The 144,179-nt window shown below is 45.1% G+C and overlaps 1 protein-coding gene across 1 annotated transcript; it reads left to right on the top strand.

The window, feature by feature from the left end:
* The first annotated feature begins 35,656 nt into the window (after positions 1–35,656).
* LOC146772861 (uncharacterized) lies at positions 35,657–93,598 on the top strand. Its single transcript, XM_085638061.1, has 6 exons — positions 35,657–35,762; positions 47,736–48,068; positions 51,178–51,492; positions 76,518–76,619; positions 92,531–92,568; positions 92,678–93,598. The coding sequence occupies exons 1-6, from the start codon at positions 35,720–35,722 to the stop codon at positions 92,699–92,701; spliced, it is 855 nt and encodes a 284-aa protein (XP_085494187.1). The 5' UTR covers positions 35,657–35,719; the 3' UTR covers positions 92,702–93,598.
* Positions 93,599–144,179: the final 50,581 nt, after the last annotated feature.

Raw genomic sequence — 144,179 nt, forward strand, 5'->3', positions numbered from 1 at the left:
GAATATTTAGGTGGCAACCCAGCTGCCGAGAGAGTACCACCCCCAGGAAAATAGGGGGCCAGAAGGGCTGATAACTATCAGTCCTGTTCCTGGAACATACGTATAAGGATTTAGGATGTTCCCACTTACTGAGGCTCATTTGGGGGTCCTGAAACATCCAACAGAACATTACGAGTACCCGCACTCCATCTCCCACAATACCTTGCACAGTCACATAGGTGCAGCCCATGAGGGGGCGTGTGATCGCGTATATTAGGGGAGGTTGTGACCGGACTCTACTCGATCTTTGCCACTGCAGCCTCTGAGGAAGACATTTAAAATGTGTCAGGCACCGCGGCATTGCTGTGAAAAGGTTCGGCTGGCTGGGAACATCTATACCTAATAAAAAGACTTTCAGTCGAATGCGGATGTTTGAGTGCTTACTCAACCGAAGGGTTCAATGAGGAGTGTGAATATATATATATATATATATATATATATATATATATATATATATATATATATATATATATATATATATTATCTACTGGCGGTCGCCAGTAGATAGTTATAGTTAGGACCTATTTTCCATAGGAAATCTGCAACATTCTATTCCCAATAAGTCTGGCACCGATTGACAAATCTTTGCAAAATTTTCCAAACTTTTGGCCAGCTCCGCTCCGCTTCTACCCTAAAAGTTTCGCGGTGATTCGTCAAGCGGGGGCCGAGAAAAAAGGGGGGTCCCAAAACGCATTTTCCCCATGCAATTTCCCATAGGACCTGTTGTCACAGCTACAGCCCGAACTGCTGAACGCAATTACACCAAATTTGGCAAAGAGGTAGTCCTCAGTTTAGACTCATGCCTTTTGCTTAAATGGTGTTAATCCGTTCAGTAGTTCCTGAGAAAGTTAGAGTTAAAAGTTAGTGATATCTATGGCCGAGGAGGAGCGGCGGACCCTCCCCGCACCCAGCGCGCACCCTGCCGTGCACGAGCTGAATGCTAATTGGCTGTCAACACTCCAGATCAGGAAGTGTTGGCAGCCATCTTGTGCCTCGGTAGAAATAGAGGGCAGGCCTTGGGGGATGGGGTCCCCAGGGTCAAAAAATAAGAAAAAGAAGGGGAGCTACACAGCCCCCCTTCTTAAAAAGAAAAAAAAAACGGGATCGGGAGGAGGCCACCCCCCCTCCTTTCATCACTCTGCAAACGCGCCCCCTGGCGCGTTTGCAGAGGGGGAATGAATTCCCCTTCAATACTGGGGGTCCCTAGGGGCCATCTAGCCCACCAGGAACCTCCAGTATGCGCCAGGGGGCTGCGTTGCAGAGAGGTGTAATGAGGCCATGCCCCTTTTTACACCTCTCTGCAACGCAGCTCCGTGGCACTTACTGGAGGTACCTGGTGGGCTAGTTGGCCGCCAGGGGACCCCAGGATTCAAGGGGACTTAATCTCCCAACTTAAAACGCGCCACGGGGCTAAAAATAACGACTGCAACCAAAACGCTTTTACTCAACTGTTTACAGGAGATGTCCAAGGACTGAATCTAGGATCCAGTCCTGTGGTTAGAAAAGTAATCCATAAAGTAACTAATTGCATTTAACTAGAAATTCACATTGAGCTCAATGTTGCTTTGTGTTTGAAATTGGGTTGGCCATTGCAACAACTGTAACTACTGTACTTAAAAGTCTGTTGCCTATTTGCCAAGTATTTAAACTAAAGTAATTCATTCTGAGAAAGTATATTTTGTATTGTAATGTATAATGTAATTAAAAAAAATATATCTAAAAATAAATAGTTTAAAAAATGTAGTAAATCAGTATCAAACAAATCAGTATAACAATTAATACATAAAAAATTGTCATTTACAAAACCTTTGAAATTCACTGACAAAAACATAGGTTTCAGGCCTGATATAGTTAGGAATTAGCATTTAAAAAACCTTTGAAATTCACTGAAAAAACCAAAGGTTTCAGGGGCGTTATAGTTAGGAATTGGCATTTAAAAAACCTTAGAAATTCACTGAAAAAACCATAGGTTTCAGGGCGTTATAGTTAGATGGACATTTCCCTCATACAAAACCCTAGAAATTCCCCCGTTATAGTTAGTTCAGCTAACTATAACTCGCGCCCCCACAATGCACTGCCGATGACGTCACATATTACATCACTCATGACATGGTCAGTGACATCACTGATGACATCACTGATGACATCTGAAATGACATCACTGATGACATCACTGATGATGTCATCCAGTGAGTGTGTGTTTCTGTAAATTTTAAATATGTTTAATATATATATATAGGGAAAAATCTATGGAAGAATGAGTGGGTGTATAAGTGTGTGAATGGATGATTTAGTAGGTGCATGACTGACTCTATAAGTGAGTCATTAAATATATCTTACTGCAGACTAGTGACTAAACTGTGTGAATGTCTGTATCTGTCTGTCTTTTTGTGTATAAGCGGCTGCATGATTTTGTAAATAGCTATATGAGTGTCTCTATGGGTTATTGATTGGTTGTCTGAGTGTCTGTGTGGGTGCCTGAGTGTTTGTGTGGGTGGGGTGTGTGTGACTCTGTGCATACATGTGTAAGTGGGTGATTCTATGGGTGCATGGTTTTAAGAGTGCATCTGTGATGGACTGTAGTATGGTTGGGTGAGTGTATGTATGGGTGGTTAGTGAGTGAATGTATATCTCAGTGGTACATGTGTGAGTAACTACATATGTGAAAGGCAGTATATATGTGTGTAAGAGTATATAAGTGGGTATATGTGAGAGTGTGTGATTGTGAGAGTGGCTGTATGGATGAGTGTGTACTTGTATCAGTGATTGTATAATAGCGTAAGAATGTGGTACTATTTTATGAGTAAGTGAACTTGTGTGTGTATAACTGCATAGGTTAGTAAATGGGAGTGTGATTAATTATTTGCATGACTGACTAGATGTGACAGTACCTCTATGGATGATTGGTGGTGTGTGAGTGTCTATGTAGGTGCAAAAATGCATATGATAGTCCTGTACTGAGTGACTGTAAGTATGGGTGACTGTACAGGTGAGTGAGTGAATGTGTGTGTAGATCTAAGAGTCAATGAGTGGGTATGTAGTTATTGGTATTGGAGTATCTATGGTTTTGAGAATGGACGTCTGAAATTTTGATTGAGTATATCAAAGGGTGTGAGAAGATGCACTAATTTATCACATGGATGATGTCATCAGTGATGTCATGAGTGATGTTATTTCAGATGTCATCAGTGATGTCACTGACCATGTCATGAGTGATGTTAGCTGAACTAACTATAACGGGGGAATTTCTAGGGTTTTGTACGAGCGAAATGTCCAGCTAACTATAATGCCCCTGAAACCTGTGTTTTTTTCAGTGAATTTCTAAGGTTTTTTAAATGCCAATTCCTAACTATAACGCCCCTGAAACCTTTGGTTTTTTAAGTGAATATATATATCTATATATATATATATATATATATATATATATATCTATATATCTATATATATATATATATATATATATACATATATACATTATCTACTGGCGGTCGCCAGTAGATAGTTATAGTTAGGACCACGTTTCCATAGGAAATCCGCAACATTCTATTTTGAATAACTTTGGCGCCGGTTGACGAATCCTCCCGAATTTTTCAAAATAGGTGGGGCGCTACGCTCCGCTCCTACCCTGAAAGTCTCGGGGGGTTTCGTCAAGCGGGGGCTGAGATAAAAGGGGGGTCCCAAAACGCGTTTTTCCCATGCATTTTTCCATAGGACCTTTAGACACAGCTACAGCCCGAACGGCTGAACAGAATTACTTGAAATTTGGCAGAGAGGTAGTCCTCAGGTCAAGGAAGTGCCTTTTGTAGGTTTGGTGTAAATCTGTTCAGTAGATCCTGAGAAAATAGCCTTTAAATCAATATATATATCTGTGGCAGCTTACGGTGCGCTTACCGTGCGCTTACGGTGCGCTTACCGTACGCGTACGGTGACGTGCGCGAGCGCAATTCTGATTGGCCCTTAGATCTTAGTAAACATTCGAATCGGTCGAAACCAGGAAGCGGCGTCCGCCATTTTCTCTCTCGCACTCTGACAGGGGGTTGAAAAACAAAGTCCAAAAACATGTAAAGGGGCTGTTTAGACAGCTCCCAAGCACCTAGCCATGTTGAGGGAGTCCCCAACGATCCCCCAAGTGAAAAAAGGCAAATTTAATTTTTTCGAAAATTTCGCCGATTACGCTTACCGTACGCGTACGGTAAGAAATATTAAAAAAATAAATAAATATCCACATTCTCCCCACCCCGTGTGCAAAAGGTGCCCGCAGGGCACCTTTTGTGCATAGCTTGTATGAGCTAAATCAAACATATATTTTACCTGTCACAACGATGCTCATCATATGTCCTCCATGTGCGCACGGTGCGCGAAGCGCATCGTGCGTTCATGGCCCATGTAGCGTAACGTGGGCACGCGGTGCGCGAAGCGCACCGCGTGCTCACTGTGCGCGCACGGTGCGCGAAGCGCACCGTGCGCGCACGGAACGAACTGCGTTAAGTGGGCGCGCACGCCACAAATGGCGTAAAGTAACTTAGCATTTAAAAAACCGTACAAATTCACTGAAAAAACCATAGGTTTCACACACGTTATAGTTAGGAATTAGCATTTAAAAAACCTTGCAAATTCACTGAAAAAACCATAGGTTTCACACATGTTATAGTTAGCTGGACATTTTACTGATAAAAAACCAATGAAATTCCCCCGTTATAGTTACTGTAGGCAACTATAACTCACGCGACCGTAATCCTCTGCTGATGACATATGTGTCTTTATGAAAAAAAAATATTTGTAATATATGTATAGCTAAAATTTAATGGAAGAAGACATGGGCAAATAAGTGTCTAAATACAGTATTAGAATCAGCAGAGGATTGCGGTCGCGTGAGTTATAGTTGCCTACAGTAACTATAACGGGGGAATTTCATTGGTTTTTTATCAGTAAAATGTCCAGCTAACTATAACATGTGTGAAACCTATGGTTTTTTCAGTGAATATATATATATATATATATATATATATATATATATATATATATATATATATATATATATATATATATATAAACACGCACAAGGTTGCCCTTAAGAAGCCGCCACACAAGGAAGGGTGTAAGCACAAATCTCCACAGGCAGCAGGGTTGGTCAGCATACCACAAGCCTTTCTTTCATGCCATACGCGTTTCGAGCATATTCATGCTCTTGATCACTGGCTGCATTGAAGAGGGAAACGGGCTGATGGGAAGAGTAACTTTATTGAATGTCAAGCCCCGCCCTGGTGGGCGTCACGAACCCAGGCATTATGGTTGTAGTAGTTCGTGTGTGCTCGCTCCATCACTCCAAGTGGGCGCCGCTCTCTCCTTCAAAGTTAAAATATCAAACCCGGTTGGGTGAAAAGCATCGTGCGTTCTGTTGCCATCTTGCCAATATATACCTGTGGCTGAGGCCCCCTCCTTTCCCAAACGTGTCCGTGTAACAAACACAAGGGATCCGCCCGAGCAGCGGCGGGGCAGCTCCGCGACCGGACCAGCCGCAATGAATAAACACGCACAAGGTTGCCCTTAAGAAGCCGCCACACAAGGAAGGGTGTAAGCACAAATCTCCACAGGCAGCAGGGTTGGTCAGCATACCACAAGCCTTTCTTTCATGCCATACGCGTTTCGAGCATATTCATGCTCTTGATCTCTGGCTGCATTGAAGAGGGAAACGGGCTGATGGGAAGAGTAACTTTATTGAATGTCAAGCCCCGCCCTGGTGGGCGTCACGAACCCAGGCATTATGGTTGTAGTAGTTCGTGTGTGCTCGCTCCATCACTCCAAGTGGGCGCCGCTCTCTCCTTCAAAGTTAAAATATCAAACCCGGTTGGGTGAAAAGCATCGTGCGTTCTGTTGCCATCTTGCCAATATATACCTGTGGCTGAGGCCCCCTCCTTTCCCAAACGTGTCCGTGTAACAAACACAAGGGATCCGCCCGAGCAGCGGCGGGGCAGCTTCGCGACCGGACCAGCCGCAATTTGTGCTTACACCCTTCCTTGTGTGGCGGCTTCTTAAGGGCAACCTTGTGCGTGTTTATTCATTGCGGCTGGTCCGGTCGCGAAGCTGCCCCGCCGCTGCTCGGGCGGATCCCTTGTGTTTGTTACACGGACACGTTTGGGAAAGGAGGGGGCCTCAGCCACAGGTATATATTGGCAAGATGGCAACAGAACGCACGATGCTTTTCACCCAACCGGGTTTGATATTTTAACTTTGAAGGAGAGAGCGGCGCCCACTTGGAGTGATGGAGCGAGCACACACAAACTACTACAACCATAATGCCTGGGTTCGTGACGCCCACCAGGGCGGGGCTTGACATTCAATAAAGTTACTCTTCCCATCAGCCCGTTTCCCTCTTCAATGCAGCCAGAGATCAAGAGCATGAATATGCTCGAAACGCGTATGGCATGAAAGAAAGGCTTGTGGTATGCTGACCAACCCTGCTGCCTGTGGAGATTTGTGCTTACACCCTTCCTTGTGTGGCGGCTTCTTAAGGGCAACCTTGTGCGTGTTTATTCATTGCGGCTGGTCCGGTCGCGAAGCTGCCCCGCCGCTGCTCGGGCGGATCCCTTGTGTTTGTTACACGGACACGTTTGGGAAAGGAGGGGGCCTCAGCCACAGGTATATATTGGCAAGATGGCAACAGAACGCACAATGCTTTTCACCCAACCGGGTTTGATATTTTAACTTTGAAGGAGAGAGCGGCGCCCACTTGGAGTGATGGAGCGAGCACACACGAACTACTACAACCATAATGCCTGGGTTTGTGACGCCCACCAGGGCGGGGCTTGGCATTCAATAAAGTTACTCTTCCCATCAGCCCGTTTCCCTCTTCAATGCAGCCAGTGATCAAGAGCATGAATATGCTCGAAACGCGTATGGCATGAAAGAAAGGCTTGTGGTATGCTGACCAACCCTGCTGCCTGTGGAGATTTGTGCTTACACCCTTCCTTGTGTGGCGGCTTCTTAAGGGCAACCTTGTGCGTGTTTATTCATTGCGGCTGGTCCGGTCGCGAATCTGCCCCGCCGCTGCTCGGGCGGATCCCTTGTGTTTGTTACACGGACACGTTTGGGAAAGGAGGGGGCCTCAGCCACAGGTATATATTGGCAAGATGGCAACAGAACGCACGATGCTTTTCACCCAACCGGGTTTGATATTTTAACTTTGAAGGAGAGAGCGGCGCCCACTTGGAGTGATGGAGCGAGCACACACGAACTACTACAACCATAATGCCTGGGTTTGTGACGCCCACCAGGGCGGGGCTTGACATTCAATAAAGTTACTCTTCCCATCAGCCCGTTTCCCTCTTCAATGCAGCCAGTGATCAAGAGCATGAATATGCTCGAAACGCGTATGGCATGAAAGAAAGGCTTGTGGTATGCTGACCAACCCTGCTGCCTGTGGAGATTTGTGCTTACACCCTTCCTTGTGTGGTGGCTTCTTAAGGGCAACCTTGTGCGTGTTTATTCATTGCGGCTGGTCCGGTCGCGAAGCTGCCCCGCCGCTGCTCGGGCGGATCCCTTGTGTTTGTTACACGGACACGTTTGGGAAAGGAGGGGGCCTCAGCCACAGGTATATATTGGCAAGATGGCAACAGAACGCACGATGCTTTTCACCCAACCGGGTTTGATATTTTAACTTTGAAGGAGAGAGCGGCGCCCACTTGGAGTGATGGAGCGAGCACACACGAACTACTACAACCATAATGCCTGGGTTCGTGACGCCCACCAGGGCGGGGCTTGACATTCAATAAAGTTACTCTTCCCATCAGCCCGTTTCCCTCTTCAATGCAGCCAGTGATCAAGAGCATGAATATGCTCGAAACGCGTATGGCATGAAAGAAAGGCTTGTGGTATGCTGACCAACCCTGCTGCCTGTGGAGATTTGTGCTTACACCCTTCCTTGTGTGGCGGCTTCTTAAGGGCAACCTTGTGCGTGTTTATTCATTGCGGCTGGTCCGGTCGCGAAGCTGCCCCGCCGCTGCTTGGGCGGATCCCTTGTGTTTGTTACACGGACACGTTTGGGAAAGGAGGGGGCCTCAGCCACAGGTATATATTGGCAAGATGGCAACAGAACGCACGATGCTTTTCACCCAACCGGGTTTGATATTTTAACTTTGAAGGAGAGAGCGGCGCCCACTTGGAGTGATGGAGCGAGCACACACGAACTACTACAACCATAATGCCTGGGTTCGTGACGCCCACCAGGGCGGGGCTTGACATTCAATAAAGTTACTCTTCCCATCAGCCCGTTTCCCTCTTCAATGCAGCCAGTGATCAAGAGCATGAATATGCTCGAAACGCGTATGGCATGAAAGAAAGGCTTGTGGTATGCTGACCAACCCTGCTGCCTGTGGAGATTTGTGCTTACACCCTTCCTTGTGTGGCGGCTTCTTAAGGGCAACCTTGTGCGTGTTTATTCATTGCGGCTGGTCCGGTCGCGAAGCTGCCCCGCCGCTGCTCGGGCGGATCCCTTGTGTTTGTTACACGGACACGTTTGGGAAAGGAGGGGGCCTCAGCCACAGGTATATATTGGCAAGATGGCAACAGAACGCACGATGCTTTTCACCCAACCGGGTTTGATATTTTAACTTTGAAGGAGAGAGCGGAGCCTACTTGGAGTGATGGAGCGAGCACACACGAACTACTACAACCATAATGCCTGGGTTTGTGACGCCCACCAGGGCGGGGCTTGACATTCAATAAAGTTACTCTTCCCATCAGCCCGTTTCCCTCTTCAATGCAGCCAGTGATCAAGAGCATGAATATGCTCGAAACGCGTATGGCATGAAAGAAAGGCTTGTGGTATGCTGACCGACCAACCCTGCTGCCTGTGGAGATTTGTGCTTACACCCTTCCTTGTGTGGCGGCTTCTTAAGGGCAACCTTGTGCGTGTTTATATATATATATATATTATCTACTGGCGGTCGCCAGTAGATAGTTATAGTTAGGACCCTGTTTCCATAGGAAATCCGCAACATTCTATTTGGAATAACTTTGGCGCCGGTCGATGAATCCTCGTGAAATTTTCAAAATAGGTGGGGCGCTACGCTCCGCTCCTACCCTGAAAGTCTCGGGGGGATTCGTCAAGCGGGGGCTGAGAAAAAAGGGGGGTCCCAAAACGCGTTTTTCCCATGCATTTTTCCATAGGACCTTTAGACACAGCTACAGCCCGAACGGCTGAACAGAGTTACTTGAAATTTGGCAGAGAGGTAGTCCTCAGGTCAAGGAAGTGCCTTTTGTAGGTCTGGTGTAAATCTGTTCAGTAGTTGTTGAGAAAATAGCATTTAAATCAATATATATATGTGGGCGGAGCCTAACCACACATCTCATCCTGAGATCTGATTGGCTGTCAGCACTTCATCCAAGAAGTGTTGGCAGCCATCTTGGGACCAATATACATGATAGCACCTCATTAAAAAGCATTGCAGTTAATAGAAGATTTTAAGACTTTAGTTACATTATAAATCATTTGTTGATGGTACCATACTCATTTTAGGAATTGTGGTATGTTCTAAGGTGATTTCACCATGTGAAAAAGCCTTCTGCTGGGATATCATGATTGAGAGAAAAATATTTTCTCATGCTTTTACCACAGAGGTTTGGAAGGTGATCTATAAGCTAAACTGAGAGCTTATTTTCTGTAAATTCACATTATCTTTCTCAGTCATGTGAGAATGAAGTCTGACATTCTCAGTAAAACATGTACATCCAACAAGGGCAGAGACTGTCAGTTGATTCCTTTGTGTTCTACTGCAGCTTTCCAGAGTGTTCCAAAGAACTACTAGAGCACTAACCGTCCTACTTATGATAAATGTATGGCACACCTGAAGCCATCTTGCTTGGATTAAAGTGGTAACTCTTAAAACATTTAATTTAAAAAGGAACAAAATGAGGGGGTTCATTTTTCCATAAAAAGTATGATTAGTGCTGCAGAAAGAAAAATTAGGGCACATTTTGAGTGACTTCTCAAATCCTCTTCTATTTCATTAAAAAATTCTGACATGCAGACTGAAACATGCACTTTCAATACCAGCAGCAGTTTTCCCTGGTGAGCAGTAGCTTTACTACAGTGATCTAATGAGCAAAAAGAGTGCTAACATTCTGATTTTATGGCAAATGTGTGACACATTTGAATGCCTTCTTGATGGAATCAAAGTAAAAAACTGAAAGTATTCCCTACTGAGGAGACTGCAGTAAATGAGGAAATTAGGAAACTTCATAACAAATAAGTCTCCCAAGATGGCCACCAGAGACAAAAGAGCCCAAATGTAGCCCAAATATCACCCAGATGTAGCCCAAGTATAGCCCAATGACAGAATGTCCAAGAATGTTCTTAAAAACAACTAGAGCACTTACTGTCTTCATTATGACAAAAGTATGGCACACCTGAAGCCATCTCGATTGGAATAAACTGGTAACACTTAAAACATTTAATTTAAAAAGGAACACAATGAGGGGGTTCATTTTGCCATAGAAATTATGATTAATGCTGAAGAAAGAAAATGAGGGCACATTTTGAGTGACTTCTCAAATCCTCTTCTATTTCATTAAAAAATTCTGACATGCAGACTGAAACATGCACTTTTAATACCAGGAGCAGACTTCCATGGTGAACAGTAGTTTTACTACAGTGATCTAATGAGCAACTAGAGTGCTAACATTCAGAATTTATGGCAAATGTGTGACATATCTGAATACCTTCATGATGGAATCAAAGTAAAAAACTGAAAGCATTTCCGACTGAGGAGACTGCAGTACATGAGGAAATTAGGAAACTTCATAACAAATAAATCTCCCAAGATGGCCACCGGAGACAAAAGAGCCCAAATGTAGCCCAAAATCACCCAGATATAGCCCAAATATAGCCCAATGACAGAAGTGTGCAAAACACTTATTATTTTGTGTTTTTGCAGTGTTATATAGTGCAGACTTGTCAGGTATTGGAGTGCTTTACATGAGCATTGGTTACATCACACAAGAACAAATTCATTTTGGTTGTAGACATGGGGAGACTAAGTGATTTGACCAGAATCACAGAATGTCGAGCTGAAGCAGAAACTTCAACCTGGTTCCCCAGTTGCAAAGTCTGCAGTTCTGGAAGTAACACCACATCCTCTCCCCTAAGTGCAACATTTAATCAAGTTGTCAACTAGATAAAAAAACATAAAGATAACAAATAATTTAAAAGTGCTTTGTCGCTATTTGAAAACTCAGAAAATATGTCCTTATTTTAGTCTTTTAGAGCACTAACCATAATTTTGAAGCCAATAAGACCCTCTCATATATGTAATTTCTAAAGGAATGCTCTAGGTATTACAGTTTTGATTACATTAAGATGATGTCAGGCGTTCCACACTTTTGTAATAAATATAGAATGTTAGCAATCTAGTTGTTCATTAGGATACTGTTGAGAGGCAGAGGCCAGGGGCACGGACTCTGAAAATTGAAGGCAGGTAGGAGGGTGCAAAGGCAACAATTTAACCACACTGAGCAGGCAGGAAGGGCCGTGGAAGCACAACAGACTATGGAGGGCAGTGGAAAGGGGGGCAGGGGCAACAAACCAACAATACAGGACTTGCAAGAGAGGCTGTTGGAGGGAAGATCTATTACGGGTCAAGGAAGCTAGGGGCGGTCCCCAGAGCCCCGGGAGCCACCACAGAACTGAGCAGGAGAGTGAGTCAGGGACAAAAGGGGCACCTTAATTTGAGGCGGGGTGCCTAGGAACGCTTGCTCCAAAAATGAAGAAAACAGACATATGAGACATGGAATTGGAGGCAGAATACAATGGCAGTTTAATGAGAAGATGCAACTTCAAAGAAACCGCAGAATAGAGACATAAAGTACAAAATACAGAATCCAGATAATCATACAGCTGTCATGATATTCTCTGTATCTCAATTAATGGACTGACAGAGAGAGAGAGAAAACACATCTATAAATGCATCATGAGAAACAAGTTACACCAAGGAAAATGTTACCTAGGGACACTCACATTTACTCTTAGAGCAAGCATTCCTGCAATTACAATACAACATCTTTTAAATGCAAAAGTAAAGAGAACAATGGTTAAACATAACATGACATTTCATATAGGTAAAATAGAATAAGATACTTCAAGCAAAGCAGAGCAAGACATTTTAAGCAAAGGAAGACAAGAGCTCCCAGTTCTTGGGGAAAACCTGCACAGCCTGTTAACCTACATACAGACGGCGAGGTTGTCCGTCGATATCTGTGGGTGCTCCCTTTTTATATCATTTTGTGGGCTCCTTTGCACGCTACATCTACCTACGTATGCTACCCAAAAGCTTCGTCTGCAGATTTTACCAGACATTTCGTCATTTACCCACTTAATGCTGACAATGGACTGGGTGAAAAGGTCAGTCTCTCAGGCCAATCGCTTATCGTAAGTTCCATAGAGCAAGCAGAAAATAATGGGTGTTGTACAGGAATTCAATATATTCATGTATAAAATCTCCTCAGTTCTCCTAACTTGACGCTCTGCGGTTGCCACTTCCTTAAAAGCGGGAAACCTGCCCAGGAAGCAAGTACCAGTCCAGGATGCAGCCTACTGTATGTCGACAGCTTCAGGGGGATGTTGAACTTTGATACCGAGCACGGAGCACTCGGGTAGGGTAGGGGCTACTAGTTTGGAGCAGAAGGCCTCGCAGACCTGCCTTCAGACTGCTATACACTAAAATTGCAGAGCTATGGTCAATTTAACAAAGAGGCCTACATATTGAACAGAAGGGCCTACACAGGGGTTTTATGCTGGCTGAGTGGTAAGGATGTCTCAGGATAATTATATAGCAACACAGGACCCGCTGGTCAATTTAATACGGCCTACAAATGCGGCTGGCAGGGCAAGGACAAGGGTCTCATACGTCAGGTGTGGACAGAACGGGCCAGGGGCCCCCTGTGATACAAAATCTACCCTCCTTCAAGGCTGTGGCAATGTAATAGACCATTGTGGGCAGAAGGAAGAGGCAATGGTAGTACAACCATACATGCCAACAGACCCGATACAGCCAGGAAACGTCCAATGTTTTTAAGCTCAAATGGGCTTTATTTGATCTGTCTCCTGTCTACAATATCCTCTTTTTCAATGTAACTCAAAGGGGAAAATCAATACCCCAGTTTTTTTTTCAAAATCTCCCTCTTACCAAGTTCAAAATGTTCGCAAGTATGGTACATTGGATCATGGAAGGAAATGGGATAGGGACATGGACTTGGATAACAGAGGACAGGAGAGACATGGAGAGGTGCACCAAACTGACCCTGCAGGGCAGGCATCAGGGTTTGCAGCAGCACAATACACCACACAGGGCATGCAGGACGGGAGTGCAGCACAACAATCCATAGAAAGCAAGAGGGAGGGGACAGGACCATGCACATGGACAACAGAGAACAGAGGGGCAAGAGGCAATGGTAGCTAGCTGACCATAATGGACAGACAGGAGAGAAGGCTGCAGCATAACAGACCATAAAGGGCAGGAGGGACGGATCAGGGGCATTACAATGGAACAGACAAGCCAGGAGGGAGGGAGTAGGGGTCTGCACATGTAAACAGATGGCTGGGGGCAAGGGGGCAGGGCAGGAGCAGCAAGATAGCCATGGAGGTCAGGCAGGATGGGCACTAGAAGCAAGACACAACATGAAGAGCAACAGTGAGACTGTGATGGCATACACACAGACCATGGAGGGAAGGTGGGAGGGGGTCGGGGGCAGCTAACTGACCACACAGGGAAGGTGGGAGGGGCCATGGCAGCACAGAAGACCATGCATGGCAAGTGGGAGGGTTAGTGGCAGCACAATGGCTATGATGGGCAAGAAGGAGGGTGCAGGGGCATGCACAAAGGACGATGGAGGATAGAAGGGAGGGTCAGGACCTGTGCACAGACAAGAAAGTTCAGGGGAAGGGGCCTCACAACAGACCACACGGGGCAGGCAGGAGGATCAGTTGCAGCACAACAGACCAGGGAGGGCAGAAGGGTGTGGCAGTACAATGGACCATGTAGGACAGGAGGAAGAGGATAGAGGCATGGCATGTGGACAGGCAGGGTGGAGGTGGCAGGGACAGGTTACAGTCATCTGACAATGCTAGGCAGGTGGGAGGGGAGTGGCAGCTCAACAGAACACTCAGAGTAGATAGGAGTGGCAGGTCCATGGGACATGGCGGGCAAAAAGGATGGAGCAGGGGCATGCACAAAGACATCGGAGGGCAGGGGGAAGGAGAATAGGGGCAGCAAGCTAAGCACAGAGTTTAAGCAGGAGGTCAATGATGGGGCATAGAATTGGGCAATGGAGGGCAGGAGGAGTGGACTGGTACATCATACTAAATTGAGGGCAGTGGCAGCACATCAGACCATGCATGGCAGGAGGGAGGAGGCTAGTCCATGGATTCACACAACAGAGGATAGGGAGGAGGGGGATGGGGCAGCAAGCTAACTGTTCAGAGAAGGCGGGTATTAGAAACTTTATTGTTTTTAAAACATTTTGTCTGTGCAAACTACTTAAAATATGAACAAGTATGCAGCATAATCTCACTTTTATTCAGGAAGAAGAAGACGTTAGTGACTGTGACTCCGGGCTCACTTGGCAAAAACACCCCCTGACCCTCCACCCCCTATCGCAAAATGTAATGCCCGTGAAAAGGGTAGGTGAACACAGTGTTATATAGAACATAGTCCTGAGAGCACGATTGAAAATGAAAACTAGATATAGTGTATGGTATAAACTATGCACCAAAAAGTGTGATATAAGATGAACCAGGCGTGAAATATAATATGCAATACATTGTGCGCAATGACAGATTCATTGGAGAGCGCGAGATAGCACAGGCACTAGCGCGTGCTATGCGATATGCGCCTTGGAGTGTAATATGCACAGGGCAGTGTTGTGTAACCTAACTAGTCTCTAAAGTTGTAATATAAAATATGTGCTGGGGAGTGTAACGTTGCATATGCACTGTGACAAAGATATGGATCCCAAATTGTAATATGTATGGCATAGCACTGTGCGTTATAACATAGGCATCGAGGAAGGCACGTTAGATGGGGCAATATAACCCGTGCGAAGACAAGTGTGGCATGACATTTTCACGGGGTGGTGTTACAGTGCACATGGGCTAGAGAGTGTCATAGCATATGCACTAGCTAGTGGAATACAATACAGAGGTGTGTGGCACTCGGCAGGCAATGGTGGGTGTAACACAGCATTGGGCTCTGTCAGGAGCGCGCTGTGACTCGCAAGTGATGTTCGTCCCCTTTCCAGAGAGTAAAATAAAAAGTATTACACATCCGGCAGTGGATGTGTGTTTTATTAACTGTGAGGGGGGTTTCTTGCATAGTTTTGGTCGAATTTTTGTCGAATCCCCTTTGAATGGCTTGGTGTGCATGTGTATTAAATGTGCCCGTCAATAGCTACCCATGTTTGTATAAATAAACGACAAGGGTGTCTACCGGGATTAGGCACGGTAGAGCATCAGACATGTCAGAGCTTCACTAGTGGTGTAAATACATTCCACGTGGATTAATTGCATGCATAGTCGCCTTCTAATGAATATCACGCAAATCGTCATGGTGATAGGTACGTACGGTTTGTCCAGCATGTCCTAGGTGTGTCTATAAATATATATTTTTTAAAAATAATAAAAAACAGTGGCCGGCCCTGGGGATTGGGGTCAAAAAAATATAATTAGGAGACAGGCCCTGGGGGATGGGGTCATCAGGGCCAATAAATTAGAATAAGAAGGGGAACCACACAGCCCCCCTTCTTAAAAAAATAAAATAAATAAAAGACTGGCATCGTGCCGGAGGCCATGCCCCCTCCATGCAGCACTCTGCAAACGCGCCCCCAACAGGCATCTCCAGTATGCGCCAGGGAGCTGCGCTGCAGACAGGTGTTCTGAGGCCAAGCCCCTTTTTACACCTCTCTGCAACGCAGCTCTGTGGCGCTTACTGGAGGTACCTAGTGGTCTAGTGTGACCCTAGGGACCCTTAGGATTCAAGGGGACTTAATCTCTCAACTTAGAACAGCCACAGGGCGCGTTTACACAGTGGTGAAGGGAGGGGACGGGGCCTGAGGTGACGTGTGCAAACACGCACCATGGCACGTTTTAAATTGGGGATATAATTTCCCTTCAATACTGAGGGCCCCTGGGGGCTAAATAGCCCACCAAGTGCTTCCAGTAAGCACCACTGAGCTGCATTGCAGAGAGGTGGTCCAGGCCGTGCCACTTTTTACACCTCTCTGCAACGCAGCTCTGTGGCACTTACTGGAGGTACCTAGTGGGCTAGTTGGACCCTAGGGACCCTCAGGACTCAAATGAACTTAATCTCCCAACTAAAAACGGACACAGGGCGTGTTTACACAATGGTGAAAGGAGGGGACGGGGCCTGAGTTAACGTGTGCAAAAACGCCCTGTGGCCTGTTTTAAGAGGTAGTTTTAATCCCCATGCCCTATTATATACTAGGGGCTTATAGAGGAGGTAAGGCTAATCACAGGGGGACCCCAACGCATAATGTTCCCTAGTGTATGTAGGTGTTTTCACTGTATTCTAAGTGTCTTTTAACATAGCACTGGCTCTAGGACTGGTTAGTCAGACTCAGTTACCACCAGTATCCGTCTGAAAAAGTTGAGGGTACAGGATGATTTTGCAACAAGGCTTCTTTCTGCTCTTCTTTTTGTTCTTTCTGCACGTTATCCTTCTTCCTGCACTTATCTTCGTATTTGAGGACTTCTGTTGCTTCTTTCTGCACTTCTTTTGTTTCTTTCTGTGCATTTTTTCTTCTTTCTTCACATGTCCTATCTCTGTAGGCATAGTTAGAAATTAGCATTTAAAAAACCTTTGAAATTAACAGAAAAAACCATAGGTTTCAGGCACGTTATAGTTAGGAATTAGCATTTAAAAAACCTCAGAAATTCACTGAAAAAACCATAGGTTTCAGGGGTGTTATAGTTAGCTGGACTTTTCACTTGTACAAAACCATTGAAATTCCCCCGTTATAGTTAGTTCAGCTAACTATAACTCGCGCGCCCGCAATGCACTGCTGATGACGTCACATATTACATCACTCATGACATGGTCAGTGACATCACTCATGACATCACTGATGACATCTCAAATGACATCACTGATGACATCACTGATGACATCATCCTTGTGATAGAGTGGCAGACCTCCTCTCACCCTAATATAACCTTTGATACACACATTCAAAAATAGAGACTAAAATTTTCAAAACAATGGACATACCAATACCAGTTACAACAACCTCTTCAGTAATTCTAAGATCCACATACACATCCACTCATTCACCAACAGTCCAATACAGTCACTCATACATGTACTCACTCATCATATGTACTCATACACCTATACATCCTGTTACACAATGCCACTCATCCATAGAGTTACTCACACACATAGTCACTCATGCTAATAAAGAAACAAACATACATTTACTTGCATATACAGTTATACACACACCACCACACTTACTTCTACGGAAACTTACACATACTTAGTCTTTTAAACAATCACTTATAGAAACACATACTTATTCATACAGGAACTCTTTCAATCTCTCACTCTCACATATACTCACATATATACACCAATAGTCACATATACTAGTTTAAAACATATGTAGTTACTCATAAAGACACTATTGAGACAGTCATTCACTCACTAACACACCCATACACACACTCATCCACCCATACAGTCCTGCACACATACTGTGTTCAACACATACAAACAGTGAGTCACTCATTCATGCACCTATGCACTACGTAATACCCCCACCGAACCATGCAGACACTCAGACTGATACTCAAAAAACCAACTAATAACCTATATAGACACCCATGTAGCTACTCACCAACCCATGCAGCCACTTATACACAAAGTGAGAGACTGATACAGATATTTACATATTTAAACATTACTCACTAAGCCATGTATTCACTATGATACACTTAATCAGTCAGTTACACAATCAATTTGTCAAAAACAAATCATCCATTTAGACACTTATATACCCATTTATTCTTCCATCGACCTTGAGATATACATATATAAAACATATTTAATTTTCAGAATAACACACATTCACTGGATGATGTCATCAGTGATGTCATCAGTGATGTCATTTGAGATGTCATCAGTGATGTCATGAGTGATGTCACTGACCATGTCATGAGTGATGTAATATGTGACGTCATCAGCAGTGCATTGCGGGCGCGCGAGTTATAGTTAGCTGAACTAACTATAACGGGGGAATTTCAATGGTTTTGTACAAGTGAAAAGTCCAGCTAACTATAACACCCCTGAAACCTATGGTTTTTTCAGTGAATATATATATATTCACCTTTCTAATTACCCCTATCCCTGTGCAACCTCTGGATGGGATCTGCATATATAATAAATTTTTCAAATTACCTTGGGTATGTAATATCCCTTATACCTAGAGTCCAGGCACGTTTGACAAACATGTTTATCCACATGTTTTTTTACTTCATCAATTTAATCACTTTTATAGTATTTTCTTCCTCACAATATTCACTTTTTTAATAAGAGGGGTTCATGGGACAACTTTAATTAACCACAATCAGGATATATATTTTTTTATGCCTAAAATGTTTTTTAAATATATTTATATATTTATTTACTTGTATTTTACAGTTTTATGGCATTACGGTCTGACTAGCGTGTTTGTAATTCTTCTGTTTGGTATTTTGGCAACCAAGAGCAACTGGTTATTTTTTATTTCCAGGTCTCACAACAGACAATTGCTCCTATCCTTTCCGAAACTTTTAGCATTCAAGCCGACATTTTAAATTATTACTTTCGTGTTGAGCTATGTACTATTTTACTTGTTGAGCTATTTTCACTGGTAAATTAGCGATTGGATACCTCTACTGTTTTTACCAAAGATATTTTACTCTTGTCTATGTCTATGACTGAGATCGTAAAGTGATTCCCCCCATGTGACCTACCCTTTCACTTTAAATTTGTTACCTCACAAACTATTTGCTGTCATGTGATCAAGGCTCCACGGAGCCGAAACGTTATGGCCGTCGCTCTGGGCAAATAAAGTAACCAGCACAGATTCCAGGCTCGTGTACTCTTTCCTGTAGCAGTTGAAGGATCCTCAAGGCTGTTGGAAGTGGTATTTCTGATATATATATATATATATATATATATATATATATAATCTACTGGTTGGCCGCCAGTAGATAGTTATAGTTAGGACCGAGTTCCCACAGGAAATCTGAAAATTCTATTTTGAATAACTTTGGCGCTGGTTGACTTATCTTCATGAAATTTCCAAAACTAATGGGGCGCTCTGCTCAGCTCCTACCCTGAAAGTCTCGGGGTGATTCGTCAAGCGGGGGCTGAGAAAAAAGGGGGGTCCCAAAACGCGTTTTCCCCATGCATTTTCCCATAGGACCTTTAGTCGAAGGTACAGCCCGAACGGCTGAACAGAATTACTTGAAATTTGGCAAAGAGGTAGTCCCCAGGTCAGGCATGTGCCTTTTGCTTAAATGGTGTAAATCCGTTCAGTAGTTCCTGAGAAAATCAAAAGTAAAATCACATATATATCTGGGCGGAGCCTAACCACACATCTCATCGTGAGATCTGATTGGCTGTCAGCACTTCATCCAAGAAGTGTTGGCAGCCTTCTTGGGACCAATATACATGATAGCACCTCATTAAAAGGCATTGCAGTTAATAGAAGGTTTTAACCCCTTCAGTGCCCGCCCTTTCCCCGCCCTGTGCCGGCCGTTGTATTAGCGGGCGGGGTCTATGACGAGCTGGACTCGTCATGGGCACAGCGCCACCGCGGCCCATGACGAGTCCAGCTCGTCATGGGCACTGAAGGGGTTAAGACTTTAGTTACATTATAAATCATTAGTTGATGGTACCATACTCATTTTAGGAATTGTGGTGTGTTCTAAGGTGATTTTACCATGTGAAAAAGCCTTCTGCTGTGATATCATAAATCATGTTTGACAGAAAACTATTTTCTCATGCTTTTCCCACAGAGGTTTGGAAGGTGATCTATAAGCTAAACTGAGAGCATATTTTCTGTAAATTCACATTATCTTTCTCAGTCATGTGAGAATGAAGTCTGACATTCTCAGTAAAACATGTACATCCAACAAAGGCAGAGACTGTCAGTTGATTTCTTGGTGTTCTACTGCAGCTTCCCAGAGTGTTTTAAAGAACAACTAGAGCGCTAACAGTCCTACTTATGACAAACGTATGGCACACCTGAAGCCATCTTGGTTGGAATAAAGTGGTCAATCTTAAAACATTTAATTTAAAAAGGAACAAAATGAGGGGGTTCATTTTGCCATAGAAAGTATTATTAGTGCTGCAGAAAGAAAAATTAGGGCACATTTTGAGTGACTTCTCAAATCCTCTTCTATTTCATTAAAAAATTCTGACATGCAGACTGAAACATGCACTTTCAATACCAGTAGCAGACCTCCCTGGTGAGCAGTAACTTTACTATAGTGATCTAATAAGCAACTAGAGTGCTAACATTCTGAATTTATGGCAAATGTGTGACATATCTGAATACCTTCTTGATGGAATCAAAGTAAAAAACTGAAAGCATTTCCTACTGAGGAGACTGCAGTAAATGAGGACATTAGGAAACTTCATAACAAATAAATCTCCCAAGATGGCCACCAGACACAAAAGAGCCTAAATGCAGCACAAATATCACCCAGATGTAGCCCACATGTAGCCCAATGACAGAAGTGTGCAAAACACTGATTTTTTGTGTATTTGCAGTTTTATATAGTGCAGACTTGTCAGGTATTTGGAATGCTTTACATGAGCATTGGTTACATCACACAAGATCAAATTCATTTTGGTTGTAGACATGGGGAGATTAGGTGATTTGACCACAATCACAGAGCTGAAGCAGAAACTCCAACCTGGTTCCCCAGTTGCAAAGTCTGCAGCTCTGGAAATAACACCACATCCTCTCGCCAAGGTGCAACATTTAATCAAGTGGTCAACTGGATAAAAAAACATAAAGATTACAAATAATTTAAAAGTTCTTTGTCGCTATTTGAAAACTCAGAAAATATGTCCTCATTTTAGTTTTTTAGAGCACTAACCATAATTTTGATGCAAATAAGACCCTCGCATATATGTAATTTCTAAAGGAAATACTCTAGGTATTACAGTTTTGATTACATCAAGATGACGTCAGGCGTTCCACACTTTTGTAATAAATATAGAATGTTAGCAATCTAGTTGTTCATTGGGATACTGTTGAGAGGCAGAGGCCAGGGGCACGGACTCTGAAAATTGAAGGCAGGTAGGAGAGTGCAGAGGCAACAATTTGACCACACTGGGCAGGCAGGAAGGGCAGTGGCAGCACAACAGACTATGGAGGGCAGTGGAAAGGGGGGCAGGGGCAACAAACCAACAATACAGGACTGGCAAGAGAGGCTGTGGCAATATAATAGACCATTGTGGGCAGAAGGAAGAGGCAGTGGTAGTACAACCATACATGCCAACAGACCCGTTTCAGCCAGGAAACGTCCAATGTTTTTAAGCTCAAATGGGCTTTATTTGATCTGTCTCCTGTCTACAATCTCCTCTTTTTCAATGTAACTCAAAGGGGAAAATCAATACTCCAGTTTTTTTTCAAAATCTCCCTCTTACCAAGTTCAAAATGTTCGCAAGTATGGTACATTGAATCATGGTAGGCAGGAGGAATTGGGGTAGGGACATGGACTCGGATAACAGAGGACAGGAGGGACATGGAGAGGTGCACCAAACTGACGCTACAGGGCAGGCATCAGGGTTTGCAGCAGCACAATACACCACACAGCGCATGCGGGACGGGAGTGCAGCACAACAATCCATAGAAAGCAATAGGGAGGGGACAGGACCATGCACATGGACAACAGAGAACAGAGGGGAAAGAGGCAATGGTAGCTAGCTGACCATAATGGACAGACAGGAGAGAAAGCTGCAGAATAACAGACCATAAAGGCAGGAGGGACGGATGAGGGGCATTACAATGGAACAGACAAGCCAGGAGGGAGGGAATAGGGGGTCTGCACATGGAAACAGAGGGCTGGGGGCAAGGTGGCAGGGCAGGAGCAGCAAGATGACCATGGAGGTCAGGCAGGATGGGCACTAGAAACAAGACACACCATGGAGAGCAACAATGAGACTATGGTGGCATACACACAGACCATGGAGGGAAGGTGGGAGGGGGTCAGGGGCAGCTAGCTGACCACACAGGGAAGGTGGGAGGGATGGCGGCACAGAAGACCATGCATGGCAAGCGGGAGTGTTAGTGGCAGCACAATGGCTATGATGGGCAAGAAGGAGGGTGCAGGGGCATGCACAAAGGACCATGGAGGATAGAAGGGAGGGTCAGGACCTGGGCACAGACAAAAGAGTTCAGGGGAAGGGGCCTCACAACAGATCGTGCGGGGCAGGCAGGAGGAGCAGTTGCAGCACAACAGATCAGGGAGGGCAGAAGGGTGTGGCAGTAAAATGGACCATGGAGGACAGGAGGAAGGGGATAGAGGTATGGCATGTGGACAGGCAGGGTGGAGGTGGCAGGGACAGGTTACAGTCATCTGACAATGCTAGGCAGGTGGGAGGGGAGTGGCAGCTCAACAGAACACTCAGAGTAGATAGGACTGGCAGGTCCATGGAACATAGTGGGCAAAAAGGATGGAGCAGGGGCATGCACAAAGACATCGGAGGGCAGGGGGAAGGAGAATAGGGGCAGCAAGCTAAGCACAGAGGCTAAGCAGGAGGTCAATGATGGGGCATAGAATTGGGTAATGGGGGTCAGGAGGAGTGGACTGGTACATCATGTTAAATGGAGGGCAGTGGCAGCACATCAGACCATGCATAGCAGGAGGGAGGAGGCTAGTCCATGGATTCAGACAACAGAGGATAGGGAGGAGGTGGATGGGGCAGCAAGCTAACTGTTCAGAGAAGGTGGGTATTAGGAACTTTATTGTTTTTAAAATGTGTGTCTGTGCGAACTACTTAAAATATGAACAAGTATGCAGCATAATCTCACTTTTATTCAGGAAGAAGAGGACGTTTGTGATTGTGACTCCGGGCTCACTTGGCAGAAACACCCCCTGACCCTCCACCCCCATCGCAGAATGTAATGCCCGTGAAAAGGGTAGGTGGACGCAGTGTTATATAGAACATAGTCCTGAGAGCACGATTGAAAATGAAAACTAGATGTAGTATATGGTATAAATTATGCACCAAAAAGTGTGATATAAGATGAACCGGGACGTGAAATATAATATGCAATACATTGTGCGCAATGACAGATTCATTGGAGAGCGCGAGATAGCACAGGCAATAGCGCGTGCTATGCGATATGCACCTTGGAGTGTAATATGCACAGGGCAGTGTTGTGTAACATAACTAGTCTCTAAAGTTGTAATATAAAATATGTGCTGGGGAGTGTAACGTTGCATATGCTCTGTGACAAAGATATGGATCCCAGATTGTAATATGTATGGCATAGCGCTGTGCGTTATAACATACACATCAAGGAAGGCACGTTAGATGGGGCAATATAACCCGTGCAAAGGCAAGTGTGGCATGACATATTCACGGGGTGGCGTTACAGTGCACATGGGCTAGAGAGTGTCATAGCATACGCACTAGCTGGTGGAATACAACACAGAGGTGTGAGGCAATCTGCGCGCACTGGTGGGTGTAACACAGCATTGGGCTCAGCCAGGAGCACGCTGTGACTCTCAAGTGAGGTTCGTCTCCTTTCCAGAGAGTAACATAAAAAGTATTACACATCCGGCGGTGGATGTGTTTTTTATTAACCGTCAGGGGGTTTCTTGCATAGTTTGGTCGAATTTTTGTCGAATCCCCTTTGAATGGCTTGGTGTGCGTGTATATTAAATGTGCCCGTCAATAGCTACCCATGTTTGTATAAATAAACGACAAGGGTGTCTACTTGGAGAGTACCCACCGGCGGGGGCGCCGGGATTAGGCACGGTAGGGCGCCAGACACGTCAGAGCTTCACTAGCGGTGTAAATACATTCCATGTGGATTCATTCTATGCATAGTCGCCTTTTAATGAATATCACGCAAATCGTCATGGTGATAGGTACATACGGTTTGTCTAGCATGTCCTAGGTGTTTCTATAAATATATATATTTTTAAAATAATAACAAACAAAGGCCGGCCCCGGGGGATGGGGTCCCCGGAGCCATAAGTGGCCTGAGGAGGGGGGCAACACAGCCCCCTCCTAAAGAATTTAAATTAAAAAAAGGGATACTTAATTGTGGAGAAACCTTAAATCACTTAGAGTAGTGTTTCATCTTCATAGCTATACAAGTTTGATGTAGAATTCAGATCTCCCATGGTGATAGTGTTTATTTAATTTGCTGCCTAATTCCTGGGCTGCTGTGGTGGGTTTTCACAGAGGAGGGACAAAACGGGATCCACTGCACTATCACATCTGGAAAGCTTAGGACTCAAATGCATTTTTGGGGTCATCTCTCACATGAATGACTAACAGGGGTCTGACACAGCCTGTGATGGGAGCCATATGCCTACCTTGATATGCATCTTGCCACAACAAGCGTTATCCTTATTGTACGAATTGTTTTGGTTCAGACACAGATAATTTTGTAGAAGAACACTTATATTGACTTCCAAGGCAGAAGGCTGGCTACTGTGTATTACTTACTGGTAAGGTGCAGTTTTGCCTGAAATGGCAGTAGACAAGCACAACCATACTCTACAGCAGTATTAAAATTAGAAACTTTGAATTGTGTCTGTGTGGTTTGTGTCACTTAAGGGGCAATTTGGCCCTTTTTATCATGGTCTGGGAGTTAGAGGCGCAGGTATCTGGTTCAGGTCTTGGGTTTGAGTGTTGAGAGGGAGATAAAACTATTGATGTTAGACTTTGAACGCAATTCTATCTTCATGCAGGCTTCTCTCCACGTCTTAAAGATCCTTTTCAACTCTTTTTATTTGCTCCACTATCAAAGGCCCCTTGGTCATTCCCTTTGAAGCCCCTGGATTCATTTCCCTGTCACATGGCAGGTCTCTCACCTGGAAACACAAGCCGAGCAGTGATACGCAACAGATACAGATATCAGGTGGTTAGCTATGCTTTATAAATCCTGATTGATTGATGAAGAAAGCAACCATTCACTGGTGGCAGTATCAAAGCATCCTCTCATCTCCCCTGTTCTAATGAGACAGGACAGATAGCGAATTAACTTATTATGGTAAATGGTTTGTTGTTGCTAAATACTTGCAATCTGATCTGTTTCTTTATAAAGAAAGATTGAGTGATTGTTTGCACAATTTGGTTTGTTAACAGAGCGCAGCCCATCATCGATGTAAGGAAGCCATTTGGTATACATCCCACAGAGCTCAAATATGTCCTATAGTGGCCCACCACCTGCCGTCCAAATATGCAACAGATTCTGTTCTGCCCAGATATACTTACAATGCACTCTACCTTACAGAACATGTCAGGCCTATCTCAAGTCAGCCTAAAGCGATCAACAAGGAAGGACCAAAATCAACGTTTTGCATATCAATAACACCTGGATGTTGAATTGTTTAAAATATCTCCTTGTCCAAGGGAAAGGTACCTTCAAAAATCTACTTTTCCTGTAAAAAAAGCCTCTTGTACCTTTTGGTGTGATGCAGTAAGGTGACAAATGATGGCAGCTTCTCATCATATCCAAGCTCTGATAATAGCCTCCTTGATTGTGTCAGGGCTCATATTTTATCAGACCTTGGGTTCTAGCAAGGCTCTGGTTTTGTCTTTTTGCAAATATACATACAGTGGCAGTAGTTCCAGGACTGGAATACCCTGCAAGTCTGTGCTCACCGACAAACTGACATATTTAAGAGTATTCACCAACTCCTCTCCAATCTCTTCCCACACTGGAAAAGCTCAGTAATTTACTCAAAAAAGGCAGGACTAAAACAAAAGGGATGCAGGGAAAGACTCCAGATCCCTTGTGTGCCAGCAATTTATAGGCTAAAAACGTCAGTTTAATTCTGGTGATTAATGTATTTGTTTAAGGGATCTGAGTTGTGTCTTGGCTGAGTTGTGACTCATCATAAAGTAGCGCTGCAGGATAGTGACCTCCAGTGAAGCACAATGTGTAACATGCAGATAAAAGAATTGTTTTTCATGTCGAGGGCTCAGTGGGTTACTGTTTTTCCCACAGGGACCCTTTTGTTAATTGCATTTCGTAAGAGGCATTCCTAATATAGCACAGTGAGCTATGAACAAAAATCAAATAGCAGCATAGAAACTGCAAGGCATGGATTTACAGCCATATTTGTTTCTCTAATCTTTCATTATTCTAAGGTTGATAAATAAGGTTCTTTGGATAGTAATCATTACTTATTAGTAACACACAACCCTAAGCACTATGTTATGTTTTAACCTCTTCAGTGCCCATGACGAGCTGGACTCGTCATGGGCCGCGGTTGCACTGTGCCCATGACGAGTCCAGCTCGTCATGAACCCCGCCCGCTAATGTAACGGCCGGCACAGGGCGGGGAAAAGGCGTGGCACTGAACGGGTTAAGTTCCGAGTTTGGACTTTTCCAGAATAAGCAGTCTTAACATATAGTTCCTGATTACTATGTCGGACACATTTGCGGAATGGAAACCGACCGCACCATTTGGATGCGACCGCACGCAGTGCTGTCTGAAACATCTATTTTTATTCTATGGGAGGTTGTGCGGCGGGTGGAAAGCACCCGCAGCATAAACTCCCATAAAAAAATGGATGTTTAGGAGGGCGCCCGTCAGGGCCAAATGCGGAAGGCCAGGGGGGAACAGGGCCCTGCTAGGGCCCCCAAAGTCAGTCTCCGATAGTCCATCCATGTCAGAAAGGCTGACATGGAATGGCTGTCGGAAACCGACATCATAATCTTAACGGCGGAAATGCAGTTTGTAAGGGATTATGAGGCTTTTCCGACTGGCGACATCTGAATTGAGTTGGATTCCTCAGCCCGTTTAAATTACAACAGCCATCATCATAATTTTGCAGTCGTGAAGCATTATGTCCACTGTGTGGTCATGTTTCTTTTTCATGGCTCCGCAAGCCACCGACTTTATTTTGCCTGCTGATTTCTGATGATCATTTGGTCCATAGCATTGCCAGTCTACTCTCATATGGTTGGTTGAGTGGTTGAGTGACCAGGGTGATGTCCGGAGGCTTGTGTCAAGGCTGCTGGGAAATGGTACACTGTGGGGCTGATTCCGATCTCGGTCGGAAGGGCACCGAATCGGATTCGGCAGTAGCGGATCCGATTCGGAGGCTTATTTTCCGACCGAGCCGTACACAGGCCCGGACGTCCAAGTACGATGCGAATGAACGCATAAGCGCCAACCGACCCGTATCCAGTTCCGAACTGCTCCATCCGACCCGTACGGACACGAATCGTACCGCGCAATGGAGACGTTGCACGACCGAGCCAGTACGATGCTCCATTCGGACAGCCGGATCGAGTCGAAGGCTCCGGCTCGCAAAACGTCAGGGAAACTGCCTTTAAGGGTCCGCGTCAGACCCCCCGTCATCCGCAGCCTTACGACTCAGACACAGGGGGAGACCCAAGGGTCTCCCCAACACAGGCATGTATGGTGCGGATGGCACCGATGCGTACCAACTGTAGGGGGCGCCCTTGTGCGAGACGTACCCATTCAGTCAATGGGAGCCCACGTACGTGTCGTACGACCGACTCCCATTGACTTCTATGGGAGTCTGACCGAACCGAGTCTGTCAGCATACGGCCGCATAGTACTCGCTCGGTCGGACTGCAGGAGTCCGGCTCGGTCGGAAAACACTCCGCATCCGGCTCGGTCGGAGAGCTTTCCGACCCAGATCGGAATCAGCCCCTGTGTGTTCAAGCTGCTGAATGATGATTCATGGTTTGATCAGGCTGGTATATGATGATTCTGTCTGTCTAGGCTACTTTATGATATTTCCTGGTGTGACTTGTCTCTGTCCGAAGGATTACTTAGTCTTAGTGAGCTGTCTGATGGTGAAATGTGACCAGGCTACTGTATGATGGTTGACAGTGTGATGTGGCTGCTATTTCATGCCAACGCTGCTGTCACTCCAACCACTTTTATGGGTAGGCTTCTGCTTTTAAACTTGGTCAGATGCTTTCATTCAATAAGTCCCCATTAACCTACCACCATGTACTTAATTCACTAAATCGCAATTTAGGACATATGCATCAATCCTGCTAATGCCTACTTTAGCCTGAACCCTTCCTACGTAAAAAAATGGGTTCTGATAATGGTAAAATGTTCCTCTTTAACAGAATTATTGAGATAATGAGCAACAGAACACCATGTATCTCCTCTACAGCACCACCTACAAGGACACCCTAAATGTATGAACTTCACACCCTTGCACAATCAGCGTAGGACCAAGTGCACAAAGTCTAGCAAACTGTCACACATACATCCCAGCCTTATCGTGAGTTTGAGTTGAGAAGGTGAATGGGCAAGAAAGATGCCTTTAAAATTGTTTTCAGTTTGTTACAAGTGCTATGTGTTCAAGAACAGAAGGCAAATGTCAGGTTGTATCGTCTGACAAATGTCTGCTTATTTCTTAAACATGTATATTGGTGTTTACAAAATTCTCTAACTTTGCAGGCACAATACATAAGACATGATAGTAAAGTGGACTAGTTGACAGTCTTGTTGTGGTGGTACAGGGTGTGTGAAATCATGGGAACAGTCCAGCCCGGACTGCCAAGCCAGGTCCTCCCTGGACTGGAAACAAGCATCCTAGGACCGGTTCCGGGGTTTCACCCCTCTTCAGCCAGGATAGCATGATTCCATTGGCATGGAGAACACGGGACCCACGTCTGGGCATACCCTTCCCACTCGGGGTGACAAATGCAAAAACAACAGTTGATGGACAAAATGGTCCTAGGATGCTTGTTTCCAGTCCAGGGAGGACCTGGCTTGGCAGTTCAGGCTGGACTGTTCCCATGAGGCACAGGGTCAAGACTGATTTGCATATGGCTGGGTTCAAACTGGAACGGCATGGTGATCAAAAAAACGATGGATTTAGGCCCAGATCTCTGTACTGGGGTGAATGTATGACATTGTTCTGCATTCCGTCCATCAACTGTTGTTTTTGCATTTGTCACCTCGAGTGGGAAGGGTATGCCCAGACGTGGGTCCCTGCTTTCCATGCCACTGAAATCAAGAAATCCTGGCTGAAGAGGGGTGAAACCCCAAAACCGGTCCTAGGATGCTTGTTTCCAGTCCAGGGAGGACCTGGCTTGGCAGTTCAGGCTGGACTGTTCCCATGAGGCCCAGGGTCAAGACTGATTTGCATATGGCTGGGTTCAAACTGGAACAGCATGGTGAGCAAAAAAACAATGGATTTAGGCCCAGATCTCTGTACTGGGGTGAATGTATGACATTGTTCTACATTCTGTCCATCAACTGTTGTTTTTGCATTTGTCACCCCGAGTGGGAGGGTATGCCCAGACGTGGGTCCCGTGCTCTCCATGCCACTGGAATCAAGCTATCCTGGCTGAAGAGGGGTGAACCCCCGAAACCGGTACCAGGATGCTTGTTTCCAGTCCAGGGAGGACCTGGCTTGGCAGTTCATGCTGGACTGTTCCCATGAGGCACAGGGTCAAGACTGATTTGCATATGGCTGGGTTCAAACTGGAACAGCATGGTGAGCAAAAAAACAATGGATTTAGGCCCTGATCTCTGTACTGGGGTGAATGTATGACATTGTTCTGCATTCTGTCCATCAACTGTTGTTTTTGCATTTGTCACCCGAGTGGGAAGGGTATGCCCAGACGTGGGTCCCGTGCTCTCCATGCCACTGGAATCAAGCTATCCTGGCTGAAGAGGGGTGAAACCTCGAAACCAGTCCTAGGATGCTTGTTTCCAGTCCAGGGAGGACCTGGCTTGGCAGTTCGGGCTGGACTGTTCCCATGAGGCACACGGTCAAGACTGATTTGCATATGGCTGGGTTCAAACTGGAATGGCATGGTGAGCAAAAAAACGATGGATTTAGGCCCAGATCTCTGTACTGGGGTGAATGTATGGCATTGTTCTGCATTCTGTCCATCAACTGTTGTGTTTGCATTTACATATCACAGTGGCACTCCGATATGAGATGCTAGTAACAAAGTCCATCCAAGCAGATCTTCCTGGCCACTTCTCTCACAAAACATGCCTGCTCAGGTCCATAAACTGTAAGCAATATATCAGACTTGACAACCCAGTGCAGTAACCATATAAAGAGCTTGGGATCATATGAAATACCACAAAAAGACCTGCACAGTTGCTCAAAGCTGCGCACATACTGAAAAACCGTTAAGTACATGATTGCCTCAACCTAATATAAATTTATTTTGACTTGTACTTATGTTTGTTTGTCTATTTACTTACTCATATACTATTGCGCGACCTCCTCTGGTGTGTCTGTAAAACATACCCTTTGTCGCAAATTTTTGTCCTGAATTTTGACCTTCTGTCCTGAATTTTTGTCTTGAATGGTGACCATTTGTCCTGAGTTTTTACACTCACTGTCCTGAACTTGCACCCATGCCCGTTGTCCACCCTAAATGTGGGGGAACGTGAAAGGTAACCGAAAGTGAAAATGCAACTGTGTGTTTGCAATTAAAACTGACCTGGTTTCGATAAAACAAAGGTCACGCTATTATCAAAAGCAAAAAGCTTTGCGTCGATTGGCCTACATATCCTATTAAATATTAACAGCATTACTGATGCAATTATGCAATTATATATATATATATACGTGAAATGTCTCTTTATCGTTCTTTTCCTCGAACAAAGACACAGCGAACCCAGGTATGGTGCAGTTAATTTATTTCGAACCCGTGCACCCAGCCATAACGTGTTTCAGCCCTCGTGGGGCCTTGATCACATGACACATTAAGGGGGCAGACATAACCTTTTTAAAGTGACAGCACAGCAAATTGTGACGAAGAAATAATAGACATAGTGAAAATATTCGCATTGTTCAACCTGATAACCATTGATGGTAAACAATTCCTACACATAATATGTGCAAACTGAGCAATGTGCAATCTAATAAATATATATAAATAAATAATTATTAAATATATAAATATAAAAAATGCAACTACTCAGTGTTAGAATCAAAACGTTCCAAACACGATGATAAAAACTTGCTTTAAGAAAAAAAGTAAAACCAATGTAAACTTTTTTTTTTTTTGTCACAATGAAAGCATGTTACTCATCTTAGTAGGCAAATATCTTTTTTCCCAGATCAAATGCTGAAACGACATTCATGATATTGCCCAAGTGGGCTGAAGTAATAATCACTGTTTGTCTACAATAAAGTGCAAGTGCATGTAAAATATCACCTAGTGAACCCGAGGATTCACACGTGCAAAATCGTGCTAAGTCATAAAACCACAGATGGTTAAAACAATTCATATTAAGGCAGCGACGAATCTTAAGACAGTTTAAACAGACCTCTAACATCATAGATATGTAAAAAAATTCTCACTGGAATTTAAACCATTGCGGGTCTTAGAGTCTAACTCCAGAATGTATTTTGTCTCTAGTTTACGAAGTATTGCTTCTCGATTACTCCGTCTTCTCAATGGAAGGACCGAGTCCAAGACAAAATATTTAAGATCCATAGAGTTTTTGGAGTGTTTCTCATCAAAATGTCTGGCAACTGGGTAAGTAATATCCCCATTATTGATTGCCCTTATGTGCTGGAGTATCCGCTTGTGGACCTGTAGCTTATATATATATATCCAAACAAAAGGTTGGCCACAAGGAAGATGCCTCTCAGATGGATTTCCAACTTCTTTAATGAGCTTGATAGCATGCCAGCATCCAACATCAAAGCTTCATAAGTGGCCTGACACGTTTCGGGCTCTTCCGCCGTTGTTCACAGGCATCGGAAATAGCGAGCGACACAATTACAGTTCCCTCCTTAACATTTGATGAGCTCCACCCACTGGGTTGAAGGAATTCTGGTCGAGGTAGTCCTGTAAAATTGAAACCACAGTGGGATGTGTCATCACTAAAGAATAGTCCATGTACATATCCAAGTGGATTGCTAAAATGTAGGTGCCAGGCGAGCTTCCCATACTACCGCTCACCAAGTGTTACCATCTGTTCCATAGCGGTTGCTCACATCACAGGCAACCGCGGAACCGCTTCCATGCGGCGGGCGTCTTCCGCGACCGGACCAGCCACATAAATCCAAACAAAAGGTTGCCCACAAGGAGGACGGGAGCTGGCATTGCTTTTCCACATGGGGAGCTGCTAACATGCAGCTCCCCGTGTGGAAAAGCAATCTGGTTTGAATTTTGGAAAAGAGAGCAGGTTTCCTGTTCTCTCTTCCAAAATCCAAACCACAGTTTGCTATGGCCGGCTCCCGCCCTGCCATAGCAAACTGCAATGTCCCGGGGGTGGGCACCCCAGGACACTGCAGGAGCCGGCCCTGGGGGCTGGCGGTCCCCAGGGTCATCACAGGCTCCAGGAGGGGGGTTGCGCAGCTCCCCTCCCAACATCTGAACAGCCCCAGGGAGGTGGTGGCCTCCGGAGCTCAGGGGTCCGTTACGGACCCCCAAATTTAAATATTAGTGCCCCTGGGAGGTCCCTGAGGCGTGTGGGGGGGCATGAGCCCCCCACACAGGTATATTTGTTTTTAAAAAAAGAAGCCCTGGGGATGGCGGTCCCTGGGGCTGTGGGGGGCAGTATGCCCCCGCTATTATAATTAATAAAAGCCCCGGGAGGTGGCGGTCCCCAGGGCTAGGGGGGGCCTTAAAGGTCTCCCAAACTTTAAAGAAAACAAGCCCCGGGGGGTGGCGGTCCCAGGGTTGCAGGGGGGCCATGTGCCCCCTGCAAATATTTATGCAAAGCCCCAGGGGTGGTGGTCCCCGGACCAGTGTGGGGGGGAATGGGGCCCCCCCACACATTTTTTTACTGCCCCCAGGACCTGGCCCACCCTGGGGCTTCAATTAAATGAAGCGCGGGAGCCCGCGTTTCATTTTTTAAAAATGTTCTCGGCCGGATTCGCGCACCCAGCGCAAATTCGGACTATTTTTTTTTTTTTTTAAATGCTTTTTTGGACCTTGGGGGTCCTTGTGGACCCCCTGAGCAGGCCTAGGGGGTCAGGGTGTTTCTACCCTGCCCGCTTTTCTTGTTTTGCACGTTTGTTTTACTGTTTTCTTGTGCCTCGGTTCTAGATGGCTGCCAACACTTCCTGGTTTGAAGTGTTGACAGCCAATTAGAATGCAGCTCGTGGTTGGCAGGGTCTGCGGATCCACCGCAGCCATAGATATCGAAACTTTTACTTTTTGATTTATTTTCTCAGCAACTACTGAACGGATTTACACCATTTAAGAAAAAGAGTGCTTACTGAACCAAGCACTACCTTTTTGCCAAATTTGGTGTAATTCCATTCAACAGTTCAAGCTGTAGCCGTGTATAAAGTTTCCTATGGGAAATAACATGGAGAAAACACATTTTGGGATCCCCCTTTTTGCTCGGATCCCGCTTGACGAATCACCGCAAAACTTTCAGGATAGGAGCTGACCGTGAAGGGCCATAAGTTTTGAAAATTTCGCGAAGATTCGCCAACCGCACCAAAGTTATTGCGAAAACAAAAAATGAGTTTCCTATGGAAACTAGGTCCTAACTGTAACTATTTACTGGCGACCGCCAATAGATAATATATATATATATATATATAGATATATATATATATATATAAATATGTAAAGCCTTCACTTTTTTTTTACCTTGACAAAAATACAAAATGTATGTCACAGAAAAACGTCTGAAATGGAAATGAAACTTAAATGTTGGTAAATGTGAAAGGTAACTGAAAAAGAAAGCGCAATCGAGTGGTGGTATCCAAAACTGACCTGACTCCAAGAAAACGAAGTTCTTTTCTGAGAAAAGGGTTTGCGCAACACTAGTTACTGTGAATACTTACATGTTCTCCATTATAAAATACATAAAATTATAATATCACGAATAACATTAATAAAAAACGCATTCTATCATGGTTCATTAGGTGAAGCCTCCCTTTCAAGCATTGAGAAACAATATATTCTTAATTTCCATATGTACTCTGTACATTTTCTTGACTTCAAATCCCACATTTTTAAAGCAATTTGTGAATCAAAGTTATCTGCACGTTTTTCTGCATGTACCTCTTTAAAAGGATTGTCTTAAGAGATAAAATCTTCAGCTATATGTTTGGGAATGTAATCAATGTATAAAAATGACGCAATCGGCACAATAGGGAAAAATACATGGTTTTGTGTTTTTATTCTTGTATTCGGCCCCAGTGGTCTTTGCTTACAAAATGGAGCATAAATACAGCTGCGGCCGCTGCAGGCAAGAGTGGTGGGGCAGTAGGCAGGGTAGTCGCAGTAAAGGATAAAAAAATAATGCGATGGATGAAGTGAGATAGGGGTGTGACAATACCCAAGGGGAAGCATGAATAAACGAGTCTGCTCTGGAAGGAGAGGAGTGTGGAAGGTGCAGTATTTGTGGGGCAAGGGTAGGCGAACACTGAAACATGCATTTAAGATCACTAAATGCAGTTCTGTCCATGTAATGTGCAGTGTGAGCTGCTTGTAACCCCACAACATTGCCACACTTGGATTAGAATGGCAATTCCCATCAGTACCATGGGTCAAGAGCTCCAGGGAAGTCGGTTTTGACTATGAAAGATGCATGGAGAGTAAAAGGAAATAGTGCAAGCTTCAGAAGAGATTCACTTTTGAGATGGGCCTCCTTTAGAAATTCATGTGTACATTCTTAGATATAGATAATGGCCCTCAATTGCGGATTCATGTCTAAGGGCCTGACTGTGATCTCGATTTCGATGACGATTGCAGATAGCCCTCCCGCCGAACTATAAATCCCATTATATCCTATGAAACTTATATTTTGGTGGACGGGATATCCGTCACCCCTGTGACTGAGTAACCCATCCGCCAAGATATAAATCAGGCTCAAAGTTTCAAACTAAATCAGGGAATCATAAAGTAGAGGCACTTCATCTTTTTTTGTGGCGCTTTCAAAAACATAAAATGTGTACACTGTCAGCAAATCAAGTTACAACAAAGAAAGAAAGTTGAAAATATGTGTGAACATTTTTGTCAAGTCTCACTGGTGACCAGGCTCTGATAAATTTGAGTTGATAATAGCTGCGGTGTTACTTCATGGGGCACAGCACTACCCTAGTTGATGATCTGGTGTCCCGAGCTGAGAATACAGGTCACTACTTCTTTATGGTACTTCTAAAAAGGACTGGGGGTAGCTTGAACACAATATCACTGACATATTAATTGGCGCAGTAGAATGGAGTGAAAGGTGTACTGCTGAAAGAGAAAGAATTGAAGAGAGCGTAGAAGCTCCTATGGAACGATTACAGATTCCGCAGGTCTGCACCCGGTATGTTCGAAAGGGGCTATTGCAGGTGTCCACCCACTCCCCTGTCGCTTTCTGACATTCTAGATAGCAGTAGCTGAGCTTTCAAATGAAGCCGAAGGTTGGCACGGGCCAGGCAGTCTTCAAAGAGTCTGCTTAGCGCGTGGTTGTTATTGTGGTTTGCAAGCGAACAAAATGGTCATCATTGGAGCATTGATTCTACTGCATCAGTTACAAAGTAAGAGCTTTTTCTCAGTTTATCATAATTATTTCACCTAATATACCGGGACGTCATCTGTAGACCACTATTTTAATGGTGTGCACCTTGTATATCGAAACCAGAATATCAAGATAGGGAAATATCGAGGTCAAATTATTGACGTCCAAATAACGAATCAAAAATTTCAAAAAGTAAATAAGTACAGATATTCACTACCTAACTCCACGTATATGTACCATGAAATATATATGACGACATAAAGTACCTACAAAGGTACCTGGATGTGGAGTTAGGAACAGTAAATCTATACTTCATCTATAAGCATTTACCTTTTGATATTTTGGTCTTCGATACTTTGTCCACAATCTTCCTGTATCTCAATAGTCAGTTGTACAATCTGTTTTGATGTAAGTCAATTCTGATTTATGAGTATCAACTGCAGTAAATTTATTGTTCCTAATATATATTCCCAAATGATATTTTTTTCAGTGCTGCAGACATATTTTGCTGATTAATTTATCATAGTGTCTAAGAAGCAATGTCTCAGGTAGATTTAAAAAAGTGTTATACTTATTACAAAATGTACACAATTTATTATATCATTTTTAAGATATTCATGTTTACAACAAAACATGACACCAAACAGGATATCAATCTGCATAGCAAAATGATATGCTGCATTTTGCTAATTATTTCACAAATTATCTTTAAGTCGATCTGTAGATCAAAAACTTAGTTCTAACAAGGAGCTTAATTTTTAAACAAAAAATGCCAGAAGATCCCTAGACTGTAACTGTGTATTTATTTATTGGTACGTTTTTCTGACAATTAAAAGGAAGTCAATTTGGTTTAAAGTTAATTTTGCTGAACTTTTGGTGAGTTTCCTGTACTTTACTAATACTACACGGATGTTTATTTTCACAAACATGGAACGTAAAAAACAGGGTTTTAGTCCTAACTTTTGTGCTTGTCCAACAATTGTTTGATCGTAGGCAAATTGCTATTTCTCCAAGTCTGTAAGTTATTTATTTGTTCCACATTCAAAGACTTCATAAACAGATGAAATACCGGTTCTAATGGCGGCATTAAAAACCACTGGAGCATGTGGTTCAACTTGGGAATAGATGAAGGCAATACCTTGTATGCTAAAGAGCCTTCTCACTTAACATAGGACAGTGGTCTTCAAAATGAAGGGGATGCGAATATTCCTATGTGCCTCCCTTCAGAGCATTTTAGGCTGGGTAGAGATTATTTGGCAAAGGAACTGCTTTCTAGCATAATAAAGTGAATATGTCCTCATGTAACACAACTGGTGCTCATGTAAAGCGCTCTGATACCTGATTTCGGGTCAAGTTCATGCTATATAAAACTCCGGAAAAAAAGAAAGTAATCCAGAGTAAAGGTACATTTTATACAATGTGGGATGGTGCTCCACACAGTTCCCTGTAAGGTGTGCGCCTGGGCATCCGCGCAGGCTGCATTTTCTCTTCGCGCAGGAGACCCATCTGGAGCGCACATAACAAAGGGTCATTCTCATGTGCTAAGTGTAGCTCGAGCACACAGATCAAACAAAGGATCAAGGCATTCAGCATCTGCAACGTCTATAAAAAGCACTTGCTTCTTGGAAAAGCTCAATTTACACTCTGCAGTCACACTGCTTTACAGCCCCTTACGCTTTTCAGTCAGCCCCCACATTAGAGGTGCTTTGATGGTTTATCTTGTTTTGGTCATTTTTTCAAATAATGAGATGTGTGGTCTGTCTCTAGCCCTGAAACAAACGTATCACTCAGAATGCTTTCTACAAGACGTAGATGCAGTGAGATCACTTTACATGTCATTGTTTTGCTAATGTATATATTCAAGTACTACACCAGTTTTCCTTATCAATCTGTTTCAATCCGGGTGATTTCAATACAAAGCATAGTTTACTTTCCTTTGGAATTAACTTTGTTCTTTGGAAAGACTTCTTATGTTAAGGTAATTAAACATGTGAGGTTCTAAACACATACTAATTTATTTTATTTCCTGCTGGGGAAATAACAAAACCCAAGTGTTTTCTTTCGTGTCAAAATTAAGAAAAAAAATGATATTCAGGTAAAAGCTGAATAGCACAATATCTGAAAGGTAAACTAGATGCCAAATGCCAGCTTCCCTACTTTACCTGTGAACTTAGACAAATCCTGTTTCTCATTTTTCATGATCATCGCCAAATCTGAGGACAACTTTAAGTAATTCAGTTCATGAGGTATGCTTTACAAAAACCTCACATGTATGGTATAATAAAAAAAGAACATTATTCCATATATAAAACCAATGTTTTGTGTATCTAGAGTGTGAAGGCCGGTCAGATGTGTCTCTTTGTTCACTGATGGTATTATCATAATTGCATGGAGGACTTTGACAATGTTTTTATGTTCAACTAATACTTTTAATGTGACTTAGTACATCACTCTGGATTTTACCAAGTCAACGTAATGTGTGAGATTGACATTCTCTAAGGAGTAGAGTTAAAAAGACTTTTCTCAAGGAAGTTTTGGATAGGAAGAGGGCAATGTGGTGAATTTTCTAAACACATGGTTTAAAAAAACAATGGATTTCACAGGCAGCTCTGAGGGGCAAGTAATGAGATAATATATTATTTCAAGAGCTGCCACAAAACAAAGCAAGCATTCCTCATCACTACTGAAAATGATGTGTCTATAAAGAAGCTATGTACTTAATAAAAAATACCACTGAATAATCAGGTATAAATGTGTGCTGAAGGAAAAGAAGTGCCTATTATGTGCTGGGTGGTCTTCTTTGGTGAAAAACACCCTCAAATGGCATATGCCAAGAGAAATGAAGCAGTGGTTCTCGAATATCCAAGGATGTGTCCACATTTATAAGGGTGATAGCTAAGTATTAGTGTTTCTGTCCAATATGTAACCAATGGATCACTGACAGAATATCGACGTTGAAAATGTCGAGGTACAAAAATATCGAAGCAAAAATATTGTTGTCCAGAATATCGAAGTCATATCTACATAATGGTAAGCCCAAAAATATTGAGAAAAAGAAATCGTTGTTAAAAATATTGTTGTTAAAAATATAGTTTTATGTTTAATAAATAATAATGTAAAATAAAGTAAAATTGTTAGAATAGTTAGAAAATGTTTACAATTATAAGTAATACAGATAATGTTAAAAAAAATAAACATACATATATATAAAATATAATATATATATTTACTTGATAATATTGCTAAATAATTATTTTAATACATTATAAATTGTTAGAAACATATTAAAAATCATAAATACATATATATATATACATACACCAATAACATAAAAATGTAAATAAAATATATATATATATAATAAATTAAAATATGTTTAATCTTTTTAAAATACATTTTACACTACATTAATTGAAACAGTAGAGAAAATATTGGATAGCGGAGGGGATAAAATTACTGTTCCCACTCCAGAGAGTGCAATAGTAGGGAAAGTGTTGGATAGCGGAGGGAATAAAATTACTATTCCCACTCCAGCGAGTGCAACAGTAGAGAAAGTGTTGGCTAGCGAAGGGGTAAAAATGACTATTCCCACTCCAATGAATGCAACAGTAGGGAAAGTGTTGGATAGCGAAGGGTAAAACATCACTATTCCCACTCCAGTGAGTGCAACAGTAGGGAGAGTGTTGGACAGAGTAGGGGTAAAAATTACTATTCCCCCTCCAGAGAGTGCAACAGTAGGGAAAGTGTTCGATAGCGGAGGGGTAAAAATTACTATTCCCACTCCAGTGAGTGAAACAGTAGGGAAAGTTTTGGATAGCAGAGGGGTAAAAATTACTATTCCCACTCCAGTGAGTGACACAGTAAGGAACGTATTGGATAGCGGAGGTGTAAACATTACTATTCCCACACCAGAGAGTGCAACAGTAGGGAAAGTGTTGGAACAGCGTAGGGGTAAAAATTACTATTCCCACTCCCACTCCGCACAGTGCAACAGTAGGGAAAGTGTTAGATAGCAGAGTGTTCAAATGAATATTTCCCAAAAATTAAAATAGGAAATAGCAACTACAATACAAAATTTGTTATAACACAAAAATAAAAACGATATAAAAATATAAATATTTTCCAAAAGATAGAAAAATAATTTGATGTTAAAAAGTACTAAAAATTAACTACAAACATTAATTTATAAAAGTTTAAAAACAGCCTTTTACAAACAAATAACTATCTTTAAAATAAATTAATTATAATCAAAAAAATATTTATTAATGATTTTTAAATAAATTAGTTCACACCATATTCCCCTATAAACACACAAACAACTCCTACAGATTTGACACAATTAACATATTTACCAATTAATATATAATTAATTATCAAACAATTAATTATTATTTATTAATACATACATTACCACAAACAACACTATAAAATGGAAATATAAAACTAATACTAATAAATAAAAAATATGAATTACTTTAATTTTAATTAAATTACTTCCCACCCAATGCCCCTATAAACCTACAACCTGATTCTCAAAAGAATGACACTGTTAACATATTTATCAAATAAATAATTATTAAAAATGATTACTCAATTAATAATTATTCAATAATAAATTAATTATAAATACAAATAAATAAAAATTACTAGTTACGTTATTATAATTAAATTACTTCTCACCCTATTCCCCTATGAACCCACAACCCGCTACAGAACTAAAATACGCACAAATTAATTAACATAAAATTAATTACTGCAAAAAATGTAACACTTACATTAAAATAAAAAGCTATACTTATACAAAAAAATTACATCACATACTTTTAACACACATACTAAAATACAGAACACTAATATAAACATCGATATTAACAACGATATTTTTACAAACGATATTACTGTCTTCGATATTAAAAAAAAGATATTTCTTACCTTACTGTCGATATTCTGTACCACGATATACTTGCAGTCGATTTTCTTGTACCTCGATATTTAAAACTCGATATTATTGTACTTAAAAAAACAAAACCTTGATATTCTGTCTGTGCACCATAACCAATCAGGCACAGTCATTAATACTTGGGCCATTGCTGCTCATTGAGCTGGGGAAGGCTTTTGTGCCAGGCCTAAGTAGCTGTTAATACAACGTCACCATGGAAGATCAAGGAGAGGAAAGGTAAGGAGGAATGAGGGGGTGGTGTCGCGGAGGAGTACATTTAAGAGGTACATTTTTAGGGTGAAAATCCTTTAACATAAAAAAATGCCATTTACATGCATAGTTTAAAAACAAAAATCATTGTAAAAGTATGCGTGTAAAAGGAATTTTCGTGGTAAAGGATATGCGTGGTGATGGCATTCGCGTTGTAACACATGCGTGGTAAAGGCATGCGTTACAACGGAATGCATTGTAAAGTCATACAACTGCCAATTTCCCCATTGCACCCATGTATAAAGCACCATAAGCAACGCAGTTTTAACTATTGCAAAGTGTTTGAAGCACCAAAATTATGCCTAAATTGCCAATGACCCAGTATGTAAAGCTTCACCATATTCTGATCAATTTCTGTAATGGTCTAGAATGCACAGCACCATAGCCAGGTCAGTGAGTCCCTGCATGTAAAGCACTGTAGCCAGGCCAGTATTAAACCAAAAGGTGAAGCACCACACCTTAGACAGTTTCCATAACCTGCTCAATCTGTACATCACCACAGCCTGGCCGATACTTTACAATATGTGAAGCACCAGAGTCAGGTCAATAATGGTCCAGTATTTGAAGCACTATAAAATATGGCAATTATCTACATTGCATTTGTATGTGACGCATCTTAGTAAGTCAGTACTTCTCAGTATCCGAAGCACCACAGTCAGACTATAGTGTAAAGCATGACTGCCAGACCAATAACATCATTGTCCCAGTATTTCAACACTATAGTCGAGTCACGCTTCCAGTACCAATGTTTGTATAGAATCACAGCCAGCCCTTTAATCCACGATGGGTCAAGAACCAAATGCTAGGATAACCACACTGCATTTACATTTGGGATACAGTAGATCGCTCTCTTGTGGTACAAGAAAGGGACGAGTCTCTATCAAATCAATACTGGCATCAACCAGATTAATCTGTAAAGTTAAAAGGGGGAGCACTTTGGGTGCTGCTCAACAGGTAGAGTTAATCTTTGTTTGGTAGAACCTTAGAATTGTCATGCAGTGGGGCCATGAGAAAAATTCCAGATGCCAGACACCCACATTTTAAAAGCATAACGTCACAGAAGAGTACAACTGTGATAGGAAGCACTGTGCTTTCATCCTTATAGGTAATTGTTAAATTAATCTTGGAAGGATGTGAAGCTGGGACAGCCCATTAGGGAATTTCAAGCCATGACCAGTGTTTTGCAAAGTGCATTCCCACAGCAGATGCATAAACCCATGGAGCTATGAAGGCATGTATTAAGGGTTGGTTTATTTCATGAGCTCTGGATCTTTCTATATTACTATCTCTACAAAATATGGCTTTCTAGCAAATGTAGTTGAATGAAAAGATTTACATTTAACATTAACCCCATTTCCTTCAAATAAATGTAACATATATGTTGTCTCTCGGTGCCGGAGAAATAGCCCACTTGCCCGCATAGTGGCTCGTGGTATGTGTCAGTTGCGCACAACACTCAGAAAAGAGTGCTCATGAACACTGCATTGACGCACACCAAGAAAAATAATTAGAGTAAATATTGGGGCTAAAGTCTAAACATTTAAAAAGTTTTTTGTATGAAGAATTCATTTTATGAAATGAAAAACTCAGATTTTAAAGTATAATAATTACATGTGCCTTTTCATGGAACGATCAGATTTTTTTAATGCAAGATATACTTACATAGTATTAATCTAAATGAGACTTATTTATATAGGGGCCGATTATGATGGAGGTCGGAATGCCTCCGACTGACCGACCTCCATTGTCGGTTTCAATACTGACCGGCTGATTATGTATCAGCCGTTCGGAATTGAAACTGGCTGGTCATTCTGACTGGATTCCAACGGGCTCAAGGAGCCAGTCAGCTAGTCGGAACCGGCTTGTAGTCCCAAAGGGGGGGGGCCTTTACACTCTTGGAATTACGATGCACGGTTTGTGACATGGTTTCCATGCAGGCCTGTCCGACATGGAAAACATGTCAGAAAGCGTGTTTGGGGGCCCCCAGCAGGGCCCCCTTGAGTGTGTGGCCTCCGGTTGGGGGTGCCCCCATTTTGAACTCTGCACCCCGTGGCAGGCAACTTGAGGTGCCTGCCATGGGGTTCAGGGATGAACAACCCCTCCCATTTCCCTTTGGGAGCATGCAGTAAGGCCACTTTGCAGCCCTAATGCATGCTTCCATAGGGAAATGTAGAAATGCGACCAGACAATGTTCGGTCGCATCCTAATTAGGCGGTCGGGCCCGCAGACCAGAAGTCGGTCCTTCCCAGGGCCAAGACGGTGTCGGGCGGACATCGTAATTAGTCCCTTAGTGTCCTCCACACCTTGTATGGATCCAGCACTCCCGGCTTAAGTAGGACACCCAGCCTTGTTCATTCAATATAAAGCCTCAAAAATAGATAATACTGCAATGCATTTCCCTTAGAGGGAAATCTTTAGAGTGGGCTTTTATTAAGCATCTCAGATTAACATTTTTCAAGTATGATATGGACTACAGGCTGAAATATGATAAGTTTTAACACCACTAAGTGAATGAGTATATATACCCCCACCATTAGTGCCTGTCTCTAAAACAACAAATATCAATCATGCCTCACAATGAAAATCTAGGAATGTCCATAACCATGTCTGATTGTAAGTAGAGAAGAGAAACAAGGGTATAAGTGGGTATTGTAGGAAGAGATTTATCCTGGAAACTGTGGGTGCTACAGGAGGGTCCAGAATCCTTTGAGAATATCCCTTCACCATCAGGCCCAAAGACTGAGCAATAGTTTTGGGTGGGTTGTAAGTTAGGACTATGATGAGTAACGGTAGGATTAATAATATTGAATATTACCCGTTAGTATTCTGAACATTATTAGCCAGGCTCCTCCTCCTCACGCCATTTATTCGTAATGACGTAGACCAAACCAGGCAAGCTTTCAAGACGTAAAAACCCAGAAATTAAAAATTGTTTAAGGTGTAACATTACTGCCACTCTTAGTGCCATTTTATGGATGGCATCCTCGCATTGATATTTTAACATACGTGTCATGAATACTAGGAGCCTTCTTTCCGTAGCCACAGTCATTGGTGGCTAACAAAAGTACACACAGATGGCCACATTGCAGCCCTACAAATATTACTGAGAGTAGTAACAGGTAGCTCTGCTCATGGTGCGGCTATTCCCCCAGCGAACATACGTAACATAGGTGGACCTTTGAACACTTTTATGTAATTGTTAATCCTATCCACTGTCTAAGGTAAACAGGAGTGGTTTTACATCCTCGGCTTGAAGCAAGTTGTGGAAAACACAGGACCTGCCAAGATACAAATTCTAACATGTGGCAAGAGCCATGCTTTCTTTCCACACAGACATTAGTTGATCAAAAAGGTAGAAAATGTGACTTTCTAGTAATAAATAGTGATGGATGAATGTACTTTAAAATAAGAGAAAGGTTCTAACAGAATAATCAAGCCATCATGAAGCACAAAAAGAATCCTCTATGGTGAAGGGCCTAAATTCACCTCCTCTTTCCCTTAAGTGACATCATCCAGAAAGGCTCCTTGTAGACAAATGTTATGCTACATCAGATCTGAGAGGCTTGCCTCGCTCTCAGCACAAGATGGAAAGAAGGCACCAAGGGCTGACCCCAGGGCTTTAAGTGGGCCGGGTCTCACTGGGTCTGAGCCCCAGCAGTTTTTTAAAGGAGGCCTCGAAATGGGTCTCTATCTGGCTCTATTTTGTGCCCTGGCTCATGCAGTCCATTTTTTTTCTGGACTGCAGTGAGAGCAGGCACATCGATGTGCGCGTGCTCACACTGCTCACTTCTCAATATTGGAGAAGTTACGGCATGACGTCATGCCAGGTAAGCGTTGTAGGGGAAGGGAAATCCTTTAAAGAGAGACATTTTCTCTCTGGATTTCCCTTCTCTTTTTGAAACTCAGGAGCATGCAACTAACAACCACTGATAAAGCCAATAGTCCTGACTTGTTGTAGGTATGATGTTACTTGCTGTACCATATATCTAGATGCACTGACAGAAACAGCAACATACAAGTCAGGCAGCACACTATGCTAAGCACAGATTTTTAGCTTATGTGTTTTCAAGCCACGCCCTTAATTACATTGGCCATGCCCCTTTGAGAGACCCTCCAGTTCTTTCATCCCACTTAAAGCCCTGGATGACCCACTGTCGGTTTGAAGTAAAGCTGTGAAGATAGCAGGGATCCTGGTTTCTCAAACACCATCTTCCCTGGGGGTGTGTGGGGGAGGGGGGCTCAAGTCTGTACTAGCAGTCCACCGAAGGCAGTGTGTAGCTGCGGAAAGGCAGATATTGAAACCATTCTGGAGAAATGGATGGATACAAGGAAATCTGAATGTTCCTTACCCACACTGCATTCGTGAAATGCCTTCCACTTTTCCCTGTAGCTTGCATTGTTTTGAGTTTCTAGAAGCTTCCATACTTTACTGCACCTTCATTATACTATTCTCAGTCAAATCATTTTATTTTGGTAATACTGCTTAGGAACAAGAGCAATGATGCTTGCTTAGAATTACATCCTAAAGATATATACAATGATCCTAACTCATAGCTACTGCATAATTAAGAATTTTTTGAAAGGTTTGAAAAAAAATAAGTCTGTCACAAAACGAAAGTCTGATGGAAGAGGGAAAACAGAATAGAAGGGAATTCGGTTCCAACTCTCCTGCACAGTTTATAATACTGTACATGGCAGCAACCCTCGCACATCATTGATGTGCTCCCTCCACCTCAGGTGTGTCCAACCCTCAGAAGTGCTTTGCGCTCAAACAATCTTTTACGGGTGGCAGCACCACAACCGAGAAGTAGGTACACAAAATAACTCACCTAGGCCTGGGCGTAGTCGCGGAGTTCTGCTACGCAAATCTCTGCAAAGTTACAAAAAAACTCTGCGAAGTTCCACGAGTGGCGGAGTGCAGTGCAAACTGCAGATTGTGCTGGTATTCTTGCTGCTCGGGTAGAAATTCTACCCGAGCGGCAGCTTGCAAACTTACTGTTCGCGATCGCAAGCGGGCAAAATCTCCGCTGCACATCGTGAAGCGGAGTTTTCTGCACTTCGCAAACTCCGCTGAGTGCGAAGTGCAGAAAACTCCGCAAACTCCGTAAACGGAGCGAAGTTCACCGCCCGGGCCTAAACTCACCTACTTCATCTCTTTGACAATCCCGAACGAACTAGCAGGAAAATCCACCCAGATAGCTCAGCTGTTGACACATTTCTGCTGCGCCTTTTGTTGTTAATCCATATGCTAGACCTGTTAACGCCTAGCTCCCGACAATATATTTGATTGTTTTCGTTGTAATTTATTTATGTATTGTATCTATTTTATATGTATTGTTATTTACATTTTGTATATGTTATTTGCTGTATTTTATTGTTTCTTGTTTCATGTGATGCACCCATGTACATCGGCCAGCTGCACTATACAAGACATTAAATAAGTCAGGCAAATAAATAATTCATGGGATGGCCACTACTGCTTCCAAGCACTGCTGCTCATTTAAATAATTCTGTTCTGTACCTTTGTGGAGGTAAATACAAGCGTTCTAAGTTTTGTTTGTGTCTGATTTTTATTGGGGAACAACCTTTACAACGCAACTTTTACAACGCACTACCATTACAACGCATTTTTTACAACGCATAATCCATTACAACGCATGATATTACAACGCATGACACTACAACGCATTTTTAAAAACTACCATTACAACGCATTCCATTACAACGCATACTACCATTACAACGCATACCATTACAACGCATAATATTACACTATACTATCCAACACTTACCCTACTGATGCACCCCCTGGAGTTAGAATAGTAATTTTTACCCCTATACTATCCAACACTTACCCTACTGATGCACCCCCTGGAGTTAGAATAGTAATTTTTACCCCTATACTATCCAACACTTACCCTACTGATGCACCCCCTGGAGTTAGAATAGTAATTTTTACCCCTATACTATCCAACACTTTCCCTACTGTTGCACCCCCTGGAGTTAGAATAGTAATTTTTACCCCTATACTATCCAACACTTACCCTACTGATGCACCCCCTGGAGTTAGAATAGTAATTTTTACCCCTATACTATCCAACACTTACCCTACTGATGCACCCCCTGGAGTTAGAATAGTAATTTTTACCCCTATACTATCCAACACTTTCCCTACTGATGCACCCCCTGGAGTTAGAATAGTAATTTTTACCCCTATACTATCCAACACTTACCCTACTGATGCACCCCCTGGAGTTAGAATAGTAATTTTTACCCCTATACTATCCAACACTTTCCCTACTGTTGCACCCCCTGGAGTTAGAATAGTAATTTTTACCCCTACACTATCCAACACTTACCCTACTGTTGCACCCCCTGGAGTTAGAATAGTAATTTTTACCCCTACACTATCCAACACTTACCCTACTGTTGCACCCCCTGGAGTTAGAATAGTAATTTTTACCCCTATACTATCCAACACTTACCCTACTGTTGCACCCCCTGGAGTTAGAATAGTAATTTTTACCCCTATACTATCTAATACTTACCTTAAATGTAATTTAATATTATGCGTTGTAATGGTATGCGTTGTAAAGGTAGTATGCGTTGTAATGGTAGTGCGTTGTAAAGGTATTTTTTAAAAATGCGTTGTAGTGTCATGCGTTGTAATGTCATGCGTTGTAATGGATTATGCGTTGTAAAAAATGCGTTGTAAGTGCATGCGTTGTAATAGTGTGCATTGTAACGTCATACATCCATTTTTATTTCTTTCTTCATTTACAGTCACTCATACTGAGGGTCCTGTTATCACTCTGACCCCCAACACTTTGCGCACTGAGGTCGGAGGGGTTGCCGAGATGAGCTGCACCTTTACAAAGGCGACATTCGGCGTTTACTGGTACAAAGAGCAGCTGGACGGAACCTTAATCTTTATTCATCAAAACGACGATGTAGGCACAGTAATGGAAACATCCTCAAGGAAACCCCCGAGTGACTACAATACCAGGTCTTTTGTCATTAACAACACTCAACGACGTCATTCGGGAGTTTACTACTGCGCCACCTTCCACGGCACAACCCCTTTTTTAAGTGGCAAAGGCAAGCTTTACGTCACAGGTGAGAGTGAAAGTAAAGTGCTACCGCCGAAATGTGCAACATACATTTCCATGTGCACAACAAAAAAAGGCTATTGTAACCAATGCTTGTTTCTAGATTATAATACAGTAACCTTTTGTATAAAGGTGTGCAAGCTCTGTCTACCTAATTTGAGCACATAGGTATCCAGTATATTTAAAATATATGTATCTATCCTGGATTAAATAGAGTTCCTTACTTGTAAACATTCTTCCCCAATAATAGCATTTAATGGGTCTACACTTGCCAATTTTTCACATATTTATGCCAACTCAGTAAGCCATATTCGAGTTACAACCTAAAGTCACAACTAAGGGGCAGATTTGCAAGCCCCTTGTGCCACCGGTGCGTAACTTTTTGTGTCGTACCGGTGGCGCATGTTACTGCTCCATGTTTACAGAAAGGAAAAGCCACCCTGCGTGACTTTTCCTGGCCTTGTAAATATGGCCCCTTTACACGCAGCACTTTGCGTGAAAGAGGTGGTCCATGGGTGTTGCTGTGGGTGTTTCCACGCAATGGAACCAGACACATTTCCAGATTTATGAGGAATCGTGAATCTGGAAATGCGTGTGAATGCTTCCCCTCCCCAGGGGAGGTGTAGGGAGGTGCAACGTGGAGAAATGTATTCATTTCTCCTCGTTTTATTCCTGTTTGTCTGAGTTCTGCATTCTGCAGCACACATAGAAAGAGGAAATCACCTCTAATGATTATTTTTGTACAGGAAGGGATTCCTTCCTGAACAAAAACACTCTCCCCACGATGCGGACATCCTTGCACCATGGTGCAAGGATGCCTGTGAATGCGCATGGCAGACGTTTGTGCGCCAGCGCAGGGGGAAGCACAGAGATGCGACATATTGTTGTAAATATGTCGTATCCCTGTGCTTTGAAAGTGACTCAGTGTGGCGCAGCCAAATACCTTGCAGCACGCACTGAGTCACTTTCATTGTAAATGTGCTCCTAAGGGCCTAATTACGATGGCGGTTAGTTGGGCGACCGACCGCCATTGCAGCTGGAATGAGACTGCCCCACAAAGAGTTGGCGGTCCCACCCGCCATATTACGATGACTGCCATGTATGCGGTCAAAAACTGCCTTTTTCTATTGCAGCTTGTGCTGCGGCCCAGAAAAAAGGCTGCACCAGAAGCCGCAGTAGAAAAAGGCAGTTTGTTCACATTCATGCACTGTGTGCCAGGCACCATGTGGTGTCTGGCACACGGTGCACAGATGTGTGGGGGGTCATTACAACTGGCCCCATGCCACTTGGCAGTGGCCCACAGGGGACAGGGGACCAGCTTGGGGCCTCAAAGTCCCTTTCCGACAGCCTTTTCATTGCGGCAGGACCACCATGAAAAGGCTGTCGGAAATGGACATCGTAATCCTGACAGCGGTGCCCGCACAGGCACCGCCTCCATACAGGATCACAATTCCAACTGCCGCCCCACTCAGGATCAGTAGATCCTTTTGGAGGCGGTGGTCTGTCACCCAACAGTCAAGGGTTCGACCGCCTGCATCGTAATATGGGGGTCTGCCTGAAGGGGTGTCTGTCGGTGGGACCACCACCGGCGACCTGTCGAAGGCTGTCCCACCGGCATTGTAATGATGCCCTAAATTTCACCATTACGGCAAGGAAGTGGGTCTGGTATAGATGTAAAATGGTGCAGGATTCAACAAATTATCGTGGCTGGTGAAAAGATTCCAAGATAAAGTCTGTTTTTGAAGATTTAAGTACAGGCTGACTGCAACGAGTGCTTTGTGATTGGTTGAGGGCAAGAGTCATTCTTCAGAAAAGGAAGTTAGCTGTTGCACTTTACTAACATGGCAAGGGACATGCTGGAAGGAGACTCTCAGTAGCCACTTTCTGGAACGTAAGAGCTGTGTGCAAATGACCAAAAGTATATTCTTGCTTTGGTCGGTGACGAATGTATAGAATGGACAAGAAACAGACCCACTAGATTAATCCACTGGCCCTCTTTGGGTTCAGTGACTGGCTTACGACCTAGCCGTGCGCTAGAAGGGAATTTATGTTGTGCTCAAGGAACACTTCATATGGGCCTAGAGTGCCATGGGCAAAGGGCCTGGCTCTTGGTTTGACAATGTCGCAAATGGGGAGGAATGCAGAGGGAAGTTCTCATGCCATCCAAAAATGATGACTCCGTTATCTGAGACTTGACTCATATGAAAAGAGATGATGGGCGCATTGCCTAACCCCACTGCATACAGCCAAATGGCATGTACAGCTGTAGGTTGGCTCCCATAGTGAGCCATGCAAGCAAAGGGGGTGAGTAAGGTGGATGAGTAGGGATGGGGTCAGTCGCCCACAGCGTGCTGGGCTCGGGGTCTGACCACAGACCTTTGGTCATGTGCAGCAGGATTAGGCCATCTATGGCAGGTGGGGCCCGACAGCCAACCAGAAAATGTACATCTGGTTACTAATTATGGTATGCATTGTTGTTGGGCAAGTTATGAAATGTGTTTAGAAAAATAATGTCCACCATTTTTTACTTTTAATTCATAACAACAACTACACTTTAACTATTTTTAAGGTGATATATATTTATATAAGTTACTATATAGAACTACGATTCGTGCCTAAGGTGACCTATAACACGTGCCCTCACCATTCACTAATTACCTCCAATATTACATCACTCATGACAGGTTCTATGACATCATTGGTAACCACAGTGCGTACATGTGAAATTACATACTTGATGACAAGACTGCATGGTAGGGGCGCAAGTAATATTTACCTTAGGGCACAAGCTATAGTGGGTGGAGATAACTATAACTGGTGAATTTCAGTGTTTTTTTTTGTTTAAAATGTTATGTTGGGGTAGAAAGGTGTGTGTGTATGCATTTTGTTATTGTTTTGTAAAGCCTACATAGGATCATGGAGCCATTTTGTACGGCTGTTAATAGATTGTCAATAGTCCTATATTTCAGATAACACAAAAAATGTAATTGCTGCACTTTCTCAAATGCTTGATACCAGAATGTTTTTGTCACTTTACGTTTTCATTCTCAATGCAGAATACATATGTAGGCTTTGCACATTGTAAAGCTTCTTCTTTCTGCAAATCTCTCTTCCAGATGCCACATCAGCTCCCCTCATTTCCATTCTGGTTCCAGGCCAGGGTGAGGAGCCTCCTCTTCCAGAACCAACAGTAATCCTCTGTGTGGCGTTGGGGGTCTCAGATGAGTGGGGTCCTGTGCTGTGGAAGGTCAATGGTCGTGACTCCCATGGGCAGACAGATGGGGGAGTTTTTGATGCTGAAGGGCTATTTAGCATGAGCGCTACCCTGGTGATTCCACAGAAGATCTGGGACCAGGCGAAGTCCTGCACCTGTTCGATTACAAACAACTCCACGGGACAGACCTTCTCTGCAGTTTATACTAAGCACACAGGTACGAGATGTAAATATTAATTCTTTTAACTAGTGCGGAATATTGAGGGACATTACTTCCAGTTTTAGCTTGTGAAGAATAAATAATACTTATTTGTAAAGTGCGAACATATCACCCCTTAAGTTTCAAGGCGCCGGGGGCATTCGGTGAAATTAAGTGAGCTATTGCCCGGAGTCACATGATGCTGAGCTGAACAGCCAGTAGTGATCGAATCGTGATCCTCGCGCTCCGAAGTCAGCCGCTCTGGCCACTCCTCCACATCTCTCTGGTGGAATTGAGTCGTTTGTTATGATGTTATGATATCTCTTTGTCAGTTTTAACACTATTTTGTCTGCACCTGTATAGGATCCTTTTCTTTTCCTGTTTCTAATTGTTTGTATTGTCTACCCGTCCCTATTGCTCCGCCTCTTGCGTTGGTCTGCGCAGAGGCGTTTAGTAGCAGCCCTATGATGAAGCATGCCACAAGTTGTTGTGGGTGAGGGCAGTTTTTACAAAGTGACTGTGCTCCCAAAATAACTTCATACATTTGTAAAACTTTGCGACTGGTATTGACCTTACTTCCTTTTGTGTGTATATATATCGTCTTGGAAGAGGAAGAGGTAAGGTTCAGGCCTTCTCCCCCTTTTCTTGTGTATAATGATGTTATGAAACCCAGGCCCACACAATGTGGTCAGACTGGAAAGTCTGAGCTTGAGGCCACCTCTTGTGGTTCTATCAGATCTAGGTGCTGGATTACATTAATTGTACTGCTGCAATTCAGCAACAACATTAAATTGGTGCAACATTACTTTTTAGCACCAGATATGTTGTGCAAATATCAATTGTCACTTCTCATGGAGTGAAAGTGTTGGTGTAAAATTGCGCTGGGACTAATACAATCGATGTAATCCGGAAATGCTGTTGCAAAATTGCACCAGTAATGTCAATGTAAACAAATCGCTTTCTGTATTCGAGGGATTATGTATGAGATATAAAGACTACAATGTGGCAGAAATCCTGGTTTGGAAATCCCAACCAGGAACTAGAAACACTACTCTACAATCAAATCATGAGGAAGTGAAAGAAACAATTTGGCCAAAAAAAGAAACAATGCCTGTGAGGAACAGTGACTTCAACTCAGGACTCCAAATGTAAGACACGTAGTGACATGCCCTTCCCCGTGGAGTTTTGTGCACACTTTTTAACATTGCATTTATCCAAAGGTAAATGGCTGATCAGGAAATGCTTCAGTTTGAACTAGGCTACCACTATGCTGTCTACCCGTTTCTTGGTACATACTTTAAAACCGATTTGTGCTGGGTCAGTTAAGAATTTATGTTTATTACCCATAGCGGTGTTTGCCACAGGTTAGAAACCTGGAGCCGCACACACGTTACAAACAATTACAGCAAAGGAATGGGAGGAGTTACAGTGCTTCGCCTGTCAGTGGCGTAACAAACATTAAGAGTGCCCCCCCTGCGAGGGAGGAGCCTAGCGTGCGACCAAGATGGCCGCGTAGGCTTACGGCTCTCGAGGGCCTCCGCAACCTCCCACGTCGATCCTGACTTAATCCTGGTTTATTTGACGGGCTTTTGCAGATGAACTTGCGCTGAGGTGCCACCTGTTTTCCAAATTCAGATCGGACGCCGGGACCCGGAATGGTTGCACTCCGAAGTTTGCGGCCTGCTCTTGCCTTGGTCCCGATCTCGAGCTGGTGAAGTGCCCGGGTACGAAGTGAACAACAGCGGCTGGCTGGGCTTGACCTGCCACGGACCCCGCACTTTCACTTTCGTTTTCAAGTTTGTTCTCTGATATCGGCTGAGAGACTTTGGTGTTTCAGAGGGGCGCGGACGGCGAAGTGTCTGGCCTGACTCTCGGACTCTCCATGGGCTGACTGTCGGCGACGGCTGTGTTCAATCAAATTAGCTACCTGGTCCCCCTTTTTCCCGGTGCGGGCGGGTGCCAGCCTTGGTGGCCACCGGAAGATGGTGGCGAGACTAGACGGAGACAAGTCGAAACCCAAGTCAACCCGGAGGGGTACCTATACCCCGGTCAATAACATGGATCGATATGCGCAGGCGAAGGTATCCCCTGGTGGCTCGCATAAATCGCCTGAGAGGTCTAAGGAGGTCTCAGGCCTGTCGCCAGAATTGACCCTGCTGGACGTCATGGGCGCCATTGAGGAGATGAAGACCGCTGTGGGTCAGCAGTTTGATACCCTGGCTCACAAACTGGACGCGGTCCTGATCGATGTGAATTTGGTCAGGGCAGACCTGTCCAAAACTAACGAGCGGGTCGACTCCTTGAGTCAAGCGGCATCGAGCCTCACGGTGGACGTGGTCGCCCTGCAGACGGAGGTCCGTAGGTTGCGGCTAGCCAGTGACCTGACGGACCGTCGACTTGAGGACTCCGAAAGCAGGGCTAGACGGAACAACGTTCGTATCATTGGAGTGCCGGAAAGATCGGAGGAATCTGCTGCGGATCTTTTTGTGGAGGATCTGGTGACCAATCGTCTCACGCCCAAGGGACTGAGCAAGTTCTTTGCGGTGGAGCGGGCCCACAGGATTCCTGGTGGTGCGCCCAAGGTGGGTGCTCCCCCACGGCCTATAATCGCCCGACTCTTTAACTTTCGGGATAGGGACATGGGCGTCCGCAGGGGAGGGCAAGGGGGGGTGCTTGCCCCCCCTGGATCGCCGGTGCAGGCCCAGTCATGGTCGGCGCTAGGCATGAGCAGTGTGGGCAGCTGGGCCTCGCGGCTGTCTAACTAGGATGGGCCCCCCCACGAGTCCATTATGCTTTTGAAATGGTGTATACAAGTTACAGGTGGGCACCCCCCCCCCCTCCCTTTGGGTTCGCCGATTTGGTGAACTGTGAAAGACACAAGGCTGGGTGGGGGGATGAGGTGGGGGGGCCTCTCCTGGGCCGGGATGCCATGGGCTGAAACGGCAACATGACACCGCATCCTTTTGAGATGCTGCAGACTGGGCAGGGCAGGGTTTGTGGCCGTGATTAGCTTTCCCTGCATCTCATTCTCTGAGCTTAATCGCTGCATCTGCATGATAACAGCGTTAGGCAGACACTTGAACTGGTGTGAGGTGTGAAGTGAGCCCTGCCCCTGCATGAATGAAACGCAGAGCATCCTGCAGGGCTCACAACAAAAAAACAGAGCAACCTCACATCACGATGGGCGCTGCTCACTTCCAAAGAAGGGAAAGGGAGAAGAGCAGAAAACGGGGAGAGATGTGGTTATTATTATTTATTTTTTACAATTCTGTTTTGTTTACTCTAGCATCTTTTGTCGTCTGGGGGTGGATTCTGGAACCCTGCCCGGGTTGGGCCCCCTTACCCAAAAGTGAAAGATGCGAATTAGTTTCTTAACCTCTCAAGGCCTCATTATAGTAAGGAGGCGTCTAATCAAACCAAAGGCAGGCAGGAGGAACTTCAAGCAGAGAGACAAGCATGCATTTCCTCCTATGTTATTTTAACAGGGGAGAGATTTTACTTGGGTTTCTTCGTTCAGTGCAGCAGGGCCTGTGTTTGATTTTCCCTCGGAGCAGCAATACTTATGGTACATGAATGTGCCAGACAACGTTGGACGCATCTGGTCATTACTCGTCCTTACGCCACAGGTCATGGCAATTCTAAAGGCATCATTCACACACCAAAGCCTGATGGCACGTCTCTGGCCACACAATGGACGATTACCGATTTAATTTTTTGGTTCTATTTGAAGCTCACAGACACAGAATGTAACCATTTTTGCTGCTGTGGGGAGCAGGCAAAAAGAAATAAATCTAGGTGTTCCCTTCCGACTCAGAAAACAGATTAACTCCTATGATTGACAACATTAAATATTTGAAGAGAGAAACAACACCATGTAGAGCTACAGTTACAATATCTGAAGGTGCTTATGAACCAACAGCCCACGCAAGTGGTGGCAGTGGCCGACTGGCCACTAACAAACGTTTGGGGACGGGGACTTTTTTTCTTTTCTTACAAATTAATCTCTGAACTGGATATAATGTTCCCCTTTCATACACCTCTACGCGGGGAGATTCGGTTCAAATTAGAACATTTCCTCACTTCGCAGTCACAGAAAGGAAACTAAAACAGAGGTCATCATGTTAAAATAATTACAGCAGTTTGCCAGAAATGGTTGCCTGATATTTAACAGTCTGTGTCGGAAAACATACTAAATGATGACAAACGAAAAACATATGAAGGGGTTCTATTGTTAATTTTCCTACTAAAACCTTTCAAGTTTTATGGGACTGGTTCATCAATTCCCGCATCCACAGTTCCAGCACCACTGACTGTTGCCACGTTTGTTTCTCAATATGTAAGAACCTACAGTCCTCTTGGACCGGTGCTTAATTTGTAAGTAGAAGCCCTGGGGCTCTCAGTTTTGCTCAGAAGGAGCTGCTGTATGTCAGCACGCTGAAAGCCATGGCTGCATAGTCTTGATTCCGCCACCTGTTTCCTTGTTCCACAAACTCCTGTCCCGTTCTTTCACTCTTGCATGTTCTTTCTTTGAACCTTCGTCACTTTTTCCGGCCTTTTTCTTCCTCCTTTGCTCCTTGTGTGTTTTCCACTCTCTTGCTTTGGATAAAAGTCTGACAAAGAAATATAAGTACTGGTCCCCAAAAATGAGTGCCAGTGCGCACCCCCTCACCCACTGGCTCAAATGAAACACGGTCTAGCCCATGTATAAATTAATTCCATTCGTCGACCTTGGTTCTGAGGTTTCTACAAGGTCTCCCTCTTCATCTCACATCTATTCTTTCACACTTGCTCTTAAGACTCATTTTAACTCTGCTTTTCGGACAAATCTTTGGATAATTTATCTGATAACTTCGTAACACAAGGGTCCCCTTACTGCCAGCAGGCCTCCAGATAATAGTGCCATCTATAAAGGTTTTAATAACATAATGTAATATAACAAAACATTTTGGCAAGGGAAACAGGTTCTGACAACTTCTCCACTGCAGAACGAAATAAGTAAAGGATGGAAGCCACCAATTAACCTCAACCTTGTCTACCAGGGGGAAGCCAGTAGTGATCCATAGCAGCAGGCCGGTGAAGACGGAGGCCACAAGGGTACGCAGTGACACAGCAATACATAGAAGAGTCCTTCAGACTAACAGGCCATGGTGACCCATGAAGAAGGAATGAAGCCTCCCAGACTATCGCAACTTATGGGTGGAAAGTTACTTTTGATTGCCCTCCATCGATTTCCCAGGTCCCCTCAGATACATTTCATGGCAGTGAACAGGTTCTTTTCAAATGACATACAGGCCACTCAATTGATCTGGGTATATAAAAATCTTGAGTAGGAGAGCATATGACTTCTGTGTCTAAATGCCTAGTGCAAGATGTTACAAACTGCTGTATGTTGTGCAAAAGTGTCCCCTCTGGAAACCCTGTAGACCCAGTTAAAGTAAGTCACTAGAATATCCATTGCAGAAAGGTGCAGTCAAGGAAGAGCTACCAACCAATCTCAAGCCTGTATACCTCTCAGGAGGCGCCCATAATAGGGAACTTTCATGCCGTGCACCAAAATCGCATTCCGTACCATACCCCTGACTGTGTGAACGGGTCGATCATGTGGGCATGACAAGTTGTCTATTTCCAAGAACAACAAGCTTTGGCATAGCCAATAGGGCTCGCCTTATGGACCTTATAAGTGTTTAGCCATGCAACAGTTGATGTTGTTGCTCCAAGGATATTATGCTGCATAACTAAATACTTTTAAGGTCCCAAAGGCGAGACCTGTTGGCTATGCCAATGCTTGTTATTAAGTGACCTCAAAACACGATTTCTTCCCTAGAATGGGCAAGGCCCCTGAATAACATAAAATAGGGCTAAGCTCATCCTCCATTTTCTTGCCCCCCCTACTCCTAGCTGAATGTAACTCTCAAGTCTCTCAGAACTCCATCTCCAAAACCCATGAACTCCATTCTGTCCATCCTTATTGTTTGCCTTTTGGTCTCTGCCTTTGTTCTAAAGAGGTGTGCATTGGAGGACATGTAGCCCTGCCACTTCCATGTTCAATGACTTGCAGAGTACACCTAAAACCAACCATTTATCAGTCCACTGCTTCCTTGTTTCAGTTTTTCTGCACCTGACCTTTACTTCTGCACTGAAATCTCCCTCTCTTGCTTTTCCACAGACTCTAAAGAGGAGGTAGGCATTCTTCTGTCCATGTTGAAACCTGGCTTTCCCAATGAATTGTGCTGTGTGAGAATATTACAAGGAACATCTACTGCCAGTGTCTAGGAAATTGCCAATATTATCAATGCATTGTTCACAGCTGGACTTGTCCCCAAAGTTTGGAAAGCCAGTGTTGTTAGCCCTCTGCCTTCAAAAGATGGTTTGGATGTTCCAAATGTTTATAACTCTGATCTCATGGTGCTGTTACCCACTTTGGAAAAAAAGGCAAAGCAAATCTTGAAGAATTCAATGCTGTGTACACTCCTCTATGAGTTTCTGTCCAAGTAGATAGATGGAATGAGTCATGGCTTTGGTACTTAATGAGGTGCTTCATTAATATTGTTTGATACGATGTGGCTTAGCGAGGCTGATCCTACTAGCTCTTGAATTTGACACAATCGCCCACTGTACCATCATTGAAAGGTTTGCTGATGTGGATCTCTCTAGAACCACATCAACCTGATTTAGAATTTTTTTGTTTTTTCCGGCCATTTTTTGTTTTTCCCTCTGTTTCATTGTAGTTGCCAGGTCGTCTGCTGTGGCACCTCACAAGATTTTTCTATTCCCCCTATCGGTTTCTTTGTTTATTTAAGCTCTTTGTCTTATTAGATTTCTTAAAAATGTATTTAATACTTGTGCTCAATCATGTCGGAGGATGGTGATGAAGTTAAAAATTTGCCCCCCCTGGAAACATTTCTGCGGATGCCCATGGATAGGGATGCTATCCTTCAGGCGTCGAGGGTGGCCGGGTCGCTGAAGTTTGAGAACTCCAATGTCAGCTTTTATCCGGACTTCACGCAAGCGGTCCAGAAACAACGGCTGGGATTTTTGGGTGTCAAACGGCGCTTGAGGGACATGGAGCTGAAATATGCGATGTTATTCCCGGCGAGGCTGCGGGTTGAGTTCCAGGGTCGTTCCCACTTTTTCGACCGGCCGGAGGCGGTTGGAGACTGGTTGGATGCCCTGCCTCGGGGACAGGATCGAGACAGTCGGATGGCGGAGAGCGGACGGGATGTGGTGGAGCAGGACTAGAACTTGGTCCCTGGCGATGGACTGGACTGGCGATGTTTTGTACCTCGGCTCAACTGCACTCTAGTTTGGCACAACATGCCCTCCAAATGCCTGGGGGTTGTGGGGAGCTTATTGAGATCTTTTCCTCCTTCTGGGGTTTTTTCCTTTTTTGTGGTATATGCTAGGGCGACAGGCACACTGCGAGTTGGGGGGGCTGTTTGGGCTCAAGCAGGGGTGCAGGGAGGGGGGAGTTGTGGTTCGGGGATTGTGGGGGAGGGGGGTTGTGGGGGATTGTTTGTTTGTTTCGCAAGGCAAGGTGAAGTTTACTGCTGACTTATCCGGGTTGTGCTTTCCGGGATGTGGGTATCATGTGCGGGAGTGGGATGGGGGGTAGGGGATTGAGAATCCTTTCGTGGAATGTGAATGGACTGGGGGACAGGATCAAGCGCGGGGTGGTGTTGCAGTTCTTGAAGCGGATTTCGCCCGACATTGTTTTCCTGCAGGAGACACATTTGATTGGGAACTCCTTCCATGCCCTGAATAGGAGGGGCTATCGCCTTGCCGCTCACTCTGGTTTCACTTCTGGCTCTAGGGGAGTGGGCATTTTGGTTAGGGCCTCTCTCCCATTGGAAGTGGACGAGGTGCTTCACGATGATAGGGGGCGCTATGTGGCACTGGTGGGGAGATGGGAGGGTAGGACTATTTTGCTCGTGGCTGTGTATGTGCCTCCGGGGTTACAGACGGCTACATTTGCTGATTTGGGGCGTTTGGTCCTGGGACTCCCTGGGGGGGTTCTGGTGTTGGGGGTGACTTTAAAGCCATTGTCTCCGGGTTGGAGGACCGTCACCCCCCCAGGGATCTCCCTAGGGCTCAGGCCTGGTTGGGGGTTTTTTTGGACACTTTGGGACTTGTAGATTGCTGGAGATTGATGCACCCGGGACAGGCGCAATATACCTTTCACTCGGGGGCCATGGGAGTCTCTCGAGACTTGATTATATGCTTATGCCGGCGATCCAAGCTGGGATGATTGGGGAGGTGCGTCATTTAGCCCGAGGTATTTCTGACCATTCCCCTATATGGTTGCAACTGAAGGTTGTCCCTGGGGCAGAGGGGAGAGTGGCACCCATTAGCCCCTGGTATCTTCGTAACCCTAAGATCCGCGCGGAACTGGTCAAGTCCACTGATCACTACTTCACTGATAATGTGTGGTCGGTGTCGTCGGCCGTCTCCCTATGGGAGGCTTATAAAGTGGTGGTCAGGGGGCAGGCCTTGTCCCTTATCTCCCATGCTAAGAGGTGCGAGAGAGCAGAGGTGGTTCGCCTGGAAGCTGAAATAGCTGAAATGGAGGAGGACTTGGAGCGGGGAGTTACTGATGAGAAATTGCATGTTCTCAGCCTCAAACAATCAGATTATAGAGCGCTAGTCACGGAAGCCGCTAAAGGGATGAGCAGAGAGCAGCAAGGACGACTATATGATGTGGGGGATAAGGCCGGAAAGTTGATTGCTTGGTTGGATAAGAAGGAGAGAGCGAGCAGGGTGGTGCCCGTTGTGGAGAGAATGGATGGAGTGCGTGTGACTGACCCGGTGGAGATCGTTGACTGCTTCGCGGCTCATTTCCGCGGGGTATACTCTCCGGTTTCTGTGCGTTCGGAGGAGGATTCTCATCTGTTGCTTAGAGACATTGCATTGCCAACCCTATCGGAGGCTGATGCAGTATTGATGGAGGCGAAATTGTCGTCAGATGAGATCGCTCTGGCCACTCGCTCGATCGCATCGGGTAAAGCTGTGGGTCCTAATGGTCTTCCCATCGAACTATATAAGTTGCGTCCCGATAAGATAGCGCCGTATCTTCGGGACATGTTTTTTGCGGCACGTGCGGCGGGCTTCCTCCCCCCTGACCACCGCCTCGCCAACATAGTTGTGATACACAAAGAGGGGAAGCCGCGAGATCGCTGCGCCTCCTATAGGCCCATTTCGCTGTTGAACGCAGAACCCAAAATTCTGGCGAAGGTATTGGCTAATCGACTGGTTCGGGTCGTGGGCGACTTGATTCATCAGGATCAGTCCGGTTTTATACCCCATCGGAATACCGCTCTAAATGTGAGGCGGTTGCACGGCGTGCTTGCTAGAGCGGAATTTATACGTGAGCCGGCCATCTTGGTATCTTTAGATGCTACTATGGCGTTCGACACTTTGGAGTGGCCATATATTTGGGCCGTGTTGGCGAAATTTGGGTTCGGCCCTGAGTTTATTGGTTGGGTAAAATTACTATATGCTGACCCACTGGCTCAGGTGGTGGTGAATGGTAGGGTGTCGGCTCCCTTCGCACTGGGGAGAGGTACGCGGCAGGGATGTCCGTTGTCGCCCCTTCTCTTTGCACTTTCTTTGGAGCCTCTCGCCGCCTGGTTGCGTTGGAAGCCGTCGTTGCGAGGCATTAGATGGACGCCGGAGTTTGAAGACCGTGTCTCCCTTTACGCGGACGACATCCTTCTGTATCTCACCTCTCCCCGACAGTCGCTAATTGTATTGGTGGACGTACTGAATTCCTTTGGTCGCAACTCCGGCCTGGTCATCAACTGGGCCAAGTCGTGCGTCTACGTCCTCTCGGGTGAGGCCCCCCTCCTGCCACGGGATTGCCCTATCCAGATTGCTACCCTGGGGTTCAAATATTTGGGAATCTTTATCTCACTGGATCCCGCGGTCCGCTATGAGCGAAACCTTCTCCCTCCCCTCCTGCGATTGAAGGCCGACGTCGCGAGGTGGCGACGACTTCCGCTCTCGCCGCTCGGACGGGCGGCATTGTTTAAAATGATGTCGCTACCTCGCTTTTTGTACGCTTTGCAAAATACTCTAGATGCCATGCCAGCCTGTTATTCCCGGGAGGTGGAGGGTCTTCAGCGCCAACTGTTTTGGGACGGGCGGCCGCGGATTGCTCTCGCCAAGTTGACGCTCCCTTGGTACGATGGGGGGGTCGCCCTCCCCGATATTAAACAATACTATTGGGCGTCTCAGTTGGCGGCAGTGAACCACGGGATATACGGTCCTGCCTTGAATCCGGCCTTCGAGATGGATAAATTTCTGCTCCCGGGTGGGGACTATAATAGGGCGCTGTACGCGGTGACCCCGGACACGCGGTTGACAGGACCCACGCAGGTGGCGGTACGTGTGTGGCACGCGGCGAATGCTGCGATGGGGTGGAGGGATCGCTTGACTCGGGCGACGCCGTTGTATGCCTCTGGGTGGTTGGGCTGTTTGTGGAGATCGAAAGACTTTGAGAAATGGGACATGATTGGTATATGTAAGGTGGGTGATCTTTGGGCGAAGGGGTCTTTCAAAACGTTTGAAATGCTTAAAACTGAATATAAATTAAATGATAGAGAGTACTTCCGGTATGCTCAAGTCTACCATGCGCTGTGTTCGGTTTTTCCGGACGTTGCTGCGATCCCCGAGTATTCCCCACTGGAGGATAGAGTGTTGGATGGCTACGTGCCCGACAGCACTATTTCTCTGATTTATAAGAAACTCATCAATGATCGCGCGGACTTGCTGCTCCATCTGCGGGAGGCATGGACGGGCGATGGCTTGGAACTGGACGATGAGGACTGGGTATCGGCGGTGGCCTCCCCGAAAGAGGTGGCGATCCCGGCCCGCTTACGATTCGTACAGCTGAAGATCCTTCATAGAGTGTATGTCACAGGGCCCAGTTTGCTGCGTATGGGTTACTCGATGGATGGACTGTGTAAGCGTGGATGTGGCCTGCCGGGTACCTTTCTTCATATCTTATGGGAATGTTCGGAGGTTGTGCGATTTTGGAACGGTATCCACACCGTAATGGAGGAGGTCACGCACGTTGCTCTGTTGCCAGAGGCTAGGAGGTGTTTGTTGAATGTCTGGGAACCGAATGATTGTAATGCGGCACAGACGCAGTGGGTGATCTTGGGGTACATGGTGGCTAAGCGTAACATTGCACAGCTATGGGGCTCCCCGAGGCCGCCCACGATCGAGGTATGGAAGGAGAATATGGACTGGTGTATGTTTAGGGAAAAGACGGTGTATGTGGCGAGAGGCAAGCCAGGGAAATGGACTAAGGTATGGGGTCCATGGAATTTATATCGTGGACGTATCTCCACCCCGCCTCTGCCATTAGAGGTCGATATTGCTTTGTCCCCCTAGCCGCGCATTCTGCGGGAGGGTGTGAGGTGTGTTCCATGCTTTGTTTTCCCGTTGCCCCCCTCTACCGCTTCCGGACAAGAACTGCTTTGGACACTGTATGTTGTTCCCCGTCCTGGGAAGAGCACGCTGCTATTTCGGACTCTCATTGCCTTGAGTGTGTTTTATATTTAATAGAAAATGAAACTGTTGTTTCCGATTGCTCCTGGCCTATGGCCACAGCCTGTTATATGTGCTCACGAACTGCTGGGCGCATTGCCTCTGGTTCATTTGAATGTGTGGCATTGCACTGCGGGCCCTCGGGCTCTATAGCGGCCGGCCCTGGTGGTTGTAGGCCCTTGTCTGTATTTTATTGTGTGCTAACGGTTTCTAATAATAAAAAAAAAAAAAGAGTGCCCCCCTGCAAAGTACACGGAGGGCCCCCCGCTTCAGACTTAATCCGGAGTTCTCAGGCCTGAGTACTGTGCTGAGGGGGCCCCCCGTATCTTGGGGCCACACCGGGGAGACTGCAGGGGCCTGTCTTACGCCCCTGTCGGCTGTTGGATGTCACCTTGAAATCTGTCACATAGAAGGACGGGATGAACAGAATAATGCGACAGTAACCAGAGCTGAAGGAAGAGGACTCAGATTTGTGTGCCCAGATCCCCACCATATCTGACCTCTCACCATGCTGCAGGCCGCCCACCATGACTTATGCCCTGAACAACCAACTCATTGATATCAACAATCTCCCCTGTTAGAACTAGCATTGACCTCATTGGCCACAAAATGGCTCCTTAATTAGTTGCAAAAATACAGGGACCTCAAAACATGCTCCTAAAACAGTGTTAATGTGTCCCTAAAATATGGTCATCCTGCATTAAAATTACTGTATATCAGGTATAGACATAGGCCAAGGTGTGTCTCGGGAACAGTTTACATGTGATGTGTCCCAATTGCTGCCAAACAGGCCATACGGATATTTTTTAACTGGGCCAAAAAAAGTTAATGTGAACCAACGCTGAACCAAAAAGTAGATGTTACTTTATAGCGTGTTGGGTATGGTTCATGATGCCTTGTAAAGGCACCGCGATACCTACTGTAAAGGTGCAGTACCAAAAGAGGGATGGGAAGCCAGGCAAACTCAGGGCAATGAACGCAAGACTAGCAAGAATGTGTGGAAGCAAGTCAAAGCCTTGGTGGAGGAAATGCATCCATAGCTTCATGCAGAATTATAGGAAGAATTTACACTGGTGAAATGTGTCTATAGTCTAGTGATGGTGCTGGTGGGAATGTTGCTCTGTTGGTGATCTGATACAAGTGAAGTAGCCGATAGGTGGGGATGTCGCGCTGTGGTGATATTGAACAGGTGGCGTTTTCCACCATGTGGAGGTGTACACGTAGAGTTGTGGCACTGTTGCAATGTGTCACTTGTGGAGCTCAGTAAGGTTTTAATGGGGGTGGGGCTTAGCTCTTGTGGAGATGTGACGTTGGTGAAGGTGTGGCCCTGGTGTATATGTTTCACTGACTGAGCTGTAGCATTGGCAACAATTGGAAAGTGGCACTGGTAAAGGCTTGCCACTGATGTAGATGTAACACTAGTTAATGTATATACCTAATGGAGGGTGGCAGTGGCAGCGATGTGGCAGCATTGTGGAAATTCTGTACTGGTGGAGAAGTGCCATTCACAGACTTGAAGCACTGCTGGAAATGTGCCATGGATAAAGACGTGACTGTGTTAAAAATGTGTCACTTGTGTACATGTGATATTAGTGGAGGGGTGGCACAGTAAGAAACATGGAGGCATTTATGGAAATTCTGCACTGGTAAAAATACTGAATAGATGGAGATGTGGTACTTTTGGAAATATACCAATAGTAGTGACGTGGCTCTGTTGGAGACATTACTCTGTTGATGTGGCACTGATCAAGATGTGGACCTTTTAGAGACAGAGCAATGGTGGCCGTCTGGCACTCATGAAGATGTAGCTCTGGTGGGGAGGTGACACTAGCAAAGCTGTGGTACTTGTAAAAATAGTGTGAAAGCGGTAGAAGTGTGGCATTGTTGGAGATAATGACAGTGGTGGGGATGTGGAAGCAGTGGAAGTGTGGCGGTGGAGTTGATGTGCATTGGTAGTGATGTGATACTTGTAGAGCGGAAGCTCTGGTAGAGGAGTGGTAGAGATGAAGACCTGGATCTCGTGGAGATACAATATTCGTACAAATGTGGCACTTGTGGAACTGAGATAAATATGGAGATCTAGCGCTGATAAAATGTGGCAAAGGTTGAGGTGTGGCAACATTTTGAGATGTAGCATATACATGGTCATGTTTTTTTTAAAACTCAAATCTAGCTTGCAAGCAACAGAGCACTATACAGGGGAAAAGCCCCATTTGGGATTCATATTGGGGAGTGGGTTGAGGAGGGAGGTAGAGCTTGTGGAAGGGGTTGAGGTTCTGGACTTTTTAAGAGTCCAGAGGTGTCAGGGAAACAACACCCAAAGACCCCTGAGTTCCTTCCTGCCTTGGTGCACAAATAAACAGAGACGCGGGCTTCTCGATGGTGGCGTCAAAGACCAAGATTTATTTACTGCAGGGACACAGAAGTCATAGGAACCACACAAAGGCAGAATCTACGAGACTGTTCAAATTGCAAGAAGTGGGTTGCTCCTTAAATACACAAAATATGTCTTTAGGCAACATTACACGAATATTTTTCATGCCCAACCCGGTATCCCAAACAAACAATAAACAGACATCAAACAATAATTAGTCGTAGGTTTTCGGTATTCGATCAAGTCTCCTTGTCAGTTTTCCATTCTTTGCCCGATCCTCCCCATCATAAAAATCGTATCCTCCCCATTGTAAAAGCCCAGAAGGAGAGGAGCAGAGCCAGGTGTAAGGGATAGAAAAGCAGGATAAGAGGTGTTTATGGATCGTAAACGGGCATGGCTACCGTATTCGGCCTCTCAATCAGGACTATGGACACGAGAACCAGTATAGCAGGGCTGGCCTCAGGCAAGGGAGGAAGCTTGATTCTGCCTAGTCACGCAGCGTCAGCTTTCTCGGGGCTCAAGCTTACGTGTCCTTAACAAGGTGATTCTGCCGGGGTCATTGCTCGTCCATTGACTATGTAAGGGCAAGAAACAAAATGGATGCCGTATCTAAAATGGATGCCATGATTTAACAACAGAATGCCCTATTTCTCAGTGAATTCATGCTTGTAGCGCAGCGAAAACACTGTCATGCATATAATGGATCATTTACGGTTCATTGGTACCAAAATCGTGTCAGTACTGCGATACCGAATACACGGGTTCGGATCGCTACAGAACCTCAGACCGTCCTTTTGCCCTTACATAGGCAATAACTTACTCTATATCAGAGTCCATCTCTATGTTCATCAGGTCACTGATATGTTGCTGGAGCATTATTCTATCTTGTGGCGTATCTCCAAAAACAGGTGGTCTTCTTACGCATGTTGAAACACAAAGGCCACATAAGGCAGGACCACACTGAACAATGAGACAGCATGAGAATAAAAATACCAATGCAACACCAGTGACTATCAGAACCTTCCATCCCCATGCAGATAACAGACTCCAGAACCATCCCATTAGTGACCAGTTACCTTCCTCTACATGAATAGAGTCAGAGATTTTGTGTAACTTAGAAATGGCCTTATATACCGTTGGCGCATTATCTGGGATAAAAACACAGCAACTCGATTGGATCATCTTACATACCCCACCTCGATCTGTAAGTAACACATCAAGGACCATACGGTTCTGTAACGTCATGAGGCGATCCGCTTGAAGCTCAGCTGTCAGGTTACTAAGGGCACCCGCAGTTTCGGTAATAGTGGATTCAACTACCCGTGTTAGTTAACGTAAGTTTCTACTGTTGGCCATAGGCCCCCAGAATGGAAGGAAACCTTTGAAGAAGTCTCCTGCTTCTTGGCCAGCAGTATCTTCCTTATTAAAAACACCTCTCAAAACTCTAGTTTTGTGATAATCCGGTGCAGCAGTGTATGTCGGAGGCAACAGTTGAGCAATATAACATGAGCCTGAAAAGTCAGCAGGCAGCCATGTATATGCTCTGTCTTTGCAAACAAAATAGGTGCCCTTAGCAGCTAAGAATGCAGGAGAAGACTGTGACGGGAAAACGTATGTTTCGGTACAGTCACTCTTCCCTAGTCGAGCTTTCGGATTCCTCCCATTTCCTTGCAAACAGACCTGACCTTGGTGGGGTACGACCCAGATCGGAGTCGAGCTCTTACGTTTGTTCTCACCCAAAGTAATGCCGTATTCCGTAACATTCCAACCCATGTAAACTCGCAATTCATCCTTGGGAATAGACGGAGTGTTATTGACGTCTCTAACCATGTCAGTAATTCCCTTTACCAAGGCTCTATTAGCGGAGTTATACCTAGTGGAACGCGGAGGTCTTGGGGGATAGGTCTCTAGAGCATAGACGAACATGGTCTGAAATGCCCAGAATGATCCATTATAACTCAAAGGCAGAACCAGATAAGGGATACCCTTGTCCATGGTATGTGGTATTAAGCCACACACCCAGCAGTTCGTTGTGTTTACCACTAGTTGGTGTTGGTGCAAGAGCTGAATGAAAGTGTTATTTATAAACTCAGAGTGTCGAGCTTGCTCATGTGCAGGAAAAGGATGAAAAGAATGAAAAGAAACAACAGTCGGAGAAACAGAAACATGGGGAGATACTGTAGATGTAACAAGTGCAAAGATCAGTTGAATACCAAAAATAATTCCGCCTACCAGAGTTACTAAAACAATCAGAAATGTCAGAGCACATTGTATTAGGAAACATTTGCTATACAATATTTCATACAGTTTCGTCTTGCGAGCATTTATGACGTTAGCCCGTCGCAGTTCAGGAAGCTCCATCTTCTACGACCGTTCGCAACGGATGGTTTGTACCTGTTAAAAATTGCTTCTGTCTACCCTGGGAGTTCCCAAAATAAACAGAAGAAACCGACCTTGTGTCTGGTTCCCTGCAAGTTAAAACAAGGCACACGTTACGACCCTACGGTAACCCAGATGGCAAGGTGAGAGAACAACAAAAACAAAAAGGATAAAAATTATAGAGCGAACTTCCTGACTGAATGGAATGCGATAAGATCCAAACAGTTTTCAAATAGAAAGGTAATTATGCAATGTTATTGGTTCATAGAATGAGAACGTAGGTTATATCTGTACTTTCCGGGTCTTGTCTGATCTTGAAACAATTGTTCTACAGGTACAGTAATGTTCGAGTCCACAGGTGACGAATGTTCGCCTTGTATGACACTCTGTTCAGGGTTCGAAGGCACAGTTCCTGGTGGGGTATCAGAGTTCTGTGTTTCAGTTTGTTTGTCCGTTATGTACTCTGCATCACTGAAGGGAATGAGCCTAGGAACAGGTTCTGTCTCGCATGCACCAAATCCCTGTCTAACCCAGTTGTCGTAGGGGAGTGGGAGAGGGACACGCTTTGTATGGCTAGCGTGCACCCAATTCTTCCTTCCAGCTAGGCGTACAGCAGTTCTTGTGGCCAGGAGCACTTGAAACGGGCCCACGAATCTTGGCTGGAGGTTCCGGGTTCGTTCAAAATTCCGCACCACAACTTGATCACCGGGTTTCAATGTGTGGCCTGGATTCTCTGGCAGTTTAGGCAAGGATTCGAATACCTGTTGATGAATAAGGCTCAATTTAGCAGTCAGGTCAAAAAGGTAATCAATCAACATTGGATATTCGATCTGTTTGAATTCCTTTGGCCTAGGGACTCCCCAAACATTAGCAGGACGACCGAACACAATCTCATATGGGCTAAGCCCTACTCGAGAGTGTACAGTCGCTCTGGTGGACAGTAAAGCTAAAGGCAGTGCGTCTGGCCAAGATAGACCAGTGGAAGCTTGAATTTTAGCAAGTTTCAGCTTCAAGGTACCATTGTACCCTTCAACCAAACCTGCTGACTGTGGGTGATTCGCACTGTGGAATTTCTGGGTGATTCTCAGACCCGCACACACACTCTTCATAACTTTCCCTACAAACTCACTTCCATTGTCCGACCAAACAATCCGTGGCATACCATATCTGGGGAAGTACTCTTTGAGGAGGATTTTGGCAGTGGACATAGCAGTGTTATCCTTTAATGGATATGCCTCAATCCATCTTGAAAAGGCACAGACTACCACTAGGACATATTTAAGATTGTTACACCTGTCCATGTGGATAAAATCCAACTGAATCACTTCAAAGGGACAAGAAGGGGGAGCAAAGTGACCAACTGGGGTTGGGGTTCCCTTGCAGGATTATGCATCAGGCATATCATGCAATTTTTCACCACTCTTTCCGCACACTTAGTAATTCCATCATTCTTCCATACTGGAGCTAACAGTTTACAGATCCCTTTCAAACTAATGTGCGCCGCTCCATGCGCCATCGTGACTACCGCAAGCACATACGCATCAGGTAACATCCAACGCTGCTGCTTAGACAAATCAACCCAACATCCACTTGAATCCATTTTACCCGTTTTCTCCTTCCATTCATTCTTCTCATTTTTAGTTGCTTCGTTCTGGATTGCCTTCACACTTTCAATCGTATTCTCACACATCCCTGATTCAGCAATCCATCTCGCAGATGTTGCAACGTACATTCGACTCATCATGTTCTTGGCCGTCTCTTTGGCGACCTCATCAGCAAACGCATTCCCACGGCCAACATCATCCGTAATCTTTCGATGTGCACTGCACTCCACAATCGCAACTTCGTTCGGTAGGGTCAGAGATTCCAATAGATCGTTGACTAACTGTCCATGTTGGATCTTAGTCCCATGGGACGTGAGAAAACCTCTTTCTTTCCACAGACGTCCAAAGCTATGTGCTACTCCGAAGGCGTATTGGCTATCAGTAAACACATTCACTCTCTTTCCCTCAGCTAAAACACACGCTCTTGTTAATGCAATTAATTCTGCAGCTTGGGCAGAATTCTGACTTACTCTTGCGGTCTCAACAATCGTACTTAAAGTCGTGACTGCATACGCGGCCGTCACATCACCATTCTGTAGTTTAAAACATGACCCATCGACGTACAAAGTGCCATCTGGATCTAGTAACGGAGTATCTTTTAAATCAATCCTACCTTTTGTCTCTTCCTCAGTTCTAAAACAACAATCATGAGGCTCTGAATCACTCGACTCTTGAGTAGTCTGCAACAGCGTTGCTGGATTCAATATGTTGCATCGCTTGATCTGAATGTGACTTGCCAAAAGTGTCAGCTCATAGCCTGATAGTCTAGCACTGGTGAGGTGCTGAGTTTTCGTTTGATTCATGAGTGTATCCACAGCATGTGGAACCATGACTACTAACATGTTGTTCATGACCAATCCAGCAGACTGTCGAATAGACACTGCGGCTGCGGCTGTAGCTCTAAAACAACTTGGCAATGCTCTGGCTACCGGATCTAATGTGGATGAGAAATATGCACAAGGTCGCTGTTTGTCACCAAATTGTTGCGTTAATACACTCAATGCACAACCTTCTCTTTCATGGACATATAAAGTAAACGGCTTACTGTAGTCAGGAGTACCCAACACAGGAGCTGAACACAGCGCATCACGTAAGTCGGAGAAGCTCTGTTGACATTCATCAGACCATGGCAAAGGGCTCGGAACACCTTTTCCAGTCAGGGCTACCAATGGTTTTGCCATGAGAGAAAAATTTGGGATCCATTGCCTGCAGTATGACGTAATACCCAAAAGCGCACGCACTTCTCTCTGTGTACTTGGTACATTCATCTGCGAAATTGCTTTGATTCTCTCTGGGGTCAACCTTCTTCCCTCCTTTGACAAAAGATGACCTAAGTAGGTCACTTCTTGGCAACAATATTGCAGTTTAGAAGGTGAAACCATGTGATGTAAGTCTGACAAATGACGTAATAAAGAAATTGTAGCTGTTTTGCAAGTTTCCTTGTCATCGGCGGCCAGTAAAAGATCATCTACGTATTGGATCAGAGCAACACCAGGAGGAAGTACAAGAGCATCTAATTGACTTTTCAATGCTTGGCTGTAAATTGAAGGGCTCTCACAATAGCCTTGTGGAGCGCGCTTGAACCTGAAACTGCGACCTCCTAAGGAGAAACCAAAAATGTCTCTACTTTCCTCGGCTATCGGAATGCTGAAAAAGGCATTCTTCAAGTCGATCACCGTAAACCATGAGGCTGAGGCAGGAATCAACGTCAAAAATGCAGTGATATCTGGTACCACAGGAAACTGTGGAATCACTATTTTGTTAACCTCTCTGAGGTCAATCACAAATCTGTAAATCGGAGGTTTGGAAGGGTCAGTGCGTTTCAAAATCGGCAGAACAGGACTATTGCAGACATTTCCTCTAGTTTCCTCTATCACATCTTTCTGTATTAAGTCCTTCACGATCAGTAAAAGTGCACGTTCACCTTCATTTGAAATCCGATACTGTGGGATTCGTGGGAATTTAACATTCGCTTTCAGACTTACCACATAAGGGGTAATTTCTAAAAGACCTATATCGTTAGGACCAGTCGCCCAAAGAGTATCAGGGAGAGAACGCAGCTCCGGTGGGAGCTTATTCATTGACATGTACATTAGAGAAATGACTCTCTTGCCCAATGTGAGCTGTACTCCCGAAGGAGAACAGTACAGTGTTGCATGCAGACGTTTCAACAGATCTAAACCAAGCAGATTCTCATTACAACCGGTTGTTAGAATAAGGGGTGCTTCTAGTTCGCATGGCCCAACAGAAATTGACAAAGGACTAGAAACAGGATTGTGAACAGGGGCGCCTGAGAAACCTACTGAAGTGTTTGTTAAGCCAGACAAAGGTGCGCCAGGGAGTTTCGCATGCATAATTGAACTTTTTGCCGCACCAGTTTCCAACAGAAACGGTTCGACCACGCCTGATGTAACTACTGCGACATAAGGTCCACTCTGATCAACTGGAACTGAAACTACTCCCTCTCTTTGCCTGTGGCTGTCCTAGTAATCACTTTTCTGAATCTCTTCATTATTTTCATAGTAATCCTCAACATGATACTGTGGAGATCTACCTAGTTTCGTAGGTTGTACATTTAGCTGATCAAAATAATTTGATGGGCGATCAGCCTGTGGAGTCATTGTACCACGTCCTCTACCTCTAGGAGCTTGCATAAACCCACCATTACCTCTCTGAGCTGGGACACCACTGGTCTGTGCGTGGAGTACTGGACACTCGTTCTTATAATGGCCCTCCTTTTTACAATAGGCACACTGATTCCATGCTAACTGTTGTCGAGGAAATCCATAATTAAATCTTTGGGACGTCCCTTGTTGGAATTGTGGCTGTTGCTGAAACTGGGGTCGCTGCTGTGAATGTGACTGAATTGAGCGAGGCGGGTATGCCTGTTGCAATAGTACTTTAGTCTTCAAATCTTTTGTCTTCTTTTCTGACTTTTCCTTCTCTTCTTTCTCTCTATTCTCGTAATACTGAGCAGTTGCAAGTATCTGTGCTGTCGTCGACACTGCCCATGCACTCTCAGAATCCTTTAACTTGTTACTAAGCTCAGGCAGTAAATTAAACACGAACTTGTCGACAAACAACCTCTGACCTCCTTCAGTACTCATATCTTGCCCACTGTGGTCTACGAAGGTCTCTTCAAATCTAGTGAAGAAGTCAGAGACGCTTTCGTCCTTCTTTTGCTTGCATGCTGATAGTTTATCCCAATTGACCCGTAACGCTGGCATCAGGGTTTTCATCAGATTAATTATTCTGCCAGGTAAAGCAGCAATCAGAGGCTCAGGTTTAGCACCACCAACTTGTTGCGTGTCTGCCGCTATAATAGCTGGCCAATCACCTCCTAGGGCGACTGGGTGGTTCTCTTGCCGAATCTTGGCCCATATAGGCTGTGGCACTACATTGCCAAATAGCATTTCAATGTCTGCAAAATTCATGACGCACGCTTGAACTGTCTGCGTTAACTCTTTATAATAACCAGCAGGATTTTTACGCGGGTTCGGCAACGCCTGTTTTACTGCTAATACTTCGGCCCGCTTCCAAGGGATGTGTATCCACACTCTATGGAAATGTGCTGGAGCAGCTACAATATTATTAGCCGCATCAGCTTGAACTGCTTCGCGCCATATGGGTGGAACTTCCCTCATCGGATATTGACCTCGTCTTTTCCTAGCAATCGGTGAACCATCAGAGTCCCTTGGAGACCGAATAGGAGGATCATCCCTATAAGCTAAAATCAGTTCTATCGCTTCCCTTACTTCTGAACCTATCACCATTCCTGCGGCAAACTTTTGCTGAACATTTATCAAATCAGAGGGGACGGAATCTGAGTCATCATCATCCCATTCCTCACGCACAAGAGAACACATCACGTCAAAGACATAACGTTGAGTTGGTTCATTCCATTGCATAAAGGTATCTGACACTCTTCGTGCATCATACTTCGCAGCCTTCGACATCCACCTAAGAGCTGTCGAATCTAACATTTCTCGTTCCTGGGGACCAGGAAACTGGCTACGTCTCTGTGTAGAGTCAGAAACGGGGGTCCCAATTAAAGACCTATAGAGAGGGGTTAAGATATTAGTTACAGAGTCGGTTATTTTCCGACGAACGGAAAGCGGAGTCAGAATGATTACAGAGTTCGGGAACAGGGCAGCTGGAGCAGATGAAATGGTAAGGGTGGGAGTAGCAGGTAAAGCAGTTTGCGAAACGACAGGCAAAGGCGGAATAGGTATCCCAGGAAGAGGGGGTGCCGAAGGAACATTAACCACAGGAAAGACAGGAGCTGGAATCAAAGGAAGTGGAGCAACTATTCTAGGCTGACCAGCAGCTGGCTGCACAACAGGTGGTAACTGTGGTGCTGTAATACCCTGTGCATACGGTGGAGGTGATCTCAACAGATAAGACAACAGAGGATCCTTTTCAGAGTCCTCTATCGGCTTAGCAGGACAAGATGGCAAGACAGGGTAGCATTTATCAATCGCCAAATTATGTTTTCTATTCGCCATCTCTATTGTTTTCTCAGTCTCGTTGACATGCAACTGTCTAGCAGACTCCATTAATGTCAACCCTTTCTCTTTCCGTTCCTTCTTCATCTTCATAATTTCTCTCTGTTTAGCTTCTTTACGCCATACGCGAAAAGAATCAAACATTGCCGGCCGGGCTTTCTTTTTAAACAACTTCATTTCTAGATTGTCTAGAATTTCAATTTCAAAGCTACCATGCGGTGGCCAACTAAGGACACCATCTTTCCTGGTGTAACGGACCCACACTTCATTATAAGCGATAGGACCTACACCATGTTTACAATAGAGCTCATATGTAGGAGTTCCAATCGGAGGAACCGAACACAGATCCTCCAACCGGGAATCCCCGTTGCAACTTAACCAGGACAGGAAACAATTACTACTGTTAGTCATTATAAACTAAGGACAAATTCCAACCAAAATGCGCAAAGAACTTAGGCCTACCAAATAAACCAATACCAAAATAAAGATTATCTAAACAAGAGCAACCAATGATAATCTACGAATTCTAAAACAAGGGCAACAAGGAACAACCAAACTGAGCGCAACCCACTGAATACTTAACTGAAATGTGGAAGACGTCACCAAGGAGAACCCGTCTACGTCTCGCCGTACTAAGGTCTGCACCTCGGGTCCAAGACAGGGCGACAGTCAGGGCAGCGGTCCTCTGTAGCCGTCTAAGAACGGGAACCCTCGTGGAAGAGATCGTCGGGCCACTTTAACGACATACAGGGATCGATGAAGCGGGGTACCTCCCTCCGGAATCTTCACACGAAGCTCCTCGAAATTTTCAGGCTTTGGACCGGTACCGGATGACGTCGTCCCACGTTGGGCGCCAATTTGAGGTTCTGGACTTTTTAAGAGTCCAGAGGTGTCAGGGAAACAACACCCAAAGACCCCTGAGTTCCTTCCTGCCTTGGTGCACAAATAAACAGAGACGCGGGCTTCTCGATGGTGGCGTCAAAGACCAAGATTTATTTACTGCAGGGACACAGAAGTCATAGGAACCACACAAAGGCAAAATCTACGAGACTGTTCAAATTGCAAGAAGTGGGTTGCTCCTTAAATACACGAAATATGTCTTTAGGCAACATTACACGAATATTTTTCATGCCCAACCCGGTATCCCAAACAAACAATAAACAGACATCAAACAATAATTAGTCGTAGGTTTTCGGTATTCGATCAAGTCTCCTTGTCAGTTTTCCATTCTTTGACCGATCCTCCCCATCATAAAAATCGTATCCTCCCCATTGTAAAAGCCCAGAAGGAGAGGAGCAGAGCCAGGTGTAAGGGATAGAAAAGCAGGATAAGAGGTGTTTATGGATCGTAAACGGGCATGGCTACCGTATTCGGCCTCTCAATCAGGACTATGGACACGAGAACCAGTATAGCAGGGCTGGCCTCAGGCAAGGGAGGAAGCTTGATTCTGCCTAGTCACGCAGCGTCAGCTTTCTCGGGGCTCAAGCTTACATGTCCTTAACAAGGTGATTCTGCCGGGGTCATTGCTCGTCCATTGACTATGTAAGGGCAAGAAACAAAATGGATGCCGTATCTAAAATGGATGCCATGATTTAACAACAGAATGCCCTATTTCTCAGTGAATTCATGCTTGTAGCGCAGCGAAAACACTGTCATGCATATAATGGATCATTTACGGTTCATTGGTACCAAAATCGTGTCAGTACTACGATACCGAATACACGGGTTCGGATCGCTACAGAACCTCAGGATGAGAAGTCACCATATCTGGGTTAGTGTTCCTTGAAAAGGTGAGTTTTCAGAGGAGATGTGGTTTCAGCCCCCGGGGGTATTTTCGGAGAAAGGCTTGTCTTCTTGTTTTCTATTTCCATGCCAAGCAAGCAATCTGACAAAGCGTCTTGCTATTCTTTGGCAATGTATGCAGCACGCTAAGCCTGTCAGGAAATTTTTGGGACTTATACTGGGTGCTCCCTTGTGTCTTGACAAATATCTATGCTTCTCTGCAAGAGCAAAAACCTGTTTACTTTTATCAGATTGGCTTGGATAGCATTTTATCAATCCAAAGCTGCACTACTGTGCCTGCAATTGTGAAATGCCTCTGTTATTTTTTACTCAGTGTGGATAACACCTGCTAATCCTCTGCTGAAAGACATTGCCAGGATTGTTTACTGATGCACAGTGGATTGGATGTGTTTTTCTCCTTCTTTACATCTTAAATTGCCAGGTAAAGTAGACTCATAACACAAGCCAGATAGAAAAAAAGATTCCATCATGTGAAAGAAACAGAAAGTTGAGACTTGGGGCCTTAGATTGATGGGCGTTATGAGCTTTGCTGGCTCAGCACCGAGTCGAGCACCTGTTTAATGCACCTTTAGTGCATAAAGTGAATTCATTTAGCCTGATATTTGTCTGAGTTACTGCTTTTTGCTGTTTCAGATCTGTGCTGTGGAAAAATAAAGCACAAACTCAGAGAAAGATGTGCTCGGCTCTGGGGGGCGCCAGCATAATGCACCAGGATTCGGCCCATGAAATAAGCCATAAGAAATGTCCCGAGCTTCACATGTTATCATGGAAGCGGTGTAGGCTCATACATGGCATCTCTCCCCTTATCCCATCCTCTTTTTCTGTCTACAGATGAGGCCTGCGGACCTGCAATGTATTATGGGATTCCCTGCTGCCTCGCCCTTCTGTTTATCCAGCTGCTGCTGTTGGTGGTCTGCAGAAAAAGACTCTTTGGTAGGTTTATGTTTGGACTGTCGGTGATATACCCGAAGAGATCTTAAAGGCGACATCCGATGAAGGATGTCACACAGTAAAGCGCCCACCTGACGTCATCAAACAAAGCAAAATTTTGGAAGGCCTAGTGAGTGTTAGAGGAGTGGTTATTTTTCTAGTCTGGATGGAATTATAACTCATGATTGGTTGCAGTAATACATGTCCATGTTTGTAGTTTGCCCTTAGTTGCAAAGGCAACAATGGCCTTTCATGTATAGATTTGATTGGATGGCTGCCAATGTAGGGTCCAAGGTCTGGAGGTTTTATACTCGCAGTCACAGACCTTAACACATGCATTTTCCCTTAAGTGTGGGCACATTGGCAGTCTCAAAACAGGTTCTTCATGACGGATTGCAATTCTCTGTTGCATGCGTAGTCCTTATTGGTTGCTTTTCAAGATTTGTATTTCCTCGCTGGCTGTAGTAGGGGACTTTTACACATGCTATCAAGAGGGTGGTTGCATTTTCAATCTTTCAAGCAATTTCAGTCCTTCAGGCTAGTTGCATCAGGAAGCTAGCACAAAAGGCTCTTTTGATTGGTAACAAAGCAAGCTTTCACATGCGTTCTCATTGATGGCTACAGTTCCAGGCCATAACAAATGAGTCGTCTTTAGTACGAGTAGGCTGTCATATGAGGTGCAAAAGGTTTTTTGCACCAGTTTTACACTTGAGCCCTTTAGAAGATGAGCACAGATGTTTCTAACTACTGTGTTTTGAGTGGAGAGTTACCACTAGGTGCAACCAGGTGTATATTGTCAACTCCAAACTGTGCTCTAAGGGTAACAACATGTCAAATTGCACATAAAAAACATTTGCACTGGTTATGTCCAATTTTTAGGTCTCAACTGTAATACTTCATGCACTAGGGTATGCACGCTTGGATGCAAGAGATATTGTTTACTACAGGGGTTATGAAGCCCTCCCACTGCTTACCTACTATTTGGCAGTGCGTGCCGGATTCACTTCCTCATCGTTCCTCTGGAGTATGGACCAAGTACTGATTGCTTCCTCTTGATTTGGGTCCTTCTGCTGCTGACGCTGTGATTCAGATACTGCTGCTCTTTTTTTCCCTTGTTTCCATCGTATTGATACTTCTTTCTTTACCTCTTCCTGTCATGTTGCTTCTTTACGTGCCACCCGCCCTTGCCCGTGTGGCTTCTTCCCTCCCATCCCAACGCCCCTTGTCCATGTTGATTCTTCCCTCCCATGACCTATCCTCCCATTGTCTGCGTTGTTTTTTCCCTACCACACCAAGTCCTCCCGTAGGTCATTTTGCTTCTTACCTCCCACCTCACATTGTCTGTCTTGCCTCTTTGCTCCCACCCCACCTTTGTCCTTGTTGCCTCTTCACCGCCGCCCTGACCCTCACATTGTCAGTGTTACCTCTTCCCTACCACCCCACCCTCCAGCTGTCCATGTTGCCTCTTCCCTCCCACCCCCATTGCATTCTCCTGAAGTCTGTTTTGCCATCTCCACCAACTATAAGAAAAAAAGAGCTATGATTTGAACAGCGCTACCCGTATCATAGTACTTTTTAAGCTTTCTCATCATAGCATTTTTTAATGACTTTTATCACACCTTTTTTAACAACTTGTAGCAATGCTGCACAGGGGCCACACTGCTCCATAACATGGCTAAAACGCATTTGCAAAGCTAATAGCTGTCACATAGGTGTGGCCCATTAGCTTTGTCAATGCTTGTTTAAAGTACAGGAAATATTCTGGTGCAACTACATACCCCATAACAGCCGCGGCCCGTGAAGGGAGTTCCGTGGGGCGGTAAGGCGGGGCGGGGGAGGGGCAGGGTGGGGGGGTCTAAAAACTGGAATATGGATAATTGCAGGTAAGTAAACAATTAAATAAATAGAACGAATTTCGTAGCGCGCGCTGCATCGCATTTTTTTGCGAAGCAGCGCGCGCTACGAAATTCGTTTTATTTATTTAATTGTTTACTTACCTGCAATTATCCATATTCCGGTTTTTAGAACCCCCCACCCTGCCCCTCCCCCGCCCCGCCTTACCGCCCCACGGAACTCCCTCCATGGGCGCGGCTGCCCCATACATGGAGTAACCATTAGTTGCACTTGGGTGCTGTTGAACTTGCTATTAGAGGTTTATGGATTCTTTTAAAAGTTGAGGTGGCAGACCTTCACAAACAACCTCTCTTACTTAGGAACTCCAGAAGAAGGTTTTCACGTGGTCCACCATTGCCGGCTTCCTTAGCACATGTTCAGCCGGAAGCCTTACACTTACAACCACTTTAGCGGGTTACTTTTACAAATATCACATTACTACGTTATGAAGGACAACTATAATTTCCTAGGACACCTAAGTACAAATACAAGCTTTTAACTTGTATTTTCCTATGCGAAATCTCTTCATCATCACTCCACCCTCCCTCAACATAGGGCAGCTGAGTTTGTTCTAAGTCACTGATGCTGGAGTGAATTAGTTATGAACAATGTATCAATGTGAGCAATTCATGATGGCTTAACCCAATAAAAGATCAGCACATTACACATGAAATTACGTACATTTATAGGGAGATCTGCGTTTTCCCCAATTCTTGACTTTAATTCAATACACAGACAGCCCTCGCGCCATTAAGATCTTACATTAGGATTTCTTGCTTGAACAGCCAAAGCTTGCTTCTGACAAATGTACCCCTTCTCCTCCTGAAAAATCACGGCAGAGAACAAGACCAACAGTTTAGTTATTCTTAATGGGTCATGATTCATGATGGCGAGTGTGCAGAACTCAGGCTGTGCACCAGCGTAGAAGGTAGCCTTCACATTGGGGTTTCTGAGAAGTGAATGCTTTGTACAACGGCGGTAACACAGATAGGAAGGTTCCATTCTTCTGTAGGACACACCCTTCAGGGACCCAATATATTTTGTGATATGACTGAGACTGTGATGGATATGCTGGGTTAGGATGGGTCTAGGATAATCACCCTCTTGACCAGACCGACTGCAGCTAGCATAAGGTTGTCCTTGCTCGCAGAAGGATAACCTACATCAGCTCTAGACCCCTTCTTGGCCTATTCTTGCATATGTGTGAGACATGAGCTGGTGGCGGAACATACTGATCAGGGGCGGCTCCTCAACTAGGGCGGAGGAGCATTGCCCAACTGCTTTCTTGCAGTGCGAGAAGTAGAAACATAAAATGGTAAAACTATAATTTTATGATCCTGCTTCTCGCACTGCTAGAAAGCAGAAGTGTTTGGTTGTGGGCGGGCGGGCAGGGCTGCTCTACGAGCAGGGCTGGGCAGGGGAGGAGTGGTGTGACCACTCCTGAGTGAGCATGGCTGCGGCCGCCCAAACCAGTCATGCGCACACTGCCCTTTCTCCATGCAGGGTGCAATGCAGCCTACATGGAAAAAATGGCCTCCCCATAGACACCTGGCTGGACGCCGTCCCGACCAATCACAATGCTACCATTGCAGTGTTGTGATTGGCTTGGGGGAGGGGAGGGAGGCTGCCTGCTGAGGCAGGAGTGCAAAAGCAGGAGGAGTGAAAAAGCGGGACCTGGCCAGCCGGCGGACAGGTACGTTTTTTAAAATCATTATTACATTTACCACCCCTCCTCCCTGCACGACCCCATCGTCCCCACCCATGATTGATGCCGGCCACGACTGATAGTGATTCATGAGTAAGAAAGTAATTTCTGAACGCTCCATCCTCTGGTGTCTGCTCTAGCTCTATGAAATACCCTGAGGCCTATGATCTTTCTAGGATCAGACTGATGGGCAATGTGAATTACAGCAAATTATGTGGCTCCCTGAATGTAAGGGAATCACAGTGCAATACTGTAAGAGCCGGCATGTTAATGTCATCTAATTCTTAGGGAGTCATTTTGAAAAAAGAGTAAGTGCTAAAGATTTGCACCAGTTTTAGAACTTGCTGGTCCCAGCAAACTGCTCAGGTTTTGCACAGGAAATTGCTACCAACTTGTAGCTAGTTACAACTGCCAGTACCAACATGTGTGCAGCACTTACTAACACAGGCAACATGGGTGCACATTTTGTTTGCTCCTTTAAGTATCCAAAGTCTTTATTCTGGGTAAATAAACTTGACATAAAGTAATTCCTTCACTTAGTCCAACAGCCTGGGTTTAAACATTGCCTTTGTGTTACTTGAAAATGGTCTGCAAGGGATCCAGGTGTCCTATATATCACTGGAGAGCAGTCAAGGCCCACATTATTTGACAAGCCAACACAATGCAAACAGATCACACATTTTAATGAAGTCTGCCATCTTCTAAGCTTAAACTGACCATGGTTCAAACAGTGATTAACCTCTTGATGTCAAAGAGGGTAAGTCTGGTTCTCTGGGCCTACATTAAGCCTTTTTGCTTGAAAGAGCAAGAGACATCTTGAGATAGCACTCATGGTGATAGAAAGGAAGACAAGAAGCTGACCTTGACTCCCGCTTTGAAGAATGACAACTGCTGCTGCTGCTTCTGTTGGTAATAAATTGGGAGCTTGGTATCAGCCTGTTTGCTAGAAGAGGTGTTGTGTATTGCACAGACCAGTCTGAATGCAAAACATTGCAAGTGGCTAGGGATGCTACTAGTTCCCATGAAATGTATGGAATACCAGTGCATGACATGTTGTACCACCGTAGAATGTGAACAGCCTGAACAGAGAGCTAGTGTACCAAGTTGTACCGCCATAGAACGTGAACTGCGTGAACAGATATTTGGCGTACCATGTTCTTTCACCATAGAATGTGAACTGCCAGAACAGAGATCAGGTGTACCAATTGGGAAAGGACCATGGAGCTTGAGTCTCCTAGGAGGATGATGTTTTGCACCTCTGACATACTTTCCATATTAAGAACGTCTGATAACCTCATGAAGGGGCACATGCATCAAGCCCGCATTTTGCGATTTATAAATAGCGAATTTTACCGATTCGCTATTTAGAAATCACAAAATGCAATGCATGTAGGATGCGCAAAAAAATGCGATTCCTTAACATTCCTTAATTGCGAGTCGCAATTAAGGAATTGATTCCTATACATTCCTATAGACCTAGGGGCCCAAAGGAATCAATGGGAATTGCATGCGCCATTTGCAAGTACTCTATAGGTACTCGCAAATTACGCATGCAATTTCAAGGGTGCAAGGGTTCCAAAAGGATACCCTGTTGCACCCCTGAAATTCCCCTTTTTCCACATGTTGAGCACACACATGCCCCAAGGGCATGTGTGTGTGTAAAATGTGACTTTGAAAAATGCACTTTAGTGCGTTTTTCAACGCAATCGCAAATGACCATCAACTTTAATTTGATGGTTAATTTGCGATTCCTAATAGCGAAATCGCTATAATTTTTTGCCTAATGCATTGCATTTAAGGAATCACAATTTGCGATTCCTTAACCTCTTCTGTGCCCATGACGAGATAGTCTCGTCATGGAGCACGGTCGCGCTGTGCCCATGACGAGACTATCTCGTCATGAAACCCGCCCACTAAGGAAACGCCCGGCACAGGAGGGGGAAAGGGTGTGGCACCGAAGGGGTTAAATGCAATCGCAAATTAAGTAATCACAATTTTAGATTCCTTAAATGCAATCTCAATTTAAGTAATCGCAATTTTAGCGATTCCTTAAATTGTGATTTTTGCATTTGGGATTATGCATCCCAAATGCAAAAATACCGTTCGCAAAGGGCCAGATTCTGCACATCTGCCCGTTTGCGACCGTTTTTTGGTTTGATGCATGGGGCCCATAATCTCTTAGCAGCCTGCGTAGGATCTTTGACGGAATATCGAATCCAACAATATCAAGGGACATAAATATAGAGTCACAAATATTGATTCCAAAAATATTGTTTCCCTATACGTATAGAGGTAAGTACAAAACAATTGGAAAAAAAACTTTGTTTTACAACAATATCGTGTACAATCATACACAAATGTAGCTTTTTAATACATATAGTTTAACATTTTAAATCTTAAATATGTTCATATATGATATTAATATAATGTAAATGAAATACATTTAAGTGACATTTAATACTATATATAAATATGTATTATATAAACATAGACACATAAATATATATATATGTATATATACATATATAATAAAACACTATGATTCAAAAATATATTTTACACAATATGTTTTTATTTGCTACTATAAAAAGCATATATATAGCTATATATATTTAAATATATGAAGACTTGTTTCCCATGCTAACCCTCCTTCAAATCATTCACCATTTACCAAGGGTATAGTAAAGCAGCACCGATCAGGTCAGAAAGGCAACAGGATCCGTTGTGATTTTGAAAACGGTTTTATTCTTTATACTCTTTCGATTATCAGCAAAGTGCAAGTGTAAGTAGGGAGGAAAAGGGAGACCAACGTGTTTCGGCCTGAGGCCTTCGTTAGGGTAAAAAATATATATATAATAATAATAATATACGCGTGTTTGCACGTGGGCTGGTGGGAGGAGCATGTCCTACAGCGCGAACATGGGGCACTGTGGAGTAAACATGTCATCCGATGGTGGCGTTATATTGACGATATTTTCGTCATTTGGAATGGTACGCATGAGGAAGCTGAGGATTTTGTTAATAGAATTAACAAGAACACTGTCAATCTGCATTTCACAGCTAATATTGATGACTCAGTTTGCAATTTTCTTGATGTCTCAGTATACATTAAGAACAATCACATAGAGACGTGTCTATATCGCAAACCCTCAGCAGGCAACAGCATCCTACATGCGAATAGTTTCCACCCAATTCACACCATCACTAGTCTCCCGTACGGCGAATATTTACGCATACGCCGAGCATGTAGTGACTCCAATGAGTTGGTTCGCCATCAAAATGAGGCCACAATTAGGTTCTTAGAGAGAGGTTATAACCCACACAAACTTCAATCTGCTAAAGACAAGGCCAACAGTAAAAACAGACTATCTTTACTAAGCCACAATACTGACCTTACAAATACCACTACATCTACTTCTACAGATGATTCACAGTTTAACCAAGTTCCTTGCAGGCTCATTACCACATACAGCAAACAGGCCAAAGAAATTAAGACCATTATCAACAAACAATGGCCTATTGTTTTGACGGATTCCACCCTTAAGCAGGTACTTCCCAGCAGGCCCACCGTCACTTTCCGCAAAGCATATTCTATGCATAATGACTTAGTTAAATCTAGCCCAGAATTAACATCTAAAGGCAGTTGGCTATCTCCCAAACTGGGATTTTACAAGTGCAGCTCTTGCCGCGCTTGTAAATTTGGGATTAATACTAACAGCTATACCACTGCCTTTTCTACGGAAAGTCTTCCAATTAAAGGACATTACACCTGCAGAACCGAATATGCGGTATATATGTTAGAATGCACCTGCGGTTTGAAATACATCGGCAGCACGAAGTTGCCGGTCTATGCCCGCATTCTCCAGCACTTGCGAGCTATCGTGAATTCGGATCCCGCTTATCCGGTGGCCCGACATTTCAAAAAGGTCCATGCAAACAATCTTAATTGTCTTAAATACTGTGTCCTTGACTCTATACCAAGCCAGAAAAGGGGAGGTAATCGCGAAAAGCGATTACGTCAATTACAATCTCGCTACATTATAGAGATCGATACCAAGAACCCTCAAGGTCTCAATATAGGTGAAGATATGCATCACTTTCTTTAATTACTATTCTAGTACAATACATGAGGTCTAACGTTCAGGTATTTGCTCCGCCCCACTACACATATTTATTCTTTGGCTAACAATACATATCTCTGATCTATCGACATCTGTGTATTTTTGCTGTATTTCTGTGGTCATCCTGTCAGTCAAACATCTATATTATCCACTATTTGATTACATCAGGATGTTGAGTCATTATTGAATTGTCTTTCTCAGCATATGTCATGGTATGCTCATCACAATATAAACAGCACAGGCATTGTCTGTTTTCATCAATAACCTTTGGGGTTTGTTTTTAAGGGGGATCCCTGTGGTTCACTATCAGCCATAGATATGTACATTATTAATTTGATTTAGTACTCTTTTGTCCACCTCCATTTTGGAGTGAGTGACTTGGTGGCTGATATGTTGAATTTGCAATTTTATTACCTGCACTTTCTACACTTTTTTTCACTCCAGCACCGAGCACCTGTTTCATGACGACATATTTTGCATGTCACTCAAGGACATATTTTCCCACACATGAATTGTAGTACCAGTTTGAAATTACGTGTATTATATCAATTTTGCCAATTATTCCATATGTACTATACTTGGGTTATATAGCAGCTTTGTGTAGAGACCGACTTATAGTTGGATAATGGGGTATTTGTACCCAGCATTTTAGTTTTTCAGTCTTTGCCAGCATGACTAGAAATTTTTTTTTTCCATTTTTTCATTTTTCCATAGTGTCTTTACACCAACCATATAAGTTTCGTGGTGCTTTATGCCTATTGACTGATTAAATCTTTGTATTTTGCACATATATCTTTCATTCAGTAGAAGATCATTGAGCCCATTATTTATGTACAATGATGTTTTTGGTAATCTAATTTCTATTTTGAGATGCCACAACATTAATCTTTATGATTCGAGTGGGATTGTGATATTTAAATGTATATATTTTGAGTGTGCACGTAATAGTATTTTTTCTATTTCTGTTGTCATGTCGGCTAATTGTTTACAGGTGCAGGGTGTTGTTCTCTATTTATATGCACTGTTAATGCACGTAACGCATCCATGTGAGCAAGGGCCAAGTGGCTCGAAACGCGTCATGGACTAGGCACGAAATTCAAATCTAAATAAATACCTTTTTCCAGCATTGGCGACTGAAGTTGTCCGTTCCTGTTGTTGTGCGTGACGGCATAATCTGGGAAGTTTCGTTGATATTTATATATGTATTCATATAAATATATAGTATCAAATTAAACAAATAATATTAGATATATTTAAACAACATTAAAAAATATTAAAACCTAGGAGTAATACATATACTATAGCTACTCCAGTCTGTGCAACAGTAAGAAAACGTTAAGACTCCAGAGGGGCAAAATATACTAACTCACACCAGTCTGTGCAACAGTAGGGAAAGCGTTGTACTCCGGAAGGGCACCATTTACTATTCCCACTCCATTCAGTGCAACAGTAGAGAAAGATTTGGACTTAGGAGGGGTAAAATGTACTATTCACACTCCAGTCTGTGCAACAGTAGAAAGAGGTTGGATTCCGAAGGGATAACATATACCATTCTCACTCCAGTCTATGCAACAGTAGGTAAAGTGTTAGACTTCGGAGAGGTTAAGCTTAATATTCCCACTCCAGTATGTACAACAGTAGAGAGAGCATTGGACTCCGAATGGGTAACATTTACTATTTCCACTCCATTCTGTGGAACAGTAGGGAAAACGTTGGACTTCGGAATGAAAAAATTTACTATTACCACTCCAGTCTTTGAAACAGCTCCTGACTTCAGAGGGGTTAACTTTACTATTTCCACTCTAATCAATGCAACAGTAGGGAAAGCGTTGGACTCCGAAGGGGTCACATTTACTATTGCCACTCCAATCTTTGGAACAGTCGGGAATGTGTAGGACTCCAAAGGAGTAACATTTAATATTCCCACTGCAGTCTGTGCAACATAAACAAGGCGTGGGACTTCAGAGAGGCAACATTTATTATTCCCACTGGAGTGTGTGCAACAGTAGGGAAAGCATTGTACTCCAGAGTGGTAACATTTGCTATTCCCACACCAGTCTGTGCAACAGTAGGGAAAGCATTGGACTCCAGAGAAGAAACATTTACTCTTCCCACTCCAGTCTGTTCAAAAATAGGGGAAGCGTTGAACTCCAGAGGGGTAAGGTTTACTATTCCCACTCCAATCTGTGCAACAGTAGGAAAAGCATTGGAGTTCAGGAGGGTAGAATTTACTATTCCCACTTCAGTCTGTGCAACAGCAAAAGAAGCGTTGGAGAGGTTGCATTTACTATTCCTTCCGGTTCCTGTCCATGCAACAGCAGGAAAAGTACTTCACTTCAAACACATAACATAGATGAAACATAACCCTTTTCATTTAATAAAAATATAAAACTCTTAATATAAAATGTATTAATTAACAATAAAAAATAAAAAACAATTAACATAATTGTTAACCACTTTAATAATGAATTATCAATTAAAACAAATTGGCCATTATTTATTACGTAATTAACTTAGCACACTGTACCCTCAAAAACCTAGACTCCCACACTTAAAATATAACTAACATAAATACATGTAACACAATTAACATAATGAATAGTGAGTTAAATATTAGTTGATGAAATAATATTTAATCAGCTATTAATTAGGCAATTAATTATTATTAAGTATTAATCAATGCATTAATTAATAATTACCTTCTCACCGTCTGCACCCACAAACCTACCAACCCGCACTTAACAAATTGCTTAGAAAATACAATTATTACAAAATGTGCATAATTAATAATCAATTACATCATTATTAATATATTGTTCATTGTTTGCTAATTAATTATTACCTAATTAACTCCCCACCCTATATCCCTACAAACCCAGCAACCCACACCTAACACATTTCTTATAAAATCGAATTATTACACAATTTACATAATTAATAATTAATTAAAAAATCAATATTCAATTCATGAAAAAAAAATGTATTATACTTAATTAACTTCCCACCCTACACCCCTACAAACCTAGCAACCTGCTACAACAAAATAAATTACTATTATAATTACATTAAAAATTATAAATCACTTAAAAAATATTATTAAAAATTATACAAACAATAACCCCAAAAATGTATATATAAACTAACACACATAAAGATACTTTAAAAAAACATTGTTTACAACTACATTATTGAAAACGATATTTGCAACTATGATATTCTTGAAAATATTATTTCCTAAAAAAAACAATATTTAAAAAATTATATTTCTGCATCATGATACTGTTGTGTCACGATATTTATTTCTGATATTTTTGCATTTGATATTTCGCACTCAATATTTTGTCCAAACGCTGCCTGCACATATACAAGAAGCCTACTAATAGCGCAAGCACCTTGAGGTCTTGAGCTTCAGGAATCTAAGAGCCCAGTGGTGGCTGGTAATTTTTTTAAGTGGGGGGCGTAACACTTGCCAGGAGTTCATCCCATATTCCTCAAAATTTGCTTTTAGAGTTTTCCATGTGAAGAACTCCAGTACCAGAATGTTGCCATTGATACTGCCCATATAATGTGGGTGGATTGTATTTGAAAAACTACCTTCAGTAGTTCAGATCCAGCTTTTTCTTACAGTTTGCTTCCAATGTCCTTGCCCCAGCATTTTGCCACGAGTGTCCCTATGCCAAGAATTTTCTCCAGTATGCAAGCACCAGCATTTTTTCCACATGGTCCTCCATTCTAGGAATTACTTCTAGTATGTCAGAGCCTGTATTTTGCCATTGGAGCCCTTATGCCAATAATTAGTTCCAATATGCCTGTAGCAACTTGTGACTTTGGATGTCGCCATAAGCCCAGAATTAAATTGACTCACAAGCATTAAATATGGTGGATAATTACTTTTTCAGGGTCTTGGCTTCATGTCCACTGACTTGAGTCATAATTGCTGGCATATGGCTAAACTTAAATTTATGTTCTGCTGCTTACTTCTGTTGGCTGAGAATTAAGCTAGACTCCTTCTGGGAATAGTATTGGAACAATTAGGTGTATCATTCAACTTCTGCTAGAGTTAGAGACTGCAACTCGATATATATTGGCATTAGCACTTGCTTGGCTGAGGCCGAGGTGACAGAATTGGTACATTTACTTGCCAAATATCTCCAAGAAGTTGGCCTTCTTGTCCACATGTGAGGACATCACATGATCCTTGATGGCTGACACTATTCCACAAATAGGGAATTCCCAGAGTTTAACACTGGATGTCTCCTAGGAGACTTAATTTCCTTAAAGGCTTGTACTTATTGGCAAATATGGCATACTGTCTGAGACCCTAAGGCTCTTTGTCCATAGCTAGCTTTGGCGGTGTAAACTGTTACTCCTACTGAGGCACAGATGTCTCATTCTCTGGTGTGGTGATATGATCTCAATCGCAAAAGCCTTGCCAATTACAACAGGTTAACAACTGGTAGTACGCAGGTCCATGTGGGAACCACTGCTGAGCTCTGGACCGGTGCACAGTTCCCTCAAATAAGCTATCTTGGAAGGAAGAGGCTTGGGAATGGATCCATGAGGGGAATGCACTGAATGCCAAGCTAGAGAGGCACGACCTGGGATCATGCCAACGAGATCAGGACTGGTGACAGTTGGTTACACGTCGGACAGAGTTACTGGTGCTTTGGGCTCGTCCTATAGCTTCAGGAGTGGTACCAGAGACTATGGTGCTTGCATTGGCGATGGCAAGGGAATCCAACATGTATCCCGCCAGAGACTTGGCAGTAATAGTCTTCAATGGACTGAGCTCCCTGATGGTTAGTACTGCCTTGAGTAACTGACGAAAAAGCCTAATTTGGATCCGCTCAATGAAATATTGAGGCTGATTCACAGAGGTAAACTTAGGACAGTCATATCTTTTTATGTGGAAAGACTCCATACTCATAAAGATACGTCTTGTAAATGCCTTTGTGAATAGAAAACAATCATAAACTTACACAAATTTGTAAGTTTACTATTGTGAATCAGACCCCCAACTGTTCACTATTCTGCTGTTGCTGTCCAGAATCCTAAAAAAAACCTGTTAGGTATCACATCTCCTGGAACTAGGCAACATTCTACATCCTTTTACGTCTGGTTTCAGTCCCAATGAGGTGACCCATATGGTCTTGCATGAGGGACAACATTTTAACCTCAACTGAAGGGCTGAAGGGTTTAGAGAAGGGTGCATGTAGGTAAGATGGATCTTAGAAAATTCCATTTTGTCTTCAACACTCATTCCAAAGTTGGTTCCTTCTTCACCCCTCCGAACATAGTTGATTGTTGGGTCCTTATAGTATCACTTCCTGGTCCACTATTATGTATTCATGGTCCTCTGGTTTGAAGGCTAATAGATGGGAGGAACTCGAAGTGTGAGTCTTATTTTGAGGACATGCAGCTATATAAATCTGTTGGCAGAAATATAGATCAGCTGAACCACGATGGAAGTCATTCTGTTTGTCTCCATAACACTAGCTTAAATAAGTGAGGTTAGTTTGACGCAAATGTTTCGTCCCTTCTCTCATTTGTTGACATATATTGTTTTGAAAATAAGCCTGCAATAATTAAATAATCATTGCTTTCCTACTTATGTTTTAATCATTGACCCATCATCTAGCATAAATGGAGAAGACACGTTAAACTCTGCATCCACTCCTGGTGTTCTGCTTGTAAATTGCTTTCCTATGTGCTGCATTCCATGAGACCTGCCAACTCACATGGTGACAATGTGTGTCACACGATAATGGCTCCCTTCACACGTTCATCCAGTGAGGGGCCGAAATGATACAGTGGCATGGACTGTGAGCTGGAAACCACTGCAAAGAGTGGATTGTGAGCTCGTCTTTGGAGGCTGTAAGTAGCTGATGTCCATTAAGGGGGTTGGCAACACCCCAAGACATTGGCAGCAGCTGCAACAACCTTTTGGGGGTTTTTGGGAGGGAGAAGGAGGTCAATGGGGCCAGGGGACTGGGGCACACAGCCTCTCTGGAAGTTGCCCCTTCTCACAATGCAAATTTTATTGATCAAGTTGGCAGGTCTGCTCCACATTGTGTCCTCAAATGTCTGGCCTTGTGCTTTTGCTCTGTCTTCTTCTCCTCTAACTGTCTTTCACTTGTCCAAGTACCCTCCTGAGTAGACAAAGGAATAATGCAGCTGCAGTGGGTGAGGTGTAACCAAAACGTTAAGGAGCGGGTAGTGATGCCTTAGATTTATGCTTTGAAGCTATTTTATGAGAGTTGAGTTGCAATATGGACCATTTACAAGCATATGAGATCAAACTGTAATTTAGTTAGTGCTTTCTTTGCAATTGATTTTAATTAATACTCTCTTACCACAATGTGCTCTACGACGTAGCATGTATTTCATCTTTCATATACCCCCAATGTCCTTCTTGATGTGCACCCACTAACTATATGTATATTTTTGTCTTTCGCTCCTCTTCTCACATTTACTGTATACTCAATGATATCCCATGTCCATCACCACTTTCCAGGCATAACTCTAACACGCCCCAGGCAAGGTTTTTGTTCTATATCTCTCTTAGGGTTTTTGTTCTGTGTCTCTCTTACATCACTGCTGCCTGACAATGTGGTTTTTGTGTCCCGTACAAGACTTCAGAGGTCATTTCCAGTATGATTTGTAAAATAACAAGTGGTTGAGCCCAAACCTTTGCTCAGAAGCACTGCAGAAGTTTGTGGTGCCGAATCCCATGATTGCGTACTCTTGATTCCCCCACATGGCCTTTCTTCTATTGCCCTTTAAATCCTTGTCCCCACATGGCTTTTCTTATATTGCCCTATAAATCCTTGTCCCCACAGGGCTTTTTTTCTATTGCCCTATAAATCCTTGTCTATTTCAGTCACTCTTGCAGGCTCGTTTTCATCCATGGCTTCTCCATTTTTCACTTTTTTCATCTTTCCCCTTTTTGTGTTTTTTTCTCTCTTTTTCTGAGTAAAGTAGGATGAGGAAAAATAAATCTGTCCCCAAAAATGAACGTCGCTTGGCCCCACCTGCAATGACCAGCTCAAATTAAGCAGTGGCAGATAGTCCTCACTCTGCTGAGGACACTGTCAGCTATACTTAAAGAACAAAAAACAGCCAACACAGCAGGAGCACTCCTGATGGATTGTAATGTTGAGCTTGCAATCTGGAGGTGATGGGCCCCTTGTCATTAGTTTTTCCTTTTGAAAAATCATGCGGGGGACATCTTAAAATTGTTCTTGTACACGGGTGGGTGGGTTACCAACAGGAGAATCAGCATCAAGAGGACTATTCTGAATGTCTGGCAAATAATTTCCCACACCAGGCTGCACCATTAAAACCTAGTGGTTCTGCTGACTCTAATTGAGATAGAGGACCCATGAGGTGGGCAGAGTGGAACACTTGCTGATTGACAGCGGATGTCCCAACACTGTCCATCTCTACTTACGTGCCATTGAAAAAAAATATTCAGAGGTCAGTAAATTGAGTACAATCAACGTGACGAGCTAGAACTTGGGAAACCTATGGTCCTGGGTCATCGTTTATTAAAATCTGTTTGGTGTCCAGAGCCATATCTTACCCTGTTATCCAACTAAAGGGACACATTTGTGGTGGCTCGATTTAGGTTTAATTTGATACATTACCTCCTCGCCTCCCAGAGTGGATGGTCCAGTTCAGGCACCCTAGGGCCCTGTGGTTGCTACAATGTGTCTCCACAGGATACTCTACATTTTGAATTGTTGTGTAAATATTTTAGTGTCCCTAAGAAGCGTTTCCTCCTCCCAGTTTTGAAAGCTATTGACTTTTCCCAAGCTTGCCCGGTGCGTATGTATCTGCAGGTACTGCCTAATGTGCACGTTCTATCTGCAGTTTCACGTTTCTTGCGTGCTGCAGTAAGAGCTAGGCGGTCTGTGCTGGTTTAATTTTGTTGTGGTCCCAGTGCTTGATTTTTTATCTGTTGTTTAATGCTGTGGTTTTTATTGCTTTTTAAAGAATTTGAATTGATATATGAATGTACTTATGGTCTTATGTTCTATTATGATTGTATTCACAATCGAATAAAGATTTTCATTGATTTAGTACCATCAGAGCAAATAACATATTTTCTTGTCGATTGTGCTTAGAAAAGACTTAAGTGCAGTGTGAAATGCTATTTAACAATGAGATGGTAATATTATTGTATTTCTGCCTAGGGAGAAAGCAGCCAAGTATCCGATTGGAGATGTCTGAGGTATGGTGCTATATAATGAATTACAGTCACATGGACTGATTTCCTCTGTTAGAGGTCCACATGTCAAGCTCCCATCAGATATTCATGCCTCTTCTTTCGTTTATTTCAGACTGCCTATGCAACTGTAAAATAGAAGGCCTGCCCTGATTCCACTCCAGGAGACCCATAAACCCCACAAGGCTCTGTTCAAGAAATGTCATCTCTTTTCACAGCGCAAAGAATTCTGAACTGACCCATGAAGAAATAAGAGAAAAAAAGAAAGAGTACATCCAGATATTACTGTGAATTTAGATTTAAGTGGCAAATAACATGTGGGAATGGTGTTCTCCTCTGTTTTACAGTGATAAAGCTAGCATCAGCTTTTGCATACAGTTCTCAATGCACTGCAGTGGTTTTGATTTGTTGTTATCATTTACTGTAAAGAGAAACTTCTTGTCAATGACACAGAAGTTTATTTAACAGATTTTTACACCATCTATAGAACAAAGCCTATATGAGCCTTTGCAAATGTGGTTGTTAGCAAACCTTGAATTATATAAAAAGCTTTACTTAATAAACAAATTCAAAAGTTTGCTCATCAGTTGTTAGAAAAAGAAATATATGTATACACTGTACAGCATATGTAATAACATTTATACAACAAATATAAGTTATTTCCAATGTAACCACTAAGGGCAAAGTGGTAAAGGAAATGTAAACAATGTGTGGAGAAGCTCGAATTAAGAAATAATAGCATATTTAACTTTGACATGTATAGGTCGACCTTTGCTTACCCTGAAAATCTTTATGTACCAGAGAGGTGTATACGAAAATACAAAGTGGCTAATGTACAATCCTCTGAAAAGAAGTGGTAACACAATTTCCTCCACTGAGTAAGTTGCACTGGTGGATTCTGTGTTAGGAGGCCTACTATCACCATATAATTTCCATTGATCGACTGTCTTACTAAGAAATTACCATATCCATTTTTTTAAAGTGTGTTTATTTTATTCGCATTTTTAAGTAAATAAACAAAAAATATCGTGCACATGACAATAGCCTGTCTGGCTCGATTTCATTGTGTCTTAGTTGGAGTGGGTATAACATGATCCACATCACAATGACCCAGTACACATGATGAAACAGCACAACAATAGGCACATGGAATGCAGTATTGAACATAAGGAAAGACTGTTAGTAGCATGCTAGAAGGACAGCACTTTGGCTGACAGCAAATAATGATTCATAACAATACTGAATGCAAGGAAAACAAAAACTAATCAGAAATAACACCATGAGTAAACAATCAGTGAGTTCAGAATGGTTGAGCCTAGAATGTGTTAAACAGAAAGAGGTAGTAGGGAGGGTGGGGCAAGATTGGGCTAGGGAGGTAAGGGCCAGGATCATCTGACAGGAACCCAATAGGCACACCACACATGCATACATTTATTCAGCACAGGCCAGGACAGACAGTGCACCCGCCGAGGCATCAACCAATCACCCGCGCAGAAACTAAACTAACTGTGTCCTTCCTATCCACAGCCAATTCTGTCTCCTCCTGAGGACACTGCTAGATGTGACTTATCCCTACTCTCAAATGTTGAGACCTCTGTGGAAGATCCTGCAGTGTCTCCTGGGTCATTATATGCTGCTAGCACCTCAGCCCTCAAGGGCGCAATAGGGTGTTTACGGACGAAATGAAGAGAAAACTGTGACACGTGTGCTATATTTGGAGCATTGTACAATTAAGTCAAAAGCAATACATACTGCTCACCTTGCCTATCAAACACTATGACCAGAATTGGCCCTGACCCCTTGGATGATGCACCCCCCCCTCACCTCAACCATCCGCCACCTATCATTCAAAGCCATGGCTACAAGTTCTCACTACTAACTTAGGGCCTGATTTAGATCTCGGCGGACGGGTTACTTTATCACAACAGTGACAATATCCCGTCGCCGAAATAGAAATCCCATAGGAGATAATGGGATTCATATTTTGGAGGATGGGATATCCCATCCGTTAAGATCTAAATCGGCCCCTAGTCTCCACTGAAAATGAAATTGTCTTATAAACATTTGTGTATCGTGTATAAGAATGGAATGATGTAAAGGACTGAAAAAAGAGCTCTTTACTTTGTTTGGTAACACGCAGAAGAGCAAGACTGATTTAGCTTTTTAAAACCAAATGGTGCCATGTTTTCCACAAAGATTCTAGCCAGTAACCACAGGGGCTGCAGGGGCTTGAGTCATGCTCCTGCACACATGCCACTCTCTCCCTGCTCAGTAAAACCAACAGGGTTAAGTTGACAGGTGACACGAGCCTGCCCCTAAAGTGTGTGAATGCTGTTACTCTATTGATGGAGTATGTTATCTGCAGCCTTTTCTTCACTTCAGTTACTCTTGGATACAAGAGAAGTGATTCTTCCCCACCATATTTCGTGCAGTGGTTAATAGAAAGGCTTTTCCTATTGGCATGGATGTTGAGATTGAGGCCATAGGTGGCTCGGCGTAGTGAATTGCACAATTGGCTTTTGCCTGTTTCACATTGAGGATATTACTACTACTCCTTATAAAGGGCACGCTGTGATGTCCCCAGTGCCATGGTGAAGGTTCTCACTGGCGCTAACTGGTTCTGATTTTAAGGAAAAACTTCAGGTCCGCCAAGGAATTTGTCCAAAGTCCAACTGCGATGATCTGCTCGAAGATTTCCTTTTATCATCCTTTTTTCGGTCCTCTGATTATGCCAGGTCAGTTCACCAGGCATAGGTAAAGGAGATGGTGCTGAGCTACCACATTACCTTACTCACAGGTATCCTTCAACCGACCTCTCACAGGTTTTCTTCCTTGACCTCTCACAGGTCTCCTTCACTTGATGACGCACTCCTTGCACCTCAAGGCAATGCCAACGTGGCGCTCTCTTCTGCTTCCACTCAGGCAGCGTTCGCAGGGTCTATCCCACCCTGTGACAATGTAGGCCCTCTTCCCCATGGGGCTCTCACTCCCTGCAGCACCTCCTTCACCCCACAGGCTCACCACATGCCCTGCGGGTAACCAGGTGCTGCTAAGGACCTCTGGCAGGGGGTACCCTAACCACAGGCTACTCTCTTCCCCTTTCCACACATTAAGTCGGATGCACACATGGGTCCACCCGCTCATCACCAATGTAAAGGGTTGGGGCCCTAGGCCCCCATACACTTGTAATAATGACTCATGACACACAAGTACCATATCTGGAACTGGCCCCAGAAACATGCGCACGACCCCTTTTACTGACAGGGTCATAAGTCCTGTGACACATGTGATGAAATGGGTGTTTGTGTTGGTGTAAGCCAGCCCTCAGAGAGTAGTTGGTACAAGTATACAACTTGAAAGACTAGAACAGTGAGCAGCTGGTCACTACAGTTGGTTTCAGCAAAGAAATGGAAGGCTGATATTGGCTCTTTAGCTCTCAGAAGGTCTGAGATATCCTGCTACTTCAGTTGTCTTGCAGAGTGCTTGCATGGTTTGCAGTAAACAATATTGGGGGAAAAAACTACTAAAAAAGTTGGTGTCAAAAATAACACCCACTGAAACCTTACAAAAAGTTTTGGCTAGAAAAAAATCAAAAGATCTTGTGCTGGAAATGGAAAAGGTAAGCATACGGAGTTAAGAGGTAGAAGGGATTTTTAATGTTCAAGAATAGGTACCATTAAAGAATGGTTCGAGGTTTTTAAGTTCAGGGATGGGTAACCTTAAAAGGGTAGCAGGGGAGTCTTGGTATTAACAGAAGGGTATCATTAAGAGAAAGTAATGTTTTTTTAGGTAAAAGGAAGGGAAGTATTAAAGTGTAGTAAGGGGTTTATATGGTTCAGGGAAGGATAGCAATATGGGATTGCTAGGGTTCAGAGATTAGTAGTGTTAAAGGATAGGGGCTTTTAGGGTTCAGGGAAATATAGCATTAAAGAACAGTAATGTTCTTTAGGCTTCCTGGAAGGGTACCATTAAAAGGTAGGTCGGAGATTTAGGGGTTGAGTGATGGGAAGTGTTCAGAGGTACTAAGGGGTTACTGAACTACAGGAAGATGAATTAAAAAATGTGTTTAATCAGAAACATCTTTTAAAATGCAATTGTTGGGGGAATAATGAAGGACACAACATTATCAGTTCAACAATGCTGATTTGACTTTAATGTATAATTGAAATTTTCAAAAGTAGACTTTGTTACGTAAAACCATTTGCATATCCCTATAACAGACAGAAACATGCAACACCCCCAAATATTGTTGTTCTTAGTGGAATGAGGAAGGCTGATGCAGCAGGAAGCTCAGAAGCAGATCATCAAAGTATTGGCACTTTGTGGGACTCGTAGAACCACAATGCAAGTCTGACACAGTAGTCACATGCCATCCGCTCGTGTCATGGCTACTATGTAACAAAGGGCATAGAGGCAATGACGTGCTGACAAGGCCACCATTTAACCACCATCCATGTTTATGCGAGACCCACTGTTGACAGTTCGACATTGTATGTTCCTGCTTGACAATTGGCAAGAAGGGCAGAAGTAGGGTGTCACAGAACGATAGCAACCACGCTTATGGTGAGCTGGTTGAAAACTACAGGCACTCTGCAGTTTACCCCTCACAAACATGGCAGTCACGATGGATAACCAACTCTTTCACAGGGCTCTAAAGAGTGCAAGCAGAACAGAACTCTGAGAGTGGTGAAGCTGAGTGTATACAGGTGACACCATCTTAAATCTCTGCTTTAGGCACAGGGCCGGATTGGGAACACAAACTAGCCCTGGCAATTCAGTTGGACCGGCCCTTGGGGTGGGATGGGGGTCTGGGGTGCTAGTGAGAAGCAATGCTGCTTCTTTTGTTACAGGGGGCCGATATTGCAGTGCTGCTGCAAAACCAGGCCCCAGTAACAAAAACTGGTCCCCACCACTCAAAAAATGGCCCCACTCTTCCAGTACACAGGGAAAACTGCTACAGAAAGTCCGGCCCTGCTTAGGCACAACTATGGGCTTGCTTTGCTATTCAATGACTCTTTCCAGTCAATGCACTGCAGTTGAATCCTCTGGGCTGACCTAAAATTAAAATTTCACTTTTGTCACACAATGAACGACCTTACGCCCCTCTGTTTTTTTTGTCAAAGATAAAAACTCTGGAGGACCCGTAAAAGGGTCAAGTTAAGATCAGGAGGCAGGTTGAGTGGGTAAGAGTGAGGAAGTAACATGACAGGTCATAGAGTGTTACCCCTGCAAAAGTGATGAAGGAGAAAAACTCAAAATACACTGATAAAAAAATATATATATTTACAAACCAATAAAGAGTTTACTAGTTGAAATAATTTCAAACACAGTTAGTGCTGCAGAAATAAACACATGGAAACAATATAGCTAGAGCTAGATATGATGTGAGAGAGTACCTTCTTTCTGCTGAACTCATAAGTAAATACACATATTAAGCTTGACATGTTAAAGAAGGTACTAAAACATAGCTTTAAAATAATCAGTATAATTATGCTCTATTATTTCTGATTGCATAACAAAGAGAGAGAAACAAAGTGATTTTTGAGGATTTTTGTAGCTCACTCAAACTGCAAGGGGAACTCAGGTATCTGTGTGAATTTAAAACAATATTAGAATTAATCTGGAGGATGAGTTTCTGAACCAATAATAACAGAAACCATTGCCCTTGCTCTGTTCCTCTCAGAAGTATTTACTTTATGCAGCCTTCTGGCCTCAGAAATAAGCTGTCACTCTCTCTCTCTCAAGAGTAAAGAAAGCAGTGATTCAAAAACAAGCATCATCATGTGGACCAAAGGATACCTGAAACTCTCTTCCTTTTACAATTTGCATGGGACCTATCTTTACATTCACAAAAAAGTAAACAACATTTCGGTTCACCATCTCTTTTGTTGATTGACTAATTAAGTACCACCTGAATCTGGCCTTTATTTATTGCTGGTTGAGTACTCACTTCCACAAGAAGGTTAGGGGCGCCACATACATGGCTCAAATAAAATAAATAAGAATTGGCATGGGCTGCTAACTTTATCGAATTTCATGAAGATGTTTTTAAGAACTCTTTATTGTGTTTTTATTTATACTAAACACTGCACAAAGCACAGGCAACAAAATTCACATGCGTTGCTCCCTTCCCTCACCTTCTTGCCCTCCTATCCCTCTGCCTAGACACAGAGCATGTAGTTGCCCATTACCAGAGTCTGCTTTGTGTGCTTTTGAGCATATCATCCTCCCCTAGGCCACCTGCGGCTTCTTGAAACCCGTAATATATGCACCAACATCCCCAAACCTTGTCAAAGTTCTTGGGACAGCCTCGGCCCTCATACACCACCCTTTCGGACTTCATGCATCTGTTCATTTTCTTCTGCCACATGACTTTTGTCGAGGGTTGAGCCTGGCCCCACCTTCGAGCCACATTGTTTCCCTACCATGAATCCCAGCATGTAAAATAACATCTGTTTCCTTGGGAGGTCTACATCATTGGGGATGGATAGGATAACCCAGTGTGGTGTTCATGGGATCTCCACCCAAGCACTGCTTCTAGTTTCCTGATGATCTCTTCCAAATAAACCTGCACTCTGAGGGAGAACTATAGAGTATGCAACAGGGTGCCCTCCTCCATGATTCATCTCAGGCAGTTAGGGTTGGTGCCCTTCCCATTTCAAACAATTTGATCTTGTTGTAGTATGTACGGTGTAGTGTGTTGAACTATCAGTCGCAGTCTTCTCTGAATGACAACCTCTCTAGGGTGCACTAATGCTGCTCTCCAATCAATATCCTCCATGACCCCCAGATCTGTTTCTCATCTATCCCTGAGACCTCCGAGGCCATCAGGTGTATTGCTGATTATCACCCGGTAAAGTTGCAAGATCAGGGTGTCTGTTATTGCTCCATCGAGCACCCCGCTCTCCAGTGGATTGTGCTCAGTGATCTCCATCTCCACTACCCCCATTCGCCCGGAAGGCATGAGCCAGGCGGAGGTACTTGAACTTTTAGGATGGGGTGAGACCGTGCTCTCTCTGCATGTCTTCAAATGATTTGATTGAGTCTCCCTCCATCATATCTCCCAGGGTTTTGATCTTAATCCTATCTCACTTGCGTTTTTTTGTCTAGTTCTTTAAAAGTCACTCCTTTCTACAGCAGAGTGGCCAGGGTGAGTTTCCCTTTCCAGCCCAGCACCTTTTTTCATCATCCCACGCCTCCAGGGTTGGCACAGGCAGGTATGTCTAGTTTTTCCAACTATATAGATAATGGAGGTGTGAGTCACCATTTCATTGCGTGGAGTGAAGCCCCATTCATTGATTCCTAGAAGATTGTAGTGCTCTTTAGTATGCCTTTACAACTGGGACTGCCAGGTTCCCATTATAGACTGAATGATGCAGTTCTAATCTCCGCCACCCATTAAGCCTCTTCTTCCCTCCTGGCCAGCCACTCCAGGAGGAGACTCGCTTTTCATAAAGTCTGTATTGCTGTCCTATATAGTATTGTCAGACTGCATTTCACGTACAGCTGTAGTAGTGTTCCCTCAGTGCCCCCAATCTTAAAGTTGCAGATGTGTTGCCCACCCGGACTTAGACCTCATCTAACCCCAAGAGTATTTGTTCTAGCTGTCAGACTTGTTCCTCTTTGTATCTTTGCTTTTGGGCAACAGTGGATTTGGCTTTGTCCTTTAACACCACTTTATATGCCTCCCATAATGCAACTGGTGAAGTCATGGTCCCCTCGGTCTCCTCAAAATAAAGTTGGATATCACTCTGTAGGGTGTGGGCTATCTTCAGGTCCTTGAGGGCCCATTCATCGAGCCATCAGCCTGGGATCCCAACCTGGCTATTGACCAAAAGGGGGGGTGATCTGATATGGCCCTCCCCAGGTATTGTGTCTTTCTCAGTCAGTTCATCGCTCCCTCCAGGACAAACAGGTAGTCCAGGCAGTATAAGGGCCCATAAGCCCTCAATAGGAAGGAGTATTGCTTCTCTGTTGGGCGGCTCTGCCTCCAGATGTCTATCAACCTCAGTGCATGGGAGAAGTGTGCTAACTTCCAGGTCCCTCTCGTTTGGAGCCCTGGGGGTGGCCATCTGTCAAAGTCCCTGTACCTTATGTCATTGAAGTCTCTCCCCACTGTGTGTATGTTGGCGTCAGTATTCACCAGGAAGGGCCCTAGGACTTTCTCTTGCAGCCTGGGGTGTGCATCACCAGGACCTCCATCCTGTTCCACAATCCTTTCACTGCTATATAACATCCTTCTGAGTCTGCCCATTGTTTCACTACCTGCAAAGAGGGAGTCTTCTTTACCCCCGTGACCTGCGTCTGAAGTACGCAAGTGTCAGTAACATGTGGTAAATAATTTAATTACCGGGACATAATTTGATACAGAAACATAATAAAAATAGCTCAGTAAATAAGAGGCAAAATCCGTGGTATTAGAGGGTCGGAATGGGCTTTATTCCAATGGACGATTCGAATCGGTTGCTCCAAGTTCCATCACCACGGAGGTTCAGGAAGTGAAGTACATACTTTATTGATAAGTAATTACTTTTATACAATAGGCATTACAGTGAAGCAAATGCAGGAGGCGTAACAATTGATAGTGAAAAGAAAACATACATACGTAGCAAAAGTGGGCGTTACTGGGTGTAACTAAAGAACGTCATCAGGTGTGATGTCAGAATAGGGTGGTTCCATGAAAGAATTTCGCAATGTCAGCAGAAATACTTGGCAGAGATGCGCGTGCAGCAGCATGACGTGTGATTGACGTGCAACTAGGGGGGTGAAGGGGACTTGACATTTAGCTCTACATGTGGCGACAGAAGTCTGGAGGGTCAAGTCAACCTAATCCCAAATCATATCTAACATCCTATGTTTAAAGAACTATGTTATCCAAAAGAGAGGTCTCTTAGAGTAGAATCTTATTCTATACTGACTGTACTGACTGTTAGTGCGTGTACAAGCGTCTAAGTGTCTACACTAGATGCGAGGGCAGAAATCTTCCATAATAATAGGGCTATGAATTACTTGCATAAAGACAGAGAAGCCGGGCCTTTGCTCGGTAGCTGGAAGAATGTTTACTTAAACTACTAGACAGGAATGCATTGGGCAGGGAGCGGAGCAGATAATTTCGAAGGTGAAATACAGTTTTTGGCAGGCAACAGGCTGATGTCAGGCATCGTGGGCCGCGCAGAGAATGAGACAAAGTTCATGGTCACAGATGCAGGCTCAGACTGGAGCTTTCAGAGGCAGAAGGCAAGAAAAGCTTGATGACAGAATCAGGGCCTACTTGCCTGGACTGTAAAATGGCATAAGTGAACCATATAAAGCCGGTGGCCTTTCATACTTAGGAATGGAATATCCGGCCTATTCATGGCGGATCTGAAAGAGGACATGTTGACGGTGGACGCACATGTGTTTGCGTCTTCATAACTGGAACTGGAGGGAACATACATGTACTTGTGATTCATACATGAAACCGTTGGGGTCCAAGATAGGGGACATAACTGATCAGAAAAATCCATATTTCCACATTCCCTCCTTGTCCCCTACTTGCCCGTTAAGAGATATCAATCTTCATCAATCCGTTGCTCTGTTCATATAGCATCATTTGTTCTTCTTTTTTCTTCTGGGATGAATGAAATCTTGGTGGTGGAATACACGATGTGGCACACAGACCACAGATCGCTGGTCCACATTGTAGACATAGACAGCAACTGAATAGTATGAGAAGGCCAATACCTAGGAAGGATAGGACCTTCCATCCAAAGGTAGATAATACACTCCAAAACCAACCGGACCAAGTCCAGGTGCCTGGATTCTGGTGTATCTGGCTTACAATCTTATGAAGGCGGGTTATGGCTTTATATACGGATGGCGAATTTTCTGGTATGAAAATGCAACAACTTGATCCGATGACCCTACAAGCTCCGCCCCTATCAGCCAGGATGACGTCAAGGACAAGACGATTTTGAAGCACAACAATCCGCATAGCAGACTGCTCTTCTGTTAAATTGCCTAAGGCGGAAATAGTTTCGTTCACTACTGCTTCAAGGGTTCTGGTTAATCTACGTATCAGCTTACTATTAGTAACGGTACCTATATAGGGAAAGAGACCTTTATTGAAATCTGTGTATTTTTCCCATGCTGTTTCAGTGTAATCGACTATTGGGAGATCTCTCCTTTCTCTATTGTGTACTAAATGAGTATTTCTGTGATAATCAGGAGGAGCTAGGAAAACAGGTGGCAAAAGGAATCCGATGAAACAGGTACCATCCCAATCTAGAGGCAAACGTACATATGCCGTCTGACCACATATGAAATAGGAATGGCGGGAAGCTCTGAATGTAGACTTGCCTTGATCACTAAATTCTATTACAGTGGTGCATCTACTATGGCCCATATGTATGGAACCATTCTTTCTTACACATAATTCACCTTTTACTGGAAATATTGACATAGCGGGCAAAATTGGAGTAGCTTCGGATTCGACATTTAGGATCATAAGATTAAGCGTAAAATTACCTAATCCATACACTTCATTTTCTAGATCAGTTCCTGTTCTTTTGGGAAGTCCCTCCTTGTTAGGGTAGCAGACTTTAAGTAAAACTAAGTTCAAATTTCCCCATACCCAGTTGTCTTGATAAACTGCAGAATTCGAACCTAGGGAATTAATTAAACTGAACCATGCTCCACAGGAGCCGTTGTGTGTGAACGGGTATGGAAAGAGAGGTAGAATTCCTTTATAATTCTGATAGGGAGGGAGTCGGCCACATATCCAACAATTTGTAGCATTGCTAACCTGATGGGAATGATGTAACATACTAATAAACGTGTTATTGCGCAGCGCAAATCTATAAGACAACTCATGCGGAGGTAATTCACTAAAAGAATGTTCAGCAGTAACATTATAAACATGTCTAGAAATAGGATAATATATGTGCAACAATATACTTGCAGTAATTATCAAAAGACTTAAGAAAAACAAAATTAATAACGTCACTATACAATGACTACGCAGTGATTTACAGTACGCATGTCGTTTCAACATTTTTCGGGTTTTTTCTCTATTCAGGTCTAAGGGATACATGTCAGAGACAAATTCAACCGCTTCACCTTGGAGAGGACTTAAACAATCAAATTGCCTGACTGGTTAGACCTGAGTTTTAGTTTGTATTGTTCGTGATTACTCATTTCAACCAAAGGAAGTTTTGAGTCAATGGGGGAAGACACACGAGGTGTGGTATTTACATCCGATGGTAGTCCATGAAATTTCTTGATATGACTTGAATGTACCCAGCCTTTTCTGCCTTCGATCTTCACGGCTGTCCTTGTGGTAAGCAAGACCAACTGCGGCGACTTCCACCTAGGATCCAGCTGAGTCTTCCGATCAAAGTTCCTCACTAAGACCAGGTCCCCCGGAACTACGTCATGGGGTTTCACCTCAGTGTTGTCAGGAAAGGCTGCAGCTACCTGTGAACGACAAGATTGTAGTGCAGACATCAAGGAAGCCAAGTAATCTGTCAGCATATTACAGTCAATATCAGTTATTTTGCGTGGTATCGGCGTCCCCCACATATTTGGTGGTCTGCCAAAGATCACCTCATACGGGGATAGCCCTGTTCGAGAGTGTGCTACCATTCTCATGTAAAAGAGTGCAACTGGTAATGCTACTACCCAGTCGACACCTTTCTCTCTGCATATTTTGGACAATCTAATTTTCAGGGTCTGATTATGTCTTTCCACGAGACCTGCTGCCTCGGGGTGTCGGACACAGTGGAACTTCCACTGATAGCCTAACAAAAGTGAAACGTGTTTCATTAGTTCTGATGAAAACGGCTGGCCGTTATCTGAGTAGACAACACGTGGTAAACCGTATCGTGGGAAGAATTCTCGAACCAACTGTTTGGCAGTAGTCGGGGCAGTGTAATCTGAAACCGGGTATGCCTCTGTCCAACGGGAAAGAGCACAGACAACTACGAGAACATATTTGAATCCTCGACATCGTTCCATCTGGATATAATCCATCTGGAGGACTTCAAAAGGGTGATCAGGAGGCTGAAATCCACCCTGTTCTACGGGAATGCTTTTTCCTGGGTTAAACTGACAACAGATCATACAGGTACGAACTTTTTGTTTGGCTGCTGCTCGTAAATGTTTGTTGAACCAAATGTGTTGAATGCTGTCTAGCATAGCTTTTTCTCCTAGATGCGCTGGACTATGTACAGTGTTAATAATGACTTGGACCATTGAATCAGGAAGGAACCACACAGATTTTTCCTTCGTCATCCATCCTTGATCCGTTTGGATCCCTCCTAATTCAGTCCATTTCCTTATTTCGTCTGGTGTAGCATGTGTCTGTATGTCAATTACGTCAAGAGTGGGATCTTTAACCGTCATACAATGTGTTGGCGTCGGGACTATTGTCTTTGTCATGTCGGATGTTTGAGTTTGAGCAGTCTGTTTAGCTGTTCTGTCAGCCAGATCATTGCCTTGAGAAATGATATCAGTAACTTTCGTATGAGCTTTACATTTCATAATAGATATTGCAGTGGGTAGATGTATTGCATCTAATAAGGCATGAATGAGGGGTCCGTGCTGAATGTGGGCACCGTGAGAAGTTAAATAACCTCTCTCTCGCCACAGCACGCCGAAGTCATGTACAACTCCGAATGCATAACGTGAATCAGTGTATATGTTGACTTTTTTATTTGTGGCTTGAATACAGGCTTGTGTCAGAGCGATGAGCTCTGCGGCTTGAGCTGACAAGGTATTTATGCAATTTGTTTCAATGATTTCAGTGTCTGTTGTGACTGTGTAAGCGGCCACTAACTCTCCTGTACTTGTTCTCATACATGAACCATCTACATACAACGTCAGGTCTGGGTCTGACAATGGGACATCTGTCAAGTCTTGTCTGGGTTTCGTCGTGATTGTAATAACTTCAATACAATCATGAGCTAGTGGGTCTATTCCGATTACAGGTAAAAGTGTGGCAGGATTCAATGTGCTACAACGTCTGATTTCTATATGTGGCTGAAACAATGTTAATTCATACCCTGTAAGTCGCGCTATAGTCAAATGTTGTGTTTGCGTTCGATTCACAAGAACCTCTACTGCATGTGGTACTTGAACTGTCAATGGATGTCCTAACACTATGGCATCGCTTTGTCTGATTGCTAAAGCTGTTGCTGCCACTGATTTTAGGCATGCAGGCAAAGCCTGAGCTACGGGATCTAATGTACTAGAAAAATAAGCACATGGTTTGTGTGATCCTGCTTGTTCCTGTGTGAGTACTGACAAGGCAGTACCTTCGCGCTCTGTAACAAAGAGTGTAAACTGCTTATTGTAACATGGTGTTGCTAAAACAGGTGCTTGGCATAAGGCTTTCTTTAGGCTTTCAAAAGCTTGTGTATGTTCCTGAGTCCAAGGGAGGACAGTCGATGTGGCTGCCTCCTGTGTTGTCAATTGAATGAGTGGTTTTGCTAGAAATGCATACTGAGGGATCCACTGCCTACAATACGAAGTGAGGCCTATGAAAGCCCGCACCTCCTTTTGTGTCTTGGGTATTGGCATGTTAGCTATTAACTGAATGCGGTCGGGTGTAAGCTGCCTTCCCTCCTTGGACAGCGAGTGTCCAAGATAAACAACTCGCTGGACACAGAATTGCAGCTTAGAAGGGGACACCTTGTGCCCCTTTTCGGCTAGAAATTGTAAAACTGTCAGTGATGCTTTCTCACATTCAGGTTCGCTTCTAGCGGTGATCAGCAGATCATCGACATATTGAAGCAGGGCAGTGTTGACTACTGTCGAGTTCTCGTTTCAGTGCTTGGCTATAGATGCTGGGGCTTTCTGTAAATCCTTGAGGTGCGCGTGTGAATTTAAAGCTACGTCCATTTAAACTAAATCCGAACAAGTATTGGCTTTCCGGATCTATTGGGACGCTGAAAAAGGCATTCTTGAGATCAATTACAGTAAAGAATGTTGCTTCGGAATCAATAGCTGTCAGTAATGACGAGATATCTGGGACCACAGGGAATTGTGGCACAATGCATTTGTTCAATTCGCGCAGATCAATAACCAATCGATATACTGGCGGGGCCTTTGGATCTGTTCGTTTAAGAATCGGAATTATCGGTGAATTACATACATTGGAGTCTGTTTCCACAACCACTCCTTGGGCAATGAGCTCGTCAATGATTTGCAGTAAAGCCACTACAGCATCTGGTGGTAACTTGTATTGTCGCATTCGTGGTAGTACCACTCCTGCCTTTAGTGTAACTCGATATGGTGTAATATTCATGCAACCAACATCAGTAGGGCCTTGTGCCCATAAATGTGTAGGTAAAGTCTGCAGTCGGGGATCCATGTCTCGAGACACATAGTGACCTTTGAAATCACGTAAAAACAATCTTACTCCTTCCGGAGAACAACATATTATAGCTCCTAGAGCTTTCAGTGTTTTTATACCTAACAAGTTTTCTGGACATGATTTAGTAAGCAATAAATCTGTAGTTCGGGTCAAAGGTCCTATCGTAAGTGGAAGAGGCTGTGATACTTCATTAACAATAGGTTTTCCTGAAAAACCAAGGGAAATATTCTGTGAGCCTGAGAGGGGTGCCCCTGGAACTTCACTACGTTTTATAGTTGTTCGACTTGCCCCTGTATCAAGTAAAAATTTTCTATCTTGGCCTAATAATTCACTATGTACATAAGGTCCTTCTTGATCTACAGGGACCTCGATAAGGGGTAAGTCAACTTCCCTCTCTAGGCTAGTTCATGCGTATCGTTGATAATCAGGATAGTCGTACTGTGCGGTCTGGTACAGCTGTCGTGTCGTGGTTTGTGTGGCAGCAACAGGCAGCGCTGGTGCAGCTGGCACAAACTGTATGGACTGTTGTGGAGCTGGCATGGACTGTGCATGCTGCGGGGCTCCTTGTTCATTCTGATCCTGTCTAGGTGGCCGTGGTCTTTCTTGTGTTTTACCTGTGGCAATATTACGCTTCAGGACTGGGCAATCGTGTATGTAATGTCCTGGCTGTTTACAATAGTTGCATGTCCCTTTTACAGGTCCTGTTGAATCACCGGAATGTGTCGTACCCTTTTTATGTCCTTCAGCTGAAACTGTCTGGGAGACTAGCATTTTCATTTTTGTGTCCTTCATGCGTCTTTGTTCATGTTCTTGTTCTTCTCTAATTCTATTGTGATGATACTGTAACATTTGTAACATTTGTGATGGGGTGTTACCTTGCCAGGTACTCTCGAATTTTAATACTCTATTCTTCACTTGGGGCAAGGAATTTTCAACTAATTTTGTCACAAACAGATGTGGTTTACGTAAATGGGTCGCGACACTGCTCGTCATGCTGCAAATAACCCCAAAGGATTCTGGATAGTGTAGTGGCTACGGTGAGTACGCCTACGCCACGAGTATATAGAAATATAATGCCATCCCTGGACACGTGTTTCGAGGTAATTGCCTCTCGTCAGCAGGGAGCAGGTAGGTATGCGGGGTGCCGATGACTGCCATATATATAGGTAAAATACCTTCCAAGGCGCGCAGGTGCAGACACCGGGCTCGTCAGCCAAAGTCGCTCGAATGAGCTATTAGTGATTTACGTAAATGGGTCGCGACACTGCTCGTCATGCTGCAAATAACCCCAAAGGATTCTGGATAGTGTAGTGGCTACGGTGAGTACGCCTACGCCACGAGTATATAGAAATATAATGCCATCCCTGGACACGTGTTTCGAGGTAATTGCCTCTCGTCAGCAGGGAGCAGGTAGGTATGCGGGGTGCCGATGACTGCCATATATATAGGTAAAATACCTTCCAAGGCGCGCAGGTGCAGACACCGGGCTCGTCAGCCAAAGTCGCTCGAATGAGCTATTAGTGATTTACGTAAATGGGTCGCGACACTGCTCGTCATGCTGCAAATAACCCCAAAGGATTCTGGATAGTGTAGTGGCTACGGTGAGTACGCCTACGCCACGAGTATATAGAAATATAATGCCATCCCTGGACACGTGTTTCGAGGTAATTGCCTCTCGTCAGCAGGGAGCAGGTAGGTATGCGGGGTGCCGATGACTGCCATATATATAGGTAAAATACCTTCCAAGGCGCGCAGGTGCAGACACCGGGCTCGTCAGCCAAAGTCGCTCGAATGAGCTATTAGTGATTTACGTAAATGGGTCGCGACACTGCTCGTCATGCTGCAAATAACCCCAAAGGATTCTGGATAGTGTAGTGGCTACGGTGAGTACGCCTACGCCACGAGTATATAGAAATATAATGCCATCCCTGGACACGTGTTTCGAGGTAATTGCCTCTCGTCAGCAGGGAGCAGGTAGGTATGCGGGGTGCCGATGACTGCCATATATATAGGTAAAATACCTTCCAAGGCGCGCAGGTGCAGACACCGGGCTCGTCAGCCAAAGTCGCTCGAATGAGCTATTAGTGATTTACGTAAATGGGTCGCGACACTGCTCGTCATGCTGCAAATAACCCCAAAGGATTCTGGATAGTGTAGTGGCTACGGTGAGTACGCCTACGCCACGAGTATATAGAAATATAATGCCATCCCTGGACACGTGTTTCGAGGTAATTGCCTCTCGTCAGCAGGGAGCAGGTAGGTATGCGGGGTGCCGATGACTGCCATATATATAGGTAAAATACCTTCCAAGGCGCGCAGGTGCAGACACCGGGCTCGTCAGCCAAAGTCGCTCGAATGAGCTATTAGTGATTTACGTAAATGGGTCGCGACACTGCTCGTCATGCTGCAAATAACCCCAAAGGATTCTGGATAGTGTAGTGGCTACGGTGAGTACGCCTACGCCACGAGTATATAGAAATATAATGCCATCCCTGGACACGTGTTTCGAGGTAATTGCCTCTCGTCAGCAGGGAGCAGGTAGGTATGCGGGGTGCCGATGACTGCCATATATATAGGTAAAATACCTTCCAAGGCGCGCAGGTGCAGACACCGGGCTCGTCAGCCAAAGTCGCTCGAATGAGCTATTAGTGATTTACGTGACGAGAGGCAATTACCTCGAAACACGTGTCCAGGGATGGCATTATATTTCTATATACTCGTGGCGTAGGCGTACTCACCGTAGCCACTACACTATCCAGAATCCTTTGGGGTTATTTGCAGCATGACAAGCAGTGTCGCGACCCATTTACGTAAATTACTAATAGCTCATTCGAGCGACTTTGGCTGACGAGCCCGGTGTCTGCACCTGCGCGCCTTGGAAGGTATTTTACCTATATATATGGCAGTCATCGGCACCCCGCATACCTACCTGCTCCCTGCTGACGAGAGGCAATTACCTCGAAACACGTGTCCAGGGATGGCATTATATTTCTATATACTCGTGGCGTAGGCGTACTCACCGTAGCCACTACACTATCCAGAATCCTTTGGGGTTATTTGCAGCATGACAAGCAGTGTCGCGACCCATTTACGTAAATTACTAATAGCTCATTCGAGCGACTTTGGCTGACGAGCCCGGTGTCTGCACCTGCGCGCCTTGGAAGGTATTTTACCTATATATATGGCAGTCATCGGCACCCCGCATACCTACCTGCTCCCTGCTGACGAGAGGCAATTACCTCGAAACACGTGTCCAGGGATGGCATTATATTTCTATATACTCGTGGCGTAGGCGTACTCACCGTAGCCACTACACTATCCAGAATCCTTTGGGGTTATTTGCAGCATGACAAGCAGTGTCGCGACCCATTTACGTAAATTACTAATAGCTCATTCGAGCGACTTTGGCTGACGAGCCCGGTGTCTGCACCTGCGCGCCTTGGAAGGTATTTTACCTATATATATGGCAGTCATCGGCACCCCGCATACCTACCTGCTCCCTGCTGACGAGAGGCAATTACCTCGAAACACGTGTCCAGGGATGGCATTATATTTCTATATACTCGTGGCGTAGGCGTACTCACCGTAGCCACTACACTATCCAGAATCCTTTGGGGTTATTTGCAGCATGACAAGCAGTGTCGCGACCCATTTACGTAAATTACTAATAGCTCATTCGAGCGACTTTGGCTGACGAGCCCGGTGTCTGCACCTGCGCGCCTTGGAAGGTATTTTACCTATATATATGGCAGTCATCGGCACCCCGCATACCTACCTGCTCCCTGCTGACGAGAGGCAATTACCTCGAAACACGTGTCCAGGGATGGCATTATATTTCTATATACTCGTGGCGTAGGCGTACTCACCGTAGCCACTACACTATCCAGAATCCTTTGGGGTTATTTGCAGCATGACAAGCAGTGTCGCGACCCATTTACGTAAATTACTAATAGCTCATTCGAGCGACTTTGGCTGACGAGCCCGGTGTCTGCACCTGCGCGCCTTGGAAGGTATTTTACCTATATATATGGCAGTCATCGGCACCCCGCATACCTACCTGCTCCCTGCTGACGAGAGGCAATTACCTCGAAACACGTGTCCAGGGATGGCATTATATTTCTATATACTCGTGGCGTAGGCGTACTCACCGTAGCCACTACACTATCCAGAATCCTTTGGGGTTATTTGCAGCATGACAAGCAGTGTCGCGACCCATTTACGTAAATTACTAATAGCTCATTCGAGCGACTTTGGCTGACGAGCCCGGTGTCTGCACCTGCGCGCCTTGGAAGGTATTTTACCTATATATATGGCAGTCATCGGCACCCCGCATACCTACCTGCTCCCTGCTGACGAGAGGCAATTACCTCGAAACACGTGTCCAGGGATGGCATTATATTTCTATATACTCGTGGCGTAGGCGTACTCACCGTAGCCACTACACTATCCAGAATCCTTTGGGGTTATTTGCAGCATGACAAGCAGTGTCGCGACCCATTTACGTAAATTACTAATAGCTCATTCGAGCGACTTTGGCTGACGAGCCCGGTGTCTGCACCTGCGCGCCTTGGAAGGTATTTTACCTATATATATGGCAGTCATCGGCACCCCGCATACCTACCTGCTCCCTGCTGACGAGAGGCAATTACCTCGAAACACGTGTCCAGGGATGGCATTATATTTCTATATACTCGTGGCGTAGGCGTACTCACCGTAGCCACTACACTATCCAGAATCCTTTGGGGTTATTTGCAGCATGACAAGCAGTGTCGCGACCCATTTACGTAAATTACTAATAGCTCATTCGAGCGACTTTGGCTGACGAGCCCGGTGTCTGCACCTGCGCGCCTTGGAAGGTATTTTACCTATATATATGGCAGTCATCGGCACCCCGCATACCTACCTGCTCCCTGCTGACGAGAGGCAATTACCTCGAAACACGTGTCCAGGGATGGCATTATATTTCTATATACTCGTGGCGTAGGCGTACTCACCGTAGCCACTACACTATCCAGAATCCTTTGGGGTTATTTGCAGCATGACAAGCAGTGTCGCGACCCATTTACGTAAATTACTAATAGCTCATTCGAGCGACTTTGGCTGACGAGCCCGGTGTCTGCACCTGCGCGCCTTGGAAGGTATTTTACCTATATATATGGCAGTCATCGGCACCCCGCATACCTACCTGCTCCCTGCTGACGAGAGGCAATTACCTCGAAACACGTGTCCAGGGATGGCATTATATTTCTATATACTCGTGGCGTAGGCGTACTCACCGTAGCCACTACACTATCCAGAATCCTTTGGGGTTATTTGCAGCATGACAAGCAGTGTCGCGACCCATTTACGTAAATTACTAATAGCTCATTCGAGCGACTTTGGCTGACGAGCCCGGTGTCTGCACCTGCGCGCCTTGGAAGGTATTTTACCTATATATATGGCAGTCATCGGCACCCCGCATACCTACCTGCTCCCTGCTGACGAGAGGCAATTACCTCGAAACACGTGTCCAGGGATGGCATTATATTTCTATATACTCGTGGCGTAGGCGTACTCACCGTAGCCACTACACTATCCAGAATCCTTTGGGGTTATTTGCAGCATGACAAGCAGTGTCGCGACCCATTTACGTAAATTACTAATAGCTCATTCGAGCGACTTTGGCTGACGAGCCCGGTGTCTGCACCTGCGCGCCTTGGAAGGTATTTTACCTATATATATGGCAGTCATCGGCACCCCGCATACCTACCTGCTCCCTGCTGACGAGAGGCAATTACCTCGAAACACGTGTCCAGGGATGGCATTATATTTCTATATACTCGTGGCGTAGGCGTACTCACCGTAGCCACTACACTATCCAGAATCCTTTGGGGTTATTTGCAGCATGACAAGCAGTGTCGCGACCCATTTACGTAAATTACTAATAGCTCATTCGAGCGACTTTGGCTGACGAGCCCGGTGTCTGCACCTGCGCGCCTTGGAAGGTATTTTACCTATATATATGGCAGTCATCGGCACCCCGCATACCTACCTGCTCCCTGCTGACGAGAGGCAATTACCTCGAAACACGTGTCCAGGGATGGCATTATATTTCTATATACTCGTGGCGTAGGCGTACTCACCGTAGCCACTACACTATCCAGAATCCTTTGGGGTTATTTGCAGCATGACAAGCAGTGTCGCGACCCATTTACGTAAATTACTAATAGCTCATTCGAGCGACTTTGGCTGACGAGCCCGGTGTCTGCACCTGCGCGCCTTGGAAGGTATTTTACCTATATATATGGCAGTCATCGGCACCCCGCATACCTACCTGCTCCCTGCTGACGAGAGGCAATTACCTCGAAACACGTGTCCAGGGATGGCATTATATTTCTATATACTCGTGGCGTAGGCGTACTCACCGTAGCCACTACACTATCCAGAATCCTTTGGGGTTATTTGCAGCATGACAAGCAGTGTCGCGACCCATTTACGTAAATTACTAATAGCTCATTCGAGCGACTTTGGCTGACGAGCCCGGTGTCTGCACCTGCGCGCCTTGGAAGGTATTTTACCTATATATATGGCAGTCATCGGCACCCCGCATACCTACCTGCTCCCTGCTGACGAGAGGCAATTACCTCGAAACACGTGTCCAGGGATGGCATTATATTTCTATATACTCGTGGCGTAGGCGTACTCACCGTAGCCACTACACTATCCAGAATCCTTTGGGGTTATTTGCAGCATGACAAGCAGTGTCGCGACCCATTTACGTAAATTACTAATAGCTCATTCGAGCGACTTTGGCTGACGAGCCCGGTGTCTGCACCTGCGCGCCTTGGAAGGTATTTTACCTATATATATGGCAGTCATCGGCACCCCGCATACCTACCTGCTCCCTGCTGACGAGAGGCAATTACCTCGAAACACGTGTCCAGGGATGGCATTATATTTCTATATACTCGTGGCGTAGGCGTACTCACCGTAGCCACTACACTATCCAGAATCCTTTGGGGTTATTTGCAGCATGACAAGCAGTGTCGCGACCCATTTACGTAAATTACTAATAGCTCATTCGAGCGACTTTGGCTGACGAGCCCGGTGTCTGCACCTGCGCGCCTTGGAAGGTATTTTACCTATATATATGGCAGTCATCGGCACCCCGCATACCTACCTGCTCCCTGCTGACGAGAGGCAATTACCTCGAAACACGTGTCCAGGGATGGCATTATATTTCTATATACTCGTGGCGTAGGCGTACTCACCGTAGCCACTACACTATCCAGAATCCTTTGGGGTTATTTGCAGCATGACAAGCAGTGTCGCGACCCATTTACGTAAATTACTAATAGCTCATTCGAGCGACTTTGGCTGACGAGCCCGGTGTCTGCACCTGCGCGCCTTGGAAGGTATTTTACCTATATATATGGCAGTCATCGGCACCCCGCATACCTACCTGCTCCCTGCTGACGAGAGGCAATTACCTCGAAACACGTGTCCAGGGATGGCATTATATTTCTATATACTCGTGGCGTAGGCGTACTCACCGTAGCCACTACACTATCCAGAATCCTTTGGGGTTATTTGCAGCATGACAAGCAGTGTCGCGACCCATTTACGTAAATTACTAATAGCTCATTCGAGCGACTTTGGCTGACGAGCCCGGTGTCTGCACCTGCGCGCCTTGGAAGGTATTTTACCTATATATATGGCAGTCATCGGCACCCCGCATACCTACCTGCTCCCTGCTGACGAGAGGCAATTACCTCGAAACACGTGTCCAGGGATGGCATTATATTTCTATATACTCGTGGCGTAGGCGTACTCACCGTAGCCACTACACTATCCAGAATCCTTTGGGGTTATTTGCAGCATGACAAGCAGTGTCGCGACCCATTTACGTAAATTACTAATAGCTCATTCGAGCGACTTTGGCTGACGAGCCCGGTGTCTGCACCTGCGCGCCTTGGAAGGTATTTTACCTATATATATGGCAGTCATCGGCACCCCGCATACCTACCTGCTCCCTGCTGACGAGAGGCAATTACCTCGAAACACGTGTCCAGGGATGGCATTATATTTCTATATACTCGTGGCGTAGGCGTACTCACCGTAGCCACTACACTATCCAGAATCCTTTGGGGTTATTTGCAGCATGACAAGCAGTGTCGCGACCCATTTACGTAAATTACTAATAGCTCATTCGAGCGACTTTGGCTGACGAGCCCGGTGTCTGCACCTGCGCGCCTTGGAAGGTATTTTACCTATATATATGGCAGTCATCGGCACCCCGCATACCTACCTGCTCCCTGCTGACGAGAGGCAATTACCTCGAAACACGTGTCCAGGGATGGCATTATATTTCTATATACTCGTGGCGTAGGCGTACTCACCGTAGCCACTACACTATCCAGAATCCTTTGGGGTTATTTGCAGCATGACAAGCAGTGTCGCGACCCATTTACGTAAATTACTAATAGCTCATTCGAGCGACTTTGGCTGACGAGCCCGGTGTCTGCACCTGCGCGCCTTGGAAGGTATTTTACCTATATATATGGCAGTCATCGGCACCCCGCATACCTACCTGCTCCCTGCTGACGAGAGGCAATTACCTCGAAACACGTGTCCAGGGATGGCATTATATTTCTATATACTCGTGGCGTAGGCGTACTCACCGTAGCCACTACACTATCCAGAATCCTTTGGGGTTATTTGCAGCATGACAAGCAGTGTCGCGACCCATTTACGTAAATTACTAATAGCTCATTCGAGCGACTTTGGCTGACGAGCCCGGTGTCTGCACCTGCGCGCCTTGGAAGGTATTTTACCTATATATATGGCAGTCATCGGCACCCCGCATACCTACCTGCTCCCTGCTGACGAGAGGCAATTACCTCGAAACACGTGTCCAGGGATGGCATTATATTTCTATATACTCGTGGCGTAGGCGTACTCACCGTAGCCACTACACTATCCAGAATCCTTTGGGGTTATTTGCAGCATGACAAGCAGTGTCGCGACCCATTTACGTAAATTACTAATAGCTCATTCGAGCGACTTTGGCTGACGAGCCCGGTGTCTGCACCTGCGCGCCTTGGAAGGTATTTTACCTATATATATGGCAGTCATCGGCACCCCGCATACCTACCTGCTCCCTGCTGACGAGAGGCAATTACCTCGAAACACGTGTCCAGGGATGGCATTATATTTCTATATACTCGTGGCGTAGGCGTACTCACCGTAGCCACTACACTATCCAGAATCCTTTGGGGTTATTTGCAGCATGACAAGCAGTGTCGCGACCCATTTACGTAAATTACTAATAGCTCATTCGAGCGACTTTGGCTGACGAGCCCGGTGTCTGCACCTGCGCGCCTTGGAAGGTATTTTACCTATATATATGGCAGTCATCGGCACCCCGCATACCTACCTGCTCCCTGCTGACGAGAGGCAATTACCTCGAAACACGTGTCCAGGGATGGCATTATATTTCTATATACTCGTGGCGTAGGCGTACTCACCGTAGCCACTACACTATCCAGAATCCTTTGGGGTTATTTGCAGCATGACAAGCAGTGTCGCGACCCATTTACGTAAATTACTAATAGCTCATTCGAGCGACTTTGGCTGACGAGCCCGGTGTCTGCACCTGCGCGCCTTGGAAGGTATTTTACCTATATATATGGCAGTCATCGGCACCCCGCATACCTACCTGCTCCCTGCTGACGAGAGGCAATTACCTCGAAACACGTGTCCAGGGATGGCATTATATTTCTATATACTCGTGGCGTAGGCGTACTCACCGTAGCCACTACACTATCCAGAATCCTTTGGGGTTATTTGCAGCATGACAAGCAGTGTCGCGACCCATTTACGTAAATTACTAATAGCTCATTCGAGCGACTTTGGCTGACGAGCCCGGTGTCTGCACCTGCGCGCCTTGGAAGGTATTTTACCTATATATATGGCAGTCATCGGCACCCCGCATACCTACCTGCTCCCTGCTGACGAGAGGCAATTACCTCGAAACACGTGTCCAGGGATGGCATTATATTTCTATATACTCGTGGCGTAGGCGTACTCACCGTAGCCACTACACTATCCAGAATCCTTTGGGGTTATTTGCAGCATGACAAGCAGTGTCGCGACCCATTTACGTAAATTACTAATAGCTCATTCGAGCGACTTTGGCTGACGAGCCCGGTGTCTGCACCTGCGCGCCTTGGAAGGTATTTTACCTATATATATGGCAGTCATCGGCACCCCGCATACCTACCTGCTCCCTGCTGACGAGAGGCAATTACCTCGAAACACGTGTCCAGGGATGGCATTATATTTCTATATACTCGTGGCGTAGGCGTACTCACCGTAGCCACTACACTATCCAGAATCCTTTGGGGTTATTTGCAGCATGACAAGCAGTGTCGCGACCCATTTACGTAAATTACTAATAGCTCATTCGAGCGACTTTGGCTGACGAGCCCGGTGTCTGCACCTGCGCGCCTTGGAAGGTATTTTACCTATATATATGGCAGTCATCGGCACCCCGCATACCTACCTGCTCCCTGCTGACGAGAGGCAATTACCTCGAAACACGTGTCCAGGGATGGCATTATATTTCTATATACTCGTGGCGTAGGCGTACTCACCGTAGCCACTACACTATCCAGAATCCTTTGGGGTTATTTGCAGCATGACAAGCAGTGTCGCGACCCATTTACGTAAATTACTAATAGCTCATTCGAGCGACTTTGGCTGACGAGCCCGGTGTCTGCACCTGCGCGCCTTGGAAGGTATTTTACCTATATATATGGCAGTCATCGGCACCCCGCATACCTACCTGCTCCCTGCTGACGAGAGGCAATTACCTCGAAACACGTGTCCAGGGATGGCATTATATTTCTATATACTCGTGGCGTAGGCGTACTCACCGTAGCCACTACACTATCCAGAATCCTTTGGGGTTATTTGCAGCATGACAAGCAGTGTCGCGACCCATTTACGTAAATTACTAATAGCTCATTCGAGCGACTTTGGCTGACGAGCCCGGTGTCTGCACCTGCGCGCCTTGGAAGGTATTTTACCTATATATATGGCAGTCATCGGCACCCCGCATACCTACCTGCTCCCTGCTGACGAGAGGCAATTACCTCGAAACACGTGTCCAGGGATGGCATTATATTTCTATATACTCGTGGCGTAGGCGTACTCACCGTAGCCACTACACTATCCAGAATCCTTTGGGGTTATTTGCAGCATGACAAGCAGTGTCGCGACCCATTTACGTAAATTACAAACAGATGTGGGTATGATTCGCTACTTGCTTTTATGCCACTATTTATACCAAAACATTTTTCAAATCGGGCATAGAAATCACTAGTGTCTTCATCTTGCTTTTATTTACAGGCTGAGATTGCACCCCAGTCTTCCTTTTTCGTAGTTAATAAACGTGGCAGTACCTGCACTAGTAAACCTGGGAGTGCTTTAGTTTTATCCCCAAGCCCTGCTCCTGCAGTTCGGGCCTTTTCTTCTGCTTCTAATGCTGTCCAATCTATCTTTTGGTCTCCCACCTCCCACTCTTTTTCCTTGAGTTTTTCATAAATGCCAGCAGGCATTAATACCTTTAATATTGTCATAATGTCGGGATAGGTATACTCTCCCATGAGTAACATGTCTTTAATTTCTCGGTGGAAACCCGCTGGGTCTTTGTCATGACTGGGTACCACTTTCTTCATTCCTAACAGTTCTATTTTAGATATGGGTGTGTATACAAACACACGTTTAAACTGATTGTCCTCGCCTTTTATTGGGTGTACTTCTCGTAAGGGATTCTGTCTGTCCATGTAATACGTCGTTCTTTCCTTGATGGGCAGTGAGACATGTTCTGGGCATACAAAAAGAATGTACTGCTTTCTTGATTCTAGTATCTCTCTAATTAACTTAGTACCTGAACCTCTCCATCTATTCGTGAGTAATTCAGTCAATATATCAGGTAAGGGACCAGGATCTGAATGTTGGCTTTTATATAGTATAAGGAGTTGTTGAATCATATAAATCCCAGCTAAACGCTGTTCATCTGGGGTGAGGTTCAAAAATGTGTGTGCTACTGTATCATCACCATATTTTCCGGGACTGTCAACCCAATGAACGGCTGACCTGGCTAATTCTTGTTCATCCATAGAATCGAGTAAATGATAACCCCTTTGTTCTCGGAGTAATTTGTCAGCGGCTTGGAACGAATGCTCGGGGGACCTTATATTCATTATAGGTGTTTGGAAATTCCTGTTATTATCTGGACATATCGGACGTATCGGATCAGAAAAACATCTAGTACTATTACAAGATCTTCCTCTACCTACATAGGCTATGGTTTCTGACTGTCCTGTGGGCAGTCCTGATCCTTCCTCCTCCTCGCTTTGTTCGAACTGGTCTACCGCTAATCTCTCTTCATGTAGGCGTTCTATTTCTCTACGGATCTTTCGACACATGGCTATTATACATTTTTGCTTATCATGTCTTCCTTCTGATATATTCTGGCTCCATCTGGTAAGGGTTTGCATTGTTTCCGGGTCTACCCCCGGTCGGTCTTGATTTCTGATCACACAATTTATGAGGAAACGTAACAGTTCCCCCTGTATCTCCACTTTCTGGTATTCCATAGCTCTGTTAATACATTCAGAATCTCGCCCTGTTTGGACAAAATGGTATATATTATCTAGATGCACAGTCATTCCTGGTAACTTCCCTAAATACACCGCGGCTCGTCTGATACGTAATGATGCCATGATCATTTCGTCCTCTTTGCCGGGCACAGGGTCATATCTACAATCTACAAGAAGTTCCTTAAGCGTGCGGGGATTTATGAGTTTGGGGGTACGTGAATGTGCTGATTCTTGAAAGGTAAGTTTATTTATTCTGGGTGGCGTAGAAAAAATGTTGGTAGCACCTCCGGTAGCCCCATCTGGGGTATCGGGCGTGAAAGGATTCGTTGAACGCGATACAGCAACTATAGGTGTGGACACAGCTATAGAAGGAGCTGTAGGAACAGATGTGGAAACAGATGTGCTTGCCGGAACTTGTGTCAGGATTTGTTGCTGTAGAGATACAGATACAGGATCTTGGCGTTGAACCTCCCTGGCAGGCGGTCTATGTGGGGCGGGGTTAGCATACTCGGGAGCTGCGTCGTCTAAGTATGAGGAAAGAAAAACATCTTCTGCTGTTCTAGGATGCCCCTTAGGATGCATTTTTATTGGGAACAATGGGGGTGGCAAGTCTTTTGGTATCTCCGGAGTAGCCTTAGGTAATCCCTCGGCCAGGAGGGGATACATACCATTCATAAGAGCATTTCTTTGTCTGTCTACTTGTTCTGATTTCACTCGTGTACCTTCTTCAATTAATAGATTTTCTCGGACTTTATTTGAACTCTCCTTATTTTTCTCCTCCTGTCGGAGTGCTTTTTCTGTACGTCTATGAGATTCTTTACGCCATAACCCAACGGCGTCTTTCTGTGACTGTCTGGCTTTCCTTTTCCATAACTCTTCCTCTACTTTCATGATGCACTCTGCATCCCAGGTTCCAGCTGCGGGCCACCTCTGACTTTCTGGTAATTCCTTGGTGTAGTCTACCCATAAATCAAGAAATAATATAGCGTCTAAGCCGTGTTTATGATACATGAAGTACCCTGGAGTGTCCCTAGGAGGAATAGGAACAGCTTCTTCGAGTACCCCCTTTCTAGTTGTGATCTGTCTTAATTTCGAAAAGAGCGGCATATTGAGAACTGATCTGATACTTGATCTTGAACAAACTTAATACAATAAACACAATAATGAACAGTCATTCACACCACAATATGCAGGACGTATTAACACATTTAACATTTAAATGAGCAACAATGATGATGACGATCTAAGAAAACTTAATCACTAAACGTAATACTCGGCATTAACTGAATTATTCGGAATTTATATACTTGATATACTAGATATACTGCTAAACAGTACAGATACACTGCTAAAACAGTGCAGACCGGATTTGTGTACCCAAACCCGTCTTGACCGGCACAACCTATGTGCACGTCAGAACGCCTCCCCAGCAATGGTACTCACCGGGTAGCTCGGAACGGAAGGCCTCGGAACGGAACTGAACTGGACCGGACTGGACTCGACTCGAAAACTTCGGACACTTCGGAACATCGGAAACCTCGGAACTTCGGAACTTCGGAACTTGGTGGGCCTCTGTGTACCTCGGATCTTGCTCTCTCAGCTAGGCTCTGGTCGGGATACTTCGCACTTCTCACCGCCTCGTCTGGGTGTTGATCGCAGCCTCAGTCGCCCCCGCTTGACCGGAGGGAGATACAGGAAATCCTGCTGGTACGCGTTGTTGTCCGTCCAGCTGTGGCAGGAGACCGGGCCTGCAACGCACCGCCGGCGCGTGAGATGAGAAAGTGTCCCTGTTCGGGCGCCATTCATGTGGTAAATAATTTAATTACCGGGACATAATTTGATACAGAAACATAATAAAAATAGCTCAGTAAATAAGAGGCAAAATCCGTGGTATTAGAGGTTCGGAATGGGCTTTATTCCAATGGACGATTCGAATCGGTTGCTCCAAGTTCCATCACCACGGAGGTTCAGGAAGTGAAGTACATACTTTATTGATAAGTAATTACTTTTATACAATAGGCATTACAGTGAAGCAAATGCAGGAGGCGTAACAATTGATAGTGAAAAGAAAACATACATACGTAGCAAAAGTGGGCGTTACTGGGTGTAACTAAAGAACGTCATCAGGTGTGATGTCAGAATAGGGTGGTTCCATGAAAGAATTTCGCAATGTCAGCAGAAATACTTGGCAGAGATGCGCGTGCAGCAGCATGACGTGTGATTGACGTGCAACTAGGGGGGTGAAGGGGACTTGACATTTAGCTCTACATGTGGCGACAGAAGTCTGGAGGGTCAAGTCAACCTAATCCCAAATCATATCTAACATCCTATGTTTAAAGAACTATGTTATCCAAAAGAGAGGTCTCTTAGAGTAGAATCTTATTCTATACTGACTGTACTGACTGTTAGTGCGTGTACAAGCGTCTAAGTGTCTACACTAGATGCGAGGGCAGAAATCTTCCATAATAATAGGGCTATGAATTACTTGCATAAAGACAGAGAAGCCGGGCCTTTGCTCGGTAGCTGGAAGAATGTTTACTTAAACTACTAGACAGGAATGCATTGGGCAGGGAGCGGAGCAGATAATTTCGAAGGTGAAATACAGTTTTTGGCAGGCAACAGGCTGATGTCAGGCATCGTGGGCCGCGCAGAGAATGAGACAAAGTTCATGGTCACAGATGCAGGCTCAGACTGGAGCTTTCAGAGGCAGAAGGCAAGAAAAGCTTGATGACAGAATCAGGGCCTACTTGCCTGGACTGTAAAATGGCATAAGTGAACCATATAAAGCCGGTGGCCTTTCATACTTAGGAATGGAATATCCGGCCTATTCATGGCGGATCTGAAAGAGGACATGTTGACGGTGGACGCACATGTGTTTGCGTCTTCATAACTGGAACTGGAGGGAACATACATGTACTTGTGATTCATACATGAAACAGTTGGGGTCCAAGATAGGGGACATAACTGATCAGAAAAATCCATATTTCCACAAACATGTACCCACCCCCTGTTGAGGCACTTACAAATGTTACGTAGTAGGTGTCTCTCTTGCAATAGCACCAAGGTTGGAGAATGTCTGCAAATTACCTTCCACACAACTCCTTGCAGCCTAACCCATTTACATTCCACAATAGGGTGGTTAGTGTCTCATGTGCCATTTGCTGGAGCTAGTTGGTCCTGCAGTGTATAGTGAATGGTGAGGAGTCCTCTAACGGTCCGTGGCCCATGTTAAGGGTCACCCATGCTGTGTTCACTGTGCCTAAATACAAACATTCTAAACTTGTATTCCCAACTATATCCCTTCTACTCACTTTTTCTTTTTTCAGGTTTTGAACTACCCGCTTACCCAACTTAGGAAATGTCTGTCGACCACCCCCACCGACCCTCATTTTGCCGTCTACAACTGCTCAGGCATAGCCAGTGCACTCTACTTCTCTCCCCCATAGAGATGTCTTCCTCTAAGCATCACTTTGGCAGTGAATCTAGTGGTGTGGCCTAGTCATTTGTGTCTGAGGCTGCATTGTAGGCATCTTCTTTCTGTTGCCTGGGGTTCTCTCCTTGTCCGTCAGATTCCAGGGATAAGGATGCAGATGCTGTCCATTGGGAATCCAGCTGCACTTCTTGAACACTTGGTTTGGATCTCTTCCTGCACCCTCTCCTCACATGTGATCTCCCCATCACCATCCCCTCTCCCGTGACCCATGGGGAGGGCCCCAAGTTGGGTCCAAATCTGTTCCAATGCTCTTTCTGAGTCATCAAAGAATATAATTTCAGGGGCGGCTGGTGAAGTTTGAAAGTGGTAGGGTGTAAAATGAAACCACCAATTTTCTATTCATGAGTGAGCAACACTTTTTCAGAGTACGGAAAGATTAAAGATGCATGTACAGGCCGCACCCTTTTGAGTAGAGAGGCTGGCCCTTGTAAGGTAACATACTATGGGGCATATTCTCAAGGATCTATCGCCGAGTTATCGGCACTTTGGCACAGCCAAAGTCTCACTAAATTCATCGCCCCATTCACAAGCTGGTGCAAACAGCCCATATCACCAGTTTTCCGGCAATAGCATCCTCAAAAAACCTCGCCATGGATGAGACCGGCAACTCTCGCTAATGAGATGCAGAGTAGGCGTTCCCGAGCAAAAAGCCGCGACAACACCACACCTCAACATTTTCAACGACCAGCCAGATCGGCGATAAGATCACAAAACAAGCGATAAGGCGCGTTAGCAGCAGGAAATTAACACCTGCTCTGACCTGGTGCAAAGCCGGATGACAACCTGCACCATAAAGAGAGCCCAGCTCAAAGTCACACCTGAAGAACAACAGATGCCATGAAGACACTCATCATGCAGCTCAGAGCCCCAAGAGGTCCACAACACCCACTGCCACCCACCCCCGGACCACCCCCACACATCCCCACGGGGCCCCACCCCGGGCACCCCCCACCTTCCCCCGAACAAGAGATTGCACATCAACGTCATGAAATCATGAACAAAATCATTCACCTGATGCCCCAGAATCACAACAACTAACAGTCATGTGAGTACAGAAAAAGCAGAATCAATCATTCACCATTGAGGGTCCAAACCAAATATCACTATCAAATTTCTCACCAAAAACCTATTTGAAAGAGTCATGGCGGGTCATCCCTGGACAATCTGTAAGTGACAGCCTGTAAGACAATATCCCAGATAAGAAGGTGTGTCAGGCACACATCAAAGGACAGAGAGAGAGAGAGAGAGAGAAAGCGAGAGAGAGAGAGAGAGAGACTGAACAAGGAGCACAAGGACAATCGGGCCCTTGGCTCATACATGCCAACTGTTGCATTTGTTTCGCAATTGGTGTACCCTAAATCTGAGCATGGCAACAATTTTAGCGCGAAGGCCACATACATTTCAGAAATGCAAGCAGTAGTCAGACTAAAATTAGGCATGAAAGCTCCTTTGTCTCAATACACAAGGTGGAAGGACATCCGAGCCACTGATCTTGGTCTGCAATGCGCCCGGCACCTCCTCAGTGAGATACCATACCAGACTCTGGCGACTCCCACACCACTAACTGCGCTAATGAAAGACCAACATGTCCGCAACCCACAAACACTTGTCCCTGCTCGAGCTACACTTGCATGGCATGCCCCCAGCACATTGGCAAAAAAAGAAACATATGTCCAAACATTGAACACACATATGACTCATTGCTCCGAGCTGTGGCATATCGTCCACAGAACTGCCGCCGGTCTGAGGAGTGCCGGTGGTACGAGAACCGTTACAACAAACAAATGATGGACGGAATGCTGACAATGCAGACATTCTCCCCCAGTCAAGAGATCTGGGTTAAATCCATCGTTCTTTTGCCCACTACACCACCCCAGTTTAGACATGGCCATATGCAAATCAGTCTTGACCCTGTGCCTCATGGGAACAGTCCAGCCCGAACTGCCAAGCCATGTCTTCCCTGGACCGGAATCAAGCATCCTAGGACCGGTTTCTGGCTATCAGCCGTCATCAGCCAGGATAGCTTGACTCCAGTGGCGTAGTGAGCACGGGTCCCACGTCTGGGAATACCCATCCCACTTAGGGCGAAAAGCGTTACAACAAACAAATGATGGACGGAATGCTGACAATGCAGACATTCTCCCCCAGTCAAGAGATCTGGGTTAAATCCATCGTTCTTTTGCCCACTACACCACCCCAGTTTAGACATGGCCATATGCAAATCAGTCTTGACCCTGTGCCTCATGGGAACAGTCCAGCCCGAACTGCCAAGCCATGTCTTCCCTGGACCGGAATCAAGCATCCTAGGACCGGTTTCTGGCTATCAGCCGTCATCAGCCAGGATAGCTTGACTCCAGTGGCGTAGTGAGCACGGGTCCCACGTCTGGGAATACCCATCCCACTTAGGGCGAAAAGCGTTACAACAAACAAATGATGGACGGAATGCTGACAATGCAGACATTCTCCCCCAGTCAAGAGATCTGGGTTAAATCCATCGTTCTTTTGCCCACTACACCACCCCAGTTTAGACATGGCCATATGCAAATCAGTCTTGACCCTGTGCCTCATGGGAACAGTCCAGCCCGAACTGCCAAGCCATGTCTTCCCTGGACCGGAATCAAGCATCCTAGGACCGGTTTCTGGCTATCAGCCGTCATCAGCCAGGATAGCTTGACTCCAGTGGCGTAGTGAGCACGGGTCCCACGTCTGGGAATACCCATCCCACTTAGGGCGAAAAGCGTTACAACAAACAAATGATGGACGGAATGCTGACAATGCAGACATTCTCCCCCAGTCAAGAGATCTGGGTTAAATCCATCGTTCTTTTGCCCACTACACCACCCCAGTTTAGACATGGCCATATGCAAATCAGTCTTGACCCTGTGCCTCATGGGAACAGTCCAGCCCGAACTGCCAAGCCATGTCTTCCCTGGACCGGAATCAAGCATCCTAGGACCGGTTTCTGGCTATCAGCCGTCATCAGCCAGGATAGCTTGACTCCAGTGGCGTAGTGAGCACGGGTCCCACGTCTGGGAATACCCATCCCACTTAGGGCGAAAAGCGTTACAACAAACAAATGATGGACGGAATGCTGACAATGCAGACATTCTCCCCCAGTCAAGAGATCTGGGTTAAATCCATCGTTCTTTTGCCCACTACACCACCCCAGTTTAGACATGGCCATATGCAAATCAGTCTTGACCCTGTGCCTCATGGGAACAGTCCAGCCCGAACTGCCAAGCCATGTCTTCCCTGGACCGGAATCAAGCATCCTAGGACCGGTTTCTGGCTATCAGCCGTCATCAGCCAAGATAGCTTGACTCCAGTGGCGTAGTGAGCACGGGTCCCACGTCTGGGAATACCCATCCCACTTAGGGCGAAAAGCGTTACAACAAACAAATGATGGACGGAATGCTGACAATGCAGACATTCTCCCCCAGTCAAGAGATCTGGGTTAAATCCATCGTTCTTTTGCCCACTACACCACCCCAGTTTAGACATGGCCATATGCAAATCAGTCTTGACCCTGTGCCTCATGGGAACAGTCCAGCCCGAACTGCCAAGCCATGTCTTCCCTGGACCGGAATCAAGCATCCTAGGACCGGTTTCTGGCTATCAGCCGTCATCAGCCAGGATAGCTTGACTCCAGTGGCGTAGTGAGCACGGGTCCCACGTCTGGGAATACCCATCCCACTTAGGGCGAAAAGCGTTACAACAAACAAATGATGGACGGAATGCTGACAATGCAGACATTCTCCCCCAGTCAAGAGATCTGGGTTAAATCCATCGTTCTTTTGCCCACCACACCACCCCAGTTTAGACATGGCCATATGCAAATCAGTCTTGACCCTGTGCCTCATGGGAACAGTCCAGCCCGAACTGCCAAGCCATGTCTTCCCTGGACCGGAATCAAGCATCCTAGGACCGGTTTCTGGCTATCAGCCGTCATCAGCCAGGATAGCTTGACTCCAGTGGCGTAGTGAGCACGGGTCCCACGTCTGGGAATACCCATCCCACTTAGGGCGAAAAGCGTTACAACAAACAAATGATGGACGGAATGCTGACAATGCAGACATTCTCCCCCAGTCAAGAGATCTGGGTTAAATCCATCGTTCTTTTGCCCACTACACCACCCCAGTTTAGACATGGCCATATGCAAATCAGTCTTGACCCTGTGCCTCATGGGAACAGTCCAGCCCGAACTGCCAAGCCATGTCTTCCCTGGACCGGAATCAAGCATCCTAGGACCGGTTTCTGGCTATCAGCCGTCATCAGCCAGGATAGCTTGACTCCAGTGGCGTAGTGAGCACGGGTCCCACGTCTGGGAATACCCATCCCACTTAGGGCGAAAAGCGTTACAACAAACAAATGATGGATGGAATGCTGACAATGCAGACATTCTCCCCCAGTCAAGAGATCTGGGTTAAATCCATCGTTCTTTTGCCCACTACACCACCCCAGTTTAGACATGGCCATATGCAAATCAGTCTTGACCCTGTGCCTCATGGGAACAGTCCAGCCCGAACTGCCAAGCCATGTCTTCCCTGGACCGGAATCAAGCATCCTAGGACCGGTTTCTGGCTATCAGCCGTCATCAGCCAGGATAGCTTGACTCCAGTGGCGTAGTGAGCACGGGTCCCACGTCTGGGAATACCCATCCCACTTAGGGCGAAAAGCGTTACAACAAACAAATGATGGACGGAATGCTGACAATGCAGACATTCTCCCCCAGTCAAGAGATCTGGGTTAAATCCATCGTTCTTTTGCCCACTACACCACCCCAGTTTAGACATGGCCATATGCAAATCAGTCTTGACCCTGTGCCTCATGGGAACAGTCCAGCCCGAACTGCCAAGCCATGTCTTCCCTGGACCGGAATCAAGCATCCTAGGACCGGTTTCTGGCTATCAGCCGTCATCAGCCAGGATAGCTTGACTCCAGTGGCGTAGTGAGCACGGGTCCCACGTCTGGGAATACCCATCCCACTTAGGGCGAAAAGCGTTACAACAAACAAATGATGGACGGAATGCTGACAATGCAGACATTCTCCCCCAGTCAAGAGATCTGGGTTAAATCCATCGTTCTTTTGCCCACTACACCACCCCAGTTTAGACATGGCCATATGCAAATCAGTCTTGACCCTGTGCCTCATGGGAACAGTCCAGCCCGAACTGCCAAGCCATGTCTTCCCTGGACCGGAATCAAGCATCCTAGGACCGGTTTCTGGCTATCAGACGTCATCAGCCAGGATAGCTTGACTCCAGTGGCGTAGTGAGCACGGGTCCCACGTCTGGGAATACCCATCCCACTTAGGGCGAAAAGCGTTACAACAAACAAATGATGGACGGAATGCTGACAATGCAGACATTCTCCCCCAGTCAAGAGATCTGGGTTAAATCCATCGTTCTTTTGCCCACTACACCACCCCAGTTTAGACATGGCCATATGCAAATCAGTCTTGACCCTGTGCCTCATGGGAACAGTCCAGCCCGAACTGCCAAGCCATGTCTTCCCTGGACCGGAATCAAGCATCCTAGGACCGGTTTCTGGCTATCAGCCGTCATCAGCCAGGATAGCTTGACTCCAGTGGCGTAGTGAGCACGGGTCCCACGTCTGGGAATACCCATCCCACTTAGGGCGAAAAGCGTTACAACAAACAAATGATGGACGGAATGCTGACAATGCAGACATTCTCCCCCAGTCAAGAGATCTGGGTTAAATCCATCGTTCTTTTGCCCACTACACCACCCCAGTTTAGACATGGCCATATGCAAATCAGTCTTGACCCTGTGCCTCATGGGAACAGTCCAGCCCGAACTGCCAAGCCATGTCTTCCCTGGACCAGAATCAAGCATCCTAGGACCGGTTTCTGGCTATCAGCCGTCATCAGCCAGGATAGCTTGACTCCAGTGGCGTAGTGAGCACGGGTCCCACGTCTGGGAATACCCATCCCACTTAGGGCGAAAAGCGTTACAACAAACAAATGATGGACGGAATGCTGACAATGCAGACATTCTCCCCCAGTCAAGAGATCTGGGTTAAATCCATCGTTCTTTTGCCCACTACACCACCCCAGTTTAGACATGGCCATATGCAAATCAGTCTTGACCCTGTGCCTCATGGGAACAGTCCAGCCCGAACTGCCAAGCCATGTCTTCCCTGGACCGGAATCAAGCATCCTAGGACCGGTTTCTGGCTATCAGCCGTCATCAGCCAGGATAGCTTGACTCCAGTGGCGTAGTGAGCACGGGTCCCACGTCTGGGAATACCCATCCCACTTAGGGCGAAAAGCGTTACAACAAACAAATGATGGACGGAATGCTGACAATGCAGACATTCTCCCCCAGTCAAGAGATCTGGGTTAAATCCATCGTTCTTTTGCCCACTACACCACCCCAGTTTAGACATGGCCATATGCAAATCAGTCTTGACCCTGTGCCTCATGGGAACAGTCCAGCCCGAACTGCCAAGCCATGTCTTCCCTGGACCGGAATCAAGCATCCTAGGACCGGTTTCTGGCTATCAGCCGTCATCAGCCAGGATAGCTTGACTCCAGTGGCGTAGTGAGCACGGGTCCCACGTCTGGGAATACCCATCCCACTTAGGGCGAAAAGCGTTACAACAAACAAATGATGGACGGAATGCTGACAATGCAGACATTCTCCCCCAGTCAAGAGATCTGGGTTAAATCCATCGTTCTTTTGCCCACTACACCACCCCAGTTTAGACATGGCCATATGCAAATCAGTCTTGACCCTGTGCCTCATGGGAACAGTCCAGCCCGAACTGCCAAGCCATGTCTTCCCTGGACCGGAATCAAGCATCCTAGGACCGGTTTCTGGCTATCAGCCGTCATCAGCCAGGATAGCTTGACTCCAGTGGCGTAGTGAGCACGGGTCCCACGTCTGGGAATACCCATCCCACTTAGGGCGAAAAGCGTTACAACAAACAAATGATGGACGGAATGCTGACAATGCAGACATTCTCCCCCAGTCAAGAGATCTGGGTTAAATCCATCGTTCTTTTGCCCACTACACCACCCCAGTTTAGACATGGCCATATGCAAATCAGTCTTGACCCTGTGCCTCATGGGAACAGTCCAGCCCGAACTGCCAAGCCATGTCTTCCCTGGACCGGAATCAAGCATCCTAGGACTGGTTTCTGGCTATCAGCCGTCATCAGCCAGGATAGCTTGACTCCAGTGGCGTAGTGAGCACGGGTCCCACGTCTGGGAATACCCATCCCACTTAGGGCGAAAAGCGTTACAACAAACAAATGATGGACGGATGGCTGACAATGCAGACATTCTCCCCCAGTCAAGAGATCTGGGTTAAATCCATCGTTCTTTTGCCCACTACACCACCCCAGTTTAGACATGGCCATATGCAAATCAGTCTTGACCCTGTGCCTCATGGGAACAGTCCAGCCCGAACTGCCAAGCCATGTCTTCCCTGGACCGGAATCAAGCATCCTAGGACCGGTTTCTGGCTATCAGCCGTCATCAGCCAGGATAGCTTGACTCCAGTGGCGTAGTGAGCACGGGTCCCACGTCTGGGAATACCCATCCCACTTAGGGCGAAAAGCGTTACAACAAACAAATGATGGACGGAATGCTGACAATGCAGACATTCTCCCCCAGTCAAGAGATCTGGGTTAAATCCATCGTTCTTTTGCCCACTACACCACCCCAGTTTAGACATGGCCATATGCAAATCAGTCTTGACCCTGTGCCTCATGGGAACAGTCCAGCCCGAACTGCCAAGCCATGTCTTCCCTGGACCGGAATCAAGCATCCTAGGACCGGTTTCTGGCTATCAGCCGTCATCAGCCAGGATAGCTTGACTCCAGTGGCGTAGTGAGCACGGGTCCCACGTCTGGGAATACCCATCCCACTTAGGGCGAAAAGCGTTACAACAAACAAATGATGGACGGAATGCTGACAATGCAGACATTCTCCCCCAGTCAAGAGATCTGGGTTAAATCCATCGTTCTTTTGCCCACTACACCACCCCAGTTTAGACATGGCCATATGCAAATCAGTCTTGACCCTGTGCCTCATGGGAACAGTCCAGCCCGAACTGCCAAGCCATGTCTTCCCTGGACCGGAATCAAGCATCCTAGGACCGGTTTCTGGCTATCAGCCGTCATCAGCCAGGATAGCTTGACTCCAGTGGCGTAGTGAGCACGGGTCCCACGTCTGGGAATACCCATCCCACTTAGGGCGAAAAGCGTTACAACAAACAAATGATGGACGGAATGCTGACAATGCAGACATTCTCCCCCAGTCAAGAGATCTGGGTTAAATCCATCGTTCTTTTGCCCACTACACCACCCCAGTTTAGACATGGCCATATGCAAATCAGTCTTGACCCTGTGCCTCATGGGAACAGTCCATCCCGAACTGCCAAGCCATGTCTTCCCTGGACCGGAATCAAGCATCCTAGGACCGGTTTCTGGCTATCAGCCGTCATCAGCCAGGATAGCTTGACTCCAGTGGCGTAGTGAGCACGGGTCCCACGTCTGGGAATACCCATCCCACTTAGGGCGAAAAGCGTTACAACAAACAAATGATGGACGGAATGCTGACAATGCAGACATTCTCCCCCAGTCAAGAGATCTGGGTTAAATCCATCGTTCTTTTGCCCACTACACCACCCCAGTTTAGACATGGCCATATGCAAATCAGTCTTGACCCTGTGCCTCATGGGAACAGTCCAGCCCGAACTGCCAAGCCATGTCTTCCCTGGACCGGAATCAAGCATCCTAGGACCGGTTTCTGGCTATCAGCCGTCATCAGCCAGGATAGCTTGACTCCAGTGGCGTAGTGAGCACGGGTCCCACGTCTGGGAATACCCATCCCACTTAGGGCGAAAAGCGTTACAACAAACAAATGATGGACGGAATGCTGACAATGCAGACATTCTCCCCCAGTCAAGAGATCTGGGTTAAATCCATCGTTCTTTTGCCCACTACACCACCCCAGTTTAGACATGGCCATATGCAAATCAGTCTTGACCCTGTGCCTCATGGGAACAGTCCAGCCCGAACTGCCAAGCCATGTCTTCCCTGGACCGGAATCAAGCATCCTAGGACCGGTTTCTGGCTATCAGCCGTCATCAGCCAGGATAGCTTGACTCCAGTGGCGTAGTGAGCACGGGTCCCACGTCTGGGAATACCCATCCCACTTAGGGCGAAAAGCGTTACAACAAACAAATGATGGACGGAATGCTGACAATGCAGACATTCTCCCCCAGTCAAGAGATCTGGGTTAAATCCATCGTTCTTTTGCCCACTACACCACCCCAGTTTAGACATGGCCATATGCAAATCAGTCTTGACCCTGTGCCTCATGGGAACAGTCCAGCCCGAACTGCCAAGCCATGTCTTCCCTGGACCGGAATCAAGCATCCTAGGACCGGTTTCTGGCTATCAGCCGTCATCAGCCAGGATAGCTTGACTCCAGTGGCGTAGTGAGCACGGGTCCCACGTCTGGGAATACCCATCCCACTTAGGGCGAAAAGCGTTACAACAAACAAATGATGGACGGAATGCTGACAATGCAGACATTCTCCCCCAGTCAAGAGATCTGGGTTAAATCCATCGTTCTTTTGCCCACTACACCACCCCAGTTTAGACATGGCCATATGCAAATCAGTCTTGACCCTGTGCCTCATGGGAACAGTCCAGCCCGAACTGCCAAGCCATGTCTTCCCTGGACCGGAATCAAGCATCCTAGGACCGGTTTCTGGCTATCAGCCGTCATCAGCCAGGATAGCTTGACTCCAGTGGCGTAGTGAGCACGGGTCCCACGTCTGGGAATACCCATCCCACTTAGGGCGAAAAGCGTTACAACAAACAAATGATGGACGGAATGCTGACAATGCAGACATTCTCCCCCAGTCAAGAGATCTGGGTTAAATCCATCGTTCTTTTGCCCACTACACCACCCCAGTTTAGACGTTACAACAAACGCAATGGCAGGCAATCCCAGGCACATGCACAACCACAGTCACGTGGAACTGTACCGTGCACGAATGTTGCATCTGTCGGGAGCTCTGCCAATGGCAGTTTTGCGAATCAGTTACCGTCTGAGTTTCCGGCTTGCGTACGTCACATGCGTCCAGCCCTGGTTCCACTGTCATCATGCACATTCGAGTGGCCCATGGAGGTCTGCCTATCCAACACAACGGTAGCTGAACTGGATTATGACTTGTGTGTGCGCTCCCTGTTGGCCCACGAACAGGAGTGCAACCGGGATACCCATGGATGGGATGCCTTTATACGTGGTGTCTGTACTGGCAGCAGTGGATGGGAGATTGCACAAGTCGTCGTGTGCAGTGACCACATCGAGGCGCTCCCCTATTTCGCAGTGTTGTGGATTGGTGAAACTGCCCGGTCGGAGCACATCTGTCCGGACCAGTTAATGGATTCGCTCTTCCTCGTGTTCCTTGAATTCAAGAACAATGTACTTCTGGAACTGATTGCCTATAAAGCAGCGCTCGCATTCATGGGCGAGTAACTACCTTACTGCAGCCACAACAGATTGACACCCAGAGCACAGGTCCCAACACCGTGTTGCATCGTGGAGGAATGGTCCCATAAGCCAGAAGAACAGTGGACATGTCTACATTCGCTCGGACTCAGAATGCATGTGCGTGCACCTACGCGTGTTATCACACACCTGTGCAAGGTGCTGCAGCCCCATGGGCGGAGCTGCACAGCATCGTATGGCAAAGCTCCTAAACTGACATACTGTTGGAGGGAGACTAGACACATGGCAATGTAGAACGACATGTGACCTTATTGGTCCCTTTCACCTGCTCACTGTCAGCATAGCACACAGTCGGCGCTGTCCGATGGTACAGCTCCATGCAGATCCCATGGGCTGTGAGTCGTGTCCCCTGACACGGGGCAATGAGCAGACGCCAAACATCACATGACTCGACCAGCAAGGCAAGGTGGGCTGAGACCGTTGCCAACCGTAATATGTGTTTAATTTTGCCACCCCATTTATTACACCTCGACACGTTCCCATTCTGCCTGTAAGTGTCTTAAGCATTTGTCTGCCTGTTGTGGCCCATTTTTTGCTCGTACAAACACGCACATGCTAATAAAGTGTACGCAACTTCACCAGTGTACAACTGTGATGAGTGTTGATTAGTATAACTAATCGTGTGCCTCAATGAGCATTGTCCGTACACAGGGAGGGACAGACTGCCTCTGGTACATAGGTGGTGAATCCCTATTGGCAGCTCCACCTCTGTGAGCCAGTATTGTGTTTGGGATAGTTGCTGGAAGACCTGTGCTCTTACGTGTCTTCAGCAATGTGAGTATGATGTCCAACTTCTTGCCATGTGGATCAATATGATCCATTAAAACAGGCTATGTCCACACTGATGTGTGTGAGTACGTCATGCGAAGAGATGTACTGTAGCCACTTGCAATGTGGGACACTACTTCAGGCGTGCTACCGATTCTGACATTTCTACACACAGCCCTATATAACACATGGATGTGGGGCTACGTTGGGGGATGAGAGATTGTTGTTCATGTGCAATGAGGCCACAGCTAGTTCACACCTTCACATTCATCTAATTGGCCATGTGGGTCAGGGTCAAACATGCGCATTGATGACATTTACCAGGGTGTACCTTTTTGTGCAATCAGTGGCCCTACATTCATCCATTCTTGTACACGTGAGTGAGCATAGACGTGACACATATGTGTGATTTGGAATTTTTTATTCACATTCTGTGGAGTGTCGGAGCTGGAGGGGTACGTGGCCAGTTCAAGACCACATTACGTGGTTGCCCAATGGTGGGCCAATCAGAGTCCTTGGGGGAATGCAAGGTTAATATGAAGAGGAAGATTTCAGTCCGCAGTCGGATTGCTGTGTAATTGATTCAAGAGCAGATATGGCAGTCCATGTCGGGGTCCAGGTGAATGTCGCAGAGTGTTCCATGGGACAGTGGAAGGTGTTGTTCCAGGGCATGATGCATAGGGGCTGAACCAGGCAGGGACAGGCCATTTGGCAGGTACGGATGCTACTGCCTCCTTCCTCACATAGTCATTACCCTCCACATCTTACTCCTCTGAGACTCCGTGCTGTCATCGCTGAAGCCTGTCTGACTGGACAGTTCTTGTATCTGAGTAATGGCCCCAGCAAGGTCAGCCAAGGATTGGCGGTGAGCATGGTGCGGACATTGGGTGTCCGTTAGGGACTGTAAGTGGTCCCTGATGGGACTCAGACACCCACGTATGGCATCGAGTTTGGCTGCCACAAGGTCAAAACCCACCCACAGCTGATCAGCCATCTCTTCCTGGCACGCTAACACACGGCTTTGGAATTCAATGTGTTGGTCTTGGGGGTCCTGTGAGCGAGCCGTGGTGGTGTGTGCTTCCTGCTGTGTGGTCTATACAGGGTGTGGGGTCACCGCGATGCAGCTGGGCTGCCCTGCTCCTGGGGATGGGGTGCAGAGGCTGCCCACGAGACGTTGGAGGGGGTCTGGGCAAGTGTGCAGGGGGTCCTCCTCATCATCACTGTAGAGATGTGTGGTCTGCTCTGCAGGAAGTGTTGATTGTCCCTCTGCAATTTAAGGGGGAGATGCAGGGTAACAGTGTGTCCCATGTATGTTCACGCATTGTACATGTTTACATACAGACTGCATGACAATGTACATTGTGACTGTTTTGTACGAGCTGGCTATTTGATGGGAGACAGTGGACATTTCGACTACATGACGGATGTGAGGTTGTACTCGTACATTATCATCTCACAGTGTCATGCAATGCCAGATGTGATTGGCCAGTTTCTACGCACAAGCGGCACCAGTTGTGTCCTCTGTCCTGTGGTGCAAGTGTTGCACTTTGTACCACATTGTCATCAATGTTGATGTGCTGTGATTGCTATGTGTGTGTGCTGCATTGTTGGTGAGTCAGCCCTGCAGCTCTTATTTGGCGGCCCCTTATCCCTTTGAGTCGGTGTGCCTTTGACTTGTGTGTTTTTTAGGTGCTGTGATGTTTGCTACTTGGGTCATTGGTGATCTTGGACATATTTTGTACTCTTGTGCATTGTTTTTTTGCAGATGTGTTTTTGAAGTCATGGGTTGTAAGTGCACGTGGATGTGTCAGAGTGTGACCTGATCCTTTATGGATGTGGTCCACACTTAGCCACCTCAAAGTTGTCTTATGCGCCATGTCATGTATTGTGAGTGCAGCCATGTTATCTGTCATGCGGTGTCACTTGCATAGTCCGTGTGGCTCACAGAGCCACTGCTTTTCTTTTCTGGATTCAGCACATGTGCATGGGTAGGTTGTGGCATTGGTGACATGGAGAGGAGCCTATTTGTGCACATTGAGGACGGGGGCCTACTTGGTGTTTCTATGTGTCCTGCAGTGTGCTAAGGGTATCAGGGACATGTTCCACTCTCATCGTGGGTGTGCAGTGTGCTGCACATGATTTTGCATGTATGCCATTGTGCCCATCTCACTCCATCCTCCCAGTCCCTGGTCGTTACTCACCCCGTTGCTGTTGGGTCAGGTCATATCGAGCTGTGTCCAGACCACCAACTTCTGCCACCATCTCCGCACTGATGACTGTGGCCACCATTTCCTCTAGCTCATCCAGCTCCTCCTGTGGCGCAGGGGTCCCACCTCCAGTCGCCTTTGCTGCCTTCCTGTTGGCAGCAAGTTTCTCCTTGGCTTGGCTGTGCACTACATGCCAGCGCCTCTTGACCTCCTCCATTGACCTCCTCGACACTCCGACTGCTTTCTCGTTTGTGACGATGGACTGCCATTTTTCCGTTTGTGTTGCCAGTGATGCAGTGGAGGTGATGAACAGTTGTTGGTAGTGTTCTATCACCTCCGTGACGATGATCCGGTCTTCCTACGGACTGAACTCTGTCTTCCTCTTCCTTTTCTCCTTGCCCTTCCCCAGGCACGGGGTTCCTGGCTGGTCCTCCGTGGGGCTTGTGCGGTTCAGGTTGTCCTCTGCACTCGGTCCGGGTGCATCCAGGGTGCTACGCAGTTTGATTTGGTTTAAGTGGTTTTTTTGGTGCTTTTATGGTGCATTTTCCCACATGTCGCGTGGGAATTGCAGGTCTGTGGCTGGTTTTCGCTGATTTTTGTATCGCGCTTGGCCTCATCGCAGCTTTTTTTGCATTCATGTTTCGTATTTTTGCGGCGTCGCGTTGACTTTGTCGCGGACATTTGATGCGTTATCGTTTGCCTATCGCATGGTGCCACCGGCTTGGAAATACCGCGTTACCACTATGTTATTTTCCCGCAATAGACTGCAATGTGAACAGTTACGTTAAGCAAAATTTGCGATAGTTATCACACGTTCTTGAAAATAACCCCCTATATTTTTGACATGACATGACTGATCTGGGAACAGTTAGGGGTTGCATTTGTGTAATTAGGCCCAACTCAAGGAAAATTAGGTGAAATTATGAACAATTTGCAGAAATGCAAATCCAGCATTGGCACAAAATGCATTTGCATCCGTTTTGGATGCGATGATCCATTACGTGCCAAAAAAGGAATCTCAAAAAACAGGAGATCTGCAACTAACAGCAGCTTCCGTTCTGGTCATTTGAATTGTTGCATTGCAATAATTTTGCCATGAATGCAATATTAATTAAGTGACATGGTGTAATTTCAGGAATTTTGCACATGCAAAATTCTAGAAATCATGCCATGTAATTCACATTTCTCCTAGGCCTAGTATCATTGGTGCAGACTAAAACATTAGTTTTAATAAACAGAAGAAAATAAGCCAAAAGGTTTGGGGCTAAGATTCAATTTTATGATTTTAGGTCTGTTAGTTCATCCAGAGGAACAAGCTATGGGAGAACATCATTTTGCACATCATGTGTTAGAGTGTTCCTCTCTTTCTTCTACAGGAAGATGTAGTGAAATACTAGAGGCTAAAGTGGGAGGGATCTATTGGGAAGGATATTCCAAAGCTTTTTAAAACTCACAAAGAACAGTTCCCATACTTTTTGTTACAAAGCCGCTCCTTTACAGTTAATGCCAACTTTGCTGCGCCTCTGGATTTATTGTTCTTGATAGGCAGGGTGTTAGATGCTGAGTTTTGGAGCTTTTTCTTTCTAATAGAAAAAGGGTTTGCCCTAGCACTAGGTACAGTGTGATTGTGAGTTTCTAAAATATATACATTTTGAAAGCTTTCATTTGATCTTATCCGGGGAATTACTTTCACAATTCCTGGCAGTCTATGTTAAACCGTGCATATTACAGTAAAAAACATAAAGACATTTCCTCAGTGCCTTCTGTAGTCTTCTGTTACACACTCAAACAGTAGCAGTGGTTTAATTAAGTGCCAGGGGACAACTTTAAAACGCATTTCTCAATTAGTTTAACTTCTATTAATTTTTCAATTTCAGGTGTGTGTGGTATAATTTATGTGCCGCTGCCTTAAATTGACAGAATATTTTGTTCAGTTTGACCCCGAGTACAAGCAGCAATGAGGCTAAAGTTCAGTTACTTGTTATAAAAGAACCATACATTATTACAGAAAAAAACACATGCATAGCCATTTAACATTTTACTTAACGACAATGCTGTGAATCCATTAAATTTAGAAAAGAGACTCACCCGGCCTGCAAACATAAAGTGGGAACTCAGTCTCCTCTCGAGCAGGTCACCGGAACCCGCAAGGTCCATCGTGAAATACAAAACTCAAGCTGCGCAGACTCCAATTCCCAGCTTGCCGCCTGCAGCCTCTGATCCCACTCTTTCACAGCTCTTAAAAGGTTGAGGTGGGGTCATTGAGGCTGGAGACTCCACCCCAGCCTGTGACAAGTCGTGAAAGGGTGGTGTGGCTACACTCCAGCTCCTGATGGACATGCAGCTTCTCTTGCTGCAGGGCTTCAGCCTGAGGCACCCAGGGGCTAACCTTTCACTCACATCATCAGGGGGAGGAGGGAAGCCCAGGAAGCAATGATTTTGCCTAGCTGATGACCTCACAGGCTTCAGGGCTGTGAACTCATCAGCCAGGCAATTAGTAACTGATGGCAGTCTGCCGAGTCCAATGTAACACAAGGTCGAGGAACAGGTCAGAGAATGTAAACCGAGGTGAGAGTTGCTACAGCGCAGCTCGGTTTATTTCTGTTTAAAAGCACTTCTGGGGGAAAAAATAGGGGGGCGTAGCCCCTGCGCCCATATAAGACAACCGCCCCTGTATCATTTGACCATTGAAGATAACCTATAGTTTGGCTTGGTAGAGTAGCATGTATTGGAGGCCCGTAGCTTATAGTTTTTGTTTCACCTGTTCGAAGGATTTCCTCTGTTTCTGCACCATGCATGTACAATCCAGGAAAATTAGGATTTTCTTCAAATCATGTTTGACTTCTCTCGCGTTGTCCGCTGTGCGCAGTATCAGGTACCTGTTCCTATAGGTCAGGAAACGTGCAATCATTGGACTTAGGGGGGCACGGGGGAGGCTTTTGTGATAAAATACGGTGTGCTCTCTCTATTAGAAAGAAGGTGGAAGCTCAGTCTGGCAGGAGAAAGGTGTACAGCCAGGTCTCTAGGATATGTTCTGGGAGAGACTCCTCCACCCCCTCTGCAAATTCAAGGGAGCAAAGAATGTTCCTCCTAGATCGACCCTCTGCATCTTCTGTTAATGCCCACAGAGAGGGTCTTTGAACATTTTTGAACATTTTGCTAGTGCAGGCTTCTCCAAAGAGTGGCATGTGAGCTACTGGTAGCTCTCCAATTACCTGTAAGTAGCTCTCCTGTGTGCACTCCAGTTTACTAAGTTTTAAGGTTTTGCTTGGCTGAATTAATATTTGTATACCAAAACTGAAAAGTGTGCATCTGACGAACATGTGTGTACTTTTAGACCTCGTAAACTTGTGTTTGGGGAAATATAGTGGACTTTTAAAATATATTCTAAGCTAATATTTAAGTTATAAATCATGTGGTATTGGAGAAGACGTAATACTGATATTATTACCTTTGTTCCTTGGGCACTGCAGATATGGTGTGTATGTATTACCCATATAAAGGCATTCCAAAATGACAAAGCCTTTTTCACATTTCTTCTGGCAGCCCGGCCTCATGCACTGAAGTGATCACTGCTACCAAAGCTACACTGTCGACCACTGCCGGTAATCTTGCATGGGGTGCCCACCAATTTGATCTTGTCTGATGTAGTCATGTTATGGTATGTTATGTTCATTTGTATAGCTCATCAATCACCCAAAAGGATATCCAGGCACCTGGGCAGGTGCGTAGCTTTGTGGTCCTTAAGGTGCTTACACCAGGTCCTCAGCTTCTTGCAGAACTCAAGCAGTGAGGAGGAGGCTCTGATGTGTTGAGTGAGGTCGTTCCATGTCTTTGTAATGAAGGAGAATGAGCAACCTCCAGTTTTGCTTTTGCGGATGCAGGAAATGTGTGTGAGAGTGAGGCAGACCATAGGTATCTGGTGGGTTGGTGAAAGTTTATGCAGCTGTTCAGGGACTGTGTTGTGTAGGGCTTTGTATGTGTGTGCGAGAAGTTTGAATTGGCTGTGCTTGTGAATGGGTACCAGTGATGCTTCCTGAGTTGCGGTGTTATATCAAATACTGGAGACCAACATCTCTACCCTGTGGAAATCATTCATTTAAAATATCACCACGCCCAACAAATAGAGAAACAGAATATACGACGAGCATACCATGGGCCGAATATTCACTGATCATGCACCCATGGTCCTTATTTTCCATTCAAACCTGGTACACTGAGAAATAGCATCAAAGGTCTGTCTGCAGCCCATGCTTAAACTAGAAGTGGAGCAGTGTGAAACAAGTCCTTGTCACCAATAAATGCATACAAATCTGACTGCATAGTTACCCCCATTTTTTTCTGATGTTTTGCTGGTTTTTGACTAGTCTGGCTGGGATCCTGCTAATTAGGACACCCGTCTATCTGCTTTCTCCTTAAATTGGTTATGTATATACTTTAAGTACACTCCAGATTGGATACTGGGTACCCTTCTCAGTCCCTGGTATATGGTACACCATGTACCCAGGGCATAGGTACCCCAGAGGCCTCCCATGGGCTGAAGCATGTATTATGCCACCCCCGAGAGACCATTCAAAATGACACCACAGGTCTACTACAGCAGCCTGTGTAAACTGGTGCTTTAACCACTTGCTAAAGATATAGGTTCACTATATCTATCTAAATCACTACACTTAGAAACCTATCAGTCACCCCTATGGCAGGCCTTATCAAACCTGAAGGCAGGGTGCTGTGTTTTACGTGAGGGGTTGCCCCTGCATGAGCAGAACCCCTCTGCATCTTTTGGAGACCATCCTCCGGGCTAGTCTGTGATGCCGCCACACATATAGGTCTAAGTGCATTATAACCTTGAGGTAAATAATAACTCTAAATCGGCTGCTTAGAAACATGTCCGTTTTGGGGTCAAGCACCTTGGAATCATACCTCCACACAAGTAACTGGTGTTGGAGGTATGATTCCACCCTTTCAAAGGGGACATGTGTGGGTCACCGGTCTACTTAGTACCAGCTTTCCCGGACCTGGGCAGCACAAAATGGACGCTGCCAGCCACAGACACGATTCTGCTCTCCTGCTGCTGATCGAAGCTTGAGCAGAGGAAGGCATGACAATAGGCATCCTGTCATGCCTTCCCAGGCATCCCAGACAGGGTTTACTGTATTGGGGCTGGGTGGAACAATTGGTGTCCCTGTGCAGAATCCAGCTCAAACCAGTTCTGGGAGCCATGGCTCTTGCTCTGGCATGAAACTGGACAAAGGACTTGGGTGTAGCTACCCCTCTGTCCTGCCCCTCCCCTAGGAGGGTCCCCTGAATCTGTCCAACCGTTTCTCATGGGTATAAAGCAGGTTACCTGGATACAGGACTTCAGATTTTACTTGGACAAGATTCTGCTGAGAAGAAACCAAGTACTTCGACTGTCTGCATGCCGCTGGATGACTGAAGAATCTCCCTTGGAGTAAAGGAGTTACTACCCTGCAGAAGCAGGCACCTAAGTGCATCTGACCGGTTTGCTCCTCCCGAGCTCCTGAGGACTCTGAAGACTTCAGCAACACAGGAGGTGGGTTCCCGAAGGTCCCTGAGGTATATCTGATCTCTCAGCAATTCTGAGACCAGTATACCTCGTGGGGGCCGTGCAAACGAACCCCTGTGCAACGTGAACATTTGTAAGGGCATATGCTTCTTGCCGATTCCCAAGCTTTTGCATTGGACTCCATGTAGTCCTGACCCCGAGCAGAAATTGCACTGAAGATATCTGGCATCCACTCACTGAGTGTCCTGTGGGCTGGTACTTTGCAAACTAGCTTGAGGTCTCCTCGCAATCCCTGGTCCGTTGGCCTGTGGGTCCTGGCGAGGGTCACCTTGTTTGTTCTTTGGCTTACCTGGTTGCTCCAGATGTGCCCTGACTCTCCATTGCTTGGGAAGTCCCCTGGACCTTGCTGGTCCACACCGTAACCTGTTTGCTCTGACTGCGTGAGTTGAATTTGCTAAGACTTGTTGGTGCTCCAGCCAGACATCGACCCCTCAGCACTCGACAACCTCTGTGGCATAGCTCAACTCCGGATCCTGGTTGTCCTCAACATCTCCTGGTCCCCGTGGCTGCAGAGTCTAGCAACCTTTCTTCGCATCTGAAGCATACGACATCGGTGGGCATTCAACTACCGAGCCCCTGGTCACCTAAAGTGACCCAGACTCTGTCGTCTCTGCTTTCAGGTTTGTCTCACCTAGAATCCATGCTTGGATTCCACTGGACACTGTTTGCCTTCCTGGCAGCAGTACTTCTTTTTAACTCTCCATTGAAAGCAACAAAGGTTTCCGACACAACTTGACCCCTATGCACCCGGCTCCTCTGGAAAAGATAACACGGGTACCTCGGTTCTCACTGGTGGGTTGGCCTTAGAACCTCCTATTTTCCAAAGGGTTTGCTCGAAGTCCTCGTAGAAGTGTCCTTAAACTGTAACTTTGCAACTGCAATTTTCCTAGAGTTGTACGGAGCATGCAGTCGTGTTTCCTCACTGCACACGTCCTCCGTGGGCTCCCTGTGTCACTCCTCTGGGTGGTTCCTTGGGGTCCCAGCGATTCTACGTGCTCCAGGCACTGTGTCTAGTCAAGTCATGATTGTTATACCATTTTTTTAGTATATGATTTGGTCTCCCCCTGGAGCCCACTGTGTATTTTGCTACTTACAAATGTTCTATTGATTTAGTATTGTGTGCTTTGTGCCCTAATCTCATGTAGAGATATTTTTATACAACTACTGTGTGGTTCTCTTTTCATTTAGTCATTCAGGAGGTGATATTCAGGTAAAACAAGCTGCTTTACATTCCTTCAAGATTAATCCTGAAGGCTGCTCTCCACAGCTACCACTAGGATAGCTTTCTAAAGGTTTTCTTTGACCTCATACATCATAAAGGTCGTGTGGACTGGTACAGGGTGCCCACTTTAATTAGTGGACAGCATATACCAGGCCACTTTCTCACATTGGTGTGCAGCAGGTGGGATTCAAGCTTGCTATTGTTTTACCAGATAAATCTCGTTGAGTGATTAACTGAAAACCACTAAGTATTAGGCACATATAATACATCAAGATTTGAATAAGTAAGTTCTACTGAACTTGGAGTTGGGTAAGTCAAGGGTCTAGCACACCCTTTCACCAACTCAAGAGAGTTTAGTCTCCACTAGGTTAGGTAGGTGCCTACACCACATAACACTAGTATGTCTTCTAGAGGAGAGGCCAGTGGCTCGCTGCCAACTAGGTACATTGGCCTCTCATTTCAAGAATTGAAAGCCATGTGTGCATCTAGGAAGTTGAGGAAAGAAGGAACAGCAAAGACCCAACGTCTCATTGAGATGTTGCTCTTAGATGACCTTAGGAAGACCCCAGGGTCTGATGAGGTAGATAGAGTGGGTGGAGCATCGAATGAGGAGAGGCCAGGAAGTTAAACCTTCTTTGACCTGGACTCAAACCCTGACCAGGAGAATCAAGATGATTCTAACCATGGCAACATAGAACTTCGTTTAGGTGGGGGAGAAGGACCCATTGGCCCTCTCTTTACTCCACCAGGAAGATTACAGAGTTTACCTAGGAGATCCAGGTCCCCCT

This window comes from Triturus cristatus, chromosome 12 (genome assembly GCF_964204655.1).
Source record: "Triturus cristatus chromosome 12, aTriCri1.1, whole genome shotgun sequence".
Taxonomy (NCBI): Eukaryota; Metazoa; Chordata; class Amphibia; order Caudata; family Salamandridae; genus Triturus; species Triturus cristatus.

Excerpts from the sequence above, each read along its gene's own strand:
- LOC146772861 (XM_085638061.1), top strand. The coding sequence starts at position 35,720 with ATGGTCATCATTGGAGCATTGATTCTACTGCATCAGTTACAAA. Across the intron at positions 35,763-47,735 it reads TCTACTGCATCAGTTACAAA|TCACTCATACTGAGGGTCCT; the intron begins GTAAGAGCTTTT and ends CTTCATTTACAG. Across the intron at positions 51,493-76,517 it reads AGTTTATACTAAGCACACAG|ATGAGGCCTGCGGACCTGCA; the intron begins GTACGAGATGTA and ends TTCTGTCTACAG.